The 144179-nt window shown below is 45.3% G+C and overlaps 1 protein-coding gene across 2 annotated transcripts; it reads right to left on the bottom strand.

Annotated features, from left to right (window-relative positions):
* Positions 1–31590: 31590 nt before the first annotated feature.
* On the bottom strand, positions 31591–108350 carry LOC307217785 (opsin-5-like). 2 transcript variants are annotated; one of them, XM_079979669.1, is made up of 6 exons: positions 107989–108350; positions 61740–61827; positions 53945–54107; positions 51724–51851; positions 38420–38748; positions 31591–35084 (listed from the first exon to the last, which is right to left on the bottom strand). In XM_079979669.1, exons 2-6 carry the CDS (start codon positions 61825–61827, stop codon positions 34497–34499), a joined length of 1296 nt encoding a protein of 431 aa, XP_079835795.1. In that variant the 5' UTR covers positions 107989–108350; the 3' UTR covers positions 31591–34496. The 2 variants fall into 2 exon arrangements, with proteins under 2 accessions (XP_079835795.1, XP_079835794.1); XM_079979668.1 differs by lacking the exon at positions 107989–108350 and adding an exon at positions 83668–83884.
* Between the last annotated feature and the right edge of the window lie 35829 nt (positions 108351–144179).

Raw genomic sequence — 144179 nt, 5'->3', positions numbered from 1 at the left:
AAATTAATCACTTTTTGTCCCACACAAACGCTCTTTTCCAACTACACAAGAGACGACTCTACACATGGACAACACCAGATGGGCAGCATTGAAATCAGATGGATTGGAAGTGAGAGCTGCACCATAAAGAAGGCTGATCGCCGAAGAATTGATGCTTTTGAATTATGGTTCTGAAGGAGACTCTTGAGAGTCCATTCTTAAGGAAATCAGCCCTGAGTGCTCACTGGAAGGACAGATCCTGAAGCTTAGGCTCCAATACTCTGGCCACCTCATGAGCAGAGAAGACTCCCTGGAAAAGACCCTGATGTTGGGAAAGATTGAGGGCACAAGGAGAAGGGGACGACAGAGGACGAGATGGTTGGACAGTGTTCTTGAAGCTACCAGCATGAGTTTGACCAAACTGCATGAGGCAGTAGAAGACAGGAGTGCCTGGCGTGCTCTGGTCCATGGGGTCACGAAGAGTCGGACACGACTAAACGACTAAACAACAAATGTGGTGCAATCATTCTGAAGGGTCTTTTTTTTGGAGGGGGGTCCCTAAGACACTTCCACAGACATGTGGCCCCCAGAAAGTTAACTGTGGGTCTATGTGGCCCTCGGCCTGAAAGTGGTCCTCCTCTCCTGCTGTAACGGGCATCATCCACAACAGAGAGCAGGTAGCAGGTTCCAAGCCACTGGGAAAGGCCACCAGTGGCCCCACCAGGCAGGACTTGGAGCTAGCAGACCAGGGAGCCACTCAGAATGAGTAGGAGGGACCCCCAAATACAAAAGAGCTGACTTGCCACATTTCGATGGGGTCAAAAAAGTACACGCTGCCATCTGAAGGGAAGGGCTATGAGACTGGGAATTCCGGAGTCTGAAATGACTCAGCTGCACCATGGAAACCTAGCCTCTCCCTTTCAGATATTTTTACAAACCGAGAGCAGCCAACTCCTTAGTTCTTGCGGCGACATGTCACCTCTAGTTTACCTGACAAAAGGAATACTTGCCAGGGCTAGTAAGGTAAACTTCAGCCATCTTTCCTGCCTGAACCTCAAAGTTGGATAAACATGATCACAGAGGCTGTGTACATACCAGGGTGTTTTTAATGCATATGTGGGGATCCAGTGAGCCATTTTGTGTGTATGAAGAAGAAGAAAAGTTTGGATTTGATATCCCGCCTTTCACTCCCTTTAAGGAGTCTCAAAGCGGCTAACCTTCTCCTTTCCTTTCCTCCCCCACAACAAACACTCTGTGAGGTGAGTGGGGCTGAGAGACTTCAGTGGGGCTGAGATATCCCGTTTTATCACTATCCGAAGGAGTCTCAAAGTGGCTAACATTCTCCTTTCCCTTCCTCCCCCACAACAAACACTCTGTGAGGTGAGTGGGGCTGAGAGACTTCAGAGAAGTGTGACTGGCCCAAGGTCACCCAGCAGCTGCAGGTGGAGGAGCGGAGACGCGAACCCGGTTCCCCAGATTACGAGTCTACCGCTCTTAACCACTACACCACACTGGGTCTCTGCATGTGTGTGTGCGTGCTTTTGTGTGCTTTCATCCACACATGAGTGCTTTTAGTTATCTTGGTGTTACGCATCCATAGCACTGGGCTGTCCTCGCTGTGGTGAATTTGCACCCTGTTCTGTTGTACCTTCCTCTCAAATACTACTTCCCTGCCCTCCAGAAATTCCAGAAACCTGAGGTCTATTGCAGGCATCACAAGTATTTGTTTTATCTGTCCACATGTGCCTGCTTTTTTAAAAAATTATTTTCTCCTTGGATTAGTGCAACAATTATTATTATTTTTTTTTTGTGAAAGCCAAAGTTTGAAACACATTTCCCAGTTGGAGGGCGGAGGGCGGGGAGAAATGGCCAATTTTAAAAATAATTTTTAAAACACATGTTTTTTAATGTAATTGTGCCAAACAGAAGTTTCCAAAATAAATATGCATTTGTGTGCCGTTTTCATTGGGGCAGAGGCTAGGGATGGAGAGGAGGAGGACATAATTTCAGTTTGAAGGATCGCTTTCAGAAGAGGGGATTTTGCTGTATAATTTTATTATTATTACTTTTGAATATTTTCACAATAATCTTCATATATCGCATAGTTACGTTGTCTCATAAAATGAATTTCCCACCTCCACAGTGTTCTTAATCAAACATTTTCTACTGCATTACATCTTTTTCCATTACAAAAAGTTACAGTTATTTTATCGTCTTCCGCTGCTCTTATCTCAAGTCCTGCCCGCGATTTCATTTGACTACGGTGCGTGTGTGTGCTTTAAAAAAAACAGTCCATGAAAGGCCCTCCCTTCTTATATAAGAAGTTTGTCATTTTGATCTCTTAATTTCGCTGTCATCTTTCCCATTTCTGCGTAGTCCATTACTTTCAAAAGCCACTCTCAGAAGAAGGGTTTTTAAGGAGGCAAAGCTCAGAGGAACATTGCTCCATCTATTGTAAACACTGGCTGGCAGCAGCTCTCCAGGTTTTCAGACAGAGGTGTTTCCCAGTCCTACCTGGAGATGCCACAGGTCTGAACCCATGACCGTGTGCATGTAGAGCCACAGAGGGGGCTACTCCCCCTTGGCATGGCAAACTGCACCCATGGCGCAGTCCCAGGAGAGGTCCAGCCAGGCAGTCTCTCTCCAGACATCCAGCCTCCTTGATGCAAACATATTTCTCCTGACTGGGTGTCCTATTAAAAACTGGAGCTGTATTCCGCTGGCAGCGAGCGTGTCCGTGCCTCGCTGATTGTTTTCTCCAAACCTTCAGTTTAGATTATTAACCACGTCGGAGCCCAAACATTTCCAGTCTGCGGCGGAGTTTTAGCATTCCAGCCTTGCACCGCCGTGTTCTCGGCAAATTATTCAGGCTTCTAATCCAAATGACACATATGGGGGAAACTACATTTCAATTTAAGCTCAAGTTAATAGAAGCAAAAGTGCAGGCAATGGCAGGCCAAGCCGATCCCGGCTATTTGGTGCTGTATAGATTTGTTTGCACCGGCTCGGGGTTTTAAATTGCCCTATTTGCATACATAATCATGGAGCGTTTACTTGCAAATGAGGCCTGTGCTCCTGCGAAGGAGAGCCAAAGTGTCACTCTTGCAACCGCCATCTGATCACCAGGAGAATTGCAGTCTCTCTGTGTTTTTATTAACACTCACACATCTGGGAAGTTAGCTTTATTATCACTTTCTTCTTAGCTTGCGTTTTCTTGGCAGGGGGAGGCACTGGGATGTCTTAAATCCCAGAAATACATGGCATGGGATGCTTATAATTCTATACAGCCCTTTATTTCCTTTAGGTACAAGTATCGGTAATCTTGCCAACAAAGGTCCGTATAGTTAAAGCTATGGTTTTCCCAGTAGTGATGTATGAAAGTGAGTGCTGGACCGTAAAGAAGGCTGATCGCCGAAGAATTGATGCTTTTGAATTATGGTGCTGGAGGAGACTCTTGAGAGTCCCATGGACTGCAAGAAGATCAAACTTATCCATTCTGAAGGAAATCAGCCCTGAGTGCTCACTGGAAGGACAGATCCTGAAGCTGAGGCTCCAATACTTTGGCCACCTCATGAGAAAAGAAAACTCCCTGGAAAAGACCCTGATGTTGGGAAAGATGGAGGGCACAAGGAGAAGGGGACGACAGAGGACGAGATGGTTGGACCGTGTTCTCGAAGCTACCAGCATGAGTCTGACCAAACTGTGGGAAGCAGTGGAAGACAGGAGTGCCTGGTGTGCTCTGGTCCATGGGGTCACGAAGAGTCGGACACGACTAAATAACTAAACAACAACAACAATCGGTAATCTGACCCAATGTCCACCCAGTGCGCAGCATCTCCTAACAGACCTAAGAAATGATATACAATGAAATGAAGGATGCTTAGTATAACATTTGTAAAAATACACACACCCAGAAGCCTTTATCTTGGGAATTATAGGGTAGAACTACCTAAATTGTATAGAAATTTATTCATGTATGCGACTACAGTGACAAGAATATTACTTGCACCAAAATGGAAAGAAGCAGAAGTCTCAGCAAAGGAAGAATGGATATAAAAACTTATGGAATATGCAGAAATGGCAAAACTTACCGGAAGAGTAAGAAATCAAGATAGCAAAATTTTTATAAAAGAATGGAAATGGTTTATTAAATATTTACAGATAAATAATATACAGATAAAAGTACTGGCAGGATTATTGTAGTAACCTGCAGCTACATAAGAGGATATATTTAAAGAAGATAAATAAATGAGTAAGTTAATTTGGATATGCAGAAGATATTAAAAATAAATTTAAGGAACCGCAGAAAGAGGGGAAAGGAAGTCAAGTTTTAAAATGTCAAAATGATTGTAAAATCAGTGAAATGTACATATCATATCTATCTATATCTATCTATCTATCTATCTATCTATCTATCTATCTATCTATCATCTATCTATCATCTATGTCTCTCTCTCTCTGTGTGTGTGTGTCTCTGGAAAATTCCATTGTGACTGGTGAGGGGTGACTGGTGAGGGCTGGGCTCCAGCTGTCCTTTTTATTGTGCATCCCTGATGACTTGTGAGCACGATGGTATACATAGAAGAAGTGTGCATGCACACGAAAGCCCATACCAAGAACTAACTCAGTTGGTCTTTAAGGTGCTACTGGAAGGAATTTTTTTATTTTGTTTTTACATAGAACCATGTAACTGTAGAGCTGGAAAGGCCCTGAGGGGGTCCAACTCCATGTAACGCAGGAATCTTTTGCCCAACGTGGGGCTTGAACTCCCGACCTTGAGATTAAGAGCCTCCTACTCTACTAACTGAGCTATCCATGTGGTGTTCCCTCTTACAATACTGCAAACTTTTCTGAGCTAGGGTTGCCAGGAAAGGAGCATCCTGGACCCCGAGATTTCGGGACCCAAGCCTGAGAACTAAGGGTACCCCAAGTGATATTTCCCCCCTCTCCATCTCTCATAATACTAAAACCAATGAAGCTGAACATTGGGGAGACTTCCCATCCTGGAAGTTACCAAAGTGTGGAAAAGTGTAGGCAGGCTATCTCTAGCCAGATAAAGGGGACATGTCATCCAAAGCTGGTTGGAGGTGCTCCTATTATCAGCGACTGCTATTTCTTTGGGGGTCTCTGACATCATTTGGGACAAACAATCCAAATCCACTCCCCTTTTCTCACTGTTGCATACAGAATTTAGTGCCTTTAGTAATAATGCAAGATGCTAAAGGCTACAACATTAAATGCAAGGGGCATCCATATTAGCCATATTAACTTTGGAAAAGTTGCAAAGCCTTCTTAGACTAAGCAGGCTTCCTCAAACTCAGCCCTCCAGATGTTTTAAGACTACAATTCCCACCATTCCTGACCACTGGTTCTGCTAGCTAGGGATGATGGGAGTTGTAGTCCCAAAACATCTGGAGGGCCGAGGTTGAGGAAGCCTGGACTAAGCTGTACCCCACAACAGTGCCCTGCCTTTGCTTAGACCAGGCATAGCCAAACTTGGCCCTCCAGATGTTCTGGGACTACAACTCCCATCATCCCTAGCTAGCAGGACCAGTGGTCAGGGATGATGGGAACTGTAGTACCAAAACATTTGGAGGGCCAAGTTTGGCCATGCCTGGCTTAGACTATTTACTTATTTCCAAGCTATCTAACACCCCTTCCCCTCTCCAGTACCTAAGGGCACGTAGCCAAAAATGGGAAATTCAATCGTCTGCTTCCTTTAGGGTCATCCTCACTGTAGCAAGACTCTTCCCTCCTCCCCACTCGGCCCATATTGTGCTAATACCCTTGCAATGTCATATTTACGCGGATGGCGTCATGTGATCCCCAGATGACGTCCTTTGAAACGCAAGCTGCTACACCGTATGCAATCTTTTGGACTACCACTAGAGGGCAGCCCATGCCCATATTTACATTTCTCTTCCTTTTTAATCAAAAGAGAACTATTGAGCAAAACGATGTATCCTATAGAGTGGAACCAGTGTTTTGCAGGACAAATCCCCACCCCACCCCACCCATTGGATTTTTCTTTTCCTCAACTTTACAGAATTTCCCCCAAAGAAATTTTCTTTTCCTCATCTTTACAGAATTCCCCCGAAATATTATTCGCTTCTGTTTGGATGGCAGCAACCATGCTACCCCCCCACCCCCCACAGAGTGTCCAAGTCATTGTGGAGGAGGCAAAATGGCTGTGAGGCAGCCAACACAGTTGCTGAAAAAGAAAGGGAGAGAGGGAGGGGCTGGGGCAGAGGGGAGAGAAACTGCTACTGGTGAGTTGTTCCCCTGCGAAATGGTTGGAGAGTTTCTCGTCTGCCTTGGAGAAACATGGTGAAATGTGTGGCCATTCCGTATGGGCGAAATCGTGTGTGCTTTTGTGTTGCTGTGGTCCATTAAAGGTTTTCATAGATGCAGAGCATGAAATCACAAGGTGCTTTAAATGTAAAGGTATTTTGCATGCAGACAGGCTCATTGCAAGCTGCTTGTTTAATGTGAGATTGTTAACTTTACATGGCAGCCTTACCTATGCATGCAAAGGTAAAGGGACCCCTGACCATTAGGTCCAGTCGTGGATGACTCTAGGGTTGCACGCTCATCTCGCTCTATAGGCCGAGGGATCCGGCGTTTGTCTGCAGACAGCTTCCGGGTATGCGGCCAGCATGACTAAGCCACTTCTGGCAAACCAGAGAAGTGCACGGAAATGCCATTTACCTTCCCGCCAGAGCGGTACCTATTTATCTACTTGCACTTCATGCTTTCGAACTGCTAGGTTGGCAGGAGCAGAGAATGAGCAACGGTAGCTCACTCCGTCACGGGGATTCAAACCGCCAACCTTCTGATCGGCAAGCCCTAGGCTCTGTGGTTTAACCCACAGCGCCACCCACATCCCCGCATGCAAATGTAAAATTGTCTTATTTCTACTTGCGTTGTCCTTTCTATCACATTTTGTGGGTGATGCTATGGGGCAGCCTATCCTTAACCTACCTTAAAGGTAAAGGTACCCCTGACTGTTAGGTCCCGTTGCGGACGACTCTGGGGTTGCACGCTCATCTCGCTCTATAGGCCGAGGGAGCTGGCGTTTGTCTGCAGACAGCTTCCAGGTCATGTGGCCAGCATGACTAAGCCGCTTCTGGTGAACCAGAGCAGCACATGGAAACGCCGTTTACCTTCCCGCCAGAGCGGTACCTATTTATCTACTTGCACTTGGATGTGCTTTCGAACTGCTAGGTTGGCAGGAGCAGGGACCGAGCAATGGGAACTCACCCGTCACGGGGATTCGAACTGCCGACCTTCCAATCGGCAAGGCCTAGGCTTTGTGGTTTCGACCACAGCGCCACCCGCGTCCCTTTTGACCCACCTTAGGCCTCTGCGTGTCTCTCCCTGTGACCTTCTGCTGGTCATTGAGCGATGGTTCCCTCCCTTTGGATGACAGTGACACATTCCTGTGTGTGTTAGATAAGCTTCCTAGTTAGATAAGCTTGTAAGCTTCAAAAAAGCAGTGGGAAGAATATATACGCTCCTTTTTTGTTTCTCAATAAAGTCATCAGCTTTTCCCTCTGCCAGAGCTCCTGCTGCCTTGGCAGAGGGAAAAGCAGAATTTCAACAGGTAAAACGCTCTCAATCTCTGCATGTTTATGCTGGGGGAAAGCTTTTGTCGTTGAATTTCAGCTTTGCAGTCCATTATCAAAGGCACAGGAGCCTGCATCCTTGTTCTCATTACATGAATCACCAGTGATGCCATTAAGTTGGGAGTTTAGGGCAGACATCCAGGGTCCTGGTTCAGCAGAATGAACAAAAGGGCCCCCAAGCATAGCTTGGCCGGCCGACCACATTTTGAAGTGGGTGAGGTAATGCCATCTAAGATTCTCTTCCGTAATGCCCTACCTATTGAGCTGCACTTGTCCCCAACACTATTAACTTTCAGGAGGAATTTGAAAACGTCCCTGTCTACCCAGGCCAGTATACCTGAAGCAGAGACTTCACCCCAATTGTTCAGCCCCCACACTGAGATCCAGCTCCGAAGGTCTTCTGCCAGTTCCCTCACTGCGAGAAGTGAAGCTACAGGGAACCAGGCAGAGGGCCTTCTTGGTAGTGGTGCCCCATCAGATGTCAAGGAGATCAAGAACAACACAACTTTTAGAAGACATCTGAAGGCAGCCCTGTATCAGGAAGTTTTCAAAGTTTGACATTTTATTACGCTTTTATATGTGTTGGAAGCCGCTCAGAGTGGCTGGGGAAACTCAGACAGATGGGCAGAGTATAAATAATGAAATTAATAATAATAATAATAATAATAATAATAATTTTTATTTATACCCCACCCTTCCTGGTTCAGAAAACCGGGCTCATGGCAGCTAACAACAAAATTTAAACACTTAATTGATGCAACAAAAACAGAATAAAATGCAGAATAAAATGTGAATAACAATAGATTCAGAATTCAAAATCAATTTAGGGGGAAAATCTATCCAATAAACAATAGATGATCACCAGGGCTAGCTGGCTAAATTAGTCCTATCTGGGCCAGTGAGGAGACCAAGGGAGAATTAGCTGTGGGATCCCAAGTGGGTAATCTTCATAAAAAGGGGAGGGGGAGGGAAGGAAGGGGAATAAAATGATGATGATGATGATGATGATGATGATGATGATGATGATGATGATGATTTAGTGTCTGAAAGGTACAGATCCTTGAGATCATTGGATGGAATACTGTTTTTAATTGCAATTGCTTTTATAATGTTTCTAATTTTAACACTCTTCAATTCAAATTGTTTTTAGAATGCCTTTGCTTTGCTGTTCTTTCTTAACAGGATGTCTGTTTGCTTCCCCAGGTTCCTTGGGGAGGAAGGGTGGGAGAGAAATTCAGTCTCGGATCTGAGAATGACAGCTTTCTTCTCTTTCTCAAGGCTCAAGGAAGGCATTCTTGCCTGAATTCGCTGGCAGCTCCAGCCACCAAGGTATCAATCCCATTTCCCAGATTTTCCTGCCTCTAGTTGCGCAACAGAAGAGGAGCAGCTGTTGGAAGACAGGGAGCAGATAGGTGCCACCGATGAAGAGTTTCAGCTGCTCACCGGCAGCAACTGCAGTTAGGAAAGAAACAAAAACCCTAGATGGCAAAGCAATTCTGGAAGGAACATTCCTGCCGTTGAAATCTAGCGGTCTGATTTTTATCCGCCACCTGCCTGCCTCCAAGGCCGCGTTCCAGGTGATGGGCAGCATTGGGGCCCAGCGGAGGCAATTGCTTTGAATTGCTCTTCAAGAGCTCTCGAAGCTCATGCGACAGCTCTCTGCAAGGCTTTGACACCTTTCTGGGCTTTTCTGGCTTGCCAGTCAAAGTGAAGCAGGCAGTCGAGAGCAAGGAAGTTAAAAGTCTTCAGAAAGCAAAGGGGTGGGGGAACAAACCTTTGCCGGGAGTGAAGAGTGCCGAATGAAAGCTGGCACTCGGAAGAGGAATGGGGAGGGAGGCTCGTGTCCATACTGGATGTAAAAAAGAATGATTTGCAGTGCTGGAAATCAAACAATGGCCTGTCACCTTAGGCTTTCTCTCTCTTAAATATATTGTTATAGGTTTGGGGGGGACCCCTAAACCCTAGAAATTAATACAGTGGTACCTCGGGTTACACATGCTTCAGGTTACATATGCTTCAGGTTGCAGACTCCGCCAACCCAGAAATATTACCTCGGGTTAAGAACTTTGCTTCAGGATGAGAACAGAAATTGTGCAGTGGCGTGGCAGCAGCGGGAGGCCTCATTAGCTAAAGTGGTACCTCAGGTTAAGAACAGTTTCAGGTTAAGAATTCAGAATGAATTAAGTACTTAACTTGAGATACCACTGTAAATGGTAGGATTTTGGTTAATTGGGATATGGATGAAAGTACAGAGCTGCGCCAGACAAGGAATCCCTGGGCTGACTTAATGCAAATCAGCCTGGCTGGCCTCACGAAGAGCAAATCTGTTAACATGACAAAATATGTTGATGGACCATCTGAGAGGGATCCTTTGGCCTGGGGAGACAGATGTTGCCAAGGTGATGGGGTGTGTGTTTGAAGGGAAAGAGAAATTTTGAGCAAGGTGTTCTGGGAAGAAGGAGGGAGAGAAAAGACTGGGATCCATCTTGGGCAGGCTGGCTGAAGGCTGGCTGCACTGCTGTGGGAGATGGACTCCCTCTGTGCAGATTGAAGGTGTAAATAGGTGAATAAGCCATATTTCTTAAAGCTATGACAGTCTCTGTCGTGTCTCAGTTCTCCAAAGGAACACAGACTCTGAGTATCTGGAGCCCCATGGACTCTTGCTACTGCTCGGCAGTGAGAGTGGGTGGCACCCAACTGCAACAATATTTTGTGCTTCTACAAACCTGTGGGGGGGGGGTCCCCTTGAGATGATCCCACCCTTTCCTTCCTGTTTGCACCATCAAAGGAAGTGATTTGGGACAACAGAAGGAGGTAATCCCAAACCAGCCTCACTCTGAGCAGACCATAAGAGAGCAGAGAAAGCCAAGGGATAGAAAAAGTTACATGAATAAAATAAAATCCACCTTGGAGGGGGGGGGCAGTTCTTTTAATACCCTGGACACGCCAAGCCATCAAGCAATGGGCAGTGGGCATTTTCCTTGGTATGGCAAAGAACCAAATTAGCAAGAGTCTTGCTATGCAGTGTAAGATAAGCTTCAAATGAAGATGTTTGGGAGATAAGCAGTACAAATGCTTGATAAGAAAGCAATTAGAATTAACAAAGAGTTTGCTAATCACGCACCCACCAGTGACGCAGAAGGAAGGTGTGTGTCTCTCTGCGTGTGTCTAAATATATACCTATGTGGACCCCATGAGAAAGATTAAAAACACACACATTTCCTCCCCCCCCCCCTTGCTTCATGGTAAACAAATATCCTCACACTGAGGTCACAGGCTGCAAGAAGCACATTTAAAGTTTGGACCCTTCATCCTACCCATCATGGACTGGTTGGATGCAGAGGGAGGGAGGGAGGAAGCAGTTGGGGGACCCCCCCCCCCAAAGGGAGGAAGGCTCAGAGCCTTGGGAATGATGGCGAGACAATAAGTGGCCACTGAAGACGTAATAGGACTTAGTGAGCTGGGAAAATTTGTGGCAGAGAAGTCAGGATCAGGCAGAAGTCAAGGATCAGGCAGATTTGTGTGTCGAGGTCCCCAAGCCACCCTAAATAAATTCTCACCATATTTTTTTAAAGGTTTTTGGCATAATTTTGGCCACAACTTTATTAAAATACAAACAAAGTGAGTGGTTGCTTAGGCATTGGTTATGACTATCTGCCCCCGCCCAGGGACAGAACTGACATCTGCAATCCTGCAAAGTCAGTAAGGGAAAACATTTTATGGGGAGTAAATGGAGCTGGGTACCAGATCCTCACCTCTCCCCAAATGCTCCCAGGGGCTCTTGTGTGGCCCTATCCCCTTTTACAGGGCTGTGGACAAAAGCATAGTGAGCCCCTGGATTCCTTTAAGGGAGCCCCTGGATTCCTTTCCTTTGCAGCAACAACATTGTAGGGGTAGGCACAGCCAATCCATACCCCTCCACCAACCCATTTTTCTAAAAACCAATGCCTAACCGCAACCTTACAAGTTGTGACAATTTGCTATGCAGTAGGCAAAAAATCAAATGGCACCAGCCAGTCAGCCAAATGGACAAAATTCGTACCAGGCCCCTGCCCCAAAAGCAGGCGACCCCATGACAGGCATAGCAAGGTCAAACGCAACAAACTCCCTAAAATTAAGAGAGGGTGGGCGGGTGATCCGATGTGCGCAGCGAAAAAGAGGAAGCTCAATGCTGCGCGCAGGGAATATATATCAACCGAGGCTGTCAATCTATACAGTGGTGCCCCGCAAGACAAATGCCTCGCAAGACAAAAAACCCGCTAGACGAAAGGGTTTTCCATTTTTCGAGGCGCTTCGCAAGACGAATTTCCCTATGGGCTTGCTTCGCAAGACGAAAACGTCTTGCGAGTCTTGCGAGTTTTTCCCCTTCCCCCCCTTTTTCTAAGCCGCTAAGCCACTTAGCCGCTAAGCCGCTAAGCCGCTAATAGCGCTAAGCCGCTAAGCCGCTAATAGGGATGCTTCGCAAGACGAAAAAACTGCTAGACAAAGAGACTCACGGAACGGATTATTTTCGTCTTGCAAGGCACCACTGTATTAGCAACATCACACTCTCCCCAGCAACCCAAGGAGTCCAATCACACAGTGGGCCAACCAAACCAACTTGCCCAGCAACAGGGGGTGTCTGGTTAACCCCACTGCAACCCATGCTCTCCATGAAGGAGAACACGCTTAATAAAACAATGAAAAATGGAGGAACATCTTTGGTAGGTCCTGGCACACGTAAGGGCGCTGAGCCGACCCAGGGATGGCTGTGGACAGGATTCCTTTATTGCAGAGGGTTGGACTAGATGACTCTCAAGGTCCCTTCCAACTCTACGATTCCATGATTCTAAATCAGGGCACCCTCTTGCCCAGACTGGCTGTCTAGCCATGATGCTCGCTCGCCAGACACAGCACCTCCCTGACCTTCTCCGCCATTTATTTAAGGCTACAGCTCTTTAAAAATGTATAAAATACAGGAGTCATGGTGGAACACAATCGGCTCCCCAGTTGGGCTGTGGTTCAGTGATATGGATGGAGTGACAAAAAGCAGCCAGGGAGGAGAGACTTTGGCATCTAAGCCTCCCGAGGGAGCCTCATGCATTTATCGGTGTCACCAGAGCTAAAAAGATAGGCAGGGAAGAGACTTCTAGGAAGGTTAAACCTACAACGTGAATTGTGTTTGGGAGAGCTTTTCTAACATGCCTCGTGCAGTTGAGCACGAAACCCTCCGAATCTGTTCAAAATGCCGTTTGTGATGACAGAGGGGTTAGCTGACAGCGTGCACGCTCTGTCTGGATCAAATAAACAAGGCTTTTAGTGGAAATTCAGAGGGATGGGGAGAAGATCTTCTTTTACTGCTAGGGAGTCTAGAAGGCTCAAGGTCACCTTCTCAGGACCTCAAGGTAAAGCACACTTTCAGGCTTGATCTCGCAGCAAGGGTTGCCAGCTTTTCAAGGGGCCCCTGAAGAAGTAGCATGAGCAATGGTTTATATGGTAGCACCTTGTTGTTGTTGTTGTTTAGTCATTTAGTCGTGTCCGACTCTTTGTGACCCCATGGACCAGAGCACGCCAGGCACTCCCGTCTTCCACTGCTTCCCGCAGTTTGGTCAAACTCATGCTGGTAGCTTCGAGAACCATCTCGTCCTCTGTCGTCCCCTTCTCCTTGTGCCCTCAATCTTCCCCAACATCAGTGTCTTTTTCAGGGAGTCTTCTCTTCTCATGAGGTGGCCAAAGTCTTGGAGCCTCAACTTCAGGATCTGTCCTTCCAGTGAGCACTCAGGGCTGATTTCCTTCAGAATGGAGAGGTTTGATCTTCTTGCAGTCCATGGGACTCTCAAGAGTCTCCTCCAGCACCATAATTCAAAAGCATCAATTCTTTGGCGATCAGCCTTCTTCATGGTCCAGCACTCACTTCTGTAGCAGGAAACACCCCCCCCCATAATTCAGTTTGTACAAACTTCACACACACTCACACTCATACACTACATACGCTACACTTCTGTTATAAATTCATAGAAAATCAACCATACATTGGATTTGCACTGTTCCACTTTTATTTTACTCCATGAAGGAAGGACTACAAAATGGGGAAGGTTTGATACAGGCCAGCCCAGCACATCCACAGGAGCCCTGCCCAGTTGCTATGCCAACCCTGATGGTCCTAGACAGAAGACAATCAAGATCACAAATAACTTGCATATGGGAGTGGATTCAGCATGGACTGGAACAAAGGACAATGATCAGATCTTCCCTCAGGGGGCAGGAAACTGCGACTACCTTTTGTCTTCAGAAAATGACTCATGGGGAGGAGGAGAAGGGAACCAGCCAGGTGACAGGACACTCAGGTTACCACCACAACTCCTCCCTCAACCCCTCCTTTCTGTAATGTATGCATGATGTTTCTGGGGGTGGGCTTGACCTAGAGGAGGGGAATTTCAAAAGTTTTTATAAGGTCTTGCACACCATTTTTCTGTGTCTTTCCTCTCACCTGCAAGTGAGGGGAGCACCCTGTTGCAACAGTCAATAAAGGCCAAGCCTACAGGCTGCTGATTTGCTCCAATTTACTCTGGTTGGTGTCTTTACTTTTTGTCCAAGGGAGCCCTCAGATTTTTCCGGTAACACTTCCATACATCACTACTGGGAAAACAATAACTTTAACTATATGGACCTTTGTTGGCAAGGTAATGATGTCCCTGCTTTTTAAGATGCTGTCTAGGTTTGTCATTGCTTTTCTCCCAAGAAGCAGGCGTCTTTTAATTTCGTGGCTGCTGTCACCATCTGCAGTGATCATGTAGCCCAAGAAAGTACATCTTGGCAAAAAAGAGGAGGGCATGACCCCAAAGACAACACGGGGGGGGGGGGGAATTCAATACCAAAAGGCAAACTCCTTCAGTTTCCCCTTTCCAAAACAATATGTGAACCAAAACACAGCCACCCTTCTTCTAAACTTGCGCTTCTCTGAATTTGGCAATGTGGTTCTTTGGCCAAATAATTTTTTTCCAATATTCCATATACTAGCGTAAAGTGTGCATAAAGAGGCATGGAGAAATAGGAGAAATTCGCTGGTGACTTAAAGAGAAAACTGCAAGAAAACTGAACTTAATCAATACTGGGAAAATGAGAAACCAAAGTTGAAAGATTTGTCCAGCCCTATTGAGAAGACACATATTTCTTTCACATATTCCACCTCAATCACTGAGATCAATGGGGGTGTTTCAGTGCCCCCCCCTTGCCTTAGATGCACATCCAGAAATATATTTAAGGTAAAGGTAAAGGGACCCCTGACAGTTAGGTACAGTCGCTGAAGACTCTGGGGTTGCAGCGCTCATCTCGCTTTATTGGCCGAGGGAGCCGGCGTATGGCTTCCGGGTCATGTGGCCAGCATGACTAAGCCACTTCTGGCAAACCAGAGCAGTGCATGGAAATGCCGTTTACCTTCCCACCGGAGTGGTACCTATTTATCTATTTGCACTTTGACGTGCTTTTGAACTGCTAGGTTGGCAGGAGCAGGGAGCGAGCAACGGGAGCTCACCCTGTCGCGGGGATTTGAACCTCCAACCTTCTGATTGGCAAGTCCTAGGCTCTGTGGTTTAGACCACAGCGCCACCAGCTTCCCCTAGAAATATATTTATGAGAGGGCAAATGGGGCGATTTCCCAGGGCAGTGAATTTGAAGGGGCATGGTTTGCAACACCAGCAGAAGGACCTAGAGTCTTAGCCTTCACTTAAAAGAAGACAAAGAAGCTCCTATTTGCTATATAGGACAAAACTACAAACCTAAATCCTGTGTGTATTTACTCACAAGTAAGTCTTACAGCAAAAGGGACGCGGGTGGCGCTGTGGTCTAAACCACAGAGCCTAGGACTTGCCGATCAGAAGGTCGGTGGTTCGAATCCCCGCGATGGGGCGAGCTCCTGTTGCTCGGTCCCTGCTCCTGCCAACCTAGCAGTTCGAAAGCACATCCAACTGCAAGTAGATAAATAGGTACCGCTCCAGCGGGAAGGTAAATGGCGTTTCCGTGCGCTGCTCTGGTTTGCCAGAAGCTGCTTAGTCATGCTGGCCATATGACCCGGAAGCTGTACGCCGGCTCCCTTGGCCAATAAAGCGAGATGAGTGCCGCAACCCCAGAGTTGGTCACGGCTGGACCTAATGGTCAGGGGTCCCTTTACCTTTACCTTTAAGTCTTACAGCATTCAATGATGCTTACACTCAAGCAATGTACATAGAATTTCAGCCTCAATCTGGGGAGAGAGGGGCTTGTTCTGTACCCATTGCTGTTAGCTAGGTTCCCTGCTGCCCAATTTATCCTCATCACAGCATTCTGAGGTAGGCTAGGCTGAGCAAGAGTGATTTGCCCAAGACCATCCAGTGAGCTTCAGGGCTGAGTGGAGATTTGAAGTCTTGTCTCCTGGGTCCAGCTTACCTACTCCACAAGTCTTGAAAAGAAGATGTGGAACTGAACAAGCTGGAGGGGTGGGAGGAGTGAAGATGCTCTCTCCCCCCCCCCCCCCGCTCCCCAGGGCGCGTTCCCCATTTCCTGCTGTGTAATTAGAATCTTGTACGCCTGTTATCTTCTGCCACAGCTCAACTGCGTCTGTTTGGCTGGTTCTGTCTTGGATATCTTGCAGATGCATCTGGCACCCTGGCACAATTGCCTGTATGTTTAGGTAGCTTGCAGCTCTGTCAATTACCACTTTTGGATACTAAAATCCAAGGCTTTATTTCAGTCAGAGCTCACCGGAGCTCAGCTCAGGTGTGCGCCATTGCCATGCTAAGAGGACGAGGGAGAAGTTCATGGTGAACTCAAGCAACTCCTTTTCTAGAAAAATAGCTCTTCTAAAATCTGTCTTATAAAGCATTCCTTTATAACCAAACTTCTGACTGGTTTAGGTAGGTAGCCGTGTTGGTCTTACGCAGTAGAAAAATATCGTATTTTTTGCTTTATAAGACGCACCAGACCACAAGACGCACCTAGTTTTTGGAGGAGGAAAACAAGGAAAAAAATATTCTGAATCTCAGAAGCCAGAACAGCAAGAGGAATCGCTGCGCAGTGAAAGCAGCAATCCCTCTTGCTGTTCTGGCTTCTGGGATAGCTGCGCAGCCTGCATTCACTCCATAAGACGTACACACATTTCCCCTTACTTTTTAGCAGGGAAAAAGTGAGTCTTATAGAGCAAAAAATACGGTATATATAAAAATAAAAAAATTGTCCAACTAAGTGTGTTCTTGGTATGAGCTTTCGTGTGCATGCACACTTCTTCAGCTATAGTACACTGAAACAGAAGTTATCACCAGACCCTTATATATAGTGGGAGGGTGGGGTGGGGTTTTTCTCAGGAGGGTAGTAGAGATGGGTGATTGACTCTGCTTTTACACATCTTAATAAGTATTCCCTAAATCATGTGTGTCATCAATAACTGCTGCTGCTGCTGTTAGAATTCTAAGATTGTTCTTTGGTTCAAAATTTTCAGTGTATCTGAGATTTCAGGCCCAAAATCTGAGACCTAGGGACAGTACCCTGTGATGCCTTGAGGCAGACCTTGGAAACGGAGGTTAATTAGGAGAGGAGGAGGGCAGATCTCCCAAGTGCCTGTGCTATGATTTGCAGCCAGCTCCTGCATGCACAGTCTTCTTAATAATAATGTTTTTTATTTTATTATTAAAGCAACTCTCACCCACCTGGACATTCAAGCCCTCTACCTGCCACCTGGAAGAGGTCAGGCAAACCGGAGGACTTCAGGTCAGACTTGGAGGTCTGGCAACCCTAATTTAATTCAAGAGGAATCAACTTAATTCAAGAGGAATCTGACTTAATGCTAACTACTCTTCTTGCCAGCTAAGTTCTGCAGGGTTCCCAGGTCATGTGACAATTAGGAGATAATAATGTTGATCTCAGGGCTGTAAACAAACAAACAAACAAACAAACAAACAAACAAACAAACAAAACACTGCTGACATTTGCATGTCAAGCTGCAAACATTTTGTTTTTCTGCTCAGCAAGCATCACTCGGTGGACAGCCACTGCAGCTTTCTAGTAATATATATTTTGCTTTTACAGTGGCAGTTTGAGAAACTTTTCACATCTGTAAATTGGGAGTGAAACAGGCACATACTTTTCTTTGAATCGGGATTTTGGTCCACAGCTCACTCCTGAGGGTGGACTTGGTGACACTTAATGTGCGAAATGGTTCTTAAAACCCACAGGACTGATGATGGCCGCAGAATTCTAAGTTGATCTCTGCAGATTAACTTGACACCTGCAGTTAAACCACGAGGAAAACCAGCTTGCTCCAAAGGCCACGCATTTGAAATATGCATAGCCACACTCAACCACCGTCCGCAGGAATAATTGTACCGACACCAGTTCATTATTTAACACCACATATGCATGATTTAAAATTGTCCTAATAAAAAGGATGTTGGGCAGGAAAATTGAAAATGCATACCTAGATTGATTGGAAGTGTGTATGTTTTGAACATCTGAAGCGCAGAACAAGGAAAATGGGATGGGGGTATAGGAGGTGCAAGGGGAGGAGTTTGGTAAGAGGGGTTGCCAAATTTTCACAACTTGCCCTTGGAAAGAGCAACTCTGCCTGGACTGAGAACAAAGTTCTCCCTCAGTTCTGGGACTGCACAACTGCTTAAGATCCGTAGCCCAGGGCAAACTGAGCAGCAGCAGAGTGGAAATTACTGTTTGGGATTATAAATTTCAGCCACAGGGACTTTACAACCGGATCCCTCCCTCGCTCCACCTCAATAAGCTATAAGAAGGGAGCTGCTAAAATGAGAAGACAAAGAACCCCCATCTTCTGTGCGGTACCTGATGGGCTGAGGCATCGCTGCGCCCATTATGGCTGCAAATTGATTGCCTTGTCTATCATAAAATGAGCCTCTTTAATACACTCAGACCATTTATGGCCTCTCTTTCTCCAGGCCCAGGAATGAGGCTTCCCGTTACTTGGTCTGCATCTGTCTGAGACGGCTGGAGGACCAGATCAATTGCTTCCTCTGCCGTGGAAAGTTTGCCCTGTAGACTAATACAATCCAAAGTGACACTACGTTTTGGCGAGATGAGTTTTTGTGACTTGGGCTGGGGTGGAAGAGAAAGGATGCGGGGCCAGGAGCCTGTAATGGAAGAGAGGAAGTAGCCAGACCAGGAAAGATGTGCAAAGACTGCTAATGTCGTCCACGAGCACCGGAGCGCATAGGTTTCCAGAGGAGTAGACTCCACTCCAAAGCCTTGTGCAATTAACTGCTGCGCAACAGATAGCAATCCAACAGGTGCAGATTTCTCCTCAGTGGACCGCTCTTCAGGGCAACACTGCGCTTGTAAGTCCTGGCTGTTCTGTGGTTGTTAAAGGTGTAGGATCTCTGTTGGCAAAGTGGGGAGGAAAACCCTAGGAGTGCCCCACACTTGTTGGGATAAAATGTGGTCATGCATGCAAACTCATACCAGAATGCAGGGGTACCTCCTGGCCCATCTCAGTGGAGAACCCGAGGCTCTTCAGTTGTTGTTGGACTCCAGCTCCCATGATGCTGAGCCAGCTTGGCCGACAGCCATGGATGATGGGACTTGTAGTCCAACAAGATCGGGCTCACTACAGGCCCCTAAACCCTGCTGTGGGGCTAATGGGTTTGCAGTTGAGTTGCTGACAGACAAGGCGGCTTCTTCTGCCCACTCCAACTCCTCCTGTTGTTTCCAAGACTGCTCCACAGGGGCACTCTCCAGATTGCAGAACAATAACCCCATATCTCTGCTCTGGGATTAAGAATTTCGCAGAGCACCACAAGCAGGCAGGAGGGGAGGAAGGGGGGAAGGAAAAGTGACTGTTCTAAGGGAGCAGGGCAGGAGGCCCAGTGCCACCTTGCAGCCTCTTCCAGGGGTAAGCGGAGACTCCAGGCTTGTGCCTGACTGGCACGTATAGTTGCAACGCCAACTTTTCGCTGGCATTGTTACTGCACCTTTATCAACAACTCCACAGACAAGAATTTAGCAGCCGCAGAGTTTCCTTCTGTGCCAAGGAGAGCTCCTGCTGCCAAATTTCTGCATGCTGGGCTGATGAGTAAAGCTAATACAAACAAATAGTGCTAATAGAAGTTGGCAGGCCTCCTGGGAAGCTGATTTCAGCACTTAAGATGCTCTCCCCAACTTCCTCCTGCCACCCCGCCAGTAGAGTTTCTGGACTTTTAACAGAAAAACCTACAAAAATACTCTTCTGTTCACTGAAAAGTAAAGGGTCCCTGTGTTTCCCTGTCAATATTCTAGTTGACTTATTTTTTTTCCCAACTCTTAAGTTGAACTCCTAAGTAAATGTTCAAAACTATGACATTTACTTTCTTCCTTTTCTTCCGGTTAGTGTAAACTTTCCTCTACCCTCCTTTTGCCTCATTTTTTTAAAGACTGGGAGTCTGTGGACAGACCTTAACTTGTGTGTGTTGCTTGCACGTTCCCCTGAGCCACTGGACTGATGCAGGCACAGCACCCAGCATAAAACAAACAATAATAAATGTGGATGATGCTCAGGCATGGCTGGTGCCCACTGGACTGGTAGGGCAAAAGACAAGGAGACCGACAGCATTTGGCACCAGCGTGAATGACAGACAGAACCATTTCCTGGCCAGTTGTAAGGAAGAAGGAAGGCGGTTGGGGCATGGAAAAGGGCAGACTAAGGTTGGTGGGGCAGCACCCTCCTTGCCCTAACAGAGTAGCCTCCACGGATGATGCCCAAGTCTGCATCCAGATCCCTCCTTTTTCTCCCTCTTCCGAAGGGCAATCTTATAGTGTAATGGAGGACTAATCCCATATACCGTATTTTTCGCTCTATAAGACGCACCAGATCATAAGACGCACTTAGTTTTTGGAGGAGGAAAACAAGAAAAAGAATATTCTGAATCCCAGAAGCCAGAACAGCAAGAGGGATCTGGCTTCTGAGATAGCCTCTTGCTGTCCTGGCTTATGGGATAGCCGTGCACAGTCTCTCCCGGGCAGGGGGAGCCTTCATCCCCCTGCCCGGGAGAGGCTGCGCGCGGCTAAGGCAGAAGCCAGGACAGCAAGCAGGATCGCTGCGCAGTGATCCCGCTTGCTGTCCTGGCTTGTGGGATAGCCCCACGAAGCTTCTTGAGGGCAGCGGAAGGCTCCCCCAAGAGCCGCACTCCCTTTAAGAGCTTGTGGAGCGTGTGTGCGGCTCTTGGGGGCCGCACACACAGTGGCATAGCGTGGGGGGTGCAGGGGGGCCGGCCGCACCGGGCGCAACATCTGGGGGTCAGGGTTAGGGGGCGCAAATCCACAGGTTAGGGGGCGCAAATCCATGGGTTAGGGGGTGCAAATTACTTGCCTTGCCCCGGGTGCTGACAACCCATGCTACGCCACTGCGTACACATGCTCCACACGGCTCTTTAAAGGGAACGCTGAGCAGAGCCTCCTGCCTGCATTCGCTCTATAAGATTCACACACATTTCCCCCTTACTTTTTAGGAGGGGAAAAGTGCATCTTATCGAGCGAAAAATACGGTAAGTAGCAAATACTCTGGATTGATTTACTTGGATCAAAAGCCACAGGTCTGCAGGGGATTGAATTGAGGGGGGAAAGGTTTGTCCTCTTTGCTCCTTTAAACATTCTTCAATAATTCAGGGTTCAATCTATGAACGGAGGGTGAGCTGAAACTGATCTATGAATCTATGAATGGAGGGTGAACTGAAACAAATGATCTCGGAGTTTTCCTTATAAAGTCCGGAGAGTTGACTGTAATCCTCATTACTGGAAGCGAGAACAGAACTAGGGAGTGGTGTTTTTAAAACTAATCTCAAACCAAATAATCTGGGCTGGCCAACTTTTCAGCATTATTTATGTCTCTTGCTCCTCTGACTGTTGTGTACATGGGGCCATTCCCACATACACCTGCAGGAAGGAGGATGGGGCTTAAGGAGAGTCAGCTGGCTCTGCCTGTCCTGGGCTCAGTCTGACCTGCCTCCTGTTGGCTTCTCTGCCTTCTGACCCACCCATCCCAACACACACCAGTTCCCACTGAGCTAACCTCTTACCTGCTTCCCATGCCCCATGACATATAGCAATAAGGCCTCACACAAGAAAGGACAACAGATTGCTCTGCATAAAATGTGCATATTCCAATTCATGGGTGTAGATGCAAACTGAGAAATATTTGCCACAATTACAGCAGTGCACCTTATTATATTGGGGGAAGACTGTGTGACAGGTGTCTAGGTTATCCCTACTGACAAGCAGATTCAAGGCTCTCGCTCCCCTTCTTATTTATGTTATTATCACATTTGTAGGGTACCTTTAGGGACGCGGGTGGCGCTGTGGTCTAAACCACTGAGCCTCTTGGACTTGCCAACTGGAAGGTTGGAGGTTCGAATCCCCACAACGGAGTGAGCTCCCATTGTTCTGTCTCAGGTCCTGCCAGCCTAGCAGTTCGAAAGCATGCCAGTGCAAGTAGATAAATAGGTACCGCTGCAGCGGAAAGGTAAATGGTGCTTCCATGTGCTCTGGCTTCTGTCACAGTGTTTCTGTTGCTCCAGAAGTGGTTTAGTCATGCTGGCCACATGGCCTGGAAAGCTGTCTGTGGACAAACACTGACTCCCTCGGCCTGAAAGCAATATGAGCGCTGCAACCCCATAGTCGCATTTGCCTGGACTTAACTGTCCAGAGGTCCTTTACCTTTACCTAGTCAACCTTTCCTCCAAAGAACTCCGAGTGGTGTAAGCGGTTCCCCATTTTATCCTCACAACATCCCTGTGAGGTAGGAGTGCGATGTTTGGTTGGGCAAAGTACAGGACGGGTCAGGAGATGGAGATTGGGGGGGCACACACACACTCATGACATCAAATCCTCCCCGCATTCTGCTTCCCGCCTCCCTCCCTACTCTGGCCTGGCCCCATTCTTTCCCTTGACAGGCAGGGGCCAAGGGTAGATGGCTCCCACAGAAGACTTGAGCCGCAGCTCCAGCCTCTCACTGCTGGAAGACACTCAAGCCTGGGTGGGGGGCAGGTCGGGGTGGTGGAGGGGGCCAAGGAGTGGTGGACCTGCACCTTGCTAGACTGAAGGGTGGAGGTTGAGGAGGAGCACCTGCAAGAGGAAAGGAAGGAGAGGGCGAAGGAGGGAGAAGGGAGGTTGCTCCTTCCCCCATCTCTCTGTTGTCACTCGCGCTGGGTCAGGCTCCTGGTCATCTGCACCAGCAGCAACACAACTGCCATTTTGGGTTGGCCAAACTCGAATACGGGGGGAAAGGCATTCCATTTTGAAATATACTCGGAGTCGAGAGTGGATTTCATATTCTTTATTCAGCTCATAGTGGTGAGGAGGAATGGAAGTTCCCCAGAATGCCTGCTTTATATACATTATTTACACGATGGGCCCCGCGTGATTGGCTAATTCCAGGATTCACCTGTAGGCCAATCAGGTTGCGGATTCACTTCCACCTGGAGCTGGATTGGGTGGCTCCTGTGGACCATCAGACTGCTGCATTCTGGACCCTATTGTTCTAGGACCAATCAGACTGCTGCATTCTGAATCCCATTGAACTCTGTACATAACAAATTTGAAGTCCAAACAGGACACTTTTGTCCAAAAATGGGGCGATCCTGTTTTTCTAGGGATGGATGGCAACCCTACTGTGAGGTAAGGTAAGCCGAGAGGCCTTGACTGGCCATCACCCAATGAATGCAGTGTCTGGCTGGGGATTTGAGCCCCGGTCTTCCATGTCTAGATCCCTCAAACAGAGGACTGGCCTCTGTACAGTGGGACATGTTGGCAACCCCAATGCTGAGGTAACCAACTGGCAAGGAAGAATATACCTGGCTTGCTCCCCGCCACAACTTTTAGGAGAGGGCTGGCGATAATACAGAGATCAGCACGCGAACATTTACTTGCTCGGAGTTAAATATGCTCACCTGCTAAATGTAATCACCTGCTAATTGTTGCAGCTCAAACTGCTGCTGGAGGGGCAGCCAGAGGAAGGCAAAGCTGGCAACATGACTCTGGTTTCAGAACTACTGGGCCCTTGATTTATTAGACTGGCCAGATGGAAAGGAGGCTGGGGCTGCATCTTGCACCTTTTAATAGTTGCAGAAATGAGGGGGATCTGGCTGGTGCTGCTTGCCAGGTAGATACAGAGAGAAGCCAAAATCCCCTAGTCTGTGTAACCGCCAGAGCCCTCACTTTCAGCATAGATAAGTGGGCAGGTAATTTGGGGGCTTTATCCCTTCTTGATTCAGGATCGTGGACCGGTTCTTTCTCTGTCTCCTTCCCAGCGTTTGGGAAAGGGACGTGCGTCGAAGCCGTCCAAAGCCCTGCCAAGTTTACGCAGAGGCTCCAGGGGCAAGAGAGACGCTGATGATCTCCTATTAAGGTCTGTCGGAGCAGATGGCCTGTTCTGCTTGCTGATTCTGGAGAAAGCAGCAAAACGGCTTGTGCCTTGCCCAAAAGCAAACAGGAGTTGTCAGCTCAGGAGTTTGCTCCCTTGCCTGGTATTCAAGCGGGTTCATTTTAGCAAGGCTCATTGACCGAGGGTAATTACAATGGCCCAGCAGCTGCAGAAGGGCCCACACACCCCAGCCGGCCGCTGTTCAGGGAGCCGGCAGAGATGGCAGAGGAGACGCACAGCTCTGCGTGTTATGTGATGAGCTTTTAGCGCATGCGACAGAGCGAGGGTCCCAGGCGGCCGCGGGGGCTGATTTGCACAACCGTTTTGACACGCAGGCGACACGATGGAGCGGCTGCTGTTGCCAAACTCTCACTTTACTGCAGCTGAGGATATCTTATTATCGCTCTGAAAGGGGCTCTACGGCTCAGGCAGTCGTTTGCCAAGCCGGGCAATATGTTGCCAGGAATGTCTCTTCCTCCTCAAATGGGTATGTAAGGGTGAGCAGGGTTGCCAACCGGCCGGAAGCAACAACAAAACACTGCTCCTGTGCCTTTTGCTGAGAGCTGATGGTGCAGAAATCAGCATTAGCCAAGTATAGGGATTTCCTAAGTGCTGCAGAATGAAACTTCTCCCAGAGAGATGGGGACACGCAGTCAAAGCCTGCGCTGCTCTCTCATTTACTGTGCACTCAGTGCATATCCAGTGCTGGGGTTTTGGTCCATTTTCACATGACCTTATCTAAAAGTGCATATGTACCTTGTACTTTGTTACAGAATGCTACTGTTTGATGTGTTGTTTCTCAAAGCAGCCTCACTCCAATCAGTGTCTGTATTGAGCCATTCCTAATTCTAGCAAAGGTGTGGACCACCTCTGCATAGGGTAAAGACATCCCTGCACTGTCAGCTTCCTCTGGTGTGCACACAAACAAAAATAAACCTCACAGCAGTCACAGAATTGTTGAGTTGGAAGGGACCCCAAGCTCCATCTAGTTCATGGGTAGGCAACCTAAGGCCTGGGGGCCGGATGCAGCCCAATCGCCTTCTCAATCCGGCCCACAGACGGTCCAGGAATCAGTGTGTTTTTACATGAGTAGAATGTGTGCTTTTATTTAAAATGCATCTCTGGGTTATTTGTGGGGCATAGGAATTCGTTCATTTCCCCCCTTCAAAATATAGTCTGGCTCCCCCCAAGGTCAGAGGGACAGTGGACCGGCCCCCTGCTGAAAATGTTTGCTGACCCCTGATCTAGTGCAACCGCCTACAATGCAGGAATCTCAACATATGGTCCCGCATCCAAACCATTAGCTTGCACTGATGTGAACAACTGAGGGGGGGGGGGGAGAGGGAGAACTTTGAAACTGAAAAAGCAACACTGTGCCCTAAAAGGGAAACTGAGTTTTTTTTTATAAACACACATGGTCAAGTTTCCAGTCCTCTTGATCACACGGCGGGCAGGGGAAGCTGAGTGTGGAAGCATTGTCTTCTGATGGCTCAGAAACTCATGGGATTCTTGCAGGGGTGCAAAATAGCATGATATTCCCTCATCTGCACAACTACATATAGGGGCCCTATACGTAGTGGCAAGGCTGATAATTCAGAGACATAGACTTACACCACACTATTATGTTTTTTCTAGTTTATGGCATGTTCTCCTTAGGGAGGCTCACATTTTGGTTTTCTGGCAACATTATTGTTTTCCTAGCCATTTGGGCAATACCAGCACTATTACATTGTTAAATCTGTTTTTAATATTTTTTCTAGTTTTATTATTGTATTTTATTTTTACTTGTTTGCAAGCATTGCTTCGGTAGTTTTAAAAATGCAAACCTCTTAAGGAAATGACCATTTGGATCCCAAAGCATTATACTGTCTTCCTTTGCATCTGACCATCCTAACCCAACATGAAAATGTGATCTGGGGGCAATCTTGCAGTGTGCAGAAGTATCCCACATCTCATGGCTTGGTGTTCTAGTTTCACCTTGGATACTTGAGGAGAAGACATTGTCCCAGGATATGCAGACTGAGATGTCTTAAGTCCTACCACTGTGCTTCACCTATTACATATCAGGCTTCCATTGATGGCCATTTCAGTGAGGCCATTTGTAGGGTGTCGTGGGTTAGCCTTGGTGCTGGATTACAGTTTTGTGGTTGCATTAAGGAATAGTAAAACACATATAAGCAGTAGGGTGCTCTCTTTGTAGGCATCCTTGATTTCAGGTGTTGCTAAAGTGGGACTCTACTTTTGAGCATGCAGGAATACTGTGAATATGTTGGTCTGAAGTGTTTGTGTAATAACTTATCACTAGCATGTCCCCTACAAGGGAGAAGCAACTTCTCTTCCCCATTCCTTCCCCACCTGCTGCAGCTCAGGGTAAAAAAATTGGAAACTTTTTGCTAGCTGGCTTGATCATAGCAGGGTTGCCAAATGACTAGAAAAAAAGCTCTTCGGTCTGCTCTTGCACCATTTAACAGCACCTTGATGTGCAAAAATCAGTGCAACTTTTTTTACAGTTCGGGAACGATCATTATCTCCTGCTAGTGGCTGTGTACAACTTCCCATTTACTCCACATCCAATGCACTTCTGCTTCTGGTTCAGGAAGCTGGTGTGTACACACGCCATTAGCCACAATCCATATCGATCCTGCATCCATCCTGTCCTTTCAAATGCTGCGTTTTGATGCATTTCCCCCACCCACCCACCCCCAGCTTCAGTCCAAATTGAGACATAGAACAACCCAGCTGTGTTTTAAGCTAGTAATGTGTAAACAGCTTTGTGTTTCAGGCAGCTGTTAAAGGCACAGGGACGGTGGCATGTTAAAAAGTTGACAACCCTCGTCCAAGTAGCTTCCCTCCCCTCTCCATTAGTATTCAGAAGCCCGAGAGGCTGAAAAATAGTCACAGTTCAGCTGGAATGAGAATTTGGCCCGTACTGGGGATGGAGGCAGTAATTTTTGGAGAAAGCAGATTTGTCTGCCAACTTAAAAGCACAGTATTGGTCCCCAGTACCCCTGACAAATGAGCTGTCCTCCCCTCTCCTTGATACGGTGTCATTAACCAAGGAGATTGAAACCTTTCCATATTCTCGTGCCCCGGGGGGACTTGCATTTGCAGTTCTATTAGTTCGGCAGAAGGTGGAGCGCAGCGAGCAACAGAACTCACACTTAATTGAACCACAGCTTAATAGTTTTGCACGAGCAAATTTATTTTTTTTTTGGGGGGGGAGGGAGGGCAGGGAAGTACAATTTCTGCACAACAATTAAGTTCTTAAGCAGAGAAATAGAGGGTTTGGGTTGGTGGTGTGGTTTTCTTTTGTTTCCATGTGGCAGGGATGGGTGGTGCTGTGGAATTCACAGCTGTAGCCCTTGGTAGTTCAGTGGTGGCCACTGGGTGGTCAGTCTGGAGTGAGGGATTCAGGTTTTGGGTAGGATTTCCAGCTTTTAAAGGGTGTAAAAAAGATAGGCTCGCAAACCGTTGGAAGTTGTTCTAGTTTGTTTGCTAGCTACCCTGATCTCAAGAGTTTTGCCTCTGCATAGCACCAATAAGGTCTGAAGCCCAGAACATCTCATCTAACCTGGCCAGCTGCTGGTGGAGATCTGTGTTTAGAAATACACAGGCTGCCTGGCTAGATGTTTAAGGTTCCAGTTGTGCAAAGATTTGTGTGTGCGCTTAAAACTTGTTCGCATGGACCCAGCACCAGGTTACAGAATAGAGGGGCCATGAGCAAACCATAATCCGGGGTCTCACATCTTGTTACCTTCTCTGTCTAGCCACAAATTTCCTGTCCTGTGATTAGGAAGCTGCCCTCATGGGTTGCAGTGTGGGTAAACCTCACAGAAGCACCTGAAGCCAGAAAGATGCTGTAGCACCACTCACTGAGTTACTGGGTCACAAGTCTGTCATTGCCCGTGGACCTTTAAATCTCCTGCTAAATCAGGGCACGGCACAGTCGTGACTTCTCACATTCACTTTGCCCTCCTATCTTTTTGTCTGTTTTTCTCCTGCCCTGCTTGCCCTGCTGCTGTCCTTCTGGTGCCCTACTTGCTTCAGCAGACAAAGGAGAAGGCTACACAAAAGGATCAGGAGACCAGTGGATGAGAAGCATCAAGGCTTCCTGATTGCCTGAATCAGCAGTGGATTTAAAGCCACAAGGGACATTTCTGGGTTGCACAAGAAGGTTGCTGTCTTCTTTGGTGACCCTTCTATAGCCTGACATACTTCCATGCTTCTGGCTATTTAGGTGGCAACTCTAATGCAGAGGCGCTATAGCAGAGGGCTAGCTTCCTTTGTGCTGGGACTCTATTCCACAGTACCCTCAAGCTAGTGGCTAATTATTCTGCACAGATTATTCTGTGGACCCCAATAAGACACATTATGGTAGTAAAGTTGTCGGTGTGCATGCAACTTTGCAGAATCATCTGGGCTTGTTTGCTTATTTGCACGTGCTCATGCTGGCTGTGAGCCTGTTGTCACAAAATCTGGACGCATCCTTTTGCATGGCCGTCCTGGAAATCCGGGACAGATCAGATGTCCCATCCTGTTTCTTGTTTGTTGTTCCCCCTCACACCATAGACAACATGCCAGTTTACAACAGCAGCTCAGCTGAGACCACCAGTGGACCAAGGCATCTGCCACGTTTTGCATGACTCATGCTTTGCCATGCTTGCTACAGCTACGACCAGCATTTTCTTGGCATCAGGGGTAACGAGTATACATATAAAGGAAGCTCCTTCCTTCTCGATGGATCCCAAAGTGCTTTACAAGCCTCTGAGCGACGGGCTGGTACATGAAACACGTGCAGCAGTCGCTTTGCAAACGCTGCAGGAGTGTCAACGCTCCCACAGCGAAGTGCAGCAAACTGTCTGACAACTCAGAGCGACGCTACATGCTAGGTTTTTTTCTTTTTTCTTTTCTTTTTAGGGACAGCAAGCGAGGAAGAACACTTTACCCAATGGAAACAGCACGAGGGAATTTCAGGTACAAAGCATCTAAATGGCGGCTTGGGATTCGATGAATTTGCCAGCACGAATACGTGAAGTGTCTGCGTTATTGGTCTTCCTCTTTCAGCCTAAATGAGACTAAAGCACGCGAGAAATACCATGGGAAGAACAGCTCAGAAGGGGGAAAATATCAAGCAATCAAAGCTAGGTAAAGTTTTTGTTCTTTCATCCGATACCTTCTGGGGGTGGCTGAGCCGCACGCTCTACTTGGACGATTGCTGGATGGGCTGCATGCAGCGAGCATATCCAGGTTACATTTGAACTGGGGTTGCCACCTGATCTAGCAAAAAAAATCGCCCCGTGGTCTGCCCCAATAGCAAGTTTGGTCTGCAGCAGAAATTGGCAGATAAGGTTATCCGCAGCATGGAAGATAAACCTTGTGTCACTTGTCGTTCCTGTTGCAGTGCATGGAGCAGAGTGGCTGGCTGAACAGTTGGCAACCCCAGCCACTGGTCTTATTTTAACCGCATGCATGCAGGCCCCAGTTAACCCTTAGGTTGCAATCACATTCAGCCCCAATCACGACCCCACAATAGGCAGGCAGGGAGTTGAGAGAAGGAATCCCCATTGCATTTATACTGCCCATGTGGTATCATGGAAGGAAGACTGTGTCCACTTCCTGTCTTGGTTGCCAACCAGAAGACAGCTCACCCCGGTTTCTTTTACAGGGCCCGATGCCCTAATTCGGAAGTGTTTCCTGTCAGTCCATTTGATGCTTCACCAGTGTTATCACTCTGTGGGTGTTCCTTTCCCTCCTTTTTTTCTTTTTTTGCATAAGCTAGTTGCATATTTGCATAAATATTTGCTTTGCAAAGAGGGTGCAATAGCATATTAACCTAGCTAAGAACTGAAACGGCTAGCAAATGCCCAATAATATATTGCACAAATAGCTGGCCCTCAGCTGGCCTTGCTTTGAAACATTGACAAGATGGAGGAACCACCGGAGCGGTGTTGCTCCAAACTGTGCCCCTCCACTACAAAGGGCAAGAGAGGAAGGTTCCTATCCTGATCATCTTAGGTTGACGTGTTTCTCATGTGTCTCGTAGACGTGTTCCCAATAGCGAAAGCCACTGGTTTGTGGTTGGTTTTTGTTTTTCCCCTTTGTATCCCTTCATTTGTCTTCCTTGGATGTAGCTATTCTTCTGACATTATCTCCCCTGTGTAGAGAAATGCTTCAATGAAGCAGAGGAGATTACTTGCCAACAGTGACGTGCTTACAGATCTCTTGCTCTGTGTCCCAGTTAAACAAGAGGAAAGCACTTCAGATATTGTCTGGGGTTTCTCTTTCTCTTGGCCTGGACTGACTCCCACTGCATAGTTTGTTTTTCTTTTTCTTTTTCTTTAAAAAAGGAATATCCATTTCCTCTTCTCAGCCTTACTCAACACCGCATAAGCACAATGAACTTAATCAAGTGGAAGCAAGGGCAGGTTGTTGTTGTTGTGTGTGCTTTTGTAAAGGGCAGTTGTTCAGTGGGAGAGAACATGCTATGCATGCAGAAAGTTCCAGGTTCGATCCCTGGTGTCTCTGGTTTAAAAGGATCTCAGGTTGCAACGGGGCTGAGAGTGATCCCCGCCCGAGACCTTTGAGAGCTGCCACCAGTCAATGTGGACAAGTGCTGGGCTTGGTAGACTGACAGTCTGATGGAGCAAAAGGCAGCTTGATAACCTTTGCTGTGACATCCCAAGTTGGCAGCCCGTCTGGCTTCTCTGTCTGTGTCTGGACACAAATCTTTTTGTGTGTTGCATCGTCTCTGGTGCCCTGGTTTGTCCTTTGTTTTTCCTAGCTTTGTAGAAGTGGTCGATTAGCAAGGTTTTTCCTCCAGCCTGTCTGGAATAGAGGGGACTCTTGGAGAGACAAAACTGTGGGCTTATCGCCTAAGTATCTCCCCGACAGCCTGCCTCCCAAATTCTTGTTTGGTGGTCTACACGGAAAAAGGTACAGTTCCAACATTCCTCCTTCTTCTACCGGAGTTCGCTTGGAGAATAGCAATGACTGTATCTCCAGAGAAGGAATCCAGCAGAAGGAGATGAGAATCAGATTATAGAATACAGAAAGACAGGTAATTTATCCTACCCTGTGCAAAGAATATAGAGTAAAGTGGTATGGCAGCCGCCTAGGCTGTGGGAGAGACTCTGCTCTTATGGCTCACTACGGAGCAAAGCTGTTTCCCAGCTTCTTTCGTTAAGTGCCTTATTCTCCCTCCAGGGCTCTCAGATAAGCTGCACGTGTGGAGCAGCACAGCTGCTAATGATACCAGACAATTGATAGGACACACAGTGGCAACATGCATCTCATTCGCCATCGGGGTGCTGGTTCTGGTGCTGGTGGGAGGCAGGGAGGCGAGCCCAGGCTAATGACCCCTGGAAGGCTCTGGCTTCCTTTCCCCCCATCTCTGGCCCAGACTTCATTGCAGCGATGCTGAGAAAACTGCTGGATCTCCCTGTGCAAACTCTGCTCGCCCACCTTCCCAAAATGGGGAAGGATAATAAGCCCACCCACCTTGCGGCAAAGATGTCAGGACATGTGATGGATTGCTGACTGCAAAGCAATCTTGAGATGGCGAGGATGAAATGAGATGTGCAAAAACTGCAGAGGAGGCTTATTACAACCATGGTAATTGGGGGCGGAGTAGCAAAACCCACCAAATTTGAGTTTGCAATAATGTTATGGGGAAGGATCATGGACATTGGGTTTGGGGCAGTAGCTTGGGTCCATGGACCGCTCTTGAGCTGGGTTGAAAGCATCGTCTTGTCCCAGATGTACTCTGACCTTTCCCACTGTCAACTCAGAGGTCAATACCAAATCATAGGGGCCACAGCAGAATGCATGGTTTGCATGCAGAAGGGCCTAAGTTGACTCCCTGGCTTCTCCATTTCAAAGGACCTGGTAGAAGGGAAAGACTTCCACCTGAAACACTAGCGCAAGGGTTGGGATGGGGAACCTGTGGTCCTCCAAATGCCACCGCAATTCAACTCCCATCAGCCCAGCCAGCTTCACCAGGGTCTGAGGATTATGGGAGTTGTAGCCCAGCAATACCTTGAGGGCTCCTCAACCTCTGCTTCAGAGACCTGCGGCCAGTTTGGGTGGCCAAACAGATAAACAGCCTGAACTGGCTTAAAGCTGCTGCTTCCCGTGAAATTGACTGAATGCCTTTCTATCTCCATGGACAGAATTTCTGTGCTAATTTTCATGGGTTGGTGCTAATCCACACTGCAGATGTGGAACAACTCTGCTGACCACGCAGTCCATCTTTATCCCCTGTCAAAGGAAGGGAAGTGGTATCTGTTGGGGTTTGCAGCTCTTCTTGTGTGCACCCTCTTATTTAAAGCGTAATGTTGTTTTTGAAAGAGCTGCTCTGCATTTTATTTTATTTTTGTAAAAAAGAATCTGATTCTCAATACTGTATCTCTGTTGGCCCAACTGTACCTTTTCACCAGATGGAGCCTGAGGAGCAGGGCATTGCCGTGCGCTAGCCAGAGAGAACGTTGTTAGCAGTCTCTTGCCACAACGACTGCTTCCAAAAGAGTCCTAGCTAGTTTGATAGCTGTGGTGGTTTTCCTTTGAGGTTAGGTTTCTTCATTTGTGCCAGACTAAAATTGACGGGATTGCTCTCATTGACTCACTGAGGGGGGGCAAACGGCCTTGTCATTGAAAACGATTTTTCTCACCCCTCAGTTGTTGGGAATGTCCTGCCTTCTTTTATTGTTAAAACGACGGCAAAAACACTGGGCGAGCTCGTCATGAAACCCAGACGACAGTCCGGCCAGAAAGGATGCTGTGTCCTTGGAGTCCAGTATCTTCTATGCCTTCTTTTGGCGTGGACTATATCCATTGGTCATAATTCTTCCATGTAGAACGAGCCTTTATTTCTGGGCCACAAGCGCTTGTTGCGTTCTACAGTATTGATGGCCTCGGAAAATCAGATGAAGCAATACTGAATGCTGTCGTGTACAAAGCACTGTAAACATGAGGTTGCTTCATCTACTAAACAAGCCTCTCCTGTGAGGTAGAGGAATATCGTCATTCCCCCTCAGATGCAAGAGAGGGAAACGAAGCACCTTCTCTGTGTGTTTCCACAACTGAATGGAGACCACAAAAGTCAGGGTGAGAAGTTGGTTGGAATAGCACCTCAGATTTCTTAGCTTCCCACCCTAATGCCTTTAGAGAGAGTTGTGTTCCTTCAATTTTTTGTTTTTTTAAAAAAATTAACCATGAAAGTGTGCGTAACAACAGAGGGAGAGGGAGAGAAAGATGTTGCAGGACAGTCTTCATCAACTAGAGGCCCTTCAGATGTTTTGGACTACAACTCCCATCAGCCCCTGTGCCGGCAGGGGATGATGGGAGTTGTAGTCCAAAACATCTGAAGGGCCTCAGGTTCCCTGCTGTAGGGAATTAGATGAGTACGGGCTGCGTCTGCACCTGCAGCTGGATCAGGATGAATTTTTAAAAGGAGAACTGTGGTGCAGAGGAGAACCTAACGGTGACACCACTGTAGACATGAACAACATGACTGTACGAGCCGTTGCACCTGCCTGCCGTTCCGAAGGCATGGGTTGGCTGAACGGATGTTCAACCGATCCGCATGGCCTTGCACACCTCTGATGATCTGATCCTCTGCATTTGAGCTGCAGCTGACACAGCTCGATCAGATTAATCTTTTACAGTCCAATTATGCGAGCGGTTAATTGTACCTGCCTCCAATAGCAACCGCTTGGATTGACCTGAACATTAGCTGTGCAAGTGAACTGTAGCATGCTGCAGACTCCACAGGTGTGGAACTAAAACTCAAATTTATGCCTCACATCAAAACAGGCGGCTCCCCACTTATGCAGGGGTTATGTTCCGGGGCCCCGGGTGCATAAGTGAAATGTGTGTTGTGGGGAGCCCCCTGGAGAGTCCTTGCGGCTTTTGAGGAGACCCTTCTGAGAGCTCAAAGAAGATGTCCTTTTCAGGCTCTGGGGAGGGTCTCCACAGGAGCCAGAGGGACAGCAGGGCTTTGTTGAGGCTGCTCAGCCTCCCCAGCTAACAGCTGATGTGTGAGGTCAGCTGAACTGCTGCGTGTCAGCTGAGCAGCCTCAACAAAAGCCCCATTGTGCCTCTGCCTAATGAGGAAACCCTCCCCAGAGTCCAAAGAGATGTTGTGTGCATGCACAGTTATGCACAAGGACATCTTGCGCAAGTGGGGAGTTGCCTGTAGTGGCACTGTGACATCTCAAATGCCAAATGGAACCTATAAAGAGGCAGGATTTTAAATTTTTTTTGGCTCTGCATTATTGATCTTTTTTTGGGGGGCGGGGGGGAACAGGTGCAAAATTGTTGGCACAAAATTGCAGCTGTTTAAAGAAACAATGGAGAGGAATTCTGAGAGGGACGAGGAATGCTGGTGTAAGATTTGCAGTATCCCCTAGCCTGCAAAGCACACTTTGGAAACAACTATACATATGGAGAAGAAAATGGATTTTGAAATGGCAACCAAACATTCCTGATTGGTCTAGGCAGAAAGGGGGCTCCCCCTGCCTTCGAACCCTCGCTCACATAAGATCTCTGACAATATTTGAAGGCAGAACATCCCCAGCCACACTCCTAGTCCCCATCCCGGTCTTCTTCCTTGTTACAAGCACCATGACCTGCACGGTTCTCTTCAGACTTGGCCGGCAAGTCGTTCCATCTGCCAGGATCGCCAGCGGCTTGGCCTTGGCGGTCGTGTCTGACTTCGGAGAGAGCCTGTAGCACCGGGGATAGTTACTGAAACATTCAAAGGTGTCCGTGCAGTTCCTGCAGGATCCACGGTGGTCGGTAAAAGCGGTGGAGAACTTCATGGAAGCCCGGCCATCTCGGGTGTGGAAGGACTGGAGGGTGATAACCCTTGGCCGGCTGCAGCAGAAGACGGCACAGACAGCTTGCAACAGGGACAAGTCCTTGGAAAGGAACTTCTGGAAGTTGGGCTTGAAGAACAGATAAACCAGAGGGTTGTATGTTGCCGAAGACTTGGCAAACACAGCAGAGAGGGCAAAGGCCAGGACGGGCACCTGGCTGGCGTCGCCAAACGCTGACCACATGGCAACAATAGCATAGGGGGTCCAAGCAGCAAGAAATCCAATGCACACAGAAACACTAAGCTGGAAGAGAGAGAGAACAACTGTTAAGTTGTGGGTGAACATATCAGACGACACAGCAATTCTTCAAACAGCTCTTGTTTATTCACAGGCCAGAACAGAACTGAACTGAAGGGTTCAGCCAGCCTGCTTATATAGAGCTCCACTACAACGCAACTGTAACACTTTCTGTAACTATCCAATCACTGAATGTCACTTTCAATCCCTTATTTGCATATGTGGACCTGAGTGAAAACTATCTACAGTATCCCCCTGCTGGCCCAGGGTGCGAACTTCAGTACATAACAACAACTAATTTAAAAATGGTAGAACAGCCTGCAGGCACTTTCCCCCATGCCAAGACTCCATGGCTCATCCACTGTCAAATTTGACTCCTGCATGCTCATACACCATTTGCAGCACATGTATTAATCTGGCTCTGCATGTGGAGCATCATGCCATGTTGGTAAGGAGTTACCAGAAGATCTGCAGATATTGCGATGAATCAGTACAAAGCTCTGCAGCTCACAACACACAGAGAGAGAACTGCACTCCAAACTTATATTAGATACAAAACCATTTAAAACAAAAATGGGTACTTCACCCAGCTCCGCAAAATATAGAGCAAGCAGCCCACCAAGGAACACATTGCGAGGGCAAATAATGTCCAGACAGACAGAGGCTTATCTGCAGATTGGGAAAATTAAAATTTAAGCAGAGAGGAGGGAGTGCAGACTCCTGCTTAGATGAGGACATAATGTGGATGCAACGACAACAAACCTTGAGACACAAGCAGCTTCAAATCCACGTTAAACTCCTGTGCAGATGAGCACTTAGTTTTAAAGGAGTGGGATTTTCCCAGCTTCCGCGAAGAATTCAAGGAACTGTGGTTTGATGAGAGTGCTGAGAGTTCTATGTTAAACTTCCTCACAGAACTGCATCCCCCCCATTTCCCCTGGGGAAAGGATGCAGATTAATTCAGTTTTTAGGTAGGTAATATGCCCAAGGAGGTGCTGGTGCGAGATTAATCTGCTGCAGTCCGTATCATGGAAGGGAATTATGCAAGTATCAGCACGATGAAGGAGGGGAGTGAGGGTTTCTCCTTTTTAAAGTGTCGCCTCCATCCAATGTGGGCAAGCCATGAACATGATCTTTCCAGAGGAAAGGACATAATTTTGAAAATCAACTCCTTGAACCCAGCAGCCCAGTGAGTCCAATAGGAACATAGGAAGTTGCCCTTTACTGAGTCAGGCCATTGATCCATGGAGCTCAGTACTTGTCTACACTGACTGTCAAGGTCTCTCCAGGGTTTTAGGCAGGGGACATTCCCAGCCTTGCCTGGAGAAGCCAAGGATTGAATTTCTGCATGCATAGCAGACGTTCCAACTCTGAGCTACGACCCTTCCTCGTGTATGATAAACTAGTTTGCTTTTTAATTATCTCACCTTAGAAGCAGGATACCATCAAATAGCACCAGCTGCCTGCAAAAAAAGAAAAGCAAGCCAGCAAACCGACCTCTCTCACCTCTGATGAGGAGCTATACATTGCGCCTGCAAATAATATTCTGTGCATGTGTATATTAATTGCATTAGTCTGTAATTAATGAGTTAATTAACTGAACCTGTGAATTGGTTAGTGCACTCGGCTGGATTATAAACAAGCCCTGGAGCTCCTCTTCTTTTTCAGATAAGCAGCCCTTAATCTACCGATGACAAAACGCTTGCAAATCAGGAGGGTAAGGTGTATGCACAGTTAAATTAAGTTGTCAAGTCGTGACAGACAGCCGTGCAACATGAGTGAGCAAATCATCCTGGTGTGATAGAAGAGCCCGGTTATATTTTACTTTTGCTCACTCCAGAGCATGTATCACTTCCCTGCTTCCCCACCCGCCACCATATGGCATACAGGAAATATGTGTGGGTGAAACTTTTTTTTTTTTTTGAAAAAAGTAATAATACTCTGTGCTGGAGATTCGTTATACTTTGTCCCCAAGGGGGTTCTGAAAGAACAAACTGTCGGCACAAGTAAGGACCAAAGGCTGCATTTCTACTTGTGTTGAGGATGCCATGGAAATCAGGTGCACTATTTAGAAGCAAGCAAATGGCTGCCATCGAACATTATGTGCCCATATGGAAGTTTATGCACTCTAGGTCAGGGATGGTGAACCTGGAGCACCTCCAAGTGTTGGACTTCAGTTCCCATCAGCCCCAGCCAGCTCAGTCCATGGTCAGGGATGACCTGTAGTTCAACAAGATCTGGAAAGCCACAGCATGGACTCCAACTAAAAGCTGCAATTCTTGATTGTTTAAACCACTCTGGGGATTGCATTTCTCTGTGGAGAACAGGGTTCTCCTAGCAAATCTCAGCACCCTCAACAAACTGCAGCTCCCAGAATTCCTTGGGAGAAGCTGGTGTTTTAAAATGTTTGGTGTGAATGTAGCCTGAGCCAGCACAAACAGCATAACCTGCAAGTGTCCCGCAAAAAAAGGGGGATATTCTGTTTTCTCACACGAGAGCACGGCGGCCATTTTGGGTGCCAAAATCTTGTGCAATTTCACCTGGAAGAAAAGCGTTTTTGGGGGGCCACAATCTCATGGAGCTCCCGAAAATATGCATTTTTGTGAGCACAGCCCTGAAAAAGCACATATTGTGCAGGTCACATGACTCATGCAGGAGCTCAGACGGGAAGATGTGCGTCCTGGTTTTAGCACTCAAGTTGTTGGTGGGTATGAAACAGGAACTGGTTGCCATTTCGGCATAGTCCATCAGCTTGTCAAAACTGCCTGGAAAACTCAGGAACCAAGAGGTCAAAAACTTTAAAAAAGAATGGGAAAAACTTGCAAGTTATTTAGGATACCACTGTAAGCAGATGGAAACGTTGGCAGGATTTTGATTCCACTTGTAGTGTAACAAATACCATGGACAGTATGGATTGATATAAAAGTTAGTGTATGGAAGAATGTGCAGTTGCAAATGTTCAAAATGGGACCTCATGGAGGGGGTGAGGGGAAGTCGTGAGATTCGGAGTAATCTCTGTATATGGATATATGTTTGGATTTTTATAACTTTGTATTTGTAAAATCAAATAAAAATTATTTCAAAAAAAAGAGAGAAAAAGAAACAGGCACTGATTGGAAAGAGAAAGCAGTTTCTCATGCCCTGTGGATTTTTGACATGGTATATACTGAGACCATTCAGAGGCACTGCAGGAGGTGCTGGCTGGTGTCACACTGGCGACCCCAGCACGAGGGAGTTTTAAGACGTCAGGAAAAAACCTGAAGGTTACACTTATACACATGGTGATGGTTCTAACAATAATGCGCCCACCTATGCCTTTGTTCCCAATCTAGTTCTCTTACCTTAACGATCAGAGTGTGGACGCTGTTGGCTTTGGTCCTTGGGGACATATGCTGCCTGACGGCTCTTCGGGACACTTTCACAGTCCAAAGGATGAGGGAGTAAGAGATGAGGATCAGGAGGCAAGGGATGATGTAGCAGAAGACAAAGAGGGCCCCGATGTAGAACTTCGTTTCTCTGGTGGACACTTTCCACTTGATGCAGCAAGCTGTCCCGTAGGGCTCTGGCCCATAGCTGCCCCAGTTGGCCAGAGGGGCCACTGCAAAGATGAGGGCGTAAACCCAGACGCAAGATAGCAGTGCCCCAGCACATGCAGGAGAGAACTTATTGCCTATAAGGACAAATGAGAGAGACGGAAAGTGAGAGCCCGTCTGCTCGCAACTTTCCTCGACAGGAGGTTTTCGTTCTTTCAAAAATGATACTGCTGAGATAATGTGCTCCCCCCCCATCTGCACTATACATTTGAAGCAGCACCATGCCATTTCAAACAGCCAGGGCTTCCCAAAAGGACCTTGGGACTTGTAGTTTGCTGAGGGAACTGAGAGTTGTTAAGAAACCCCTGCTCCCCTCTCCAGAGTCACAGTTCCAGGAGCCGATTGGTTGTTAAGCCGTTCTGGTAACTGTCACTCTGCAAGATGACTAAGAGCCTCCTTTGTTAAGCACCCTTAACAAACTACAGTTCCCAAGGATCTTTGGGGAAAGCCATGACTGTTTAAAGTGGCACGGCACTGATTTAAATGCTTAGTACAGATGGGGCCTGGAATTCAGAAGCACGGTGAGTGCAAATGGAACTAGCCATCTAAAATATGGATGGAAACAGGGCTGTTGTTAAGCCTCTTGTGCCAGAATTGGTTCACTGGGTGGCGACTAAAAGTCCCTGCCTTCCAACAGCTGCCTAAGTCTCCTCCTCTCTAGGGTTTTCCCCAAGCAATCTGAGACTCAGCCTTTGCTCCTCCTGCTTCATGCCTCTCCTGGTTCTGGGAGACCAGCACGGAGGGGAGCTTGTTGCAGCAGGAGGGGGACACCCTGGCTTCTTCACCAGCCTGACTTATCTCTGCCTCTTGGCCTCCCTCCTCTCCTGATTCTGGACTTCCCTCTGACATAGAATCTCCCTGCTCACTAAGCCCTGTTACCTCTTCACCTACCTACGTTGCCAGTCTTCTTCCGCTTCATCCTCTGACCACTCATTGTCGTCCTTCCTGGCTCTGAGCCTTCTTCCCTTGGCAGCTCTCCAACTGGTTCCTTCCACCATTCCTCTGTGTCCAACCAATCCATGACACATCTGGAGGGCAACAGGTGCCCCACATCTACACTGACCGGCAGTGGCTGTCATCTGCGGTCTTTTCCAGTCCTACCTGGAGGAGCCATGGATTGAGCCTGGGATTTTTGGCATGCAAAGCATATCCTCTAACACTCTGCTATGGCTCTTCCTGCAATTGTTGGAAGTTTGGCTATCCTTGATCTTAGGGGGGTGGGGAAGATTCAGAGAAAACAAAGTTGGTATATGAATCATGCCCTACAGAAGTTTGATTTTGTTGAGCAAATGTCACAAAAGAAGGCCACTGGTTTTATTATCTAGAACAAAGGAGAAAGAAGACCTTGAAGGTGCTCAGCCAACGATAGATTAAGGTCCAGCGCTTTTATTTTCCTGGCTAACAATAGGGTAACTTTTAAAGAGCAACTTCGTGTATTACACATAAGTGGTTGAGACCTGTGAGCTTCAGAAGTCATTTGAAGGTTCTTGCAAATTGTTGCAGGTAGGAAGGGCAAATCAGTCAAACTTGACTTCCTCCAAGGTGTTCATTCTTGGACTATAAAATAGTACCTGTGGTTATAATATGGGAGGAAGCCATTGCAATGTGGGAGGGCAGTAATTCTACACATAAGGCTGTACATGCACAGGCTCTAGGCAGAGGTTCAGATCAGCCTGCAGAACAGCAGTGGCTAAACTTTCTTGACGCAAGGCCACCCTTGGCCGATACTCCATGGGCTGCGTGACTCTGATGGGTGTGGCCAAGATTGAGCTCCCACACTTATTTATTATTTTTTGTTGGATTTATTTGCCGCACCTTCTTCCAAGGAGCTCAGGATATCAGTAATAATACAATTAAAATTTCTAATAATAATAATAATAATAACTTGGGGTGGGGGGGGGGAAACAGTTTAAAACTTGCACTGTTTTCCATTACAGTCCCAGAAGAATATAACGTGGAACTTAACTGTTAGGGGAAAGTTGTGAAAATGGAATAAATAAACTGTTGAACAGATGGGAAGGAGGTGGTAGAATTCCTTGAGGTGGGGGAAAGAATGGAATGTACTAGTTAAGGCTACGGGTTGGGGTGGGGATTCCATTTTTAAATGCTTCCTCTCTCTGTGTGTGTATTGCTTGCTTGCAAGTAGAACAGTAGTATAGTAAGCAGGAGTTTAAGAGAAATACTTTTTCTTCAAGTGTCGGATCTGCCTTTTTTTTTTTTAACTTGCAGGCTGCCTTTTTTGTGGGGTGGCTTTAAAATGGCCCCCTCGCCTCTAGTCTGACCCTCGGTAGAGCACGAAACTCTTAACCTCAGCATTGTGGGTTCGAGCCCCTTGCTGGGCAAAAGATTCCTGCATTGCAGAGGGTTGCCCTAGACGACCCTCATGGGTTTTTCCAACTCTATGATTCTAGGATGCTACAGGTTCTACCACCTCAGGGCCTCTATCAGCTCCTGCTGAAGCTACAGACCAGGTCTCAGGCCAAGTATCAAGGACAAGCCTTGCCAACCTTGTGTCCACCAGATATACTGGACTATCGTTTCCACCATAACAGCAGTGAAGTGGTGTTCCAAACATCTGGAATGCACTAGGTTGGCAAACGTTAGCCTAGAGAATATAATAAGGGGAGGTTTTTGGAACCAGTGGTGCACTAGGAATCATACCAAGCCCTTGGCTACCAATTGCCTGTTCTTAGGGCAAACTCACATTTAGATCTCTCCCCACCCCCCAGAAAATACTGAGATTAGGCTGCTTGCATCCAAGAAGTGGTTTGTGTCATGTGCCCAACTTCTTGGTAGAACCCACCCACTCCCTTATTGGGAGTGACTATGACTACTATAAGGGACGCAGGTGGCGCTGTGGGTTAAAGCCTCAGCGCCTAGGGCTTGCCGATCGAAAGGTCGGCGGTTCGAATCCCTGCGGCAGGATGCGCTCCCGCTGCTCGGTCCCAGTGCCTGCCAACCTAGCAGTTCGAAAGCACCTCCGGGTGCAAGTAGATAAATAGGGATCGCTTACCAGCGGGAAGGTAAACGGCGTTTCCGTGTGCGGCTCTGGCTCTGGCTCTGGCCAGAGCAGTGATGTCACGCTGGCCACGTGACCCGGAAGTGTCTCCGGACAGCGCTGGCCCCTGGCCTCTTAAGTGAGATGGGCGCACAACCCCAGAGTCTGTCAAGACTGGCCCGTACGGGCAGGGGTACCTTTACCTTTACCTATGACTACTATGGGATGCAGGTGGTGCTGTGGGTTAAACCACAGAGCCTAGGACTTGCCGATCAGAAGGTCGGCGGTTCGAATCCCCACGATGGGGTGGGCTCCCGTTGCTCGGTCCCTGCTCCTGCCAACCTAGCAGTTCGAAAGTACGTCAAAGGGCAAGTAGATAAATAGGTACCGCTCCGGCAGGAAGGTAAACGGTGTTTCCGTGTGCTGCTCTAGTTTGCCAGAAGTGGCTTAGTCATGCTGGCCACATGACACGGAAGCTGTATGCCGGCTCCCTCAGCCAATAAAGTGAGATGAGCGCCGCAACCCCAGAGTCAGTCATGACTGGACCTAATGGTCAGGGGTCCCTTTACCTTCACCTTTATGGCTATTATATGACTATTCTTAGTTATCAAGGATTATTTGGGTTGCGGGGGGGGGGGGGAGAGGTGTTAGCAGCCCTATCCGCTTAGGAGTTGTTCCCCCCTTCCCATTCTCAGTTAGGGCCATTATTTGAAATAACTATTATTTTCCGTTTTTGTTTCTCGGAGAATTGATCTCGGGGAAATGATAACGAACGTTCTGCTGAGGGAAAAAGATTTACATTTGAAGCCCTGAGATTTATGTTGGCTCTGAATGACCTTTTCCAAAGAACTGCTGGGAGAAAATAGAGCGGGGTGGGGTGGGGGCACCAGTATTTGCATTTGTGCCCTCCCTCCTTCCCCATTTTTCCCGCAGAAAAGCCGCAGCAAACAGCCTGACAAATAGCCCTTTGAGCACGAAACTGCATATTTACACGCACATGCAGAGCTGCACTGGCAAATATTTTCAGAAGCCCTTTCAACACATTACCTTTAATGTCAGGTCTGATAGAAAGCTTCAGATGTGAGGGCTGTATTATCCTCTCAGTATGCAAGAGTAACTCCCATTTGCTTCGAGATGAGCGATCATACAGACACATCAGCGCCTGCCTCACAAAGCAATGCACACCATATTGACGCTGCCCTTGTTAACAAGGAAACATCTGCCCTTCCTTCAGACATGCTTTTTATCCGTGCCGTAATCAGAAGCAGTAAATGGACTACTTGGAGTCAAGTTGCCGTGTGGAGACAGATCAGCAACCCATTGATCAAATTCACATTTGCTTCCCTTTGACACTAGAGCAGAAGCAGCAGAAGCAGCTTTAGGGTATGTAGATGCTGGAAAAGAGAGCTTTTCCTGGTCACTCCACAATCTAGACATATCTGTGCTGCTATCTATCTATCTATATCTATCATCTATCTATCTATATCTATCTATCTATCTATCTATATCTATATATCTATATATCTATATATCTATATATCTATATATCTATATATCTATATATCTATATATCTATATCATATCTATATCTAACATCTACATCTATATCTATATCTATCTATCTCTATCTATCTATCTATCATCTATCTATCTATCTATCTATCTATCTATCTATCTATCATCTATCATCTATCTATCTATCATCTATCTATCTATCTATCTATCTATCTATCTATCATCTATCTATCTATCTATCTATCTATCTATCTATCATCATCAATCATCTGTCTATCATCTATCTATCTATCTATCATCTATCTATCTATCTATCTATCTATCTATCTATCTATCATCTATCTATCTATCATCTATCTATCTATCTATCTATCTATCTATCTATCTATCATCTATCTATCATCTATCTATCTATCTATCATCTATCTACCATCAATCTACCTACCTGCCTACCTACCTACCACTTATTCATCCCATGTCTGGAGCAGAAAGCAATCCCATGAATGTGATTGTTACTTGCTGCTGCTTTCAGTCTGCAAATGTTATGCAATTGATTATGTTACCCCCCCCCTTGCTTTGTTTGCATTGCATTTCCTTTGCACTGGAATGAACGGGGTGGAATAACGCAACAACAACGTAATTGCATATTTTACGCCACGAATTATGTGAAAAATACGCAGGTCACGTCGTTTTGCCAACCAGCGAGCCGAAGGACATCGCTTTTGGTGGAAGATGAACTGCAGTGGAAGAGAAACAGCGCTGCAAACACCAGTGTTACATGGGGTGGAATGCATGGGATGAAGGTGGAATGGAAAACAATGTTCTAGTACAGCCACGTGTGCATGAACAAGACACACACTCTCCTCAATGCAGTTCTCCACAGTTCAGCAGCAACTTGTGAAACTTCATCATCATTTCAGTGCCATTTCCCCTCCTGAAACACAGGACAGGCTTCAGTTAACGAGTCCTATCAGCGGAGCCCTGGACAAGGACTTCCATGTGGGCAACAGGACTCTCTATCCCCGTGTGCAGCCCCTGAAATAGGCTTGAGGGGTGTCAGGAGAAGCTCCAGAACAGCACACAGGGCAGATGTGGAGAAGGGAGATGGTTCCTTTGGACAAGGCGGAATAGTTGCTCCGATGGAACAACTGCCTTGGAACAAAGTTGAATCCCTCCCACACATTTTTATATGCAGTTCTGAGTAATATACACATTTTTGCAAGCAACTTCCCCCTAGTACACATAAAACTGATACATTATTTTCCACTAACGTATGCATCTTTCTGTACACTTTCTCCTGATACAGTGGTACCTCTGGATGCGAACAGGACCCATTCCGGAGCCCCGTTCGCATCCTGAAGCGAACGCAGCCCATGTCTGCGCGTCTGCTTCCGCGCATGCGCGTGACGTCATTTTGAGCGTCTGCGCATGCGTGAGCAGCAAAATCCGTTACTTCCGGGTCGCCACAGAGCACAACCCAAAAACACTCAACCTGAAGCATATTCAACCCGAGGTATGACTGTATGTGCATTTGCATACGCATTGATTGGCTGGCATACTGCTTTGCAAAATTAGGAGAAATTTAGCGAATTTCTAAGGAGAGTTGTGTTTTGGTTGGTGCATTGGCTTGAAATTAGAATACTTGGGTTTCTAATTAAAACGCAAACAAAACCAAATCCCCTTCCACATCTCTAATACATACACACTTAATATATACTACACACTTGTGTAATGTGTGTGTGTGCACACTACAATCCTATATTGCTGGTGGACTTCAATTCCCATCATCCCTGGCCATTGGATGTGCTGCCAGGGGTTCATTGGAGCTGGGTTCCAACCACATCTGGAGGGCCACAGGTTCCCCATCCCTGCTATATTGGTTTTAGGCCAGTTTGTTATGTTTCCCCAAAGGGAAACCCAAATGAACCTGGTAACAGTAGTTTGGAGATACCTCCGCAGGCAGTGAAGGGATGCGGGTGGCACTGTGGGTTAAACCCAGAGGCTAGGACTTGCTGATCAGAAGGTCAGCGGTTTGAATCCCCACGACGGGGTGAGCTCCCGTTGCTCGGTCCCTGCTCCTGCCAATCTAGCAGTTTGAAAGCACGTCAAAGTGCAAGTAGATAAATAGGTACCACTCCGGCGGGAAGGTAAACGGCATTTTCGTGTGCTGCTCTGGTTTGCCAGAAGCGGCTTAGTCATGCTGGCCACATGCTGTACGCCGGCTCCCTCAGCCAATAAAGCGAGATGAGTGCCGCAACCCCAGAGTTGGTCACGACTGGACCTAATGGTCAGGGGTCCCTGTCCCTTTACCTTTACCTTTACCTTTACCTTTACCTTTACCTTTACCTTTACCTTTACCGCAGGCACTGAACAGGACAAGTGGGCATTTGATGAATGCTGCTGTGGTGAGGAAAATCCCCTTGCCATACAAGGCCCCATGCAGAGGTGTATCTAGAAACAGTGTTAATCCAGCTGTTCCATTCTTCATGAGATGCAGCATTGGACAAAGTGAAAGCTTAAGTTGTAATAAATTACCTGCAGGAAATTGGTAAGGCTTCCAAACTGAGCAACTAGTAGTAAAGAGTAGAAGTTACCGTATTTTTCGCCCTATAGGATGCACCGTCCCATAAGGCACACCTAGTTTTTTTTGAGGGGAAATAAAGGGGGGGAAATTATTTCCTCCCCCAGCTCAAGCTTCCCCTGACCCCAGCCCCTAAACAGGCAGCTCTCTGCAAGCCGTGGGAGCGCTCCCGCTGCTTGCTGAGAGGTCCGCAAAGCCTGGACGTGCTGAGCTCAGCGCACGCAGGCTTCAGCATGCAGGCAACTCTCCGCAAGCAGCGGGAGCCCAGCGCTGGGCTCCCGCTGCTTGCGGAGAGGTGCACGAAGCCTGGAGAGAGAGAGGAGTCGGTGCGCACCGACCCCTCTCGCTCTCCAGGCTTCAGCGAAAGCCTGCATTCGCCCCATAGGACGCACACTCATTTCCCCTTCATTTTTGGAGGGGAAAAAGTGCGTCCTATAGGGTGAAAAATATGGTAAATATAGCAAAGGAATAGGCTGGAAATTATACTGGGGTGAAGACGCTAGCCAAGGGACATAAAAGCGGTCCATATATTTTATATTGTTTTACTTTCAATCATTTTTACTGCTCATGTTTGGCATCGAAGTTCCATTTGTACATTTGGTAAAAACACTTTTTTTAAAAAAAAACAAAAACGTGGAGAAAGATTTTGCCTGCTGAGATGCAAAGTGACAGAAGGGCAACTTATTATTTTTTTTTAATGTAAAATAAAATGTTTGTCTTATCAGAATTCCCCTCCTCTAAAAGGCACTTTGTGCTAGGCAAGCTGGATTTTTCTGAGCGCTCCCTTGCTTAAATCCTAAACTCTCTGATCTTCTAAAGGCTTAATTTTTAAAAAACAACAACAACCTTCAGACATATGCAAGGCTAACATTTCTTTGAAACCAGGCAGATATGCTGAGATTAGTCGTTTCCTAGTGGGGAAATGCAGTAGTGCATTAGAGGAAAGATAAGATTGTGAGGCGGTGGAACTGTGTTCCATAGTCCTTGGGAAAACAGAAGCCGTAATCGCAGAGGGGAGGCAGAGCTGCTTGTTGGCTGAAGCTTAGTAGCTAAAGGTAGCCTTTATCTTTCTTCCACCTTCTCCAGTAATCTGTCCAACTAAGAAGAGATGTCCCTTGAGCTCTGTGTTGGCTGCACACAAAGCCCATGTGCCTCAATGTATAGTGGGGAGGGGGGGGATCTATAAATGGCATACCCTCCAAGTGTCCTGATTTTCAAGGGACAGTCCCGGAATTACGAAAGCCACCCCAGGTTCTGATTTGATCCCAGAAGGTCCTTATTTCCTCCGCCAGTGCCCCCACTGTTGAGCTGGGGAAGGAGGACGACAGCAGTGGCTGCAAAGGCGCATCCCGTTGCCTCTCCATGGCTGCCACTGCCACAAGCTCCTCCCTTGGGCAGCTTGCAATGGCTGCTGGAGAGCAGGCAAGGAGGAAGAGAGGCCACCACCGCCAAGGCCCTGCCCCACGTGATGAGGGGCAGGCAGAAGGCAGGACCACCCTGGGCAGGAAGAAAGGAGGAGCAGAGTGGAGCGCAAGGAGTCTTGAGATATTTATTTTTATTGTTTGTGTGTCTACGTCAAATCTTGCCCTGTTCTAAAATTTATTTATTGGTACGTGTTTTTCTTTTTGTAAATCTATTGAAGAATAAAATAAAAGGAGGATTATGGGGTTTTTTCAGGTCAGTAGAGAGTGCATGTGCTGTGTAGTTTTGGTGGCAATCACCCCTTTTCTGATTGGAAATGCTCTGCAGTGCCGGGATGACGACAAAAAAATGGGGTTTAAGGAGGGTCAGTTGCGAGGAGTGAGAAATGTCCATGTTTTCGCCTGAGGAATGGTGGAGAGTATGGAATGGCAGTAACATGCGCCATCTTTTGTATGGCCTTCCTATTTCCTCTGCGAACAGAGCTGTCAGTAAAAGCATTTAGCATCTCTAATAGCATATTGGATGTGGCTGGATTTCAGCTTTTTGGAGAGAATCTGGGTTGGAAGAGGAAACAGGCCACATGTTTGTAGGAGCTGGGAGGAGCTGGGAGGAGAAAGAAGGTGCTGCTACTGATCCCTTGCGCTGCAATCTCTGGGCCCCTTCAGACTGTTGTGATGTTGCCGGCGCATTCTGCCATGCGCTCGTGACAAAATAATAACAGTGCATTAGCTGTGGATTTATTCTGCTTTCATGGGGTGCATTCAGACGTAGAGAACATTGCATTAGTTTTCCTGATTATGAGGCTACTGCTTCTCTGCAGTTTTCTAATGTTCCTTTCACACTGCAGTACCTGTTGAATTACCAAACTGTGAGTTTTTGACCGAAATACAAGCAGGTCGTGCTAAATTTCGTTCACACAAAGTGGGCATGGAGTGGCACGACAACAAATGTCCTACAGCCACACACACACACACACACACACACACACACATTTTACTGGTTGTCAGATGAAACAGAGCTAAGGAAAGGCCTGATTTATATTTACATTTTATATCTTGTTTGTTGTTCAGTACCCAAAGCTTACATGGTGGCACACAGATACTGCCAACAAATACAGTGGTACCTTGGTTTAAGAACAGCTTAGTTTGTGAACAACTTGGTTGAAGAACACTGCAAACCCGGAAGTAGGTGTTTTGGTTTGTGAACTTTGCCTTGGAATAAGAACATGTTTCACTTCCTGTTGAGTGTGTTCCATTTGTAAATTGAGTCCCTCGCTGCTATAGGAAAACACACCTTCGTTTAAGAATGCTTTGGTTTAAGAACGGACTTCTGGAATGGATTAAATTTGTAAACTAAGGTACCACTGTAAATGAATAAAAAGCAAGGCAGTCTTACCTAGCCTGGTGCCCTCCAGATGTTTTGGACTATAACTCCCAACAACCCCAGACCAATAGGGCCAATGGCAAGGGATGATGGGACATGTAGTCTAAAAAAATCTGATGAGCTCCAGGTTGGGGAGAGCTGAGCTAAGGGCTAGAATAATCCCACACTGCCCAAAAGGAAGCTTTTTCTTTTTTTCTTTTGCTTGCTGAGAGAGAAAATGCACTTCTTGGCTGGGTTTAGGGATGGACGGACCTGTCAATTTCACTTCTTATTTTACACATTTCTGCAAGCAGTTTCCCCCCATATAATGCACATCCGCATGCTGATTTCACCAATATAGGCATTTATATGCACACTTTATGCTAGTATACACATTTCTGCACACATTGCTTGGCTGGAGAACTGCACTGGAAAATTTGGAGAAGTGCAAATTTCAAAGAAAGCCTGTATCTTGGTTCTTGTACTGTTTTGGAAAGTGTGGATTACATCAAGTTCACCTTTAAACAAGAACTGAATCTAATTCTTCTCCCATCCCTAGTTAGGCCATAGCAGCATTTATGTGCATATTACACTGATCCAGTCCCACCGGCACTTGCTACCAATGAGTTTCCAGGCCCAGGTTTGGGTTTTGACCTATAAAGCCTTAAACAGCGCAGGACCGCAAAACCTCAAGGACTGCCTCTCTTCATAAGAGCCCACTTGGACCCTGAGACCATCATCTGAAGCCCTCCATGAGAGGTCCAGAGGGTGGCAACACGGGAACGGGTCTTTTCTACAGTGGCTTCCTGTTTGTGGAATGCTCTCCCCAGGGAAGCTTGCCTGGTGCCTTCACTATGCATCTTTAGATGCTGGACAGATATGTTTCTCTTTAACCAGGCCTTGGGCTGATTGACATCTGATCCCCTTTTAAAATGTGTTGTGGAAGCGGGGAAATTATTGGGCTGTCTTTGTTTATGTTTTTATTATGTATTCTGTTATGTGTGTGTGTGTACTGGTCATGTTGTGCGAATGCCTGATGATCGTCTTCCAAAGCAACTACAGTGGTGCCCCGCAAGACGAATGCTTCGCAAGACGAAAAACCCGCTAGACGAAAGGGTTTTCCATTTTTAGAGGCGCTTCGCAAGACGAATTTCCCTATGGGCTTGCTTCGCAAGACGAAAACGTCTTGCGAGACTTGCGACTTTTTTCCCTTCCCCCCCTTTTTCTAAGCCGCTAAGCCGCTAATAGCTGCTAAGCCGCTAAGCCGCTAATAGCCGCTAAGCCGCTAATAGCGCTAAGCCGCTAAGCCGCTAATAGGGATGCTTCGCAAGACGAAAAAACTGCTAGACGATGAGACTCGTGGAACGGATTATTTTCGTCTTGTGAGGCACCACTGTACTCTATTCCGAATTTAAAAATGTGAAGTGTAATGCTGGTGGTCAACAAAAGAGGTTTAAAGACTGTCTCAAGGCAAATCTTAAAAAATGTAGTACTATAAACACTGACAACTGGGAAACACTGGCCTGCAAGTGCTCCAGTTGGAGAACAGCCTTTACCAAAGGTGTCATGGGCTTTGAAGACACTTGAACTCAGAACGCAAGGGAGAAACTTGCTAAGAGGAAGGCACGCTTGGCAAATCCACACCGTGATCAGCTCCTGCTTGGGAACCAATGTCCCCACTGTGGAAGGACTTGTGGATCCAGAATTGGCCTCCACAGTCACTTACGGACTCACTGTTAAAACCGTGTTAATGGAAGACAATCTTACTCGGCTACGAGTGATCGCCAAGGAAGAAGAAAGATAGTAATTTTATGTTGTGAACCGTCCTGAGATCTAAGAGTATAGGACGATACACAAATTTAATTAAGAGATAAGAGAGAGAGAGTTGTGTTTCTGCATGTGCTGTCGGGGTGTGTATGGATTTGCATTGAGTGTTATACATGTTCGAAGGCCACCTTTGCTACAAACACCAATTGCATACAGCTGCAATTAAAACATTTGAAGTGTGTTTTAAGCACAATATACAATGTTACACTAGATGGCGATGGGGAGCCTTATGGAAAATTCAATGTATTTTTAAATATGCTTTTAAAAAAGCATTTTCAGAACTTTTTTTTTATGTGTGTAGATTCCACCCCAGTCTACAGAACAAGACGAATAAAAAGAAAAAAAGAACACCAAAAAGGAGAGAAAGAAGATACCGTATTAAGACGCACCACACCACAAGACGCACCTAGTTTTTGGAGGAGGAAAACAAGAAAAAAAAATATTCTGAATCCCAGAAGCTAGAACAGCAAGAGGGATCACTGCGCGGCGAAAGCAGTGATCCCTCTTGCTGTTCTGGCTTCTGGGATAGCTGCGCAGCCTGCATTCACTCCATAAGGCGCACACACATTTCCCCTTACTTTTTAGGAGGGAAAAAGTGAGTCTTATACAGCAAAAAATACGGTAACTATAAGGCCCTTTATCATATTTATATTATGTATATCCTATCACTTATCCACACAGAGCGAAGTAGACCCTCCCACCGGCCACCTGAGAACCTACTTCTTCTCCAAGTCTCTCACCATGGGAGACTCTTTCTACCAATTCAACCTTGAATGCCCCTCTTGGGCTGAAAAGGATTAGCCAACCCTGCTTTATGCTTTCAGATTATGCGATTCTGTCATCAAAATGCTAATTTGCGTGAGCAATTTTTATTTGCCTCTTTCACCATCATGAGCATTCATGTCCTCCTTTACTGATGTACCAAAAGGTTCTGAATTGTCTGAGTGCAGGAAGGAGACAAATAATAATATGCCCCCATGACTGGCAGCGGTGAAAAATAAGTTGTTTCCCTCCACAATCATATATCTTAGGACTTAGAAGTTGGACACAAAATAGCAGACAGGCTGGTGATTAATCTACATATGCAAATGAAAAGGGGAAAATGGGTAGCTGCTGTATTATTTTTTGTGTGCTAATTACTGCAATTTCAAACCTTTGATGAATAGGCTCCCTAATGGACAGTTCTCCTAGGAGGGATGTTGCTAAGAGATTCACGACTTTCCTAACCCTGTGAAAGAGTTGCCAAGCCCTGGGGTGGGGAGGGAGGAGAGGAGAGAGAGGAACAGAACAGAGACAGAGATGCTCAGCAAGAGGGAGGATGTTTACGTTGTGGACCCCAGCACCTACCATACGCCGGATAACAGACTTTCATACAGCAAACGGTACTCAGGGCTGTCAGGCTGGTAAGACTGCACAGGCCAAAGAGAACTCCACAAAAGGCATAGAAAGTGCACATAGCATGGTTGAATAGCCACCTGGAAGGGAGAGATAACTAGGGGAAATAAATGATTTTCCCACAAGGCCTTGTGTCCCAGGCAACCCAGTCACAGAAAGAGATGCTTGAGCATCACTGGTCCAAGCAGGACTTTGCACAGCGGCCAATAACAATGATAAAAAAGCATCCTAATCACAGAACCACGTGTGCTCCATGAGATATCCATCCAGCCATCCCGCAACAGGAAAAGTTGAATTCCGCAACCTGTGTAAAATCAGTGTTCAACATACAGTCACTTGTTCTTTTCTTGTAATTTTGAAAACATAGAATCAATAAAAGGACATCATAATTGCATCTTTGCAACACGGACCCCACACTAATTATGCAAACGGAACAGATTTGCAGATATATACTGCTTTTGCGTGATTTAATTTGAACCCGGGTTATCTGAGAGTAAGTCGTCTCAAATTCAGTAGGGCCTACTTCTGAGTAGACTTGGTTAGGATTGATCCTGCCAGCAATCTGTTTCTGCTGGGCAGGGAGAGCAGGAATGAGCTATGGTGCCAAGGCAGCAGAACACCACCCCCAGTCCTCTGACATGAGCCATGGATCGTCCATGCAGTTTTACCCACAAGGATTAGAAATTTGGTTTTACTTCAGAATGAAAGCCAAGATGGCCAGGATGCAGCTTTTCTGAATTTTGGCTGGATTTTGCGCAGCACTTCCTAAGCACAACAAGCAAAAACCAAACACCTCTTGTCATTAGAAAGTTCCAAAATGCAGAAAATTTCTAGGTGTGGTGGTGTTCAAGCAGTGGTGGGGTCAGAGCTGAACTTTCTTAAACATGGCAGATGGTTCAGATGACCCATTTAGATTCAAGAAATGTACAGTTGGATCCAGTTGTTAGCAGAGTGGTCTTACGAACCATTCCAAAGAGTGGAAAGTGGGTCAAACTATGCCACAAAAACTCCAGAAGGGTCCAGTTTGGACTTTGGCTCTACAGCATTGTCCTACTTCAAAATCCAGCCTTCCCAAAGTTGCTTATCAACTGCAGAGGGGAAAATATGCAGGCTTAAGAACTGAAATCCATACCTTTTTCATTTTGTGGTTGATAGTACTTTTGGGGTAGGAAATGCAAATGGGGGGGGGAGATAGCTAACCCCCTTTTATGCCCTACAGCACCTACCCAAATTGCCCCCACCTGCTCATAACTGTCAACTTACAGATTTGAAAATAAGGGACCAACAGCCAAAATAAGGGACCTGCAGCCTCACCTGTTCCAGGCACTCCAGTCTTCCTGTCCTCCTGCAGTCTGGTCAAACTCATGCTGGTAGCTTCGAGAACACTGTCCAACCAACTTTGTAACCAGAGGTTCAACTGAATAGAATCTGAATCACATGCACCACAAGGCCTATGCAACCTCAACTTAAGATGGCTCCCCAGCCTGGCTTTGCACTGCAAAGTTTGCAGCAGCACGTGCAACAAAATGGCGTCCATCATTCAAAAAACCCCTCAGCTTGCATTAACTAGCCACACATAAGGCATGCAAGCTCCACCCCCCAGTCGTTCTTAGACTTCTTATTGGGTGAGCAACACAGTTGGAGCCTCCCTCCTCCCTGGCCAGCAGGGAGGGAGAGGAGCTGCTTCCTTTGAAATTTAAGGGACATCATTTAAGGGACATCCATCAATAAGGGACAGCAGCAGGACATGGCGCTGGAATAGGGGACTGTCCCTTCAAATAAGGGACACTTGACAGCTATGCACCTGCTTTTCAAGAATGAAAAAGATGCCGGGAGCTTCAAACATGGAGCTCTCATGCCAAATGTAGTTTGGCCCTGATGCAACATCATCGCTCAAGATAAGCCAAAGAGGAACCTGATCGTTGCTTGGAGAGGAAGGGCTGTAGCTCAGTGGTACAGACTCTGCTTCACACGCAGAAAGTCACAGGTTCAATCCCTGACGTCACATATTAGGAGCAACTGCTGTCAATTGGTATGGACAAGACTGAGCCAGACTCAGTACCGGGCCTAGCTTATGGTATGCCTGTGTTCTTAGGAAGCCATTAGCTGCTCTGAGCTTTCAAAACGGAAGAGTCGAACCCAACAACATGAGCAAATGAGCAAAGCAAGCTACCTGTGTGCAAAGAAGGACGGCGTGGCCAGAGGGAAGAGGGTTGCGGTCATGCCCACATCGCTGATGGCAAGGTTCACGATGAAGAATTCGGCAGGTTTGAGGACGGCTCTCTTCCGATAAGCTACCAGCAGCAGGAGAGAGTTTCCAAAGAGAGAGACTACACCTGTGGGAAAAGAAAAGAGTGAGCCGTACTAAATCCCACGTCCAGTCAGTGAATGGCTGGAGAAAGAATGGGACAAAGGTGTGTCATAGCGACATCCACTCGCAAATACCTAGTTGAGTTACAATACCCAGTCTGCACATTCGTTCTACATGTTACTGTAATATGCTACTTATTTGTTACCATTATAGGGATGCGGGTGGCACTGTGGGTTAAACCACAGAGCCTAGGACTTGCCAATCAGAAGGTCGGCGGTTCGAATCCCCACGACGGTCCCTGCTCCTGCCAACTTAGCAGTTCTAAAGCACGTCAAAGTGCAAGTAGATAAATAGGTACCGCTCCGGCGGGAAGGTAAACGGCGTTTCCATGCACTGCTCTAGTTCGCCAGAAGTGGCTTGGTCATGCTGGCCACATGACCCAGAAGCTGTACGCCAGCTCCCTTGGCCAATAAAGCGAGATGAGCGCCGCAACCCCAGAGTCAGCCACAACTGGATCTAATGGTCAGGGGTCCCTTTACCTTTACCTTGTTACCATTGCTGCTGCTACTAGTATTATTTAGGGCAGCTTTTCCCCAACCACTGTGGGAGCAGGGTACTGAACTAGATCATTGAACCATAGAATTGTAGAGTTGGAACTGACCCTCAGGATCATCTAGTACAGCCCCCCTTGCAATGTAGGAACATGCAGCTGTCCCATATGGGAATCGAACCTGCAACCTTGGTGTTACCAGTGCCAAACTCTAAACAACTGAGCTACCCAAATCCTGATCAACGGCTACACTGGCGGGGGCTGGTGAGAGTTGCAGTTCAATATCATTTGTAAGACCACTAAATGCACCTTTGGTTGGATCCAGCAGCACATTTTTCACATTGTCTCCCCGTTAATGTCAGTGATGCATAGGGGTATTTTGAGCCAGAATAATGCCCCATGTGGTTTGAATGGCAGAACCCGACCTCCATGCTGGCAAAGCAGGAGACGCCGTTCTCAGCTGAGTTTCATCCTACAAGCTTGAGAGCGGTGATGTCCAATTCCTTCTCCTCCCCCCCTCCGCGTCCGCCTCCCCCCCCCCCGACCTTCCTGGCAATCTTCCTCACATATAGATCTGCTTTCTACAATAATATATTGTGTGCACAAAATAAACAGGAGAAGGAACATTGTGGAGATTATGCAAAATCCAACGGGGGCTGCAGGGACAAGCTGTTCTTTTGTTTGAACATAGTTGAGACAACAGTGGTAATTAAAATTTAATGCCCTGGATTTTCCTTTTCTATTAAGTCATGCTAATTTCATTTAAAAAGAGTTTTCCTGTGTAACCACCAAAGAGATCCTGATTACTCCAAGGGCAGGCTATGGGCGATTGGAATGACTTCTTGATAGATTAGCTTGCAAATTAAATATTATGATAACAGTAACATGCTGGAGGTGTACAACGGCCTTGATAGCCAGTTTTCCTGTGCCAAGTCCTCTGTGGCCCTAGATCGGTGGTAGCCAACATGGCGCCCTCCAGATATTTTGCGGGCTCCCACCAGCTACTAACCGTCAATGGTCAAGGATGATGAGATTTGGAGTCCAGCAACATCTGGAACATGGGTGGCGCTGTGGGTTAAACCATAGAGCCTGGGACTTGCTGATCAGAAGGTCGGCATTTCAAATCCCCGTGATGGGGTGAGCTCCCATTGCTCGGTCCCTGCTCCTGCCAACCTAGCAGTTCGAAAGCACATCAAAGTGCAAGTAGATAAATAGGTACCGCTCCGGCTGGAAGGTAAATGGCATTTCTGTGCGCTGCTCTGGTTCGCCAGAAGCGGCTTAGTCATGCTGGCCACATGACCCGGAAGCTGTACGCCGGCCAATAAAGCGAGATGAGTGCTGCAACCCCAGAGTCGGTCACGACTGGACCTAATGGTCAGGGGTCCCTTTACCTTTACCATAACATCTGGAATGAGCCACATTGGCGACACCTGCCCCAGCTTGTTCCTAAGCGACACGCATTCAAGTGTGGAGTGTAAATCACATGAAAGAATATGAAACATATGTCCTTGTTTCCACTCCTCTTCCTGATTTCTAGTGCAAAGCTTTTTTCTTTTTCTCCCTTACATGGCGTTTTATTAACCATATCCATTACGCATATTATTTTACAGGCTGTTTTATTAGCAGTGCAGAAAGATTGCTGAGTCAGGTTTTCCTCTGCCCCGTGACCTGACGAATCATCCTGGATGAGCTGACGAAACGGCATGGAGATAACAATTGTGTTTGTAAAAAGCTGTACAGTCACTGGCGAACACGGGGGGGGGGGTTAAAGGGAAGAAGAGAGCGTGTGCTCTTCTGTGTATGCTATAGGCGAAACATCTGGGAGTTTCTCTCCAGTGTTCTGATGAGGACTAGAGAAACACAGGATCCTTGAAAGTTGCTCAGTGTTCTCTACACCTCACTGCCAGCAGCTATCCAGGGTTTCAGAGACAGGTCCAGACGGTGGCAACACAAGAACAGGGCCTTTTCTGGAGTGGCTCCCCATTTGTGGAATGCTCTCGCCAGGAAGGTTCACCGGGCACCTTCATTATATATCTTTAGGCGCCAGGCAACAACGTTCCTTAACTATTTATTTGTGCTTTTATCTCGTGTTTTTATCTTGCGACAATGAGGTCTTTTTCTCTTGCGACCCTGAGGTCTTTTGATGAAAGGCAGTAGACAGATCTAATAAATAAATAACAACAACAATTTCCCCAGCCTGAACTGGAGAGGCTGGGGATGGAACCTGGGACTTCCTGCATGCAAAACTGATGCTCTACCACTGAGCTATGGGGTGGGCGTGTCTCTTGGCCTCCAGTGATGAGCGCTAATCAGATGTTCAAGAGGTCACATGGGGCTGCAGGGCTGTGCATCTAGCCCTATTCCCTGATAGCACCTGTTTCCTCGCAGCTCCTCCCCCGCCTCTGCCCGCACAGGTCCTAAAGCACATGAGCTTCCACTGTGGAGACCCATGTTAAGAACATCTGCAAGGTCGCCTTACCTGCCATCTGCCCACTTTTCTGCTTTGATCAGTGGAATTGGTGCTACTGCAGGTGCCACACAAAACCCTTACAAGCCACATTTGTAAGAACTCGATTGCTTAGTGTTGCAGCGCCTACACTTCAGAACTCCCTGCCTATCGAGGCCAATCAAGCACTTTTACTGTACTCTTTTTGGCATCTGCTAAAAACAATCTTTTCTTTTCTTGAGAGAAAAGCAATGACAAACCTAGACAGCATCCTTAAAAGCAGAGACATCACCTTGCCAACAAAGGTCCGTATAGTTAAAGCTATGGTTTTCCCAGTAGTGATCTATGGAAGAGAGAGCTGGACCATAAAGAAGGCTGATCGCCGAAGAATTGATGCTTTTGGATTATGGTGCTGGAGGATACTCTTGAGAGTCCCATGGACTGCAAGAAAATCAAACGTATCCATGCTTAAGGAAATCAGCCCTGAGTGCTCACTGGAAGGACAGATCCTGAAGCTGAGGCTCCAATACTTTGGCCACCTCATGAGAAGAGAAGACTCCCTGGAAAAGACCCTGATGTTGGGAAAGATGGAGGGCACAAGGAGAAGGGGACGACAGAGGACGAGATGGTTGGACAGTGTTCTTGAAGCTACAAACATGAGTTTGACCAAACTGCGGGAGGCAGTGGAAGACAGGAGTGCCTGGCGTGCTCTGGTCCATAGGGTCACGGACACGACTAAACGGCTAAACAACAACAACAACAACAAACAATCTTGCTTAGACAAGCCTACCCAGGTGCTTAGAAAACTCTGGTAATTGTAATCTGTTTTAGCATTTGTATGTTTATAGTAGGGGTGTGATTTTTTTTCTCAGTTTTACTGTTTGATCTTTTGTAAACCGTTTTGAGGGTTTTTTGTTTTGGTTTTTTGTTTTGCAACCAAACAGCATATAAATTTATTACATAAATAAAAGTGAAACATGTCCAAAGGATTGCCATTCTTAAGCAGTACTGAAACTCATCGAGTGAAAATTCAAATTTCCGCAGTTGAGATGCATTATGTGAATGGACAATTCTGAGCAGGTTGGCCTGTCTTTGCCAACATGCTTGCAGCACAGTTAGTGAGATAGCATTTATCTGCCCCTCCAACCCCACCCCACAAGCTAGGAGTAAATTGGCATCACCATCAAAAATCAATCAATCAATCAATCCTGCACCATCAAGCTTCTGTGCCGTGCGAGATTTTGCAGGACAGGGTTGGCTGTTCCCCTTTTCCTGTAACGCAGACCATAATATCTGGTCAGGTTCCCTGGAGGAAGCCTGCCTTTTCTTTGATTGACTTCAGAACAAACTTGTCACCAAGAAAGCATGGACTGGCAGTGCAAGGGTATTGCCAGACCAGCTCAAAACATCAGGATAATTGCTAAGGTTTGGCTTGATGGTCAAGGACAAAGCAATAATTTAGGGCAGTGGTAGTGATGAGGTGGCCAGAGGGGGAATTCCAGCAAATGGCAATGGTTCTCAAGAAACTTCCTGCATGTCTATCTTGCAGCCACAGACTTATTCCAACTTGGCATTGACAGCGTAATGCAAAACTGATGCTGAGTTATTCCTGGCAAATGAGTGCTAGTTATTTAGAGCACTTCTGTGTGACACTTTTGGAAAGTGTTTTGAAAGTGCATTAGATGCAGTTCTGGGATCCTCCGACACAAAGGATCGGAGGTGCTGGTGGAGTGCTGATTTCCACCAGAGCCTACAAGCCCCTGGAGGTCCACAGCAAAGAAGGCAATTGGTCCAGTGAGTCACGCCATGACCTCCAGTTGCAGCACTAATATGTGGACCCCGGACGTGGTTTTGACATACAAACCCACATTTTCTTCTTTTTTAATTAGAAATGCATGGGATTAATGTGCAGAAAGTGGAATTAAGTAATTAGGCTTCTGGAGAACCCCTGCTTTCGTTTTTAAAAGAGGTAGTGGAATAGAATTCCTAGTAGTTACAGATGGGGCTCCAGGACTAATATAGCTCTTTACTCCTCCCAGAACAGATTATACATAATAGGACTTGGTTTTTTTTAAGGCATGCACATTAGACAAAATAAACGAAGTTATGCAGATTTATCCAATTTGCATACTTTATGCAGGTTGCAGAATTTAGCTTTGCTAGCTGCAGAATTTGGAGTTGGAGTTTTATTTTATTTGAAAGATGAGAAATAAGCATAGCCTTGATCAGAGGGCATGGGAGCCAACTCCTTTTGCCCCCCCCCCCCCGGTAAAATATTTGAGGGAGCTACCCCCCCCAGTTGATGGGCATTGCCATTCAAATGTTGTGCATGCACCATGTTACCTGATCAATTATGTGGGGCAGGGCTTACCTGCCCCCCCAATATTTTATTCAAGTTGGCACCCCTGTCAACTGAGTGTGTACGAGGCAATTTTCTTCCAGTATGTTCTGTATGAAAGTATGTTGACATTCATGAACACTGGTACACTTAAGTATTCTTGTGACTCATGCAGTAAAATGTTTTCCACACCGCATTTTGCAGTCTCCTGGTTTAGGAATAAAAAGTGAGAACGTGAGAGCATGGGACTGATTTGACTGCATCTCCGGGCTCAGAGCACTTGCCTGATAAGACACCCAGGTTGATCCCTTCATTTTCCAAGTTATTTTTGCCAAGGGACCATCAATCCCCTTTCACTCTGACAGCAGTGATCCCTTTTTCAGTGCATCATTAAGCATCTCCAGGAACCAGACAGGTCTGACACTGATTAATTTCCCCTGCTGCCTTTGGAAGCCTGAAACAGACAAGTCCCCGGCAAGGCAGATGGCTGGGATCGTGTGTATCGAGTTTCTGTTCTCGTGCCGCGCTGTTAGCCCCGTGCTGAGAGTGGCTGAAGTAGAAGTACCCCGCTTTTGGAACTGTGAACAGGATCACAGTCTGTGAAAGCTGGGTGAGGGTGTTCACTTACGTATCACACACGCTAAAAAGGAAACGAATAACCAGGAATAGTGCAAAAGGGGGCGCAGATTTGCATAAAATGTGAATGTTGCCATTTATATGCATGGATGCAAATTTAAAAATAATTACTATAATTTAAATAGAAATAGAATCCATTTCACTATAGTGGGGGGAACTGCAACCAGGTGTCCTGTGTGTCTGCTCAGTCTGATTTCCAGGTGCAAACAACTTCAAGACCCTTTTCTCCCTTCTTGTGGTTATTTACCCTATACCGTACATGGTACCTGGCAAAGCATCCTTCTAACAGCCCCTTGTTGTTTCATAATAATAATAATAATTTATTAATTTATACCTCACCCATCTGGCTGAGTTTCCCCAACCACTCTGGGCAGCTCCCAACAGAATATTAAAAACACAATAAAACATCAAACGTTAAACAGGACTGCCTTCAGATGTCTTCTAAATGTCAGATAGTTGTTTATTTCCTTGACATCTGGTGGGAGGGTGTTTCACAGGGTGGGCGCCACTACCAAGGAGGCCCTCTGCCTGGTTCCCTGTAACCTCACTTCTCACAGTGAGGGAACTGCCAGAAGGCCCTTGGAGCTGGACCTTGGTGTCTGGGCTGAACAATGGGAGTGGAGACGCTCCTTTGGGTATACTGGGCTGAGGCCGTTTAGGGATTTAAAGGTCAGCACCAACACTTTGAAGTGCGCTTGGAAACATACTTGGAGCCAATATAGGTTTTTCAGGACTAGTGTTATATGGTATTCCCAGTCTGGGAAATGAGCCAGATGAGTTGATTTAGTACAGCAGACAACACTACCTTGAAATCTAAGGAACACCCAATAGGGCTCTAGTCAAGGAGTAGGAGGTGGGGCTGCATCTCAAGCCCTGGGATAAGAGAGACAGTCAATGGCTGCATAGACCCAATACATTTAAAGCACATTCTCCACCCCCCAAAGAATTCTAGGAATTGTAGTTTATTTAAGGGTGCTAGGAATTGTAGCTCAGTGAGGGGTGGACTACAATTCCCAGAATTTGATGTGGGTGGTGGTGGAATGTGCTTTAAATGTATGGTTGTGTATGCAGCCTTAGTCTTTCATTCCTTCCGTTTGGGCCAAACTAGATATGCTGAAGGAAATCTGTGAACAGGATCTCTTGTGCGTTTTTAAAAGTGTTAACAGCAGCAGCAGCAGCAGCAGCAGAATTCAGATCTGGAACAGCTGGACCTCTGTATTGTGAGGTGCAACTTATAGCGCTCCTCTGGGTGGCCTCTGTGATCGAGCTGAGAAATAAGGACTCAGGCGGTCCCTTAAAGTATCCTGGCCCCAAGTTGTTCAGTGATTTGTACATTAAGGCAAGAGCCTTGGTACAACAGTGGGGTTGATGGGGAGTCAGAGTCCAGCAGCAGGGATACAGCTTCCCCATCCTCGCTTTGAATGAAAAATAATACCTATATCCAGTGCCAGGATTTTAATTCCCAAGAGGTTTCCAGTTTTGGATTCCTGCCTCAGGTAGCATTTCCCTGACACATGAAGCTGTAGTGGAATCTCGTGACTAGAGCCAAACAGCAAAGCACTTCCAAGCAATAAAATAACGCTGGTTCAAGCAAACTCCAAGGTCCTCGCAACATCCCTGTGCTAGGTCTGCTGGTAGCTTGCAGGTTTTCACACAAAGCTACGCCTCTCCCCATCCCTACTCTTACCAAAGAGAGTGTAGAGGGTTCCAAAAACCAGGTCTTCTCCTTCAGATAAGGTTGACAGGAATGCTGAGGAACTGGAGGCATTTTCCATCTGCAAAAACGAAAAGGGGAGGGGAGAAAGAAAATGTAAGTCAGGATGAATTTGGGTTAGCCGCTGAGCCATTGGTATGTGTCTCCTTCAGAGAACAGGACGCCTGTCGGGAAAGATGGCATGACTTTGGCCACGTGCCTTTTTTCGCGGGCTGCTGCCAAAGCAAAGTCAACTGCCGGAGCTCTGAGCATGTTGCTATGAAGAAAGGAACTGACAGTTCCTATTGCTGGTGCCGATGCAACTTGGACTGTGCGTTGGGTTGATAATAGGATCGGGCTGGTCCGCCAAGCTCCTGGTAATCCCACTTGATTACAGGCTGGCACATTTAATTACAGATTGTGCTGATTAGCTGCTGAGTAATACTTTCTTCTCCTTCTTAAGTTTTTTACTTAGGTACTTTACAGTAAGAAAAGGCCACTTAGCGGGTCCAGCTGTTACGCTTCCATCAATACTATTTGCCGAGGATGTTGTGAGATTCTGATCTCCCCGGCTTGCGGCTCCTCTGGGGACTGCCAGTTTGAGCCTTAATGCTAATTGCAACGGGCTTTGCCAGCTTAATCACAACAGGAGCAGCCAAAGATTACATTTTCCGCCAGGTTCCAGGCAGCCTCTGCGTCAGGTCCAGTTTAAATGACAAATTAAAGCAACCTGGCAAATAAGGACAAGCAGAGTACTAGTCCACATTTTTATTGGCCTGTTTACCATTTTCGCTTGCCTGTACATCGGTTATTTGCAATGCAACAACAGCCTAAAAGGAGAATAAAAACAAAACGAAAATACTAGTTCTGTTTTAAATGTTCAACTGTTTCTTAGTTTTGTCAACTGGAGGCCATTTCCCGCCTGCTACTCTGGCTTTTGACACCTGCGATATGTATTTGTAGGACCTAACTTATGTGCTTGCAAGCTGTTTTAAATTGTTTTTAACATTGTGTTTTAATTGTTGTAACTCGCCCTGGGACCAGTACATTTTTTTCAGGGGGTACTCAAGGGTACGCAGTACAGTGGTACCTTAGTTCTCGAACTTAATCCTTTCTGGGAGTCCATTAGACTCCCGAAACCATTCGAAAACCAAGGTGTGGCTTCCAATTGGCTGCAGGAGCTTCCTGCACCCAAGTAGAAGCCACGTCAGATGTTCGACTTCCCAAAAGTGTTTGCAAACCGGAACCCTTACTTCCGGGTTTGAAGCATTCAGGAGCAGATTTGTTCGGCAACTAAGCTGTTTGGGAAACAAGGCTTGACCGTGCCGGCACCTCTTTTTTTTTATTATTAAAAAGTGTTGTGTTTACTGTAACAACTTCATGGTGAGTACTGACACCTATTTTTCTGGAGGAAAAGCACTGCCTGGGACCTTAGAGTGGAGGGTGAGTAAATAGTGATAAGGAGGTGGAGAAGGAAGAGCAGGGACTGATTACATATATGAAAGAACATTTACAGTTTGGCACCTGGGAATGCAAGGTGGGGGTGGATAATCTGTGGTCCTCCAGATGTTGTCTGACTGCAGCTCCTATACTAGGGGTCCCCAAACTAAGGCCCGCGGGCTGGATAAGGCTCAAGGGACTCGTTTATCCATCCCGCGGCAACTCCCGCCACCCGCTGCCCGCTCTTACCAGCGCTGCGCTGCACAGCTGCCCACTTCCAGGTCAGAGGAGCACCAGAAATAGCTTGTGCACATGCACAAGCATTATTTCCGGTGCACATCTGGGTCGGAGGAGGCCTGTGCACATGCGCACAAGCTATTTCCGGTGCTCCTCCGACCCGGAAGTGCGCCAGAAATAGTGTGTGCGCACACGTATGGGCACACGCTTCCCTGCCCTCCAGCCCGCTGCACAATTGGCGCTGGAGACGCTGGCCCGAGGCGTGGTAAGTTTGCTGACCCATGTCCTATACCTTTGGCTATGCTGGCTGGGGCTGATGAGAGTTGGAGCCCAACGATATCTGCAGGCCACAAATTTCCCATCCCTGATCCAAAGGAGCACCTACTGCCCCATGAACCTGTCCAGATATTAAGGACATCTTCTGAGGTCCTTCTTCAAGTGTCTTCTGAGGTTCAGTGAGTGGCAGCAAGGGAATAGGCCTTTCAGTGGTGGATGGATCCCGTATGTATCTGCTTGGCTACTGAGATCAGCTGGGGAGGCATGACTCCAAGTGGCCTCGTTTTTTGAGGCAGGGTTGGTAGCTACCAGTGGACAAAGAGCAGCTGTAGATCCAGGGAAAGAGTGTGGGGCTGCCTCTTTTCTGCCCTATCTGCAAGTTTCCAGAGCATTTGGTTGGCTACTATTGCAGATGGACTTTTAGTCTGATCTGGCAAAGATCTGCTTTTAAAACCCAGTTGAACACTCTGGCATTTGTTTCTGAGTTGACTTGCACAGAATTGAGCTGCCCAAATCTCTTAACTGAATGGGGGAGGGAAAGGAGGCCTTTGTGATATAACTTTGGTTTTGACAGAACAGAACAGTTTTTGGCTCTGTAAAGTTTCACATCTGTGACGCAGAAGTGTTGCACAACGTCCAGAGGAGGAAAGGTTTACTGTAAAATGTAATCCAAGGCTCAAGAGAACGGAGATGTGAGGGCTCTCACTCTCTTTTTGCTTCCTCCAACCTGGAGCAAACAGCTTATCGAAGGGCTTTCTATTGGTTTACTTTCATTAAACTGAAAGATGTGAACTAATCTTAGTTGGCTTCCTTAGAACCGAGACGAAAGGAGCTTTACTCAGAAAAAACAACTTAACAAGGTAATCGTTAGGTTCTACCCATGCACATCCTCCAACATTACAAAACCATCAACAAATAATAACAATTATGGAAGCTATCCTTAATTGGAAGGATATAACCTAGTGCTGGTCAGCACTCTACATGCAGCGAGTTTGGATAGGGATAATTTTATAATTTCCCTTTTAGTATAATACTTTTCTATTCCCCCTTTCTCTAGGGATGGATGAACCTGGAAAGTTCAGTTGCTCACTTTCCCAGTCTTAAGTTAAGTTCTGCACATTTCCACATCAGTTTGGAATTATGTTTTTGTTTTTTTTTTAAAAAAATCCCCTAATTTACACAGTTCTGTACTGTTGCATGCTGCCCCCATCTCTGACCGGCGCAAGATTTCAGGGGCTCCAGGCTCTTAGCCAGGGTTTGTGTTTCCTTTTGGAAATGAGGCACAGGGGAGACCATGGTAAATGCTAAATCGTGTGAATGTTGTGTACAGGGCTTTTTATTCAGTCAGAACTCACCAGAACTCAGTTCCGGCACCTCTCAGGTGGGTGCCATTGCCACTATAAGAGAGCAAGGGAGGAGTTTATGAAGAAGAAGAAGAAGAAGAAGAAGAAGAAGAAGAAGAAGTAGTTTGGATTTGATATCCCACTTTATCACTACCCGAAGGAGTCTCAAAGCAGCTAACATTCTCCTTTCCCTTCCTCCCCCACAACAAACACTCTGTGAAGTAAGTGGGGCTGAGAGGCTTCAGAGAAGTGTGACTAGCTCAAGGTCACCCAGCAGCTGCATGTGGAGGAGCGGGGAATCGAACCCGGTTCACCAGATTACGAGTCTACCGCTCTTAACCACTACACCACATTGGCTTATGGTGAGTTCTGGCACCTCTTTTCCTAGAAAAAAAAGTGTCTTCTTTTGCACTTAGTTATAGAAGAACGCTGGAATTGGAAGGGTTGTGCCAAAGTCTTCAGAGAGAAAAAATGTGTATATTGAGGAAGGATTGGAACGAACCCTTATCCCTGACATCTAAGTGTAGATGATGCATGTAATGCTGTTGTTGCTGATGATGAGGATAAAACAAATAAACAGGAAACTACCAAGCAGAAAACGTATGTCCTGTTATCGCCAATGGCCGAAACAAATCAATGGAGCAGAATCGAACAGCAGATGTTCCTCTAATTGAGAACACTTAAAGTTATTATTCCAGTGCAAAACAAAAGAGACCCATCTCTGCAACAGTTCATTCCAATTTCCATTTCCATCCCAAACTCCAAAATCAGAAAAGCATGTAGGAAGATAGTCTGCAAGCAACATCCGTGCAAGGATTTACACTTGTGCAATGGGACTTTCCCTCTTCTCCTCCCCTCGCACGCCTCCCCTACCATCACCAAATCTGCTCTGGAAGGCTGGGGGAGAGGAGGGGGAGAGGAGAGCAGCAGCAGGAGGAGGAATGGATGTGTTAGTTGCATCCTACCTTGAGTCTTCTATATGTGATTCTTCTATATGTGAGCTCTTAAGGAAGGCGTCAAATTTTCTATATGCAGGACTGAAAGGTTGTGTGCATGGAGAAGCACTGAATTATAATGTTATTGTGTTGTATTTTGCTGCTTTCTGCTGCTTTTACGGGATGTCACCAGCTGCCTTGCGTTCCTTTGTTGCAGAAAGGTGGGGTAAGTTTATTTCAATAAAAGAGAGGAAGAAAACCTACCTGTGCTGGAAGGCCCTGACACAGTTACAGTGAGAATTCCCATTACAATGGAGCAAGTTAATTGTGACTGTGGCATTTCTCTCAAGGGCCCTGTGGCTGATGTGCAGAATATAAACTGCCTTTGTTTCAACATGACCTTAATTCATTTGCCTTCAACCTGCCCCTATATTCTGCCCAATGCCTTAATGACTCACCAGGCACTTTTGGACTACAACTCCCATCAGCCCCAGGCAGCATGGCCAATAGTGAGAGATGCTGGGAGTTGGAGTCTGATGCCAAATGAAGTCACTCTGTATGTAAGGATATTGAAGGTACTTCATTTGGTATCAGAGACCATTAGTCCATGTAGCCTAGCACAACCCACTCTGTTGATTTGATTTAGTGATGTATTTCTATGTTCCATGAATAACAACAACAAGGTGGTGTAGGGAAAACAAACAAAAGTTAAATAAAATGACAACTCAGAATGAAACAGCAGCCTTTTGGTCAAACAACTGGAAAAGGAATAAACTGGCATTAGTGGATACCAAAAATAAACATTATTTTCCATCTTACTGTAGGTTGCGTTTTGAAAAATAAAAAACTACAGTTTATTATGTTTATGTTTTGAAGCAGATCTATATGGGGGCACCAAATTCTTTTAAGTGCTTAGGGCCTGTGAAGGTCTTCATCCAGCCCTGGAAGGATCCCTGCCTGTAACCATAGGTATTCTCCATGTATTGCAGACTGCAATTCTCATCAGTGCAGCCAATGGACAGGGATGATGAGAACTGTAGCCCAGAATAATATGAGATTATCACCGGGTTAGGGAAGGCTGCCCTAGAGAGGTGCTGCCCATCAATGTAGGCAAGGACCAATGGTCTGACTCTGGGTAAGGCAGTTTCATTCATTCATTCATTCATTCATTCATTCATTCATTCATCCACACTGCATTTCAGTCATTCGCCCTTTCTCCTTCTGCCTCCCTTTTGTCTTCAAGCCTTGCACTTCTGTTTTTGACTGCAAAGCAATTTCTCATTATGGAGTCTGGCAGAGAGGATAGCAAGGAACTCACTTGCTAATGTGTGCGCATAAAAAACAATAAAGTGGAAGTTGGAAAAGTTATGTTCACTTTCTCAGAGTGTGCCTGACAAAAATCATCATGCTTTATTGCCCTAATTAGTTTTCCTGGTATTTCATGCAAAGGTTCCAGGGTGTTTAGAAAGTTAATAGGGGGTAATAGAGTGGAACAGTGCCGAGTGTTTTTTCCCCCTTTCTTCAAAGTACTGCTTCCTTCTGCTGATAACAAGTAAGTGGGGGGAAATATTTTGCTTGCTTTATAAGAAGCGGAAGTTCACAGAGTGGGGAGGGTGGGTGGGTGGGTGACTTCACAGTACATCTTAACGGCTGTTTGCTAGCTTGCAACTGCTATACTTAATGCCCACTTTGCTCCTGTGTGTTTCCTGAACACCTGCGCAGGAGGTGAGTCTCTGGTTTAAAAAGAGTCACCCGTGATTGCTGTATAATAACAAGAGCCGGCACGGCACATAGGTCAGAGCTGAAAATGTCTCCATAGCACCTCTGTTTGTTAGCGTTGCCCTTGACGTGGGCATCATTAACCTTGCAGAGTAGCCAATTTCACTATGGAGAAGGGGAACTTGCATCAGGTGAAGAACAGCAATGATTCCAGTGATCCAGTGATCCATTGGGGTCATGCCAGGTGGGCCCTTGGAGTCCATTCCAATTCTACAAGTGTCTGGTTCTATATGAATCCATCATATGTGGAAGAAGCACAGGCTCAAAGTCCCTGTTCACCATCACCCATGAGTCAAATATTCAGATATCACATTGGCCTGCAATCATAGGCTGGAATGATCCCAGTCTTGCAAAGCAGCACAGGGCCCTGGGGTGCTTTGGGTGACTAGGATCAGATCAGATCCCAGCCTCGCAAAGTGGCTCAGGGAGGGTGGCATGAGAAGGATGCCATGTACCCTTCGATCCCAGCCCTCAAAACTGAGGCATCTGTTCCCTGTTTATGGATAAGAGTAATAAACTGTCTGTTAAGTTGTGGGTGAACATATCAAACGACACAGCGATTCTTCAAACAGCTCTTGTTTATTCACAGGCCAGAACAGAACTGAACTGAAGGGTTCTGCCAGCCTGCTTATATAGAGCTCCACTAGAACGCAACAGTAACCATTTTCTGTAACTATCCAATCACTGAACGTCACTTTCAATCCCTTATTTGCATATGTGGACCTAAACTATCTACAGTATCCCCCTGCTGGCCCAGGGTGAGAACTTCAGTACATAACACTGTCCATCCAGGTTTTCGGTAGCTTTCCATTTGTCAGAATATTATTCATTAGGTCTTTCATGGGAAGAAATAGTGATTGTTCTAACTTTTTATAGTAATTAGTTGGGAGACCATCTGGGCCCGGTGACTTTCCTAGTTTTGATCTTTGTATAGCTTGTTGCACCTCCATAGCTGTTATTGGCGAGTTCAAAATTTCAATTTTTTCCTTAGGTATTATTGGTAGGGTTTTTTTGCCCAAATAATCAATTATTTTTTCTAGATTCTCTGGACCTTCTTTATATAGATTTCCAAAAAAACTAGTAAAGTTTTTACTAATTTCATTCGGTTCTTGAATCCATTTGTCTTCAATTTTAATTTTATTGATAATTCTATCTTCCTTTTTCTTCTTGAGTTGCCAGACAAGGCATCCTTCTCACGCCACCCTCCCTGAGCTGCTTTGTGAGGCTGCAGTCTGATCTGATCCCAGCCTCACAAAGCACTGCAAGACTGGTTTGCGACCCCCCAACAACGCGCCCCGGACGACTGCCTCAGCAGCAGCCCACCACTCTATGGCCTGCGACTGAGCTATTAAGGCATTCAGTTTCTGAAACCAAAGAGCAGAAAGCTAAGATTTCTGAAAAACCTGAGCAGGGCAGCTGAAATTTTATGCCCCAAAACCATGTTATGAAGGAGATCTGTTACTGATTTCCTCCCATTTTAAAAAGAGCCTTAAATGCAGCCACTGCAGGCTGCCAATTTGTTTACAGCAGAGACAAAGGGGGGAAATGGGTGTCCAACTTTCCCCCATGCCTTTTCACATTCAGAGCTGATCTCTCCTCAAGCGCTGATATTTGCCCTGCAGAGATTAATGGACCTAAGTTAGTCATGCTCATAAATTTTCATGGGCCTGCTTTGAATAGGACTACTTTTGGATGCAACCCTTTGACTGTAAAAGTGGCCCATAAGAGAAAGGGTTGAACCACACACACACACACACACACACACACACACACACACACACACACGGCTACTCCAATTAATTCAGCAATCCCCCCCCGAGGCTGCATTTCTTTCTTTCTTTTTTAAAGTCAAGAAAAAAGATCAATCACGGATCTCCCCTGTCTCGGCCTTAAGCTGAAAGTGTGGTAATGTCTCAGAATTCATTCTGACATCACTGAAGTTAAGAGACATTTAGCTTTGATAGAATGATAGGCGAACATTCGTTCTTCATTTCTTTGCAGAAAAACGGAAAACCTGTTCCTAATTTTAGGCAAAAAAGGCACCGGGGGAATCTTCAGACCAGGGAACTGAATGTCAGGTTGGGATTAAACCTGACAAATTCCTGATTCCCTGGGCTGCATTTAGCTCTCTAGGCCATGCTACTAATTATACACTTTGATGGAACTTGTAATAGATGCTAGACTACCTAGAGAATTTCCTGAAGTGTTTCTTTTCATGAAGTGCTGATGACATTGGCTCTCACAAATGGAGCAACCACAAATTGTTATCTTGATTTTCTCTCTTCTTTTTTACAGCCATGCTCACATCCAACACTCTAGTCAGACAGATGGAGCTAATTACTTCAAGTGGCAAGTAAATTGGCTTAGAGAGTAAGTGTATTTTAACGTGCTAATTGGTGCTAAACTGCCAATACACCCTGCCAATAGATTTTAAGTTCCCTGTGAAACTGGACCCCATACACTCTTGAACTGATTAGCCTGACCAGCTACTTGGCTGTGCAATGACACGTTGGCCTGACTTTTGCCTCTGAAGCAAGGAGTATTTATAGTTTTGTTGCCTTAGCTGTCCTTCAAGCCATCTTGAGAGCCAACTGGAGCCTGTTAGGAGACTCTGAGTCTGGGGATAGAAAAGGAGTCTATAATCTAAAGAATGCTAAGAAATTTTTTTGTAGATTTTGAACTAGGAAATTTGCAAAGATGATGCCAATTTTGAACTCAAATCAGGTTTGCAAATTTAGGGCAAAATCCAACCTTAAATCAATGTTCATGATTTCCTCTTGATTAACAGGAGAGAGTCTATGATATATGCAAAAACATAAAGATCAATAATACAAAACTGGAAATGAAATTCCTACCATGTTGGATAAATCAGGATATCTCTTTATTTATTTGAACCATTTATATGGCTATTATGTTGACCCAATTAGGGTCTCCAAACCAACTTCTACTATATTTTGGGAAGTTGTTTTATCTGTTCTTTATGCATTCGGACACTCCTAACATAATAAATTTTTGCGGGATGGTTGGTTCCTGAGACCAAGAAGCAGGTTTTTGTGTTTGTTTGGATACTGCTGGCTGTCATTTTAAATCAAGATGTCAGGCTGTACCTTTAAAAACTGCACTGATTTTAAAACTCTGCAGATTTTTTTGGTTTCTTAGACTTCCCAAGCAACGCTGACTATGAGACTGCACAATGTAAAACAATAAGAAACGCCTGAATCAAGGAAGATTTAAAACAATGACTGGCAAGGTAGAATTATATAACTTTACCATCAACAGGTACCACGAGCATAAAATGGTTATAAGCCACTCAAGACTCTGGTAAGCACTGAGGTTTTGAGTTGGCACCAAACCCCCCCCCCAACAGTCAGCTTCAAGTTTTCGGGGACCCAACACTCTCGATGCCCCCTGTTCTCTCCATCAGTAAGTCTACAGGACCGCCTCTCCTGGTATGCCCCACAGAGGAACTTACGATCTTCAAATAAAAACACCTTGAGGGTCCCAGGCCTCAGAGAGGTTAGGCTGGCCTCAACTAGAGCCAGGGCTTTTTCGGCTGCGGCTCCAACCTGGTGGAACGCTCTGTCACAAGAGACAAGGGCCCTGCAGGACTTGACATCTTTCCGCAGGGCCTGCAAGACAAAGCTGTTCCACCTAGCCTTTGGTCAAGGCGCAGCCTGACTCCCTCCTCTGGCAATCTTTACAAAACTTTAGTTTATGGTTGCCATCAATTTTGATTTTAATTCATTTTTATAATGTTTTATAATGTCATACTGTTTTAGTGTTGTTAGCCGCCCTGAGCCCGGCTTCGGCTGGGGAGGGCGGGATATAAATAAAATTTATTATTATTATTATTATTACTTACAGTACATGTGAAAAGGATCTAGGGGTCTTAGTAGACCACAAGCTTAACATGAATCAACAGTGTGATGCAGCTGTTGGGAAATTATGCTCTTTAATTTATTCTGATAATGATTTTAATGGATTTTAATCATTTTGTTAACACTTCTAGCTGAGCTAAGTTTGATGTGCAGGAAAATATGGATTTTGTTTATGATGGATTTTTATGTATGCTGTCCATGCACACTTTATTTTGTAAATGATCTGTTTGTGGTATGACTGGAGGATGTGAGCTTTGCAGTGGTCTTTGGCTCTGTGCAATAAAAGCTTGTGACAGTGTACGAGAGATGGGTTGAACTGTCCGTATAAATGCTAGATGTGTAGAGCTGCAGTGGTGCACCAACTGTTCCCATGTTATCCCAGTGGCATCCTGATATAGTACTTGTCAGGTGATGATGATGAACATGATGGTGATCATAGAATCATAGAATTATAGAGTTGGAAGGAACGCCAAGGGTCATCTCGTCCAACCCTCTGGAATGCAAGAATCCTTTGCCCGACTGAGCTATATATGATGATGATTTTATTTCATTAAATTTATATCCCACTCTTCCTCCCAAAGGAGCCCAGGGTGGCAAGCAGCAAGTGATAAAACAATAAAAAAACTTTTTTTAAACAGTTAAATCTGTATTCCCCAATACAGGTGGGAAAGGTATCAACTTAGAAGACTTGTTGGAAGAGGAAGGTCATCTGCAGGCACCAAGAAGACAACAGAGATGGCAGCTGCCTAATGTTCAAACAGACGGCATTCCAATGGGCAGGTGTCTCAACACTAAAGGCCCGATTGCTACAATGTCAAGAATGGGTATATAAAGGGTGAGATGAACTTTCAGGTATCCTGGCCCCAAGCCATGCAGGGCTTTATGCACCAAAACCAGCACCTTAAACTGAAAACTGGCAGCCAGTGCAATTCTTTCAACAGTGGGGAAATGTGTTGGCAATATCTTGCCCCAGTGTGTCCTTGAGCTGTTGCATTTTGCACCAACTCCCAGACCAACCTCAAGGCCAGCCCCTCATTTCACTAGTCCAGCCTGGAGGGGAGGTTACCAGCACATCGGTGACAGTGGTCAGGCTATCCCAGTCTAGAAATGGTCACAGCTGATCCAAAAGATGGATCCTAGAGCACCCCCTCCTCAACTACAAAACTGCTCTTTCAAGGGGAGCATGACCCCATCCAAAGCAGGGAACTTGAAATATACTCAGAGTCGAGTGTGGATTTCATGCTCTTTATTCAGCTCATAGTAGTGAGGAGGAATGGAAGTTCCCCCAGAATGTCTGCTTTATATACATTATTTACACAATGGGCCCCATGTGATTGCCTAATTCCGAGATTCACCTGTAGGCCAATCAGGATGCAGATTCACTTCCACTTGGAGCTTGATTGGGTGCCTCCTGTGGACCAATCAGACTGCTGCATTCTGAATCCTATTGTTCTAGGACCAATCAAACTGCTGCATTCTGAATCCTATTGTTCTAGGACCAATCAGACTGCTGCATTCTGAATCCTATTGTTCTAGGACCAATCAGACTGCTGCATTCTGAATCCTATTGTTCTAGGACCAATCAGATTGCTGCCTTTTGGATCCTATTCAACTCAGTACATAACAGAACTGAACAATTATCTAGACTTGGAAATTACCCACCCACAGAGTGGGTTTGCGAGGTTCGGGAGCCAAGCCATTTGGGAACCAAGGTACCACTGTAGATGCTAAATAGCACTGGGGACAAGCTGATGCTTTGTGGCACCCCCATAGCACAATGACCAGGGGGCCAAAAGACAACCACCCCATCTCTGAAACTGACCCTGGAAATGGGATTTGAACCACTGCAAAACAGGGCCTCCAAGACACATCCCACTAAATCGGCTCAGAAGGATCCCAGGGTATCAAAAGATAAACAGGGTTGCATTGTCGTTGTCCCCTCCTTCTCTGAAGGAGGAGGGACAGTAGGGGGGACCAAGGCTGACTCAGTCCTGTAACTTGGCCTGAACCCAAACTGAAAAGGTTTGAGATGATGATGATGATGATGATGATGGAACACAGGAAACTGTTTCCTGCTGACTGACAGTGTTGATCTACCTAGTTCAGCCTTCTCTGCACTGAAAGGCAGCAGCTCTCCAAAACTTTGGACCAGAGTCCTTCCCAGCCCTATGTGGAGATGCCAAGGACTGAACCTGGAATCTTTGGTATTCAACGCATGTGCACAACCAATGATATATGGCCCTTTGCTGAACATTCACTGCCAGTTTTTAGATTTGGGGCATTGTGCTAATAGAGCTGGAAGTGAAAAGTGGACGGACAGGACTGTCTCCACTGTATTTTCAGGTAACATGTTCACGAAAGAGCAAAGTAACCCAGCAAATCTTTATTAGCGATTTTTTTAAAAAAAAGAAAGGGATCTTATGACACTGATTTGTTTTCTTGCTACATCATGACCTCTTGCTGCTCCAACCTTAAGCTGCATTGATTTTTCCAGAGGGCTTGCTGTCATTCAGTTTGGAAAATAGCATTGCCCCTTATGAGAAGCAAGGGAGGAGCTGCCTCTTTCGATTAACACACATTGTACAAAACAAATAAAAGCAAATGGAACATTGCCACGCAGAACCTGCCTTCAAAGGATAGATCAGCGGGACTCGCCATGTGCCCTTCAGATGAAGCTCCAACTGCCAACGACCCTGACCATTGCCCATGCTGGCTGGGACTGTAAGGGAGTTGGAGTCAACGTCTGAAAGGTACAATGGCTTGCAGATACTTGACATCATGCATTCATCTAAGTCAAATTAGAAGCTACATTTCCCCCCAGAATGGGAACAGCGTAATACTTTGCTGGATCATATATTTTAAGCTAATCAACAAGGTCTCTCCCCACAACTTACCTCCATGTGCCTACCGTGCCCAACCACCTCTTGTTTTTTTTTTTTAAAATAATTTTTATTACATTTTCCACAAAAAGAACAAAAAAAGCATATTTTCACAAACATTACAAAATAAAATTTTTCACAAACATTATACAAAAAAGAAAAGAAAACAGCATAGACAAAAAATAAGACGAAAAAAAGAAAAAAGAAAAAGGAAATTTTGACATAAAAATAAACTCACTTTCCAATTATAACCTTCAAAACCTTATTTTCTTTGCTTCCACCCGCCTCCCGATCTTGTATTCTATGTAATAATTAGTTCAGCAAGCTCAATTTTGTTCATTTTGACTCTTAATCCCTCCCTTTGTGCTCTTAATTAACTCAGTCACTAGAACCCCTTCTTTTCTTTTTCAATGTCCTCAACATTCAAAGATTTTACAGTGTTTTTGTAAATAGGCTTTAAACTTCTTCCAATCCTCTTCCACCTGCTCTTCTCCTTGATCTCGAATTCTGCCGGTCATTTCAGCCAGTTCCATATAGTCTATTACTTGCATCTGCCATTCTTCCAGAGTGGGTAGATCTTGTGTCTTCCAATACTTTGCGATGAGTATTCTTGCTGCTGCTGTAGCGTACATAAAGAAAGTTCTGTCCTTCTTTGACACCAATTGGCCGACCATGCCCAGAAGAAAGGCCTCTGGTTTCTTCAGGAAAGTATACTTAAATACCTTTTTCAGTTCATTATATATCATCTCCCAGAAAGCCTTAATCCTTGGGCACGTCCACCAAAGGTGAAAGAATGTCCCCTCAGTATCTTTACATTTCCAACATTTATTATCGGGCAAATGATAGATTTTTGCAAGTTTGACTGGGGTCATGTACCACCTATATATCATTTTCATAATATTCTCTCTTAAGGCATTACATGCCGTGAATTTCATACCGGTGGTCCACAACTGTTCCCAGTCAACAAACATAATGTTATGACCAACGTCTTGTACCCATTTTATCATAGCAGATTTTACCGTTTCATCCTCAGTATTCCACTTCAACAGCAGGTTATACATTCTCGACAATATCTTAGCATTGGGTTCTAACAATTCTATTTCCAGCTTTGATTTTTCCACCTGGAAACCAATTTTCCTGTCCGAGTGATAGGCCTCTCTTATTTGAAAATGATGTAACCAGTCTCGCACCTTATCCTTAAGTTTCTCATAGCTTTGCAATTTCACTTTATCTCCCTCCTGCTCCAGAATTTCCCAGTATTTTGGCCAATTAGATTCCATATTAAGCTTTTTTAAGGCCTTTGCTTCCATAGGTGAGAGCCACCTAGGGGTTTTATTTTCCAATAAATCTTTGTATTTCATCCAGACATTAAACAATGCTTTCCTGACAATATGGTTTTTAAATGTCTTGTACACTTTAGCCTTACCGTACCACAAGTATGCATGCCACCCAAAAACGTTATCATATCCTTCCAAATCCAAAATATCCGTGTTTTCAAGAAGTAGCCAATCCTTCAACCAGCAAAAAGCTGCTGCTTCATAATATAACTTAAAGTCCGGCAGGGCAAACCCCCCTCTTTCCTTTGCGTCAGTAAGAATTTTGTATTTTATTCTGGGCTTTTTGCCCTGCCAGACAAATCTAGAGATTTCTTTTTGCCACTTCTCAAAACAGTCCATTTTGTCAATGATTTGTAGCGTCTGAAACAAAAACAACATTCTTGGCAATACATTCATTTTGATAACAGCAATTCTACCCAGTAAGGAAAGTTTCAAATTTGTCCAAATTTCAAGATCTTTTTTCACTTCTGACCAACACTTCTCATAATTATCTTTAAATAAATTTACATTCTTCGAAGTCAAGTTCACCCCTAGATATTTCACTTTTTTCACCAATATTAAACCTGTTTCTTCCTGAAACCTTTCCTTCTCTACTGCTGTCAAATTTTTTTCTAAAACCATAGTTTTTGATTTATTCAATTTAAAACCTGCCACCCGACCAAATTCTTGTATTATTTCCAGTGCTCTTTTAGAACTAGGGATTGGCTCCTGTAACGTCAGTACTAGGTCATCTGCATAGGCTTTAAGTTTATAGTGTTTAACTCCGACCTGTATACCCTGAATCTGTTGGTCCCTTCTAATCATATTCAGCAAGACCTCCAGGACTGAAATAAAAAGCAAAGGGGAAATTGGGCAGCCTTGTCGTGTCCCTTTCTCTATCTTAACTTCTTCCGTAACTGCATTATTCACTATTAATTTCGCCTTCTGTTCTGAGTAAATCGCGCCTATACCGTTTCCAAACCTTTCTCCAACCCCCATCCCTTGCAAATTTTTCCTCATAAAGCTCCAAGAAATATTGTCAAAGGCTTTCTCCGCATCAATAAATATTAAAACAGCTTTTGTATTTATATTAACTTGTAGCTTTTCTAAGATGTCAATTAAGTTTCTCGTGTTATTTGACAATTGTCTGCCTGGGAGAAAGCCAGCTTGGTCTTTATGAATCATTGTTGCTAAAACTTTTTTCAATCTTCTAGCTAAAATATCAGCAAAAATTTTATAATCCACATTAAGTAGGGATATGGGGCGGTAGTTCTTTAGTTGTGTCTTTTCTATCTCATTTTTCGGTATAAGCGTGATATAAGCTTCTTTCCACGACTCCGGCGCTCTTTTCCCTTCTATAATTTCATTGCCAACCTCCATTAGAGGTTGAATTAAGTAATCTTTCATGTCTTTGTAGTATTTGGAGGTTAGCCCATCCGGGCCTGGAGACTTGCCTAGTTGCAGGTTCTTAATGGCACCTTCAACCTCCTGTTCAGAAATTTTGTCATTCAGTATTAATTTATTCTCTTGAGAAATTTTTTGTAATCCATTTGTTTCCAAAAATTTCTCGATTTTGATCTCATTCTGTGGCCCTTGTGAATACAGTTGTTTAAAGTATCTCTGGAAGCAGTCTTGAATCTCCCATGGGTTTTGTATATTTCGTCCATTTACTTCAAGATTGGTAACAGTATTTAATTTCTGTCTTTTCTTCAGCTGCCAAGCTAGCAGCTTTCCACACTTATTGGCCGATTCGAAGGTTTTTTGTCTCATTTGTTTAATTTTCCATTCTATATCCTGGTTAACCATTTTCAAATATTGTGCCTGATGTAATTTAATTTCTCGTAGAATGTCCTGTGATTTAGGTTTAGTCCTTAATCTCTTCTCGCCTTCTCTAATTTTCTCTAAAATCTTTTCTTTCTTCTCCTCTTGAAGTTTCCTCTTTATAGCATTTTGCTGGATCAAAAACCCCCTCATTACAGCTTTACTTGCATCCCAGATTACTCTTTTCTCCACGGTAGTCTTCAAATTTATCTCAAAGTAATCTTTTAATGTTTTTTGGGCCTTTTTCACAATTTCAGAGTCTCTAAACAGGGTGTCATTCATTCTCCATCTAAAGGAACCAGTGGGTGTTAGTTTCATATCCATCTTCACTGGGTTATGGTCGGAGCAGATTTTGGGGCAGATTTCCACCTTTCGAATCTTGGGTGCCATCCCTCTTGTAATCCAAATTTGGTCTATTCTAGTCCAGGTCAAATTGGCTTCAGAGAAGAAGGTCCCCTCTCTACCTAGGGGATTTTTAGTTCTCCAAATATCAATCAAGTCCATATTGTCTGTCAATTCAAAAAAGGTCTTTGGTAGTCTTCCATCTTTTGTGACTACTTGTCTTTCAGATTTATCCATATATGTCGAGACAACGCCGTTCATATCTCCCATCAAAATGATATTTCGATCTATAAAGTCCATTAACGTCTCATGCAGTTTCTTATAAAACTCTGATTTCCCCTCGTTAGGTGCATAGACTCCAATTATTACTAATTTCTCTCCTTGGAATTGTATTTCAATTGCGACAAATCGTCCATGTTCATCTTTAAGGAGGAACTTTGGTGATAATTTCTCTTTTGCGTAGATCACAACTCCTCTTTTTTTAACTTTGTCTGATGAAATAAAGTCTTGGCCTAACTTTTTATTTATCAATAATTTCCTTTGGAGTCTTGTTATATGTGTTTCTTGTAGGCAAATTAGGTCCAATTGTTCCTTTTTCAGAATATGAAAAATCCTCTTCCTTTTACTGGGGGAGTTCAAACCTCGAACATTCCAAGTTAACATCTGCAGAGACATGTTGTTGTTATTCTGATGTTCCACCGGTTGCTCCTAGAAGTTGCTCTTGGTTTGTCGGCGGTATCTCTTTCCGTTGGTCCAGTCCCAAGGGAGTTCTTCCTAAGTCAGGTGGTCCCAGTCCTAATATTTCCGAGTCTTTTGTTCTGGCCTCTCTTTGTAATTCTTCTCCAAAATTTCTCAGAAAACTCTCTTTATCTTCCTCTGATCTTATCTTAATTTTCTTTCCTTTAAATGTGAACGAGAGGCCTTGTGGGAATTCCCACCTGAACAAAATTCCGTTTCTTTTTAGCAGGTCCACCAAGTCTCCGTAATTGGTTCTAAGGTCAAGCAGGTATTTCGGGATATCTTTAAAAATCTCAATTCTCACCCCTTGGATATCGAGTGCTTTCTGGTAGTGTAGACTCAGTATTTTATCTCTTTCCTCTTTTGTCCTTAGGGCAATCAAGCAGTCTCTCGGCCTATTTTTCCTCTTAACCCTTCCCAATCGAAAAGCACTCACTATCTTAAATTCTTCTTTCTCTGGATCCAGGTCCCAGCACTCCTCAAATTCCGATGTCAACAGTTCTATCAAGTCTCCTTCTTCTGTTTCTGGGACCGATCTGATTCTCAAGTTGGTCTGTTTCTCTTTAAGTTCAATCAAAGAGAACTGTACCTTGTATTCATCCAATTTTTTATTTATTGGTGGTATCTTTTGTTCTACTGCCAATACCCTCTCTTTGGCTTCCTCCGCTGTCTTCTTTGTCTCCTTAGACTCCTGCACCAGTCTGTCGATCGCCTGGGTGTTAGAATTCACATTCGTCCCCAAATCATTTACTTTTTGCCCCAGGTCCTTAATAGTTGAAGTATTTTGGTCAATCTTAGCTGTCAAATTTTGCAGAGCCGATAAAATCTTGTCTAATGTTGCAGAATCCGATCCTGTTCCTTTTGATTCTTCCCTTTCTGTGGCTTGTGGGGCAGAGAGTCCTGCTGATGATGTTCTTCTATGCAGGAGTTGCTGCTGTGCCTGCAGCTGCTGCTGTTGTTTAATTTTTGCTCTTGTTGATACTTTATCTGGAGACTGTAACTTGTCTGGTTGTTTCTCTTCCATTGCTTGCCTCTAGGAATCAAGGTCACTCACACAATTCCCGAGCTTCCTTCTTAGCTATAAACAATAGCAGCTGCAGTGGAAAATCCCCAGCTATAACACAAAGTTCCTCTAGGGGAGCAGAATACCAGGTTGTTTCATCAATGATTGTTAAACAATAACTTCATCAGCTCCCCAGTTATCTTTCCAATTTGTTGCAAGAATAAAAGGGTAAAAAAGTTATAAATTTGGAGGCTCCCTTGGTTGTTACCAGTCCTTCTAAACATTCAGCAGCAAAAGTTACAATGTCCATAAACAGTGCTTTCACAGTAGCCTTGCAATTATTTAACACAGACCGGCAGATCAGTGTCAGAAGTATAGTGGTGGATTTTCTGTCCCCCCCTTCCCTACTTGGGGGGGGGGTTCTTTTGCTCTGACAGTGAAATTTAGCTCTTTATATAAAACAAGTCAATGGTTCAAAGTTCCCTTGTCCCTTGCTTTTATTCTATTTACAGGATCGGCAAAGCGGACTTCCTGTTTGCACTTTGCCGATTTCAGGTCCGAATTTAAATTCAAGTTCAAAGTCCCGATCAAAGTTTCTAGTTTCAAGTTCAAATTTCAAGTTCAAGTTTCTAGTTTCAAGTTCAAATTCAAATTCAAAATCAAAGTCCAATACTTGGTCTTAACTTTGATCTTCCCAAATTCCAAATTCTTACTCACGGATAGCTGTTTTAATCCGATGTTTCACAGGAAAAAGGCCAGCGCTCTCCGGTAACTGCTATGCAGCTTCACTCCGCAGAAGTAGCGATCGGCTCCAGCACAGCGCTACACCCCCGCTCCGCTCCGGAGCTCTTTTCAGGGCTCCTTTGACAGTTCGGGGGGGCGCAAAGCGTGCCCGCTGAGCCCCACGGCCCCAGGCTTCACCCGCCTGCGGGTTTTTTGAGGGTCCTCCGCTTCGCTGTAGCGGTGGACCCGATTTCTGCGGAGCTTCCCCCTCCGTTTCAGAGGGTATCCGCCATTACCGATGGCGCCGCCTCCGGAAGTCTTCCGTGCCCAACCACCTCTTGAGGGAGTCTGTTCTGCTGTCAAAAAAGCTCTTACTGTCAGAAACTTTTCTCCCAAATGTTTAGTTGGAATCTCCTTTCTTGTAACATGGTTCAGGTCCTACCCTCCAGAGCAGGAGAAAACAAGCTTGTTCCATCTTCCATGTGACAGCCCTTCAGATATTTAAGGATGGCTATCATATCTCCCCTCAGTCTTCTCTTTTTCAGGCTAAACATACCCAAGTATCTCAACTGTTCCTTGTAGGCTTGGTTTCCAGAGCCTTTATAATCTTGGCTGCCCTCCTCTACACACATTCCAGTTTGTCAATATCTTTCTTAACTTATAGCACCCAGAACTGGACACAGCATTCCAGGTGTGGTCTGACCAAAGCAGAATAGAGTAGTACTATGACTTTCCTTGATATGGACACTATGCTTCTGTTGATGCAGCCTAGAAGAGCATTTGTTGTTGTTTTTTGCTTCTGCATCACACTGTTGACTCATGTTCAGCTTGTGGTCCACCAAAACTCCTAGATCCTTTTCCCACATACTACTGGCAAGCCAGGTGCCCCCCATCTTATATTTGTGTAGCTGGTTCTTCCTTCCCAAGAGAAGAACCTTTCAAATTTGCCCCAGTTGAAATTCATTTTGTTAGATTTGGTCCAGTTCTCCAATCTGTGCTGGTCATCTTGAATCCTGATTCAAGGCTACCCCTCCCAGTTTAGTGCCAACTGCAAATTTTATGAGCCTAATCTCTCAGCCTAATCTACCTCACAGGGTTGTTTTGAGGAATAAAATGGGAGAGGGGATATCTGTTTGTGCCACTTTGAGCTCCTGGGTGGAGAGGTGGGATATAAATGAAACAAACAAACAAACAAACAAATGCTAGTGTAGTGACTGGGTGCATAAAGTGTCCTGTTGTGCAGGTCAGTAGACAGGGAGACAGAAAGGGAGACAGACAGACAAGCATATGCACCACAAAGAGACACACATCTATCTTTTATGACAATACTATTATAGGACATCAATGTCATGATACTATGGGTAACGTTATGTCATCCAGAACATCTGGGGTTTCATTCGCCATCTTCCAAAGTGATATATGCCATCATCTGCCAGCAATACCTTTCTGTATAGGAGAAATGGGACAGTCTCTATGCAAAAGAATTCACACAAGACTCTGTTGTTGTTTTACTTGAGAGTAAATCCAGTTGAACGAAGCAGGACTTACAAACACACGCACAACTATGCATTACTCACATATGCGTAAGATGCAGAATATGACTCATGGCTTGGTAAGAACTGATATGCAGTGTCGGGGACCAGAAGAAATCTACTTTCCAGAGAAATTTCGATTCAGATCTCTGCCTAACCACCAAGTGCTCTCAGCAACAGTGGGCATCTCATAATTTCTCAGCCAGCTGACTTCATAGGCTTGCTGCAAGGATAAAGTGGGATAAGCTATGTCTGTTTCCTTGAAATCTTTGCAGGTCAGGAAGGGTACAAACACGATAAATAATGAAACACAAACAGCTGCAGTTCAGCATTCAAATCAACAGTTTGGCATGTACATGTTCGGCATACAACCACTTCCAGATACCTTCGCCTGCATCTGTCATTTCGGTGGCCAAGACTTGTAATTATCCTCAGCACTAATAAACTGGCATTATAAATGTGCAAAGAACAGAAAACCACAGGTCTCTCTCTGCATCCCACCCAGGAGGAACAATGGGATTAGCCACTACCCAAACAGCCATTTATTCCACTCAACCCCCTCCCTGCGCCTGCTTTTTCATGTAATAGGTACTTTACAGTTAATATACATGTAGCTAATATCCTCTTTTACTGCCCTGTTTTATGGCTGCTGTTTTGTTTGTTCAGCTGCAGTTATTTTGGCATTAGATTACTTGCTAGTGATAATCCATCCCATTGCATTATGCTTGAATATATCCGTTTTGGGACTGGTTGGTTTAACTGTATTGATTTCGAGAATGTTATTAATTTGCAAGGCTTCTCTGAAACTCATCCCTCTGATCTCTGCCCCCTGACCCCCACCACTTCGTCTTAATTGCCTGGAATGCAGTGGAAGATATTCATGCCACAAAGGGGGTATTTCCTTCCTCTCAAATCTTTTCCTAAATCTGTTGGATTTTATGTGCGTGCCTGCACCCATACTTTCATTATTTAGAAGCCAGTGTACCCTCTGTGGGACGCGGGTGGCGCTGTGGGTAAAACCTCAGCGCCTGGGACTTGCCGATCGCATGGTCAGCGGTTCAAATCCCCACGGCAGGGTGCGCTCCCGTCGTTCGGTCCCAGCGCCTGCCAACCTAGCAGTTCGAAAGCACCCCTGGGTGCAAGTAGATAAATAGGGACCGCTTACCAGCGGGAAGGTAAACGGCGTTCCGTGTGCTGTGCTGGCTCGCCAGATGCAGCTTCGTCACGCTGGCCACGTGACCCGGAAGTGTCTGTGGACAGCGCTGGCTCCCGGCCTCTTAAGTGAGATGAGCGCACAACCCTAGAGTCTGGCAAGACTGGCCCGTACAGGCAGGGGTACCTTTACCTTTACCTTTATACCCTCTGCCGACTCAGTGACATTTGGTAGTAATGGAGGAAAATTATTGGCCTTCCTTCAGCAATTGTAAACACAGCATAATTAATTTTTATATAATAAACTGACAGCCTTTGAAAGAGAGCAGAAGTTGGAAAAAAAAAATCTCTTCGTGAGCTTTGCCCATGTGACAAACGTTGTTTGCACACAAAGAAAATGATCAAACCTCACGTCAGACACATGAATTTGCATATATTGGTTTCTAGCATTTGCTAAGTAATCAAGGAGAGCTGCGTGCTTTCACACCTACACCAGGCAAAAGTGCACTGCGGAATCCTCTGACTCACTCAGATTTCACCTCTGCAATCGAGCGCTTGTTTTCCATAAATAATGCCTGGGTCACGATCCATCAAAGCGTAAGGCAATGTTTGCTATTTCCCCTGATAAGCTGCATTTCTCTTTGTCAGGGTCAGCTCGAAATTTGAGGGGCCCTCAGCAAAGTGTCCACTGGGGGGGGGGGCCAGCTGCAGACTTCCCTAGGGGCAGAAGTATGGGCAGCTATCAGCCACCATTTCCCATTTCCCACAATGCTTCTGATGTGGTGACACTCCAGGGCATTGTGGGAACTTTGGGCAGCTTGTGCACAGTGACAGTTGGTGGGGCCCAAGTGTTTATGGTGCTGATCCCTGCGTGCCTGTTATCTACCCAGTAGCTGAGTACAACTCCAGGTCTGTAGTGGTTTCTGCTGCTTGACAGAGAATTTCCATAAAGACCAACTGAACGTTCTGAAAATACCTCTCGTTGACAAGTTATATAAGAGTTTCTTCCACTCCACCATGGATCCCCCAAACCAATCATTTATGCCTTGGCCAAACAGCACATGTCTTTCTTTCCTCTGGTTCCCTTTCCTAAAACTTTCATCAAGGGCTGCACAGTCTTTCCGTACTGAACAGCACTTCTCTCCTATTATAAGAAAACAAAACAGCACTGAGCAGATAGCCCTCCTGTAGGAAGGCTGTCGTTGTTCCTGTCCATCTCTTGGAGACACCAGACAGGGTATTGCATGACTGCATGGGATCAGGGCCAGGCCTAAAATAAACAATAATAATCCAGGGAGCTTGTTGCCATTTGGAAAGGCCCTAAAAACAGCTTTTAATCCATAATATATCGCTTCAATCATTGTTATGCGTGGCAGCAAGTGAAAGGGGGGGGGGGTTGAGAGAGATGGGAAACCTGGCATTCATTCGAATCAATGTCACTTTATTATTCGGCTTAAACATGTGGGGAAGTGGAAAATCTGATGTAAGCATCATTTGCGGAAAACCTGGCAGCAGCAGACCCAAAGAAGGCTGTTCATGTCTCTTTAATGGTTGTGTTGGCAGCGAGGGCTACAGCAATTATTGCTGCTCTCATGAGTAAGACGCAGCTATTAAAAGCACCAATGCACCCTTCCAGACCAAACATTGGCAAGCCTGTTCCATTCAGATGCATGAGGTTTACAAAGACTCTGTGTCCTCTGTTGCAGCATTGGTTATCTTACTCTAAACCATGGGAAACAAATTGTGGGAAATGATGCAGAGACAACACATGTCCACTCTTATAAAAGCCATGTATTTGGTTCCCCCAGGTCAGTGGTTTTCAACCACTGTGCTGTGGCACCCTGGGGTGCCTTGAATGTTGGTGCCATGGGAAACACTGGCCTCTGTCCCTTTTCCCTTTCCTCCCTCCTCTGATACCCTCTTGCGTCTCTGCATCCCAAAGGCTTACACAGCTGTTTGTCTCAGCAGCCCTGGCTACAAGCTCCCCAGGCGAAGGGTGCCTCTGGGGCTGGCCAGGGGGTGCTTCCCAGGCCCCTGTGGGGCAGTGTGAGAAGGCACCTCTCTTTTGGGTGGGGGAGGCAGCTTAGGGACATGCGCTGCCCAGAGGACTCTTAAGGAGAGGGGAGAGGAGAGGAGGCTGAGGGAACACTCCACAAGGGAGGGTGTTCAAAAAGGGGTGAGAGGCTGCCAGCTCTGCAGGGAAGGCGGGGCATAACTGGGCTCCTGAGCCCCACAGGGGTGCTGCAGAAATAATGCAGTTGGTCAAGGGAGCCGTGGACTCACAAAGGTTGAAAACCTCTGCCCTAGGTACTGGATGTGGCTCACACATGGGTGCAGAAACTGTTAAGAGTTTGACTGACATTCTGGATTTTAAAATAAATCATTGTTATTTGAAGTTTACTCATACATCTGGTGTATCTTTTTTTAATTGTGTAATTATTGTTTGCTTATTTGCTAATTTTCCTTTCAGTACTTGCATTTTCAATGTAAAAACAAATAAATGCTAGTTTAATAAAAAAAAAAGAAATTGGACGGGCAGTTTGGATACGCACAATCCTCTCTTGACCTAAGAAACCCCCATATTAAGCTTGCCAGATTGCAAACCAGAGAAGCTACAAGCAGGACTCAGCTTTCATCCCCCTTGATAGGCATAAGAAGCGGATGGGTAAGAGAACTGGTGAATAAATAAGGCTCTAGGTGCTGCTGATTCATAATATCCTGCAGCACTGCCATTTTTGGAAGGTAGCACAGGAATTCTTGGTAGCAGCCTGACCACCATATCCCCTGGGGTGCCTGAATTGGGTGCTTTGACTGTGTCAGTCATACCACAAAGCCAGAGCAACACATCTCTTGGCCCAGCCGATTCTTCCGTTTGTGTTTGTGTGTACCTTTGGACAGCACTTAAAGTGCTAGCAGCTAGGCAAATGATAAAGATGCAGGAGTCGAGGTTTTGCTTCTTCCTTGTGTGAACAAGCACGCCACCTCCGACATTCCCCACCAGCCCCTTTGCTGGTGACAGCAAAGCAAACAGTTTAATAGCCGCAGCTTGTTGAGCAACAGACTGGCCCATTTTTCTTCTCCGTTGCCCCCATTTGTCTCCCAAAGAAGCGGATGAAATTGTTCCTGGGCAACAGGTAGGAATGTTTCCATTGTACTTAACCCAGACTCCTGCCTCTGTTGTTTTTAAAAATGAAATTTCATTGTGACACAGACAAGCTATTGACTTTGAGACGTGAGCCAACTGCAAATGAGCCGCCTGCTTTCGCAACAAGTTTGCTTCACGAAGCAATTTGACTCTCTTTCCCCTTGCCCGGCGCTCCATTTTGATTGAAACTGGGCCGGTGCTTTTCCTTTTTGCAGTGTCCATTCCCTCCTGCCCCAAATCAGCCAGAATTGCTGAATGGATCTGTATCCTCCCTTTCCCACGCACCCCAGATCAGCCTGAACCCCCTTCATCCACCACTTATCTCTCTTGGGGCTCATCTGCTTGTCCCAATGCTTCCCCCCTGGAAAACCTGATCTTTACCACTGAATCAGAGGAAATGTCATTTAACAACAACCCTACAATTCGGGGTCACTATTGAGGCAACTGTGGGCGCAAGGGTGCCTTTGGCATCTTCCCCTGGTACCCGCAAAGTGTCAGGTGTGTGTGCAGGAGCCAGGCCTGGAGACCAGTAGGACTTTGCAGGACTGGGGCCTTCCTAAGTTTGTTCTGAAGAGGCAAGGCGCAGCTGCACAGGTGAGGCCAATTGGTGACTCACAGCACCTGGTGGCAAGAGCCAGGAAGGGATATAAGGTCAGCATTTCCCTTTGGCTCTTTGCCACAGCAACGTGTTCCCTGCCTTGTTGCATTTGGCTCCTTGACTCCTTGCTCCTTGGCTTCTTGACTCCCGGCTGTGTGACTCTTGGATTCTTGGCTTCCTGACTCTTGGCTTCTGGACTCCCGTTCCTGCTCCCACCCTGCCATCTTGCCCCCGGTCCCAACGTCCCCAGCCCGGACTTCGACTGTTCATGAACCAGACCGTGACACAAAGGCTCTGAACTACAATCCCATTCGCTGCCCTCCTGGTTGCAAAGTGGTGAGGGTAATTATTTAAGCATGGATCCTGCCTGGAAAGAATGGAGGAGAAAGGTAAGTGTTGATAAGCCCACACAGGAACAGAGTGATTTTATTTTTGGTTAAAAAAAATACTGGCAAGCCCATTTGTACCTCAAGCGATCCTGGAGCACACTTCTTGGATCACATAATGCCATGGAGGGAAACAACAGTCCAAAACAGCTTCTGTTCTGCTGGCATCAAGGCTGGGGACAGCTTCCAACTAGAACTGTCACAAAGGGAACAATTGCTAGGGCCCTTGCACAGATTTCTGGAGGCTGGGAGCTGAATTCAATATGATGTTAAATGCATCTTTGCGTTTGAAGTGCGAGTGATTAAGAATACAGATAGCCTCAATTGGGATGCAGCTAAGAATTATAAGGATCACGGCATGCATGGACGGAGAATGTAAGCCTTTTGCCAAGTAACCCTGAAGCTCGTGTTTGCATCAGAAGGAAATCTTCCATTGGCACGTCCAAAGCAAATACCTGCTTCAAAAGGAGGGTTTTTCCTCAGAACCACAGCTGAGGAGAAAAGAGTTAAAGTTCCCTTCCTTGCCTGAAGTGTTGCCAATAATTATAAGCCCCCCTCCCCTGGTAATTTTCTGGTGCTATTTGAATTGTTAAAACACCTGTATGTCAAATGCAAAGCTGTGCAGTCTGGCTGTGTTGTTTATTTAAAGTATTGATAACCCACCTGTCCACTATGGGATAGCCAGCCTCATGTAACCAACATGCTTAATATAATTAATGCATGAAGGCGTTAGTACCATAGAGTAAATCTCTGCGGGGGTTCTCACCAAAGGGTATTTTCCCCAAACCTGGATCTTGGCATCCAATATTTCTCCTTTCTATATATTTCTCCCCCCCCCCCTTACACCAACATCCACCTGTATTTCCAAGGCAACTTAAGAAGCAGTTTAAATCATACAAAGAACAAACTCCTAAATCAAGCAATCAAGGCATCAGCAGCAGGAGCAGGTAGCAATCAGTGACATTCTTTATGCTTAAAACACATTAAAAATTTTAAAAATGAAAGCTAAAAAGCCCTAAACTGGGGTGTTCAAGGGCCAGACAGAGTGGGCTGGAAGGCCACATTCAGTAACAGAGCTGAGGTTTCCCACCCCTATGTTAAACAGAACTGTATTGTCCAGTAGGGCCTCTGTGGTGTTGCACCTATATTTCAGAAATGCTTGCATTGTCAGCTCCAGATTTTGGGAGGGGGTGGCCACTGGGTGAGGTGTCCTCAGTGAACTCCCTCCCTAAGTGGCTCCACCTCCCTAAGCAGATCCCTCCCTAAGTGGATCCACCTCCTCATCACTGCCTATTCACCTGCTCTCTCTTGCACCAAGTCCAAACCACTGCATAGAAGGAAGTCAAGACAAGTGGAGTTTGCTTCTTGCTTCTCCTTACTCTTGTCACTGCTTGTATAAGTGAACAAGAAGGAAGAAAGATGAAGAAGGCTGGGGGGGGCACCCACCTGGGGGGTGGGAGGGTATCAGTAGGTGCCCACTGGTGCCAGCACTTGGGGCTAGGTCATGGAGGATGTGCCAGTGTTGGTGCTCTCTCATTTTTCTTATCTTAAATTCAGTTCTCCACATTTCTCCAAAAAGAAGTGTGCTGCCACCTGCTTTGCTGGACGTTTGGGATATGTGATTCCTATTATTCCCCCCCCCCCAAAGCATTTGGGCACACTTCTTCTTCTTCTTCTTCTTCTTCTTCTTATTATTATTATTATTTTATTTATTTATTTGGTGTTTGATGGTACCCTTAACAAATATGAAAGCTGCAAAATATCCTTATAAAATAAAATACAAAATTCCTTCCAGTAGCACCTTAAAGATCAACTAAGTTAGTTCTTGGTATGAGCTTTCATGTACATGCACACTTCTTCAGATATCTGAAGAAGTGTGCATGCACACAAAAGCTCATACCAAGAACTAACTTAGTTGGTCTTTAAGGTGCTACTGGAAGGAAATTTTTTTTTATTTTGTTTTGACTATGGCAGACCAACACGGCTACCTATCTGTAACTGGAAATATCCTTATGACTGCCTCTCTTTTTGTCATGTTGTATTTTCTATTTTTTTGCTTTTCTAAACACTTTATCTGAATGTGTGTGTGTGTTAGTGTTTAAAAGGGCAAACTAATATACCCATTTTCCCAAGCAAACTTTCCTAATATAATGCAGCTTTGTTTGCTAGTTTAACCAATATGTTCATTGTTTTGTCCACTTTCCCCTAAAGCTTGCTTTTCTTTCAACATTGTTGGGTTGGAGAACAGTAGTGCAAAATTGGGATAAGTGTGAATTGTGAAGAATGGTTGTGTTTTTGTCTCAGAAAGTGTGAATTTGACAGGTTTGGATTCAAATCCTAACTGCAGCAATTTTCTTCCTTATCCCTATCTGGGGCCATCCCTGAATATTTCACCCACAACATTAGCTCATAGAATAACAGTATATATATATATATATATGGTTTCATATAAATGCATGTACTGTGTGATCTTGTGCATATATTTTGCAATTCAGAACTGAAAAAGCCAGAGACATTCCCTATGGATGCTAGAAACTCGCAGAGATAAAGTTTCAAGGACCTCTGCTGTCTTAAGAGAAGAAAAGCAAGCACTAACCCATTTGACAAAGGTTTCCTTTCCCCAGAATGGTAATTAATCTTTGGAGGTAAGTGGGTTTTAGGAAAGAACAGCCTATAAGCTTGTGCTTTAAATAGGCTTTCCATACCCATTCAAATAGACCTGAAACAAATAGTTCAGCAGCCCCACCAGATACATCATATTTACATTTTCTTGATTAATTTCTGGGCACCTACTTTGATCCTTTATGAATATATCCTTCATTCATTTCTCTCTCTCCCTCAGCTTGCTTCTCTTGCGATATGGTAGCACATGACCTGGTTATGTGATGGAATCAAGTCATTATCATTTATATTTGTCATTTCTCATACCATTGTTCTGCTGGGTTTCACCTTTTATGCACTTGGGGCATGATCCAGATCTGGTCATGTACAGTTAACAGGCAGTGCAGTGTTGCACTTAGAGTTGTGTTCCTCAGTCTGGAGACCACCCAATGCTGTTGGACAACAACTCCCATACTCCTTGCCTGTTGGCCATGTTGACTAGGGCTGATGGAAGTAGGAGTCCAATGGCATCTGAAGGCTTGAAGAAGGTTGGGTTAGAGCAGGCATAGGCAAACTCCAGATGTTTGGGACTACAGTTCCCACCATCCCTAGCTAACAGGACCAGTGGTCAGGGATGATGGGAGTTGTAGTCCCAAACATCTGGAGGGCCGAAGTTTGCCTATGCTTGGATTAGAGTGTTTGATTAGAACCTAGGAAACCTTGGTTCAAATCCCCATTCAACTACAAAGTCCACTGACCTTGCGCCAACTGCTCCATTTCAGCCTAGCCAGGAGAAAGCAGCAGGGCAAATGGAAAACCACTTGGACTCTTGCTTAGAAAGCATGGGACAAGCAGAAAACCTCCCAGACTCATGCTTTCTAGACACAAGGCAAGCGGAAGTGTGGACAAGCCCTCAGTGTGCCACTGAAGCAAGAAGAAGAAGAGGAGAAGGAGGAGGAGGAGTTTGGATTTGATATCCCGCTTTATCACTACCCGAAGGAGTCTCAAAGCGGCTAACATTCTCCTTTCCCTTCCTCCCCCACAACAAACACTCTGTGAGGTGAGTGGGGCTGAGAGACTTCAGAGAAGTGTGACTGGCCCAAGGTCACCCAGCAGTTGCATGTGGAGGAGCAGGGAATCAAACCCGGTTCACCAGATTACGAGACTACCGCTCTTAACCACTACACCACACTGGCACAGCCCTGCCCTGCCTATTTGTTCCCCTTAATTCTCTCAACAGGCCAGGAAGCAAAGAAGGCAGGCAAACAAATCATGGCAGGTAATGGAAGCATAATGGTATGTTCAGCCTGGAAAAGAGGAGACTGAGAGGCGATACGACAGCCATTTTCAAATATCTTAAGGGCTGTCACAGGGAGGAGGGAGCATGCATGTTTTCTCCTGCTCTGGAGGGCAGGACTCGAACCCATGGATCCAAGCAACAAGAAAGGAGATTCCGACTAAACATTCGGAAAATATTTCTGACAGTAAGAGCTGTTCGGCCGTGGAACAGACTCGCACGAGAGGTGGTGGACTCTCCTTCCTTGGAGGTTTTTAAGCAGAGGTTGGATGGCCATCTGTCGTGGATATTTAGCTGAGATTCCTGCATTGCAGGGGGTTGGATGAGATGAGCCTTGGGGTTCCTTCCAACTCCAAGATTCTATGACCATCTGCTAATAATTGCTGGAGTTCAATCCACTGCTGAAAGGAACAAGTATGGAGCTCAGTTGGCAACCAACAGCAGAGGAGTCCAGGTGTGTGGTACAGCCAGAAGAGAGGGGGTGGGACAAGACAAAGAGAAAAGACCAGTGTGTGTGTGTGTGTGTGTGCGCGCGCGCGCGCGTGTGCATGTCTGCATGCAGAGAGAGAGAGAGAGAGAGAGAGAGAGAGAGAGCATGGCTGGCTTGCCTCTCAGTTCATCAGTGTACTAAATAAGGTTGCTCTCTTTTGAACTGGTCCCTGCAGCTATTCCTTTAATAGTCATTTGATCTGCAGCTAGTGGGCCAGGTGACTTCTAGCTCCACACCACGAAAAGCTGGCCCTGCTGATTTCTGCACGTCAAACCCCTGTGAGGAGCAAGGCAGGTTGCTTGTTCATATGGTTTCTGTCCAGCTGGCATCCGAGGACTGAAAGATCAAATGGGAACATCATTGTGACAGCCCTGTCTGGGAGCTTGCTCTCATCATGTTGGGGGTAACTTTACCCTGAGCAGATCTCTCGCTCCAGGAAGTGGACTCCATCTCAGGTAGGCAGATGGAGAAGGAAAAAAAGCAGACTGCCTTCACCTATAATAGTGGCATAGAAGGAGGCCTTTTAGCAGGTGGTAGCTTTGGGGTTTTCCCAGTAGTGATGTATGGAAGTGAAAGCTGGACCATAAAGAAGACTGATTGCTGAAGAATTGATGCTTTTGAATTGCGGTGCTGGAGGAGACTCTTGAGAGTCCCATGGACTGCAAGATTAAACCTATCCATTCTTAAGGAAATCAGCCCTGAGTGTTCACTGGAAAGACAGATCCTGAAGCTAAGGCTCCAATACTTTGGCCACCTCATGAGAAGAGAAGACTCCCTGGAAAAGACCCTGATGCTGCAAGGAGAAGGGGACGACAGAGGACGAGATGGTTGGACAGTGTTCTTGAAGCTACTAACATGAGTCTGACCAAACTGTGGGAGGCAGTGGAAGACAGGAGTGCCTGGCGTGCTCTGGTCCATGGGGTCACAAAGAGTTGGACACGGCTAAACAACTAAACAAGTAAACAACACAGATTTGGGGAAGGGCTGCAGCTCAGTGGTAGACATTCCCAGGTGGAACATCTGCATGCAGACATTCCCAGGTTCCAGAGAGAGACTCCCTGTTGGAAACCCTGAAGAGTGAGCACCAGTCAGTGTAGACAACGCTGAGCTAGCTGGAGCAATGGTCTGATTTGGTGTAAGTCTGCTTATTTTCCTAGGTGTAGCTTGTCATGCGAGCTACATCTGCTGGAATCCCATCTCATGCATGACTACTAAAAGTCCTTATTTGCATCTAGCCACAAAAGCTCCAGGACAATTGTTATTGTAGCTGGATAATCTATAATATTGGGTCGTTAAATTTGGCTAGTCCATTGAGTTAAATATGACGATAACTTTGCTTGTGAATGTTGTAAAGGAAAACTGTTATGCAGCCTGGTTTTTATTATCTGAAACCTACCACTTTTATGACCTGAAACAAAAGTTTTTACTACAAACACTTAACTCTATTTTTCAGCCCTCTCTCTCTGACATTTTTGCATCGCCTGACCTCAAAATGAGAAATACCACAAAACGTTTCCCAGAGGCAAGTGGCAGATCTTTAAAATCTAGTTATATCTAACTTAAGCCAGACTTCCTCACTGCAGGAACTTGCTTGCCTCAAGCCAGAGTCAAACATTTGCTTGTTTTTGAAAGCAACTTCCCCCAGGCCAGGAACGATGGTTTGATTGTAGATGCTTATGTGCAGCTACCTATTTGAATTCAGGATCTATCTTCTATTCGTATTAAGGATGGGAGAGAAATTGGATCCAGTTGGCATTTTAAAGGCAAACCTATCTAATCTGCACTTTCTGAAAAATACAGAAACACTCATTCTTCAAAATTACACTGTTTTGAATTTTGCAATATCGTTCTCACATTAGATAATGCATGCAAAATTGTGTGTGCATGAAATGCATATTAGTCAAAATAACAAAAATGAATTGCAGTATTAGAAAAAAATGTGAAAATTTTTAAAATAAATTCACACTTAAATGATGGTGAATTTTCACAAGGATGTTGCATCATGGACCACCAAACTTGATTGAAAAAAATGAGAAACTGAGACAAACTGAAATGGACAGGTTCACCAGTCCCTACATGTGATGATCTCATCTGGCTTCTGTATTTGTATAAACTTTCACCTTCACAGAACTTTAGCTAGCAGGAACACAAAAAGGGAGGAACAACGAAAATGGTCTTCTGGTCCTCCTCCCTCCTCCCACACGGAGGTCACGCTCAAGGAGGCTCTGGAATGCAAGCTCTTTGTTGCTGCCTTATATTAACTAGCTAGAGCCTCCTAACCGGTGCGTGGAGAAAGGCGCTTGCGAGCATCATTCTCTTTTGATGTTTCCATAATTGTCAGGATGAAGAAGCTGCTTTGCAGTGTTTAATTTTACAGCTAATGAAAATCCAGTCTCCGTGTGCTCTATATGATGAATGTCTAAGGGAGCTCACCTCTTGCTTCCTCTTGTGTCTGGCTGATTTAAATTGATGCTAAGTTTAAACTTATTAGACCGTCACTAGGTCATTAGATATACCGCACGCTGGAAGCACAAGGGCTCAAACCAAAATAACTGTGCAATTCCGAAGTATGAAATTGCCAGGTAGGTTTGCTCAAGTTGGTTCAAGCCCTCAAATCCCTAGCAGAGAGAATAAGAGTTGGAAGGAACCAGGGGGGCCATCTAGTCCAGCCCCTGCAAAGCAGGAATCTTGCTCTGAGCTATCCTAAATAAGGACATATTTAGCAGTCTGAGGGTTGATCAATATTGCACATTCAGCAGGTCCTAAATTTACTCTATGGTATCCCCAGTTAAATGAAGTCTCTGGATTAAAAAGAAGTCAGGGCTCCTGCACCTTTAATTTCAGCAGGTGTAGGCTTCATATGACCATAGGTTTAAAGCACATGGCACCTGTGAAAAAGAACCCTGGGAACTATAGTTTACCCCTCACAGAGCTGCAGTTCCCAGCACCTTTAGCAAACTAAAGTTTCCATAAGAATCATATTGAGTCAGACAATAGGTTCAGCTAGCTCAGTCCTGGCAGCACTGACTTTACCTAGTTTTCAGGGAAATTGCAATTTTCGACTGACAAATCAGAAATTCTGGACATACGGCAGCCCTGCTATAGATGCTTAGGAGTGAACCTGGGAACTTCTGCATGCAAGGCAGATGATCTACAGCTCTTCCCCCAGGATCCTCTGAGGGAAGCCATGTGCTTAAAATGCATAGTGCAAGGGCAGCTATAGCCTGCCCTGCAACCCGCTCCTGCTGAAAGCCTCTATTCTACATCCCTGTTAAAGATGCCCTGGCCTCTTTTGCATCTCAGGTAGCAGAACAGAGAAAGAACTCAACCTGAGATCATAAGGAATTTCTGCTGGTTGAGTGGCCAATTCTGGGTTACATGAACCAATCGTCTAACTCTGAGCAAGGCAGCTCTGCAGTGGTGCAGTTAAGTCACCTTAGACTCTGGACATCAGAGTGTCTTTACATTGCAATGCAGAGGATGTGGCTGAACTACAACTCCCATCATCCCTGCCCACTGACCATGCTTGCTGGGGCAGATGGGAGTTGCCAATCAGCAACATCTGGAGGGCCAAAGGTTCTCGTCCTCCTCTGGTAATGTGCATTACTTCAAAGGGTGGGCAGCAGAGCAAGCTGCGTTGGGGGGGGGGCTTTCTAGCCCACTCTCTGAGTTGTGCTCCAAACATCTGCTCCAAAGCTCTGCTCTGCCAGCCCCACTGCAGCTCACCTGTTCATTTCATGCGCAGTGACCCAGAGACCAAGTCAGAGAAATCAAACTTCCTACAACCATTGAGAACTATAAGGAGAGAAAATTGAGTTTTCCAAGAACTCAACAAAGACTTAGCACAACAAATCCATTAGATCAAGGATGCAGAACTACAGCAGGGTGCAAATATGGCCCTCCGTTCCTCAGTATCTGGCCCTCAGAACCCTCCCAGGCCCAACCTAGGCCTCTGGGCCTTGTTGACCCTGTTTTGCACTCCAACTGTTTTTGCCTAGTTTTAATGTAACCTCACATTAATGCCTCTTGCTCGCCTAGATGAAGGATAGAGAAACGTGCGCGCAAAAAACCAGACCCTACTGTGCAATGGAGACATTTGCATTCCTTTCTCCACCCACTTTGCCCTCTGGCCCCTCCCATCCCTGGCATGTGGCCCTCAGAAGGTTGACCAGAGTGGAAGGTTCCCCTTGGGCTGAACATTCCATCCCCTTGGAATGTTCCTGCAAGCTCTCTCAACAGAGCAAGCCCTCTATAGCGGAGGTGGGGCAAGAGTTATATTACCCCAAGATCCACCAACTGGAACCAGCCACAGAAGGCATCCACTTAGAAGTAAAGAACTCAGAGCCCAGGGATTTGCTTTGGCACTAGGTCTAAGCAGAGCTCACAGACCTTTCTACACAAAACACCCCACTCTTGGGTAACACCTCCCCTTGCTTTCTTCCTTTAATTGTTTTTATTAAAGATTTTCTTGGTTTACAAAAGTACATACATTGTCTATTATCAGATCATAAAGTCCTTTATACATATCATTTATATTCGATGTGAGACTTTAATGTTGCATAAAGTATAGGTTTGAGGGAGAAGAGGGGAGGGGAGGTATCCATGATATACAAAATACTACTCCAGAAACCCACAACCTCCCTCTTCTCAGTCAAAAATAACAATGGGAGCTACGAAATAAACCCTACCCAATGGACTAAACTGTGGTCTACACCAGAGGTATCATTTGAGATGGGGAAGGAGGTTATTTGGGAGCCAGGAATCTTTGATGACCAACTTCAGATCACCCAGAGATGAGTAGATTCTGATTTGCCTTCTTCCCAGCTCTCTTCTACGGGCTGCATTTTTCTTTTGCTTTCACTAGGAGCAACCCTCTTTAGGCGAAGGACCTCAGGTGCAACAGATGTGGAGAGGTGTGTTTTATAACTCTTGGCAACAAAAGACAAGACTGTGGTCCATCACATTGCTCATTGCTCTCTTCTGTTTGTTTCCTGCTTCTCCTCCAGGCAGCTTGACTCAGGTTCCCAGGCAGCCTTCCATGGAGGCATTGACCAGGCAGCAATCTGCTTAGCTTCATCAGGTTACAGCATCATATGTCTTCAGCTCATGCCGTGCCGCAGGCTCACAATGGAAAGGTGTTCTAAGGACTCGGCCATATTTGCTGCAGACCTCGGTGCAATAAATAAACAAAACCTGCAGCCTCATTACTCTAATTGGACCTAACCTTTATTTAGTTCTACACTGGTAATTTCCGAGTTCTCTGGTTATTGGGAGCTGTGTTTTATTCTTCCTTGAAACCACGGCACAGAACAGGAGGCAAGTTGTATGTCTGCTCACTAATTCAGAAAACATTTTCTATTTAACAAAGGAGGAAAGGGGAAAGCAGGGAACTCCCGAGGCAGAAAAATCCAGAATGCCACCTTACCATTCATTCATTCATTCATTCATATGACGCACACAGGCTGAGGGACAATTATCCCTGTGCAAAGGCACATTGAGGAGAAGGGAAACTGCAAGAGCTTTTAAAACTGTCCCTTGCACCGAGTGTTAAAAGGCATTTGATCTGTGGCGATAAACTGCTCTGTGCTGAGAAAAAGTCACCTTCCAATGTCTGCAGAACAAGCAGGGGCTTAAAGGAAGAACACAACAGCCCATTTAAAAAGTTGCCTTCCTGGCGCTGTGGTCTCACTCTTGCTCAGCTCCCAGTCATTTGAGCAGGGCTTACAGAAGACAACATCTTACAGCCTTGTGCCCCATGGGTCAGATCCATATGTTCTCAAGTATTCTGCTGCCATCAAGTATGTCTTTCAAAATCTGCTGCTGGACCACCTCTCTGCCTGCCCATCCACTTAGAGCATGAAGAGATGTTTCTTAAAAAGGTAAAGGGGCCCCTGACCATTAGGTCCAGTCGTGACTGACTCTGGGGTTGCGGTGCTCATCTCGCTTTATTGGCCCAGGGAGCCGGCGTACAGCTTCCGGGTCATGTGGCCAGCATGACTAAGCCACTTCTGGTGAACCAGAGCAGCACACGGAAACGCCATTTACCTTCCCGCCAGAGCGGTACCTATTTATCTACTTGCACTTTGACGTGCTTTTGAACTGCTAGGTTGGCAGGAGCAGGAACAGAGCAATGGGAACTCACCCCGTCGGGGGGATTCGAACTGCCGACCTTCTGATCGGCAAGCCCTAGGCTCTGTGGTTTATCCACATAAATTATTGTGAAACCTTGGGATTTTCTTCTAGGTAAATCTCTCTCTCCCCCCCCCCCCTTCCATCCAAGTTGCCATTTAAACCTTTGATTCAAAGCAACAAGTGTTGAAAGGGTTGGGGGCAGGGAGGGAGTAGTATAGCTGTAAAACCAGGCAGGCCAAAAAAGAAATCCAGGAGATGAAGTTTTATTTCTGATAGATTACGTCAGATGTGTCCGTTTTTATGGTTATGCCGAAGCCATTTGTAAGGCGTTCATCTATCACTTCGGCTATTATAATGAAAGGCATGTCTGGATCAGAGTGATAGATGTGCTGCTATCATTAACAGTAAGGTACGCTTACTGCAAGTGGTTGTGCAGAAACAAGGAGATTTGTCAATTTTTGCCATTGAAGGGAGACCATAAACCAGGTCCTTTAAATTCATCTTGCACCGGGCACAGGTACATCTAAGGAAGTTACAGTAATATTGCTGGAGAAATGGTTAAAATAAAATAAAAAGCATTCGCGTATTTAATGTGCCAATTCTGCTGTGTGCTTTGTGGTGGGTTTTTTTAATATATTATTTTATTTTAATATAGCAGATGCCACAGGGTTTTGCTTTTGAGGGTGGGGAGGAGGCTGCTGTTGTTGTTGTTGTTTGTTGTTGTTTTAAAGAGCTCATCCCAACTCCTGCGGAAATCTGCCCTGAGAAATAAAATGGGGCACAGCCCTTTGGAGAAACCTGACCTTGATGTTAGCATGAAGTAATGGGAACAGAGGATATGGTCATGAGGTCTTAGGTCAATGTGCCTCCTGACGCCATTGAAGTAGATAGATCCAAATGCCATGGGTTTATTTTCTTCCATAAATAGCACGGCACGGTTCTGCTGCTGCTGCGATGTGATACAGCATTGCCTGTGTACCAAGCGCAGAGCTTCTGAGGGAGGTTCTTGGTGGATCCCACAGTCTTGCGCAATAGTCACAATTGTCTTCAATGCCAGGGTGTCTGGAGCATCAGACGGTGGGCTGTGGAAACCAGGGTTCAAATCCCCACTCTGGTGAGTTCTTAGGCCAGACACTATCTGTAAGCTTAACCTACCTTACAGGGTTGTGGTGAAGATATCATAGGAATGAAAAAGGACCATGCACAGTGTCCTGAGCTCCTTAGAGGAAAAGGTGGGGTGAAAAGATATGACATAAATAAAATCCATCCCAGAGCTATGGTGACAATTCCCTTCATTCGCCTCTTTGAAAGTGAGGCATCTAATCATAGCCTGCATTTTTATTAAGGCTTGATCAGGGCCTGTATTTTAAAATGAGCTTAAAGATTTTCAAATGTTCATGCCAGGCAGAAGACCAGCTGCCTAAGAACCTTGGCAAGATGTTTATTCTCCTGGACAAGGGGGCCCCCTGATTTATAGCAGAAAACAATTCTCAAAGTCAAAGGGAATTACAGGCTGAGAGCCAAGGTTACACTGACCCTACATATTACAGAAGATAAAAAAGCAGAGAAAAACATAATTAAGAGTGGGTAAATAGTAAAATAAAACCATGTGCCTCCCATTAAACTTGAGCCATATTTTCCTAAGGTTGAAAGGTCAAGAGCAGTGAAAAAGGCAACTGGCTTGGCTGGAGAAGAGGTTTTCTTTCTATCTTATTTTGAGGCTGTAAAATGTTCCTTCCTTTTTTACTTTGAAAAGGTTTATTCTTCTAAAAAGCTATCTATGTTATGTATTAAATATATTGGCTTAAATGTAATTATGCAAAGGAATTAGAAGCTAAGAAATGTTAAATCCTTATGCTAGATTCTTATTTCATATAGTTGGAAGAGATCACAGGGGCCACCAGCCACCAGCCCAGCCCCCCCGCCAAGCAGGAAACATCATTAGAGCACACATATGGTTGTCAGGCCTTTGTTTAAAAGACCTCCAAGAGAAGGAGATCTTTCAATGATGATGTGAACTCAAGATCCTTGACATCTGTTTAAGATAAAAATTTAAGATTAAACCATTTGTTTTGGAGGGCAATAGGGAGAGGTGAGCTGGTAATTAAGGTTCCTTGTTGAGACACATGTAAGATATATTACTACTTATTTGTCATTTATAGATAGAAGAATATATATCTTTTTGTTTCCCATAAAAGGACAAGAGGAAATGGGTGTATCTTTTGTGATTGGTTCTAGCAAACAGCCAATAGGAATTTCAACCAGGCTGATTGGACAGAGGCAGCCACAGGAGGAGCAAGGGGGCTGGATTAAGGAAATATAAGTGCTGGCCAGAATGGCAGGAGGCCAGGCCAGAGCTTGGTAACCATATACCACTGTGCCTCATATTTATTTGTCTGACAAATAAATTATTATTTTAATTTCTCTATTGCTGCGTTGAATATTTCATTCCAGCTAAGCGTTAACCACAAGCAGGGTGCTACAAAAGGAGTGTGTGATAATATGTGCAACTACAGGCATAGGCAAACTCAGCCCTCCAGATGTTTTGGGACTGCAGCTCCCATCTCTGATCACTGGTCCTCTTAGCTAGGGATGATGGGAGTTGTAGTCCCAAAACATCTGGAGGGCCGAGTTCTAGCACATAGAACCAACTGGATTTACAAGATCACAATGAGGCCACAGGCAGGCAACACTTAATATGAGTGCAATTATTTTCCTAAGTACTTCATGCAAATTATGTCCCCCCTAGTGGTGCAGCAATAAAATTACTAGCACATTTGCAAAGTTAAGCAGGACTTAGTACGGTTTAAAATTGAATGGGAGGCTGTGTGTTGAGATTTCTGCATTGCAAGGGGGTGGGGGTGGGCTATGTAGGGAATTTTTTGCAATAGCTTTGCGAGCCTGGCCAAGTCCCCTAATGGCAATTTGGGGGAGGGGAAGAGTTAAAAGGTAACAGTTTGTCTAAAGCCACCTTCTGAAATAAACGTATAATGCGCATACAAGGGCATGACTTGCCACTCAGAGCAAGGGGAGAATGGGGGGGGGGGCAAACTTGGCATAACTATGGCCCTCCATTTTGAAATGAATTGAGTAATACATGTTGCTTTTTTAAAGACATAATTTTCTTGTTTGGTAGGCCTGCCCACACACAGAGGGCTGTATCCAATGCTTGCCCTACTCAGAGTAGACCCACTGAAGTTAATGGACATGACTCACTTAGGTCCTTTCGTTTCAACAGTTCTACTCTGAGTAGCACTGACATTTGGAGGAAGCCCATGATTTGGCCATACCTGCTCTTGAGTTCGTTCTAGATGCTTTCTTGTTTTTTAAAGAATGCTTAAAGCAATTCTAAGTATATATATATTTTTTGCATTTTTAATTTGGGGTGTGTGTGTTTGTTTTATCACAGAAGTGTTTGCCGCCCTGGGTTCCTTTCTCATTCGTCTCCGGACCGCTTTGCTTCAAAAGATAGCCAGGGTGTTAGAGCAAATTGAACTGGACTCACATTCAAATCTCCAGTCATGGACTTGGGAGAATTACACACTTGCTCAGCCTAGCCTACCTCACAGGGTTGTTGTGAGGACAAAATGGTGGTTGTGTGTGTGTGTGGTGGGGTGAATTAGAGGTGCTGGCCTCAGCTCCTTAGAGGAAGGGTGGATACAAATGCCATGCACAAGCTATCTCTCCATGCTCTGGTAGCTGCTACACCATGGGGCCTGCTCACCAGTCTGAGGAGGAAATCAGTCTCTGGGCCGTCTTCCTACTGCTCTCATCAGTTCTAAGCTTTTAATGGCATTTTCTTGCCCACCACTGCAATAAGACCTTCTGTGCAGTTTGCCAGCTCATTACAGAGACAGTATGCAGTACTGCTCCTCATGCCAATGCTTCAGTATCAGGGGTGCCTTTTGCAAATATAAAATGCATACTGTACATTTGGAAGCTTGCAAGCACACACACACATACACCTTTAATGCCCTAAGCCTCCAAGGGTAAACTCATTTTGACCTTTCTTCCCTAGCGTGAAACTGTTCCCATTTTAAGCAAAAAATAAAACTGCTTATCCATGGACTCTGTAGATGTACAAATCTGCTGCTGGATTTGATTTAAGCTCCACTGCTCAAGCCGGTTGCAGGAAAAGATACAGATACACATCTTACCCACTTAAAAAAAAAAGTTTAAATGTGCCTTTTAAAAAAACAACAACTTGAAGTTTTTCAAGAAGCCGCAACTGCAACTCCTATGCTGGAGAGGCTATGTCTTCTGGGTTTCTATTTGACTCTCCAAATCTGTGTCTTGGAATTCAACACAGACAAGGTACAGAGCACCATGGACTTTGAGATGCCATTCTGTGAAATTGCCGGATTCTGCCTTTTCAGCCAAGCTGTCTCTGAACTTAAATTTGCACAATTTTTTTACCCCAAGTTTGGATTTGAACCTGCAAGATGTGAGATCTGAAGAACGCTGTTCAGCTTTGAAACATGGCAGATTTTCATCTTAGCTTCTGCTGCTTTGAATGTCTAGTATTTCTGAAAGGGGGGTGGGGGTAAGGGTGTCACTGATAAATATGAAGTTCTATATTTAATGGAGAGTGATAGAATGCCCTTAGGCAGGGGAAAGAGGCCATAGTTCAGTGGGAGAGCACGGCTCTCGCATGCAAAACAGCCTACATCCAATTCCCAGCTTCTTTAGCAAGGCTAGGAAAGACCCTTGCGTGAGACCTGTATAGAAAGTCACTGCCAGCCCAAATGGACCAGAGGTCTGATTCAGTAAGAGGCAGGTTCATGTGCTCATAAGAAGAGGGAATCTGCACTATGTGTCAACATAACGACAAGCAATTTCTACGTCAGTCACTTCTTCTCAAGTGAATCCACCTGCTCAGCTAATGACAGCTATTCTCTAGAGTGCTTTCTCCCATCAATAAAGTCCGTCTACAATAGACCCACAGCACTAAACAACCTGAACACAAACGTAATGGCTATACGTGCATATTCCACCCACAAAAGAAGAATGCTTCGCTCACAAAAATATAAGCTGTATGGTAGATCTTGCTGTAAAGAGGTCACCCAAGTTCTAGGAAGGAAGAATAGTGTGGGAAGAAAATGCTAGGTCTGGAAGCTTTCGTCAGCTGATTCCAATCAGCATCACATTTTTAATATATTTTTCCTCCTGCCAACATCTTGGGGAGGCTTACATTTTACTCTCACAGCAATCTGGTGAAGCTGAGGCTATCTGACCAGTCCAAGGTCACACAGTGAGCTTCATAGCTGGTCAAGACTTTGAACCCAGCTCTCCTCAGTCAAAACCCAGCACTCTATAACCACTGCCCTATGCTACATTCACCAGATTAATTGGGGGGAACAAATTTCATTCAGTGAGGCAAAATGCTACTCGGATTAAAGATTCACAAGTTCTGGGGGTGGGGTGGGGACGACTGTTGGTAATGGCAAAATGAAAAGGGAATGAAAAAGGTAATATTTAGAAGTTTCCCTTCTAGCAAAGAGTGGTAACTACTTCTTATTAAAATTGCAGGTATCTCAGACAATTTGAACTATATTGAGCTATACTGAAGGTTCAGGGCAGAGATGGGGAATTTAACTTCCCATCATCGCTGACCATTAGGCATGCTGGCTGAGGCTGATGGGAACTCGGAGTCCAACAACAGGGCCCCTAGCCCTGATTTAAGGATATGCAAACTGAATGAAATGTAAACCAGTTCATGAATTGATTGATCATTTGAAAGACAGAAGAATAAGCGATCCTTTTATCAGTTTCCATCCCTAGAAAACACAGGCACAGCCCAAATCTGAGGGGTCATAACAGCAGCACAAACAAACTGACAGAAAGGTCCAATGATTCTGAACTTTGGGTCTAGGTCCGACTTGGATGTAGCAGATAATGAACAAGGAATGGGCCTGTTTTGAAAGAAGCACTTGATTTATGTCTCCCTCAAAACTTATCACTGATCATTACCTCCCCCCCCCCATGCAGTCAGATGTCCTAGAGTAAGACCTGCATTGGACAAGGGTGCGGATTGAATGATCTCAAGGATCTTTTCCAGTTCTATGATTCCACGATCACTATTCCTACTGTAACTCCCACTGGAGTAACTTGTTCATTCTCATTCTCTCTCTCAGAATACAACATATTTCCCCTTTGAACACTGATTATGTATTGGGGTATAGTAGCAAACTCTTAAGCCCACAGTGCAAAACCTGAAGACTTTGAGGACATATCCCTGCAGAACCATATGTAGATTTTCCATCCTGCCATGACGTTTTCAGTATATATTCCTCCAAATCACTGCGTCAGAACTGGCCCTGAGTATGCCTCTTCTGTGTCTCTGTCGCATGAGGAAATAAAGAACAGAGCGGGGTGGAGGGCAAGAGTTTCTCTGACACGCAGCCTTTGCTCTTGCAAAGAAAAAATAAAAAATGAAGTGTCTGTCTGAGGAACGTACGTGTGCACACAAAGGCATATCTGTGTACCCCGAAATCGCACACACATGCCACCCACTCAGTCTTTGCTCTGAGATTTCTCCCACTTATAGCTCCTTCTCTGAGGGGGTGTATCGAACATAATAGCAATGTTATGAAGGGTCTTTCTGATACACAGTCACAGCAGGGAGGATTTGCAACTCAAAAGTGGAAAACATCCTTTGCATGCAGAAGGTCAGTCCTCAGCGTCGCCAGGTAAGCCCGGGAAACTCTGGAGGCTCCCTGTCTGTCACTGTAGACAATATAGCGCTTGATGGACTAACAGCCTGGCTTAGTATACCAGACAGCTTCCTATGTACCTTCCCAGGGGAGACCCTTTTTCCATCTCCATTTCTTGCCTTTGGGCTAAGATTTCCTAGACTTATGCATTCCCCCCCAACCCCTTCTCCCACACAGCTCCTGTGGCAGGGGGGAAGTTGTTCTTGTACAGAAACACAACCCTCTTGATGTGTTTCCCTCTCGATTCCTAGGCAGAAGGGTTTAGGAGAAGACTTGTGGGTCACAGACTCTTATATGGGTTTCAGAGACATACCGGTCACAGCCAAACTGTACAGTTAAAGTACACCCCCTACCAAAGAATCCTGGGAAATGTAGTTTTTTAAGCTAGCATCTCCAGCACTCTTGGCAAACAACAGATCCCAGGATGCTTGGGGTGGGGAGAGATGTGCTTTGAATGTATGGTGTGGTTGTGACCAGTCACAAGAGCTGTTGTCTGTCTCTCCCATGCATACACAGGAAGTGTATTCCTGAGGTCCAGTTTGGTGCGATGGAGAGAGCAGGGATGTAACCTGTGGCCACACAGATGTTGCTGTTCTGCAACTCTCAGCACCCCTGATTATCCCTGGCTGGGGTTGATAAGGGTTTGAGTCCAACAACATCCGGAGGACCACAGGTTAGCCACTCCTGGGTTAGAGTATTGGACTAGGACAACAGAGACTCGGGTTCAATTCCCCATGCAGCCATGAAGCTCATTGGGTGTTCCTGGACCAGTCAGTATTTCTCAGCTTAACCTACCTCACAAAGTTGTTGTGGGGATAAAACAGAGGTGAGAGAATCAGGTGCGCCACCTTGAACTTCTTATAGGAAAGATTGGGAAGAATGCTATATAAATGCTTCCGAAGAGAAAAGATCTCTCTCACCACACACTCCGGCCTTGGAGATGTCTTTGTACCTTTGTAAAAGGCTGTTAGAACATACTCTGTTGTTGGACTGAGGGTCATACTAAGCTCCCAATTCTGGCCGGGTCTCGCACACATACAGCTCATGTTGATGCATAGCTTCTGATCTGGGGAGCTGAGATGGTACAAAGAAATGTATACACACCTCCCGTTGGAGAAAATCTAACCTTTACGCTTGGCTCTAAGGACAACATTATTTGCTCTGGTGTGTTTGTGTATGGGCATATATTTGAGAAAGGGAGGAGCTCTTACACGCACACACACACACACACAAACACACACTACTTCTCCTCCTTGCCTGCTTATTTTGGAAGGAATACTGTATCATGCAAATCCTTTTCTAAAGAAATATCTTGCAGGCTTTGGAAGAAAGCCTGTACACACAGCCATGATCTCTGAGCAGGAATCACACAACACCTACTGTTTGGTATTCCCTCTCCTCCAGCTCACAAATGCATACGAGAATTTCAGATCGAGTGTTTGCACATTACAGGAGTGTACCTGTGCACACAAAGAGTTTAGCTGCACACTTGTAGAGTTATTCACCTATAACATTCAATGAATCTGCAATCTGGGTGTTTTTTTGGGGGGAAGAGGGGGGCCATAGCTCAGCCAGGGAGCTCCTGCTTTGCATGCAGAAGGTTCCTGGTAAATCCCTGGGGCATTTCCAGGCAGGGCTGGGAGAGACTGAGACCCTGGGGAGCTGCTGCCAGTGTTGCAGACAACCCTGAGCTTGAAAGACCAACATCAGGCACAGAAGCTGGCCACTTCCTTTGTTCCTCTGTGCACCTCAGCTGTACAAATCAACAAGTGTGCACTTTCAGACAAACCCATGTACCTGCAGCTTGTACCTGTGTTCAGTGCAACATGTGAACATGTCTACAGTCCGAGACATGTTCCTTCACAGGACAGAAAACTTATATGCATATTCCTCCAGCACAGTTTAGCTTTCAGCTTCTGCTTTTAAAATAGTGAGGTGAAATGCATAGTCCTTGGATGGAGGGTAGTACTTATTTTTATGTATCTATTTATTGTATTACATTTCCAGCCTGTGCTTTCTCCAAAGAGCACACGTGGCTTTTCCCTCTACTCCTTGTGAGGGGGGTTAGGCTGAGAGTTACTGATTGGCTCAAAGTCACCCAGTGAGGTTCATTCATGGCTGTGCAAGGATTTGAACCTGGGGTTCCTGAGCCATAGTCCCAGCACTCTAACCATTACACCACACTGGCTTTTGATATCATATCCCTTGGCTGGTGATGCCGCATAGCACACAGCCACTACCGTCCAGAGTATTATCCCACCTGATTCTGTGATGTGTCTGGAAAGATCCCCAACTCACACAAATCTTCTAACGGGGGGGGGGGGCAGAGGAATCTCTAGCACAGCACCTGCTCTGCAAATTGTCTCCCTCTTTCTTCTCTCTCTCTCTCTCTCTCTCTCTCTCTCTCTCTCTCTCACACACACACACACACACACACACACACAATTGTAATGTAATGATCTTCACAGAATCACAGAGTTGGAAGGGACCAGGAGGGTCATTGAGTCCAGCCCCCTGAAATGTAGGAATATTTTCCCCAATGTGGGGCTCAACCTCGCAACCCTGAGATTATGTGTCTCATGCTTTACCAACTGAGCCATCCTCAGTTGTTGTGAAGTTGCCACACACACAAACACACAATCCCTGATTAAACTGAGGCATTCATTCATCTAGCTCAGTATTGCACTACTCTGACTGGCAGTTGCTCTCCAGAGTTTCAGGCAGGGGACATTCGCAGCCCTACCTAGAGATGTCAGGGACAGAACCTGGAACCTTCTGCATGCATGGCGGGTGCACTGCCACTGAGCTATGGCTCTTCCATAGCTGTGGATATAGCCCTTAGTCTTGAGGACTAATTACCATATCTACTCTGGAGGTAGTGGTGGATTTAAAAAGAAAAAAGTATCGGGGGTAGTTACAAACACACAGTCTCTGCTTTGCCAGGGTGTTTCTATCCCACTTGCCCCCTATCCCAGTACACAGTCTCTCTCTCTCTCTCTCTCTCTCTCTCTCCCCCCCCCCCCCATGTAATATCCAAACGGTGTGGTGGAACATTACCCGAGGTAATAGCACACAGAACCTTGCCCCTTCATACCCAGCATTTATTAATCCGGATGAGAAGCTACTACTCAGCCTGCCTCTGTATGGCGGGCCATCCCTGCGGATCGGAAATCCCGCTTTTCCACCCTCAACATGCATTGAAGCGGGTTGCAAAGAAGACGACGACCCCCTCCACCACACACACACAATGACTCCATCAGAGCGAATAACCCAGGAAGTAACTCGGGGCAAGTGATTTGCAATACGACAGCGCTGCCGAGTCTCTCTCCCCGCCGCCCCCTGGCGCTTTCGTGTGGACTGGAGGTCAAGGCACCCCTCTACCCGAGCGTGTCAGGAGCCCGTGGGCGTCCGCACGACTTTGCCTCGACTTCCCTTTCCGCACCCTCCCAAGCTCAGGCAGGACCGGGCGAGCCCCGTTTCCCCTTACCTTCTCCGCGCGGAGAGGCGTGCAGCGTGTGGGCAGGGGGACTCCCGGGCGCTTCCTCCTTCAGCTGGGCTCCGTCCTGTGCACCGGCAAACTTTGGAGAGCTGCCGCGGCGCCCATGGCAGCGCCCTCCTGCCGCCGCCCTCCCTTACCCCGCGGCTGGGCAAGGAGAGCGCGGAGAGGAGCGCTCAGGGGCTGTTCAGCACCAACAGGGGGCGGACAGCGCTCCTCGACAGCGCGCTCGCACCTTGCTGGCTAGTAGGGCAAGGTTAGCTGGCTGGCTGACTGGCTGCTGCTGCTGCTGCCGCCACCACTGCGGCGCCGGACTGTGTGTCTGATGTAGGAGCGGAGTCGCACGCAGCCCTTCCTCTGCCTGCCACCCACGGAGAGCCGCGGGTGAGTGCCGGGACCACGAGGGGGAGGGACGAGGCGCAGAGGGTGGGGGAGAGAGGGGGGAGAAAGAGGGCCGGCCCGCCACGGGGGTGGGGGCAGGCGGGGTGGGATGGGATGGGGAGAAGAGAGGGGGACAGCTGGGACGTGCAGCGCTTGGGAAACATCTCCATTACAAGGCACCGAGAACTTCAATGCCATCACTTGTGGGTTTAATGAGAGAAAGGATTCTTCTTGAAAAATTTCACTCCTCATGTGTTGATTGGCTTCCTAATACCAGGAGATCTGGGCTATGGACACTGTTTCTTGCTCCGACAGTAGTTCCCTGCCCGGCTACTGTGTGTCCATACCATCATCTCAACAAATACCACCAATCTGTGAAAGGTTATAAAGCTGTGCCAAGCCAACATATGTACAGCTAAGATTTCTGACTGTCATTTTTGCAGCTCCTTGCCATTTGCCCCCACCTTATGACTGCCTCCTTTATGTAACTGAAGAAGTGGCTTTGAGTCCATGGGAGCTTCTGCCACAATAAATGGGTTGGTCTTAAAAGATGCCAAGGCACTCTGTCGTTCTCTTTGCTGCAAGAGGCCAAAACTCTGTGGCTGTCGGAACTTTGAGTTACTCGAATGAAGATGGATGCAGATTGAATCATTAATTGGCTAAAGAGTCACACAATTAATCCATTGTAATTGTGTGACTTTTTAGCAGAGGTTTGGTTTTTTTCCATAAATTAACCTGCACTGTACTTGTGCTGCTGGCTACTGTCTGTGATGCAGCGTCGACTGTGTACCAAGCGCAGAGCTTCAGGGAAGGTTTTTGATGGGTCCCAGACTCCTGCAAGTGAAGGCACAATAGTCAAAATTGTCTTCTAAGCCTAGATGGCATAGTGGTTAAAGTGACAAACTGAGGCTGTGGAGACCAGGGTTCAAATCCCCACTCAGTCACTGGGTGATCATAGGCCAGTCACTATCTTTCAGCTTAACCTACCCCACAGGGTTGATGTGAGGATAAAATAGGGAGGGAGAAGATAACACACACTTCTGAGTTCCTAGAAGGAAAGGGTGGGATGACCGTGTAATCAACAAATAAAATTTAACCCAGAACAACAGTTTAGCAAAGGTCTATTTCCCTTCAAATCTCCTGTTTGTAAAGAGTCTGTGAGCATGTGGGCAGATGGCATGCAACTGGATTGACAAGATCACGATGGGGCACAGGCAGACAGTGTTTAGTGGGTGCAGTGATTCTCCTAAAAGCAGGAAATACTTCACACAAATTATGTAGGGGGTTTTTTTGCAACAGCTTTGCAAGGCTGGCCAATTCCCTGTACAGTAGTGCAGATTTTGAGGAGGAGAAGGGTTAAAAGCAAATATTTTTTAAACCACCGAGATGAACATTGAAGGCACATACAGTGGTGCTATCAAGGCATGACTTAGGGATCCCACACAGCAGAACAAGCTTTTGATCAATTAACTAATCAACTGACATTCACTGAATGTTATAGGTGAATAACTTTATCCATTGTAATGCAAGCAACTCATAGTTATGGAGAAAGAACACAATTTCATTATTTATTTTTAGATGTGAGGCATTGTCAATCTCCCCTGGCAATATTGGAAGCACTTTTTGTGAGTACTTGTATTAAAAATGATTTTTGGGTAAGGATAGCAGAACCAGTGGCCCTCCAGATATTCCTAGATGACAGCTCCCATCATCCCTGATCATTGGGGATGCTGACTGCATGTGAAGAGACTTGAGAGTCCATCAACATTTGCAGCCTCCTGGATTTTGGACACCCTGAACAGGGGCACCTTTTAAATCCATCCGGTGATGGCTGGTGTCCTTTGGGACATGAAGAGTGGAAGGCAGGGAGAGGCACAGTGGGTGACAAGCACAGCCAACTAACTTGGGTTCCCCTCCTGTCTTTCCTGCTAAGTTCTAAAAGGGGTGACACAGAGACTAAGAAGAAGTATTAAGTAAGTGGCAGGGAGGTGGGGGGAGGTGGCTAAGAGCAGGCTGAGGTTGGTGGGGCAATCCCCCCATAGCTCAAATGGACCAGCCTCAACTGTACAAGTCTTCCTCTGAATTACTAAACATCAGGGATGCTAACAGAAAATTAATTAGGTGGCCAGTACAGTTGCATAAGTCAGGCAACATATTAACAATGTGTTTATTGGTCAGAGGCAACCAGTTATAAGGAACATTAAGGCTAAAAGATAAGCAATCATTTTTTTTCCAGTTTTACTACTGAGATTTGTTGCCAGATCCCCCCAGAGATGTTTCTGTAGAGCCTAGTCTACTTTATGCCATGAAGCATACACAGAGTACCATTTCCTTACCAATGAATAACCACAGCTATGAGCTCCCACAGATCTGGGCTTATGGATAGCGGTGGGGAGGTTTTTTTTACAAAGCAAGCTTTTCAAGCAGCTCCAAGATCGCTCATTTAAGATATAATAAAGCTTCCCCAATTCTCTATTTCACTTTCTGACTTGGGGTTGGGGAGAGTCACATGTCTCGTACTTCTGCACCATGTAGAATGCTCTTATCACCCAATTAGGGTCAGTTTGGAACCTCTGCATTAGAGCATTATTATTATTATTTGCATTTATATCCCATCTTTTTCTCCAAGGAACTCAAGATAGTATTGTTGGTTTCTGCTCTCTTCACTATGCAGCGAAGTGCTTGTCACAAGACAGGTGTTTATATTCCACAGACAGCATTGCTGTTGGGTTTCTCACGGGAAAGGAGACTGGATGTGACGTAGACTGGTTTCCTGTTTTTCTGTGTTCTCTTCGTGCTTTAGAGGAGAGAGGTTGCTTTCTCTGCTCCAGCAGAGGCAAGATGTTTTTCTGTAATCTACCAGCTTTGAAGTGTAAATAAAGTAATATAGAGTATGTGGCACGTACTCCTCATCATTCCACTGTGCTTGGGACACTGCAAATTCAACATTCCTGGTTATCGGCCCAGAAGAAAGACGCAGTCATCTGAATGCCGGCAAAAGGATCGGAATGCAGAGGGACGGATCGGACGGTATCTGCCGTCAAGATGATTGATAAGGTATGTGCTCATGCTCCGGGCAGCCTGCCAGCTTCTAATTAATGGCTTTATGGCTGGACTCTGAACTTTTATGGCCATTTTGCCGGGCACAGGCAAAGGCTCAAAGGAACAAGCTCCTATGCTGGGGAAAACCGAAAGTAACTTTTCAAAGTGCTTTTGGAATAAAGCAGCTGCAGAAAACAGTGACGCAGCTTGATTTAAGGCAGCAGAGAGAAAGCACTTTTGAATTTGCCTTTGGATTGAGGTTTGAAGCAGCAGAGACACAGCTTGTATAAAGCAGCTTGTTTAAAGCAGCAGAGATGATGCAGAAGGCTAATGCCAGAGTCATGATGGCTACCTGCAGAAGGCTGGCTGATGCAAGTAGGGAATCTGATGCCAATCAGCCAATTGCTCAGCTCAGAGTAGCCTGTGATACTGCCATGATTCAGAATGAAGCAGACCGCCAGGGTGATAGCTGCATGGGTAAGGGGGAGTCTTCACAGACGTCATCCCAGAGTGCAGTGGAACCACCAGATGGCGCCAAAGCTTTGAAGGCAGTGAAATGCTACTCGTGTGGACGTCTAGGCCATATGAAGAGGGAATGCAAATATCCCAGGGCCAAGACAGAGCAGCGCAGCGGAAGCTCATCGCGTGGAAGAGGCCAGAGCAAAGGCAAAGGTCCGGTGTCCAGGACAATGCAGCACAAGGCAATGGTCTCACGCTTCACTCCAGAGGTTGCAGAGGTCCAGAAGACGTCTAGATCTTTCTTCGTTGTTGATTCGGCTGCAACGCATCACATGTGCAACGATAAGCGACTGTTCGTGTCTTTTACACCGCAGGAAGGTGCAATTCACCAGGCGGATGACCACACAATACCCAGTAAAGGCTACGGAACTGTTGTTCTTCACAGTTTGGACTTATCAATACAGGATGTGCTTTACGTACCAGATGCCAAACATAATCTGCTCAGCGTTGGACAGCTGAATGAGCAGAAAATTGACGTTTCCTTTAAGAACAAAAGGTGCATCATCACAAAGAAAAATGATTATGTATTGCATGCTGAATATGTTGATCGTTTGTATGTTTTGTATTATGATGATGTTGTGCAGGATGAAACTTGTTGCATTGCAGGTTCTAACAAAAGTTTGCATGCAGAATGTATTCACGATTTTCTTCGAAAATTTGGTCATTTGAATTTTGAGGCAGTATCTAAAATGCCTGCCTTGGTTGAAGGTATGACTATTAAATCCTGCAGGTACCACATGAAGTGCAAGGCATGCGCAGCAAACAAGGTGAAAATGGCTGCGAAAGGCAAGGTGTCTAGTAGGCAAGCTACAGAACCATACCAAATTGTTCATGCTGATTTGGTTGGACCACTAGCGCCCTCTTTGGGTGGAAATAGGTACTTCATGGTTCTCATTGATGCATTTTCCAGGTATATTTATGTGTACAATCTCAAGCAGAAATCAGAGGCTTTTCCAAGGTTCAAGGAATTCTGTGCTTGGTTGGAAAATGTGCATGGTAAGAAGATAAAAATTCTTTTCACTGATCGCGGGGGGGAATTCACTTCTCAGCAGTTTGAAGCTTTTCTGTCCGAGAAAGGAATTCAACACGATTTGTCTAGTCCTCGCTCGCCATGGCAGAATGGACTTTGCGAGAGGGCAAATCAAACATTGCTTCAAGGGTTAAAAACCTTGCTGCATGATGCCAATCTTCCAGAGAGTTATTGGGCCGAAGCTCTCTCGTGTTTCACTTACAGTTATAATCGCAGGTTGTCTTCAGCGATTGGTTGTACCCCCTATGAGGAGATGTTTGGCAAGAAGCCATACATCAAACACATGAAAATTTTTGGTTCTGACATGTGGGTTCACTCACCACAAAACTCCAAGTTAGACAAGCGTGGTTTGCATGGTATCTTTCTAGGTTATCAGAAAGGTTCTTACAGAATAATGATGACTGACTCTAAGACAATTAAGCTCACAAGAAGTGTTGAGTACAATGCCAAGTGGGGGGAGAATGTGGGAATTTTCCAATGTTATCCTGATGACAGTGATGAGACTGAGGATAGTCAAAAGCAGCCACAGCAACCCACACCCACTGATGAAGGTTCTGATTCTGAGTCTGAAAGTGAATCGGGTGATTCAGAGGATTTCAAGAGTGCGAAAGCCTCTATGCGACCCTCTGAAAGCTCTGATCAAGAATTGGAGGAACCATTGTTCACAATAGGTCACTTTTCTCCTAAGAAGGAAGAGGAGAGTGTTGAAGACCTAAGGCTAATTCGCAGGTCACAAAGAGCCACAAAAGGCAGACCTCCAAAGAGATTTGCTGATGAGTTTGCTAAGATAGCAGTAACAGCTGTTAAAAGCTCCAAGAAGGTATTTGAACCTTCAAGTTTCCAAGAAATCCAGGATTTGGATTCAAAGGAAGCTGAGCCATGGTTAAATGCCATGAAAGCTGAGCTTGATTCCTTGGAAAGGAACAAAACATGGGAACTTGTTCCAGTAGTTCCAGGAATGAAACTGCTTGGAAGCAAATGGGTCTTCAAAGCGAAGACAGATCAAAATGGCAAGATAGTCAGACACAAAGCCAGATTGGTAGCCAGAGGTTTTGCACAGGTACCAGGTGAAGACTATCACGAGACCTACTCACCCACAGTGAGGTATGAGAGCATTAGGCTTATGCTCAAGCTAGCTGCAGAGGAGAATCTACACATTAGTCACCATGATGTGAATACAGCTTTTCTGTACGGATCTCTAGATGAATCACTTTATATGCTTCCACCTGATGGCGTACAGGTAAAACAGGGATATGTTTGTGCTCTGAAAAAGTCCCTTTATGGTCTCAAACAAAGTGCACGGTGTTGGCACACAAAACTCACTGAGGTATTGTTTTCTCTAGGTTTTAAGCAAGGGAAAGCTGATCCATGTGTATTTGTCAAAGAAGAGGGGCAAAAGAAACTGTATTGCTTGTTTTATGTTGATGATCTTTTATTCTTTTGGGATGATGTCACAATGTACAATAACGCCCTAGCTCAACTGAAAGAGCACTTTGACATGAAAGATCTTGGTGAGGTAAACAACTACCTATCTCTGGAAATAGAGAGAGATCAAGATGGTAACATTCTAGTACACCAGTCACGGAAAATTGCTGATGTGTTAAGCAAACTAAACCTGATGGATGCGGGCTTCCGGAGGCGGCGCGAACGGCAATGGCGGTCCTCTTTACTTTGTGAAGAGGAGGCTCTGCAGAAACGGGTCGTCCGCTACGGCGAAGCGGAGACCCGCGTTGGAAAACCACAGGCAGAGATAGCCTGTGGCCGTGGGACTCGGTGGGCACCATTTGTGCGCCCAGAAACGTCAAAGGAACCCCGTAAGGAGCTCCGGAGCGTGAAAGGGCTAGCGCGGTGCTGTGAGTCAATCGCTCTTCCTGCAGAGACGAAGCCGCGAAGCTGCTGCCGGTGAGCGCTGACCTTTTTTCCTGGGACAATTCGGATATAAACCAACTACTCGTGAGTAGGTGAAGATAATCGATTTTGAGACTAAATTTGTGGAAATTTGGCACTGAAGCGGGAGATGCAACCAGGAAGTCCGTCTCCCAGTTTTGTATATAGATTTTAAGCAGAGACTTTTAACTTTCTAATTGCCGTTGAACTATTTCTCTGAATAGCATCTTTCCAAGCATCAATTGGCTCTAATTTACTATGCTTGTGGACTATACCCTATACCTGTGGATATATCTTTCTTTTTTTATGGATTTTTAAATTCTTTGAGAGACAGTGACTGCAGTGGACTGCCAGATTGGTAGAGCTACTAAATTGCCAGAGCTGCCAGTCTGTTGGAACTGTTACAGTGGATTGCTACATGGAGTTGTTACACTAGAAACTTGCACTCTTTGAGACATTGTAAGGAATTAAGGCTTGGCTCTGCAAAAACTAAGAACCTCAGAAGGTCTTTGGAAGTCTGGGGCTGTTAGACATTGTTATTGAACTTTCTAGAGACTTTGATTTTTGACATATTGCAAATTGTTTTTCCTTTGTGAAGAAACAGCCAGTCTTCCCCTAGTGGTTTATTGAAAACTTGCAACGGCTGGGGGGAATTTTCCATCCAAGGGCTTGTGGATTCCCATGGGAACTGTTAATCATAAGACTGACCTTGGCGTCTAGACAGTGGTGGGATGAGTGGGAAGACAAGATCAGCAAAAGCCAAAACACAACAAACTACGATAACTTCACAGCTGCGCAGATCATCGGTTCCTACAGTCTCCGTGACTCCACAGGAAGATTTAGAGCCAGCAAGGCCTGCAGGAATGGCCACAGGTGGAGACACATCAGTAACAGTATTGGATAAAATCCTGGGGAAACTAGATGATCTGTGTAAGCAAGTGAATGAGCACTCATCTAAACTAGATCAGAACACTGCTAGTGTAAATAATTTGTCACAACAAGTTGGCTTAAATGCACAGGCAATTGGGAAACTCTTAGAAACCACCACTGAAAATCGTAAAATTGCAGAGGAGGCTCAACGGAAAGTGGAAGCCGTGGAACAGGAAATAAAACCTATGCGTAAACAGATTGGTGATCATCAGGGATATCTTTCCATGGTGGATCTGAAAAGTAAAGAAAATAATTTGAGGCTGAGGTCAGTCCCAGAACTTGAAAAAGGAGACTTGAAGGAGTATCTGACAAAAGAATTTGCAGAACTTTGGTCTTTGGAAGAAGATAAGGATTTTAAAATAACAACTGCATTCAGGTTTGGAAGAGGAGGGAGGAAAGACAAGTCTAGAGACTGTCTGATCTCCCTCAGATCGAAAGAAGAAAGAGACAAGATACTGAATGCACACTATCAAAAGACCTTAACTATCCATGATACCAACGTGGAAATCTACAAGGACATCCCGAAATATTTATTAGATCTTAGAGCTGATTACAAAGATTTGGTGACGCTATTGAAAGGAAACAGCATCATTTTTAGATGGGAGTTCCCCCAGGGACTATCTTTCACTTTTAGGGGGAAGAAGGTTAAAATCAAATCAGCTGAAGATAGGGAAAAATTCCTGAGCCACTACGGAGAAGACCTTCAGAAAGGGATTGAAGTGGAACAAGGAGCCTTAGGATCTGGACCACTAAGCTCTGTTCCCACACCTTTGGGATCTGCGGACCAGAAGTAAGTGACACCACCCAAAAAAAGAACAAGAAGGCTCCAGCATGGCCCTGCAACTAGTAACTTGGAATATTCATGGCTGCAATTGCCCGAAGAAAAGGAAGAGGATATTTCACATATTAAAAAAGGAGCAATTAGACTTAATTTGCCTACAGGAAACACATGTGACTAGGCTTCATAGGAAAGTTTTGATTAATAAGAGATTGGGTCAAGAATTTATTTCATCTGACAGAGTGAAGAAGAGAGGAGTTGTTATATATGCAAAAGAAAGCCTGTCACCGAAATTTCTTTTTAAAGATGAACAAGGAAGGATTGTGGCAATTGAAATTCAAGCACAAGGAGAAAAATTTTTGATTTTAGGAATATATGCGCCAAATGAGGGAAAGTCGGAATTTTATAAGAAGTTGCATGAGAAAATGCTGGAGCACATTGACTACAACAACATCATTTTGATGGGAGATATGAATGGAGTGGTGTCCACGAACATGGACAAAGCACAAAGTCATAATATAACAAAAGAGGGCAGACTACCTAAGACTTTCTTTGAACTAACTGACAATATGGATCTGATTGATATTTGGAGAACTAAAAACCCCCTAGGAAGAGAAGGGACTTTCTTTTCTGAAGCTAAATTGACATGGACAAGAATTGACCAAATATGGATAACTAGAGGACTGGCACCAAAGACTAGAAAAGTGGAAATCTGCCCAAAAACATGCTCCGACCATAACGCCGTCAAGATGGAAATGAGATTAACTACAACTGGTTCCTTTAGATGGAGGATAAATGACACCTTATTAAGAGATCAAGAGATTGTTAAGAAGGCCCAAAAAAACTTGAAGGACTATTTTGAAGTTAATTTGAACACTACAGTGGAAAAAAGAATAATCTGGGACGCAAGTAAAGCAGTTATGAGGGGGTTTCTGATACAGCAGAATGCAATAAAGAGGAGAACCCAAAATGAGAAAAAAGACAAAATTTTGGAAAAAATAAAAGAAGGGGGGGAAAAGGTTAAGATCGAAACCCAAGTCGCAGGAGATTTTGAGAGAAATTAAACTCTATCAAGTACAATATATGAAATTAGTACATAAAGAAGTTGAATGGAAAATTAAACAAATGAAGCAGAAAACTTTTGAATCGGCAAATAAATGTGGAAAGTTGCTAGCATGGCAGCTGAAAAAAAGACAGAAGTTGAATACGGTAACCAACCTTGAGATAGAGGGGAGAAATATACAGAAACTTGAAGAGATTAGAAAGTGTTTCCAGAGATATTTTAAACAACTTTACACGCAGGGGCCGCAAAAAGAGTTTGACATAGACCAATTTTTAAAGACTAACGGATTACAAGAGCTATCTCAAGAAAACAAGATGATATTGAATTATGAAATAACAGAACAGGAGATTGAAGGTGCTATTCGGAATATGCAATTGGGCAAATCTCCAGGGCCGGACGGGTTAACCTCCAAATATTACAAGATGTTGAAAGACTATTTAATTCAACCACTAAAGGAGGTGTGTAATGAGATAATGGAGGGGAAGAAGGCACCAGATTCGTGGAAAGAAGCTTTCATCACGTTTATACCAAAATCCGAAGCTGAAAAGACACAACTTAAAAACTACCGTCCCATATCCCTGTTAAATGTGGATTATAAAATCTTTGCAGACATTTTGGCAAATAGACTGAAAAGAGTGTTAAATGAAGTAATACATAAGGACCAAGCAGGCTTTCTCCCTGGAAGGCATTTGTCTGACAATACAAGAAACATCATTGACATTTTAGAGTTATTGCAGACGAATATAAATACAAAAGCAGTGTTAATTTTTATTGATGCGGAGAAGGCCTTTGACAACATTTCTTGGAGTTTTATGAAAAAAAATCTTAAGGGAATGGGTGTGGGACGAGGGTTCGAAAATAGCATAGAAGCAATATATTCGGAACAAAAAGCAAAATTGATAGTTAACAATGTGGTGTCAGAAGAGATTAAAATTGAAAAAGGAACGCGACAGGGGTGCCCTATCTCTCCATTGTTATTTATCTCGGTCCTGGAGGTGCTCCTGAATCTGATTAGGAGAGACCAGTTGATTAAAGGGGTTCAGGTCGGAGCTAAACAATATAAACTTAAAGCCTTTGCAGATGACTTGGTCTTAATGTTACAGGAGCCAGAATCTAGTACGAAAAGAGTCTTAGAACTGATTCAGGAGTTTGGTCAGGTAGCAGGATTCAAATTAAATAAACAAAAAACTAAAGTATTGGAGAAAAATATGACCTTAATGGAAATAGAAAAGCTTCAGAAAGAGACAGATTTAAATGTGGTGAAGAAAGTGAAATACCTAGGGATAAATATGACAGCTAAAAACCTGAATTTATTTAAGGACAATTATGAAAAATGTTGGTCAGAGGTAAAGAAAGATTTAGAAACATGGTCAAATTTGAAACTCTCCTTGTTGGGCCGAATTGCCGCTATAAAGATGAATGTTTTGCCGAAAACGTTGTTTTTGTTTCAGACTTTGCAGATTGTGGACAGAATGGATTGTTTCAAGAGGTGGCAGCGAGATATTTCTAAATTTGTCTGGCAGGGCAAAAAGCCCAGAATAAAATTTAAAATATTAACCGATGCTAAAGAAAGAGGGGGGTTTGCCCTGCCAGACATGAAACTTTACTATGAATCAGCAGCCTTCTGCTGGATTAAGGACTGGCTACTTCTTGAAAACACTGACATTCTAGACTTGGAAGGGTTTAATAATGCGTTTGGATGGCATGCATACTTGTGGTACGACAAGGTAAGAGTTCATAAAGTATTTAAGAACCATATTGTCAGGAGAGCAGTTTTTAATGTCTGGATAAGATATAAAGACTTGCTAGAAAATAAGACCCCAAGGTGGTTGTCACCTATGGAGGCTAAGGCTCTGAAAAAGCTCAATATGGAGGCCAAATGGCCGAAATATTGGGAGATATTAGAACAGGAAGGAAACACATGGAAATTGCAGAGCTTCGAGAAGTTAAAAGATAGAGTGCGAGACTGGCAACATTACCACCAAATTAGAGAGGCTTTTAACATGGACAAGAAACTAGGTTTCCAGGTGGAAAAATCGAAACTAGAAACGGAATTGTTAGAACCTAAAACTAAGACATTGTCAAGAATGTATAACTTGCTGTTAAAATGGAATACTCAGGATGAAATGGTTAAATCAGCTATGATTAAGTGGGCACAAGACATTGGTTATAATATTATGTTTGCTGACTGGGAACGGTTATGGACCACTGGCATGAAATTTACGGCATGCAATGCCTTGAAAGAAAATATTATGAAAATGATTTATAGGTGGTACATGACACCAGTCAAGCTTGCAAAGATATACCATTTGCCCGATAATAAATGTTGGAAGTGTAAGGAAACTGAGGGAACATTCTTTCACCTCTGGTGGACGTGCCCAAGGGTAAAGGCATTCTGGGAAATGATCTATAATGAGTTCAAAAAGGTATTTAGGTATACCTTCTTGAAGAAACCAGAGGCCTTCCTTCTGGGCATTGTTGATCAGAAGGTGTTAAAGAAGGATAGAACCTTTTTTATGTACGCAACAACAGCAGCAAGAATACTCATCGCAAAGTATTGGAAGACACAAGATATGCCCACTCTGGAAGAATGGCAGATGCAATTGATGGACTATATGGACCTAGCAGAAATGACTGGCAGAATCCGAGATACGGGAGAAGAACAAATAGAAGAAGAATGGAAGAAATTCAAAGATTATCTGCAAAAACATTGTAAACTATATGAATGTTAATATGATGCAGGATATTGAGACAATGTGGCATTAGTGACAAAGCTGAAGGAATGTGCAAAGATGTTTCATTAGTAACAAATAAGAGAATCACAGTTTAGTTAACCTAAGGAGGGAAGATAAAAAGATGAGTGGATAGCAGCAGGAATGGTTAACTTTAAAAGAAATTAAGACATATCCATTTGGTTAAAATAGGGGAATAATCTGCTGAAACTAAATCGGAAATTTGAAAACAGAAAAGGGAGATGTGAGGAAGTCCGGAAAGAAAGCTGTATGAAACCAAGAATTGAACCTTTTAATTTTTGTTTGATTTCTGTTTTGTATTGTTTGTTTGTATTGTTGTTGTGATGTTTTGCTTTTTGTGTTACTATAAAATTTGTTGAAACTTTAATAAAAAATCATTTAAAAAAAATAAATAAACCTGATGGATGCTAACCCTGTAGACACACCGATGACAACAGGTTATCAGGTAGATGACACTGAAGAAGCATTTTCTGACACTACACTGTACAGAAGTGTGCTAGGCAAGCTAAACTTCATTGCCAGATGTTCAAGACCAGACATTGCTGTTAGCTGTAATTTGCTAAGCAGACAAGTCAACAATCCTACTGTTAAGGATTGGAAAGCTCTGAAATGCATAGCTGATTTGAAAGGCACTATGCATTACAGACTGAGATTTAACAATCAGAAGTCTGGTGGTCTTGAGATATTTGCAGATGCAAGTTTTGGAAGTGACACTACAGACAGGAAAAGCACGTCTGGAGTTTGCTACATGTACAATCAGGGTCTATTTGATTGGTCATGCAAGAAGCAAACAACAGTTAGCTTAAGTACTTGTGAAGCTGAACTGAATGCACTGTCTTATTCACTCAAAAATTGTGAATGGTTGTTACAATTGTGCAAAGACATGAAAATTCCTGTCAAATGTCCAATCCAGGTTTACCAGGACAACAAAGCATGTTTGGCTTTGCTGAATTCTGAAGGTTGTAAGCAAAGCACGAAGCACTTGCAATTGAAGGTGCAACATGCTAGGGAACGTATTCAGAGGGGACTCGTAACGGTGTCCTATATGCCAGGTAATGAAATTCCTGCTGATGTATTGTCCAAGGTTGTATCAAGGGATCAACACTGTACCTATGTGCAGAAGTTGGGTTTGTACTGATATTGTACGAACACGCTGCCCAGTGATGTTCACAGAAAGGGGGAGGATGTTGGTTTCTGCTCTCTTCACTGTGCAGCGAAGTGCTTGTCACGAGACAGGTGTTTACATTCCACAGACAGCATTGCTGTTGGGTTTCTCACGGGAAAGGAGACTGGATGTGACGTAGACTGGTTTCCTGTTTTTCTGTGTTCTCTTCGTGCTTTAGAGGAGAGAGGTTGCTTTCTCTGCTCCGGCAGAGGCAAGATGTTTTTCTGTAATCTACCAGCTTTGAAGTGTAAATAAAGTAATATAGAGTATGTGGCACGTACTCCTCATCATTCCGCTGTGCTTGGGACACTGCAAATTCAACAAGTTTACCTGGTTCTCCCCCTCTTCATTTAATCCCCACAACAATCCTGTGCAGTAGGTCAGGCTGAGAGGCAGTGACTGGCCCGAGGTCAGTGAGCTTCGCAGCTGACTGGGGGGGTTTGAAACATAGTCTCCCATGTCCTAGCCTGACACTCTAGCCACTACATCGCACTGCCTTAAGAGTCGTCATTTAAAAGGAAGAAGTTTAACACGCAGTTCTACATGAACTCAATATTCCACACCAGTAGATGGTCCCCCTACCATTACTTTTGTATAAGCTTTCTCGGTGATTTTTATGCTGCTCCTAATTGTACTCCGGCACTAACTTCAGTAGCACTGCTCCATTTTCCCTCTGAACCTGACGCGCTGAGAAAACAAAATTGGCTTCAACAGTCAGCTGAGATGGTTTCATGCTACTGTGATGAGGTGCTAGTTGCAGTCGTCGTTGGGATTTCCTCTGCCACTGTCACAACTTATGACTTTATGGATTGTTGGGTTTCTCTGTTTTATGCTGCTTAAATTTTAGTGTGCCGATTTGTAAAAATGCTTTACTGCTTAATAGCAACCGGGAGCCTCGGGCATGTGGAGCAAACATGGCCCCCTAGGCCTCTCTTATCTGGCCCCCAGGACTCTCTCCAGGACTTCCAGGCCACCAGTGCTTTTGCCTGGCTAGAAAGTGCTTCTTGCTTGCCTGGATAGAGGCTAGAGAGGGGTGTCTTAGTGTGTGCAGAAACCTGTCTACTGCACAAAGGTAAAATTCACATGTAATGCACGGCCCACTTTTGCCTCTGGTGTGCGGCCCCCAGGAGGTTCCCCAGAAAAGACTGTGGCCCTTGGGATGTTCCCAGCCCCTGTTGAATAGGGATGTTGTGAACTACCTTAAGACTCCCCCCACCCCCCGGAAAGGTGGAGTATAAATTGATCAACCGATTCATTAATAAATGTAGCTATCCCATACTTCTTTGCCACGAATAAACAGGTCTATGGAAGATGCTGCTGGTCTGAGCACTCTCCACAAAATAGGAATAACGGCTTGGATCCAGGGATATCTTGCATGAGTGGAAAGGCGCTTGTAGTTCTGCCAGGTTGATTGGCACCCCCCAAATCTGCTCCAGGAGGGGTTGCAGGAAAGAAACGAAGGTGAAGTCCTGCTGTGCAAGTGGTACTCTTTGCAGGGATGTTGTGACCAGGGATTTCATAATCACCCATGCTATGCATCTCTGAATCAACTTGTGGGGCTTTGGGGGCCAAGCTAGGTATGACAATAATTGCACCACTTGCAACTGTGCTGGATTTTCTTTCATTTTCTTTCTTTTTTATTGTTAGTAGCAGCCATATGTTAGCATGGGGGTGGGGGAAGCACCTGAAATGGGGATGCAGCTGGAGCAGAGAGTCTATTTCCCTCCTCCCCAATTGCGGTCCCAATCCACCTATTTCTTATCAAACAAACGAATCATCCATATTTCAGCCCGGACACTGAGGTCCAGCGCCGAGGGCCTTCTTGTGGTTCCCTCACTGGGAGAAGTGAGGTTACAGGAAACCAGGCAGAGGGTCTTCTCAAGAGTGGCACCCGCCTTGTGGAATGCCCTACCATCAGATGTCAAGGAAATAAACAACTATCTGACTTTTAGAAGACATCTGAAGGCTGCCCTGTTTAGGGAAGTTTTTAATGTTTGAAGTTTTATTCTGTTTTTAGTCCTCTGTTGGGAACCGCCCAGAGTGGCTGGGGAAACCCAGCCAGATGGGCAGGGTATAATTAATAAAGTTATCATCATCATCATCAACAACAACATCATATCTAGTCTGACCTGTAGGATATCAAAATGCAAACAAAATTTTTATTTAATTACTTTCTTCATAAAATGTATATGCCACTTGACTGTAGTTTGCAAAAAGAGAAAAATAATAAAACTTTCAGTAAAAACTGTTAGAACAGCAATTTAAAACATTTAAGTACTGTAATAATTTAAATCAGCAATAAACTAAGCACAGATTAAAACACTTGTACACATTCTATGTAAGGAAATAAAATAAAGACCAGTAATCAAACAAGGTATTAAGCTTGTGGCAGCATACACACAAACACACACCTTAAAGCCTTTAAGCAGTTTACAAGAAATATCAAAATTATTATGTTGTTGTTGTTGTTGTTGTTGTTGTTGTTGTTGTTGTTGTTCTTGTTCTTGTTCTTGTTCTTGTTCTTGTTCTTGTTGTTAATTAAATTTATATGCTGCCTTTCATCTGAGGATCACAAGACATTTTGCAATATAAAAACACAACAATACATAATATAGTTAGTAACAAACAAAACACAATAATATTAGTATTATTTATCATATTTCTATAATTACCAATAAAGACCAAAAAATATGTAGTAAAAACATTATGGAAATAATTAACATTAACAGTAGACTAAAAAGAGCTGAAAATACATCACTGTCTATAATTCTGGATAGCCCTGCCTAAACAAAAATGTTTTAAGCAGGCAATGAAAAGAGTACAGGGTAGTCACTTGCCTGGTGTCAATCAGCAGGGAGGTCCAAAGTGTAGGTGCTGTCACAGCAATAGGCCTGTTTCCCCCACCCCAAGTGCAGAACGAGTATTATGCAGCACCTGTAACAGCGCCAGTTCCACAGACCCAAGTGTTTGAGTGGGGCAAGTAAACTGGGCCCAAGCTGTTAAGGGATTTCCAATAGCAACACCTTGAACTTGGCTCTGTAACAAGTGGGCCACCAGTGCAGATGTCTGTAGAATTGCAGTACTAGCTTTCTGGGTCAAGTGCAAGGGAAGCCCCCATAGAATGCATTGCAGTAATCTGGTCTTGAGATCTCCATTGCCTGAACTACTGTGGTTAAGCTCTCCGGGTCTAGACAGACAGACGGACGGACGGACGGACAGACAGACCCTTTTTGCTATGGAGGCCAGGAGCTATGGCTAATGCACATATTTCAGGTATTATTCGCACTCATGTAAAGAGAAATGCCACCTCAACCTTTCAACTAAATAGCCACATTTGTTAAGGGCTTTCCATGCAACCCCCTCAGATGTTGATGAATTGCAACTCCAACCATCCCTGATGCTTGACCATGCTGACCTTGCGCCTGATGGGATTTGGAGTCCCAGAATATCTGGAGATCTACAGGTTCCCCATCCCTGATGGAAACTGCTTCCCCTGTTGCAGGCTGCAGGTCCTTGCACTCTGTTTCTGTAAAATGAATGTCAGATAGGAAAAGAAGGAATAATAAAACATTCATGATGGGAATGCAGTTACCTCTTTTTCGCTGGTCCCTCTCCTGCAGGGAGACAGGCTATGTGAGGAGCGTTAGTGATGGGCTGTTCTCAGACAATGCAGAAGGCCATTGCAAGTCTCCACTGAAATCTGGCCCTGTTTGTGTTTATTAAATCAAATCAGTTGTTGGCTCTGCCTGGCTTGGCAAGTCTCTAGTCACGACAGTCACTTATGCATCTATTGTTCATTCCCTACACATGAAAATGTTTTATTTGGCTGCCAGCGAAATGTAAGAAGACTGGCTTACACACACACACGCACACACAGATGTTGACTTTTTTGAAAAAGCTACTTGCAGTTTAAATAGGCGTGGATATGTATGGCATCTGCTAAAGTAAACCAAGGGAAGACATGCTGTGCAATCTTATACATGTGTGCTCAGAAGTAAGCTTCCATGTATTCACTGTTGGCATTGCCTGTGGGGGAGAACGTTCTGCCATTACTCCCAGGTCTAATGCTTAGTTAAGGGTTTGTGTCTACCAGCTTTCAGAAGCAGATTCAGGTCATCTTGTTTGTTGCTGTCTGTAAATGGCAGAGAGGTAGGGCCTCAGTTGTCTTACAGGCTTTTAAGTGCTTCTTTGAGTTCCTAAGAAAACACAAGGATTAAGCATTGCGTTTTGGCTATAAGTCATGGGATGAATAATACCCCTTTCACAGAAAACAATTGCAGCCTGTTGGAAATGTTACAAAGACAATAGACAATGGGGCAATGGGGCAGATTAAGTTGCAGTTTCGCACCACACCTCCAGTAATGTAAACTGCCAGCTGCTGTCAAGCAGAAAAATCTAAAACAGAAGACTCACCAAGCAGGTTCCAGATAGTTCCTCTTCCAGATAGGAACACACATAGCTCCATACCCTCTCAATGCAAACATTATGTTAACCCTTTAGACGACATACTGTGCTTTCCACACACCTGAGAATGAGTTTGGTCTGAATAGACTCCATTACTTTCCCCTTACATAAGGACATGGAGTGTATGGGATTTTAGGGGTAGTTTGTCTACCTTTGGTTCCCCTGCCCTCCTTTCACTCAGCTCTCACCTGTGGCTCCTAGAAGCTGTCAGCATGAGACAGAGGCCACACCCCAGGAACAGCCTCTACAATGGGTCTCAAGCCCTCCATGAGACTTCCCCTGCATGTGAAGACAGGCCCCGGCAGATTAAGCAGGTCATGAGCAATAGTGGGTCCCACGGCCAAGAAGGCAGTTTCTGCACGTGCTGTAGAGCAAAGTTTTCCAAACTTGAGTCTCTAGCTGTTTTTGGACTACAACTCATACCATCCCTAGCTAGCAGGACCAGTGGTCTGGGATGATGGGAATTGCAGTCCCAAAACAGCTGGAGACCCCAGTTTGGGAAACCCAAACTGTAGAGGGAAGTGAGGGGCAGATGGGGCTTGTCAACCTGCTGATACATTAGCACTGCATCAAGCTTCCTGCTACCTTGCCCTTCCCAGGAAGCAACAGTGATCCACCAGCCTGGAAGCTAGAGTAGCAGCGGCAAGCCACTGTATTTTTCATGGTGGCAAAGTACCTGGCATTCCGTTGGCATAGCAGCACTTCTGCCCAATCTTACAGCCCATCACCCAATACAAAACTCTAATATAGCATTGCACCCTCCAAGCTGTTTGAATTATTATTCTTTAAATGCAAAAGGGGTTGCAAGAGGCAGAGATTACTGCAGCATTGAAATTTTACAATTTGATCCCTTTCATGAGTGTGTGTTTAATTTAGTACCAGACAGAAGAAATTGTTTTCTTCTAATTGAACTTGTTCTTCCAATGTATTTTAGAAGCGAACCATTAATCATGGCATGTGTTCTTTTCCTGCCATGTAATAGAGATACTTGTGGATGTTTAATGTGGGCAAAACTCAGGGCATTTCTGAGCAGCCCAGTTTTGTGAGTTTCCCATTTATTGTGCACAGTCAGCACACCTTCCCTCCAGATTAAGCTTTTGTAGCAGGGATATTGCAGTTTCCAAGGGCTCAGTCGGTAATATTTTATATCAGGGAAAATGCAATTCTTCTCCTGGACAGCAGGTTCACGTATCAGAAGAACCTACTGAATTTCATTGTTGGTTCTGTGGAGATGCCCTGGAGGGGCTGGTTGGATTAGGACAATGGATGGGAGAAGCTTAAAGAGTTGGAGCTTGACAGTCCCATGGTGGGATCCAATAGATTGGGACGGTAAGTCTGAAAAGGATACAGTGGGTGGTGAATCAGATCCCAAGGAGGGACCTAGTCACTGTGCAAGTCCAAATCCACTCCACCTTCTTCATCACCAGATATTCCCCCCCACACACACACCAGCACCTGCTACAGAAGAGGCTTCAGGTACCAGGACTGGTTCTGAGGGTAGAAACTGCAACCTGTGTTAGAATTCTTCATTCAGCAAGAAATTATAGGTTGGATCCAGATTTCATTCCCACCAGCAAGAGCATCTCCTGTGTGGAGTCCTGCTTAGCAGGTGTTGCCACTGGAAGAGAAGGCAAATTCTCTCCTTACAGTCCCCAGAATGACCTCCCACAGTGCTCTAGACAACGAAATCTCTCCACCAGACTATTGATATATTTATGTATTTACACAAATATCCCACCTTGCTCCTCTCATGTAACCCAGGGCAGCGTACAATGCTTTCACCAATCTGATACTGTAAAAGTGAGGCCATTTAACATACATTTGAGCTCCAGTCATCACTGACTGTAATCTTTTGCATGTCCTTGCCACTCAGCTCCCACCTTTTCTCCTTTATCTACCTGTCAACAAAGGTTTCAGTTCATGCAAATGAAGAAGTCTATGGAAGTCGATGCCATAATAAATGGGTCAGTCTTTAAGGTTGCTGCAAGACACTTTGTTATTGTTATTTTTAACTTTTTGTTTGGGTTTATATTTTGTCTGGTGCTTTGATGAACTCCTTTGGGGGGGGGGGGGGGAGAAGACCAATATACATTTTTTTGTATAAGAAGAATTTATTTTGGAAAAATGATGAGCCAAGCAATAAGGAATGAGAAAGTGGAGCCCCTTTAGGCAATTACCAGCTAGCACACTAGAGACACCATGAAAGAAAATTTATTCTGTAGTTCTGACTTCCAGGAGCTAAAGGTGCACACGATTCCAGTGTCTCTGGTGTCTTTGTGAGTGTAGACCTTTGCAACACTGAGGAAGATCAGCTGAGAGGGCAGTCAATACTTCTCCTTAAGCATTTTTCTTTCAGAGGATCAAAAGGAAGATGGGAATTCTGAATGGCTTCACCTTTCCCACCCCTTAGAGAAAAGGTGCATCGATTTTAATTTTGTTTGCACCCACTAGTATCCTCCTCTGATGAAATAGCTGGCTTCTCCCTAACCTTTAATACAAACTGGGGCAGTGCAGTGGGCAAGTCAGTTTGTGGTCAGGTGTGGCTATTTGCGTGGCAGGGTCCTGAACGCTCCCCCATTGTAGAATAAAGACAATTGACACCAGAATCTAGGTTAGGTAAAGGTAAAGGAACCCCTGACCATTAGGTCCAGTTGTGACCGACTCTGGGGTTGTGGCACTCATCTCGCTTTATTGGCTGAGGGAGCCGGTGTACAGCTTCTGGGTCATGTGGCCAGCATGACTAAGCCGCTTCTGGCAAACCAAAACCGCGCACGGAAACGCCGTTAATCTTCCCGCTGGAGCGGTACCTATTTATCTACTTGTACTGTGTGCTTTCGAACTGCTAGGGTGGCAGGAGCAGGGACTGAGCAATGGGAGCTCACCCCGTCGCGGGGATTCGAACCGCTGACCTTCTGATCGGCAAGCCCTAGGCTCTGTGGTTTAACCCACAGTGCCACCCGCGTCCCAGAATGTAGGTTAATGGGCTGAAAAAAGGCCACAACTTTATTGGTTACAGAATTAGGATAATTAGGATAATTCCCAAGTTATAGAGAAGGCCAGTTGATGCACATCTGCCATCCCTCTCTTCACGGTGGGGAATGGGCTTTGCTTCCTAGATTCTACCATACGTTGGTTGTGCTTGAAGGGTGCAGAGGGGGGGTTGCAACTAGGTGCACAAGAACAGGGAAGGGCCTTGGCTCAGTGTGAGAGCATCTGCTTTGAATGCAGAAGGTCCCAGGGTCAATCCTCAGCTTCTCCAGGTAGGGCTGGGAGAGAACCCTGCCTGAAATACCAAAGAGATGCTGCCACTATCAGTGTATGCAGTTCTGGGTTAGATAGATACATGGTCTGACTCAGTATAAGGCAGCTTCCTATGTTCCTATATTCCACATCAACCTACAAGAGTTGTGCATAAATGGATTCCTCAAGGTGGCAAAATATTGTCCTTTATGCAGGGAACAGGTGGGAGACCTTACTGGACTACATCATCCCTGATCATTGGTCACGCTGGCAGCATGAAATATTATATTTATATTTGTTTATGTTTATATATATATATATATTTAAAAACAACAACTTAAAACCAGTTCAGTAAACAGCCATTTGCCATTTTCAAGGCAGTTTAACTGTCAATCCCTCTTCCCAGGGAACTCTGGGAATAGTAGCTCTGGGATTGCAGCTCTGTTAAGCACCCTTAACAGTTCCCAGGATTCCTTGGGGGAAGCCATGACTGTTTGAAGTTGCCTACCTAGCGGGACCAGTGGTTAGGGATGATGGGAATTGTAGTCCCAAAACAGCTGGAGACTCAATTTTGGGAAACCCTTGTTTAAACCAAGGAATGGAAGCAACGTTGGGTAGACAAACTTAGGATAGGCACGTAACACAAAGAAGGATTTTGTATTGTTTTAGTCTAATGCTCAGAAACGCAGGTCCTTATGAACCATTGCATGTTTAGCAGTTGTAAGAGCATCATGATTTGTTATGGGTTTTTATTATTATTATTACTATCACCTTGGAACTATTAGTAGCGAATAATAGTGTGCGGTAAAGATCCTCCGGCTTTAAAACAATGGTTGACTGAGTCCTGGAGAACTGCAGAAATGGCACAGATAATTGAATGAATACATTGGAGAGACTGAGTCATTTCAAAGAGCAGGGTTGCCTTTTATTAATTTTATGAGAAATCAATGCAATTTAGACCTTCATTTGTATAGATTGCTTGCAGCAGTTTAATTGCTGTTGCTTTTGTAACTGCGTATGTATTTCAGAGCAGGATCTTACGTATACTTAATAGGGAGATCGCTTGCACATTGCCAAAAAGGAGAACAAAAAGAAAACACAGAACTGCAAAAAGAAGAAGACGAAGAAAGTGTGTTGGTGGTGGTGGTATCCTTCTGTCTTGAGAGACAATGGAGTGCGCCTCTAGGGGTGAAGTCAAAAAGTCAAACCGCTGTGTTAGCAGCACTGAAGTGACCTCCCTGGGGCGCAAGCCTGGGCAGTGTGTATGGAGGTCCAGGACTGCCCAGATGACAAACCCCACCTCTTGGCATCACAGATGTGGTCCAAAGGGAATCAGAGCAATACGTTTGGCACCAGCTTGGCTACAATAGTTGCTAGAAGGATGTATATGAGGCCTCATCTTAGGGACTCCAAATTTACATAGGTTTACACCTTAGCCTTCTGAAGGCAGTGGAGATTTTGGATCACAGTTTTCTTCCTTCTAGATTGGCTACTTTCTGGGGTTGCTGGGCCCCATCTGCCCCTATGTGTGTCGTGCTAGATAGATAGATAGATAGATGCAAATTTTGAAACAATTTGTTGTTGTTTAGTCGTTTAGTCGTGTCCGACTCTTTGTGAACCAATGGACCAGAGCACTCCAGGCACTCCTGTCTTCCACTGCCTCCCACAGTTTGGTCAAACTCATGTTAGTAGCTTCGAGAACACCGTCCAACCATCTCGTCCTCTGTCATCCCCTTCTCCTTGTGCCCTCCATCTTTCCCAACATCAGGGTCTTTTCCAGGGAGTCTTCTCTTCTCATGAGGTGGCCAAAGTATTGGAGCCTCAGCTTCAGGATCTGTCCTTCCAGTGAGCACTCAGGGCTGATTTCCTTAAGAATGGATAGGGTGACTAGATGCTGCATACCTGCTCAGCACTACTGTATAGAATCTAGATGTTCTGTTGATGGGCAACTTCCAGACTCTGCAACCCAGTCTCCCTTTTCACAGTTCTTTATATTTACACTGGACTTCAACTGAGAAAATGGAACAAAAAGAGTGTATAATCAAAGAAGCAGGGAACAAGGAGGGTTGGTCTTTCTTACTTTAGGCCTTGTACATAGCCAGGAGGCAACCAAAAATGCAGAGGAACACTTCTTCAGAGATACAGAGCCAATTAGGGTACATCCTGCCTCAGCCAACAACATTCTGCTCTGCTTGGTCACTAAGCAACAGCACCCACCTCTCCCCCATCTTGGCTAGTTGACTTCAACAGAGTTAACCCTTAGCTGCACACAGAATGGTCTCTGCTGCGGCACTTGCAACATGCTCTTCAGGTAGAATACACCTTCAAGTAGAGCAGGAGCAGGGAATCTTTCTCAGATCCAGAATTGGCCCACCCACCCTTCACAGGTCATTCTTGACAGCTGGGATGTCAACAGGGATGGAGGAAAGATTTGATTCAGTTTGCACTTAAAGGTGAACTTACCTAATTTATACTTTCTGAAACAATATGCAAACCAAAGCACAGACTTCCCCCTAAATTTGCACTTCTCCAAATTTTGCAGTGCTGTTTTCCAGCCAATAAATGCATACCAAAATTCATATACTACAGCAAAGTGTGCATATAAATGCATATTTTTTTGGGGGGGGAACCATATTTATTTAATGTATTTATTTTCCAATGTGTATTTTTTATTTATAAAAAAAAACCTCAAAGCAGTTCACAAAAAGAATAAAACAATTAAATTATCATATGAAGACATATTATATGAGGGGAAATAGCCTTGTAAAAATGTGTATTGGGGAAAGTTACATGCATATTTGGTGTATATTTGGTGAACTTTGCAGTGAAAGGCTAGTGAATTTTCATGAGGACTTTAATAACAACAACAGCAATAATAACAATAATTCAAATTGTTATAGAAATGGGGAGAACCAAACCTAAGGCTGGAAAAATGAGAAACCAGGAGGAACTGAAACGGACATATTCACCCATCCCTTCTAGTCAATCACCTGACATCCTATGTTATCAGGTCAGCACAGAAGAAATGAACTGTAATTAGAATATTATAGTGAGGGGGGAAAGTATTTGATCCCCTGCTAAATTTGCCCGTTTGCCCTCTGACGAAGAAATGACCAGTCCATAATTTTAATGGTAGGTTTATGGACTGGTCATTTCTTCATCAGAGGGCAAACGGGCAAATTTAGCAGGGGATCAAATACTTTTCCGCCTCAGAAGCCATTCAGGGTGTGACCAAATTTGATACTTTTCATATTGCTCTGTATTTTTAAAGATATGTTAACAAAGGAGGCAGCTTCAGATGGCCTCCTGCGTCCCATTCTTCTCAACGGCAGGGCTATTTGAGTATCTAAATATATGCTGAACTATCTTAGGCTTTTTTATGTCTATTGGGCTTAATAATTGAGCTGTATTATTGAAATGTTACTGTATTTTTCTGTGTATAAGACTATTCCCCCCCCAATTTTTTAAAGTTTGAAATTGGGGCGTCATCTTATACACGGAATGTTGCAATTATTTATTTCTTAATTTTGGGCTCAAAAAAATAGGGGTCGTCTTATACACGGGGGCGTCTTGTACACGGAAAAATACGGTATATTATACCATCTGTTGTGCCAATTTTATGTTAGGCAAAAATTGCTCCCCCCCCCCTTCTTCTTCTTCTTCTTCTTCTTTGGCCTTGACTAATGGAAAAACCAATAAATGTTTATATATAGAATATAAGATTATAATATTGGAAAATGTATCCTCATCCTATTCTAAGCTTTGCCACAGGGGGGATTTTCCTGTATCAAATGAAGCCAATGAAACAGGACTAATATCAGTACAGCAGAGCTGTTCAGTGTAACTCACGAACATTGCACTGTCATAATAACCTTTTCTCCAGTTTTGGGGATAGCATATCTCCTGTGCTGTATATTGAGCAAATATACAGACTGGAAGGAGAAGTTGCTGAATTGCAACTTATTACCAAACTTAAATGGACGCGGGTGGCACTGTGGGTTAAACCACAGAGCCTAGAGCCTAGGACTTGCCGATCAGAAGGTCGATGGTTTGAATCCCTGCGGCGGGGTGCGCTCCCGCTGCTCGGTCCCAGCGCCTGCCAACCTAGCAGTTCGAAAGCACCTCCGGGTGCAAGTAGATAAATAGGGACCGCTTACCAGCAGGAAGGTAAACGGCGTTTCCGTGTGCGACTCTGGCTCGCCAGAGCAGCGATGTCACGCTGGCCACGTGACCCGGAAGTGTCTCCGGACAGCGCTGGCCCCTGGCCTCTTAAGTGAGATGGGCGCACAACCCCAGAGTCTGTCAAGACTGGCCCGTACGGGCAGGGGTACCTTTACCTTTACCTGGCGGGAAGGTAAACGGCGTTTCCATGTGCTGCTCTGGTTTGCCAGAAGCGGCTTAGTCATGCTGGCCACATGACGCGGAAGCTGTCTGCGGACAAATGCTGGCTCCCTTGGCCTATAGAGCGAGATGAGTGCACAACCCCAGAGTTGGTCATGACTGGACCTAATCGTCAGGTGTCCCTTTACTTTTTACCAAACTTAAAACCATGGAGAGACCTGGTCTGAATAGAGACACTGGATTCTTATCTCATTATACATGATAAAGCTATTTTTAGCCATCTCACCCCTTGCTGTTTCCTGTAAGACCAAGTGTAGTCATTAACAGTCGTCAACAGGTTTACTATCAGCCAATCACCCACTCCCACCACTCTTCTGAGTAATACCCCTCCCCACCCTCTCACTATCTATAAGGGTCTGGTGAGTTCTGTTTCAGTGTATCTGAAGAAGTGTGCATGTACACGAAAGCTCATACCAATTACAAACTTAGTTGGTCTCTAAGGTGCTACTGGAAGGATTTTTTTTTATTTTGTTTCGACTCCGGCAGACCAACATGGCTACCTGCCTGTAAATTGAGCAAAGTTCTTCCTAGATTCCTAGCAGGCAAACTTCATCAGCTGAATTTGCATATTTCCCGCCCCCCAGAATAGAGTTGTGGGCTGAATTCAGCAATGCCATTCTTCCGTAAATGGAAGGAGTCCTTCTGTTAGTGAAAGTGACTTATCCAGTGCAGGCTACTGCTCAGAGAAAGGAGTGAGGCCATTTTCAATTATTCCTAACCTGCAGCGCCCCCTGCAGGCAACCTCCCACAGTGCATTTGGAAATAGGCCTTGGGGAGACAAGGGGAAGACCCTGTTAGCATCAAGGATGTTCACAGAGGGAACATCCGGTGAAACTGATGGTTGGAAGAATGGATGGCATTAAAAGAGGACTAGACAAATTGATGGAGAATGATTCTATCAATGGATAGGTTCTACCTCTATTGTCAGATGCAGTTTGACTCTGAATACCAGTTATTGGGAATCATGAGGGCTGTTGCCCTCATATTCTGCTTGGGAGTTTCTCATACCATCCAATTAGCTCCTGTAAAAACAGGATACTGGACTAGGTGAGTCATTTGCCTGACCTAGCATGGCTCTTCTTTTGTTCATATTTACAGACATATCTGAGCCACAAAATCCATCTTATAAACACAGGTGCTCCACGAGCCAGTGTCTTGTTTTTCTTCATTCTATCCTACAACCTTTTAAACGGTTAAGTCTAAAGGTAAGGGGACTGTTAGTCACCTTATTGTGTTCTCTCCCTCTCACTCCTGAAATCTCTCCGTTTGTCTTGCATCTCTCTAATTGCCCATATTTATTATCCCCTATTAAATAATGATAGGGCAATATGATGCTAAGGACGGATGTGGGAATTATTAAAAAAATAACATTGGCCAGGATTCAAGCAGGTGCTTAGCCTTATGCAAGAGGGTTGTGCTAACCCAGATTTTTTTAAAAAAAAATCTTTTATTTTCTTTCACTGGCAGACACCCCCCCCCCCCGCCCATGCTGTCATTTCACAAAGTGCTTCTGAATTTTCCTTCAATCTCATGAGCAGCTTCCTATATAGGAGTGTGGGGGGGGTTTGCCACTTAAGAAAAATAATCTAAAGCTCCCAATGGGCTCAACCAAACTAGGTTCGCATATATTTGGATCCCAGCCATGAATAATATCAGTGGGAACCAGGAGTTCTTTGCATTTAAACAAGCAAAGCATTTACAATTAAAGAAGGGCTTTTCTTTCGTTCGTTTATTGACATGGAATGTTTCAAGTAGAATTTTAATTTCTCTGAGATGGGGGGGGGAGGATCTTAGCAACCTGCAAGCAGTGTCTGCAAAGAGCGTACTAACTCTGAAGGACATTATCAGTACAAAAGGTGTGCTAAGTAGCATTATAACAAAACAGATGAGCTTTATTGTTTGTTTGTTTTTTCACATTGTTCGTTAGGGGCCTTGAACGCACTTTCAGGATTTGCACTCAATACTCTTAGTGTAGCTTAATTACTTCTTAGCAAACAGGCTCTCTTCAGTCACTTCTCCATGTAACTGTGTCACACTTCCCATGAGCAGAACACTAAAGGAGATTCACCAAAGGCTAATCCGTCGCTCAGCCGTTCAGCGGAGCCAGATTGTCAAAGGGACCTAACATTCACATTTACTTCCGGTAAGATGACCTGGTTCACTGGAAGGACAGATCCTGAAGCTGAGGCTCCAATACTTTGGCCACCTCATGAGAAAAGAAGACTCCCTGGAAAAGACCCTGATGCTGGGAAAGATGGAGGGCACAAGGAGAAGGGGAAGACAGAGGACGAGATGGTTGGACAGTGTTCTCGAAGCTACCAGCATGAGTTTGACCAAACTGCGGGAGGCAGTGGAAGACAGGAGTGCCTGGCATGCTCTTATCCATGGGGTCACAAAGAGTCGGACACGACTAAATGACTAAACAACAACAACAACAACAACAACAAAGATGACCTGAGATCTCAGTGCTGTATCTTTTGCAGCACCAGAAGGTTGTTTCTGTCCTGTGCCACCCCAGCCCAGCTTTCCGCCTGCAAACTGGTCCCCAGGACCCAATATTCTGACAAACTAGTGCAAATGTACTGGTTTGAAACTGCTTGGGTATTTGGCACTTGGGTTTTGTTTTTCAAAGTTTAGTGAAATGTATGTGATTGAAATTATATAATAGAGACCATCATATTAAATACATAGCAATTTAGGCTTTTGCTGTTTCATGTGGACTTGCGATACCCTCATCCTATGAGACTTTGAGCCTTCTAAAAACAAGGTGTGGTTAAGAAAGATGAGGAACAGCTCATCTTCATGAGCTGAGAGGTGTTGAACCATCCAGCGGGTGCATAAATCTGCTGTATATCACCAGGCTCATGAAGCTGAAGTTTTCTGCATGCTGAGAACCTACAAGATTGCTCCTTGAATTAATCTTCAAACATTTCCCCTGCATTTCGCTATTCATTTTTCTCTGACACTCATATATCAGGATGCTGGAATATTTTTAGCAGAGGCCAGTGCACCACCAGGAAAAACGTACTGTAGATGAATGAATGGGGAACACTGTTTTACAAAAATGTATGTATTAGGCAATATTGCATACAAATGTGTGTGTGTATTAAGAGGAATTCACACTAAAATGCTGGTTAATGTGCAGATGTGGAGAACTGAACTTAAGGTTGGAAAAATGAGAGAAACCAAATTTGACAAATATTCCTTTCCATGGGCATAGCCAGATGGCAGCTGCCCCCCTTAAATCAAGTAAATAAATAAAAATACTTAACGAAAAGTAGAAATAATCAGAATATTTGAAATTGAAATGCTGACTTAGATCCCTTGGATGATGTTGTGGTGTTTTCTAGCAACGCAACTGGCAACTCGACTGAGCTTTTGGCCCTTATCATGTTGGAGATTCAAGACTTCAAGATGAAAGCCAAGCAGTTCTCAAGTTTTGTAAGTCGCAAGACTTTGACTCCGAAGCCGAACTATGGTACACCATGTGGAAGGAGAAGAAACTCAGCAAAGAAGAGTTAAAAGAGCTGAACGTAGCAGATCTAGTAAAAGAGGCAGAAATCTTCTTACCCTACCCTACCATACCCTCAGTTGTGCACCACTTGACCATAGAGCAGAGAGTAAAGACCTGGCTCAGGTTGGTGATGACAGGGGACTGTCTCAGTGGGCTTTGCTTACTGAGTGTGCACAGAAAAACTGCATTGGAAAAAAGGAGGAATTTGAGAAGGAAGTGCTGAAAAGGTTTTGTTTTTTTATTTGTTTTCAGCAAATCCAAGTTTAGATTTTTTTAAAAAAAAGATGAAAAAAGGAGTGCTCTTTGTAATTTTGCAAAATGTTAACCACATGAAAAGCTAAAAAAACCACACCACTTCCTAGTTTTCAAATGACAGATTTTGACCATTTTTTCTGAGCACTTGGGATCAAAAGAAAGTAATTTGAAACCACTGTTGTTGAGACATTTCATTCCAAATCTACTAGACAGAGCCAGACGGAAGATGATGACAGGCGGGTGTCCTGAAACCCCCCTCCCCAACATAAATTCTGGCTACACCCCATCCCCAGCAAATAGTTCCCTGTGAAGTTAGGTGCCCACACAGTTTTGACTCCAGTAGGTTGGGTTTTTTTTGCTTGAGTGTGTTTGCCAGGGAATTGTGGCATAAAACTGCCTCTCCTGGTTTGGAATGAGAAACCTAGTTGCACAAGGGCCTTTGCACATAAATCAGAAAAGCACATGAGGCAATGGTGCAAACCAGAACCCAGAAAGCCTAGGAAAGTTTCCGAGTGCCAGAGCTGGAGATCTCTGAAGGTGTGAGTTTAAAATTTGGAGCGGATAAATGGGCTGTGTTTGCAGTCTTGCAGAACTGACTTCCAGAATGAACTGAAGTCCTAACAGGCTCTTTATGGGTTCTGTCGTTGAGAGAGTGAATTAATCAGGCATTACAATACACCTGGGCTGCTTAAAACGAGTGAAACGGAGTTCCCGGCTCCTGCCTCTTCAGCTGAGAGATCTGCGTACACCTCGCCACCCACATCTGCAAGCAACGGCGGCTACTGTATAAAAATGCTATTAGGCTCCCGAATGCTACTGACCCCTCCATGAGGCAGCCGGGGCTGGTTTTTATTACACGTACCTCCCAACCTTCCCATCCAAGATTCATATTGGATTTGTTCCTCTTTTTTTTGAAGAAAGGAAGAGGCAACGGAGTCCAGAATTACATTAAGGTGTTTTATAGTGTTATGGCTGGGAGGTAATTTGTGAATTTATTGGATTTTAGCAGTTCACTTGTACGCATGTTTTATTTTTAAATTAGATGAGGTTATCTAGTGCTCCTCTGAGCACACTTTAGTCATTGTTAAGAGCATTGATTCACTGCAAGCCAGGACAGGAGGCAGGTATTCGCTTGATCTGCTAAGGCAAGATTGGCTTGAAAGCGATGGATTTCCCATTTCTTGGGGGAGTTTATTTAATGGCTGGTTAGCGCGTACTAATGGTATTTGATTAATCACTAATGATCTTTGGGCCGTCGTTCTCTATTCCCTCTCCTCCTCTTCCTCACTTGCCACAGACCTGTTGTCCTCTCTGGTACAGAGATCGATATGAATGTCATTGTGCAGCCCCCGTTAGAGGACTTGTAGTGCCATCATGAATTTGCATGGGGAACAAAGTGGTGGTCGTGACAAGGGACACAAAGAGGGAGGGATGTGTTGGGCTAAGAAAGGATTCCCTAAAAGTCTCTGACCTGGTCAATTGCAGGGTGAGCTCTTAGCTGAGTGAAAACATGACCCAAGCCTGCTCTTGCTCCCATGGTCGCAGCATGCCAGTCTTCAGTCCCTCCCTCTCAAAAGTCTATTTCTGGGTTAGGAATACAGGTGGCTGACTTACTATGAGTTACAGTATCAGGTTGATCAGAGCTGTTTTACAGTGGAACAGGTTCCCTTGGGAGGTGGTAGACTCTCCTCCACTATAGGTTTTTAAGCAGAGCTTGGATGGCCGTCTGCCAGGGATGCTTTAGATGAAATTCCTGCATTGCAAGGGTTGGACTAGATGGCCCTAAGAGGGTCCCTTCCGACTCTACAATTCTGATTCTGTGGTCCATCTAATTCAATTGGCTGGCAAGAGCTCTCCAGGCTTTCAGACAGTGATGTCTCCCAGTTCCACCTGAGATTGCACCTGAGATTCTGCACCACTGAGCTATGGCCTTCCTGTTCACAGAATACCAGTCGCTGGGAGTCACAAATGGGCAGAACACTTTCACACTCATATTGTTCTTGCAAGCTTCCCACAGGTCCTGGGTCGGCCACTATGGAAAACAGGATTCTGAACTAGATGGACTGTTGTTCTGATCTAGCAAGACTTGGTCTTATGTTCACCCTGGGCTGTGTCATAAAGACATACACTGCGCTAGTACCAAAGCCAACCCCTTTCCAAGGCTGTACGCTTTGAGAGCACGATGGGATTCTCTGCAGACTTCAAGGATACTTTTCTATCCAACGCATGAAGGATGACTTTGAGTCCGCAAAGTTCAAAACTCCACATGATGGGAGCCTCATGTGATCAGATGTTTTGGTTTTAAAAAAGGAAAGTCATTTATTTCCATTAGAAAACTTGTCAAAAGAGCAACCCCATTCTCCATGAGCAAAAAAGATGTGGAAATTAACTCTTAGGCTACCTGGTGTTTTGCAGCAAGTGAAAGATCAGCACAATATCTATGTGTGTGACTGTTTACTGGGAAGGTTTGTTTGTTTTGCTTTAAAATACTGCTCTTGCTCCCAATGGAGCAAAATAAAAATTGTGAATAAATGGGAGAGGGGATGAACAACTGTTTGGAGAGATGTTGCAGCGAAGGTGTTATGCAAAACCTGGTTTTTATATGATGCAGCCATCACAATTTTAAAAATAGATTAACGCAAATACAGGCAGCATTTGCAAGCCAGGAATCTATAGCTGCTACATACACACTGATGGTGTGCTAACCAGTTAAGTTACTAGATTGCTCAGTTGGTTGGAGCATGGTGCTGGGTAACGCCAAGGTCGTAGGTTCGATCCCTGTATGGGACAGCTGCATATTCCTGCATTGCGGGGATTGGACTAGATGATCCTCAGGGTCTCTTTCAACTCTACAATTCTATGATTCTGTGAACAAGCTGACCATCTAAATGTGAGGCTGAAGACATGGAGAAGGGTCATAGCTCAGTGATCAACTAGCTGCTCTGCATGTAAAAAGGAACCAGGTTCCATCCCTTGGCACTTCCCGGTAGGCCTGGGAAAGCCTAGAGAGTGACTGCCAGTCAGAGTAGACCGGGGTCAGCAAACTTACCACGCCTTGGGCTGGTGTCTCCAGTACTGATTGCGTGGTGGGCCGGAGGGCGCATGCCCACTTCTGGGTTGGAGGAGCACCGGAAATAGCTTGTGCGCATGTGCTAGCATTATTTGCTCATGCGCAAGCGCTATTTCCGGCACACTTCCAGGTCAGAGGAGCAATGGAAATAGCTTATGCGCATGTACATGGGCCTCCTCCGACCTGGAAGTGCACCGGAAATAACGCTTACGCATGTGCAAATAATGATCGTGCATGAGCACAAGCTATTTCCAGTGCTCCTCTGGCCCAAAAGTGGGCAGCTGCGCAGCGCAGCGCCGGTAAGAGCAGGCGGCGGCAGTAGGCAGCGAAGGTCGCTGCAGGCCAGATAAACGAGTCCCTCAGGCCTTATCCAGCCCGTGGATCTTAGTTTGGGGACCCCTGGAGTAGACAATACTGAGCTGGATGCCCTTTTCTTTTCAAAAGAACTTAAGAAGAGTCCTGCTGGATCAAGCCAGGGGTCCATCTCCTGCAGCATCCTGTTCACACAGTAGCCAACCAGCTGACTGTGGCAAACCCACAAACAGGACCTGAGCACAAGACTTCCAGCAATTCCTTCATTCAGAAACTGAGCGGAGAGGGGTGGTTCCACGATAATTACTTAGCATTTCAAAGAACTGTGGAGTTGGAAGGGACCTTGGAGGTGGCCTAGGCCACTCCCCTGCTAAATGCAGGATGCAGCTACAGCATCCCAGACAGATGACCACCCAGTCCCTGCCCAACACCTCCCAAGGCAGCCTGTGATCCACGGTTGAAGACCTTGCACTATTACAAAGTATCTCCTACTATTTAGCCCCAACCTGCTTCCTTGGGTGTCTTGATTCTCGTCTACTCTTCTGTTGCCCAAACGTCAGGTGCTATTGAGGCTTTTCACACTTTACTTGCGGTGTACCATCCTGAACAAAATAAAGGTACTAAATTTTCATAGTGTTTCAGGGATTTTCCAAAGCACTTCAAATGCGTTGTGTTAGTAACCCTGACAACAATCCTGCAAGGTAGACCAGTTGCCTTGCAAGTCGGGGGGAGGGGCGCAGAAACGACTTCCCTCAGGACTTTCTGATTCACAACTCTGGCTCTCAGCCATAATTATCAATTTAAATTAAATAACTAATAATTCATTGCCTTCTCAAAACAGCCCGAGGTGACCACCTCACTCTCTCTAATAGTAGGGCTGGAAACTTCCCCACCTTTTCATAGATTTAATGGGAAAAAACCTAAATGCTATTCTTCCTAACGATCTTGCAGTGACCCATCATGAACCTCTAAGCCTCTGGCCGTGATTTTTATTCTGCAACAAGAAGAAACCAATAAGAAGAACAGCAGCTTCTCTTTCCTAATGCCTTTTCCCCTAGTGGGCATACAACATTAAAGCTAATTCTCACAATATCCCTCCTGGACACTTTATTAGAATCTGTATTTGGCAAACGGGGAAACTGAGGCTTGCAGAGACTTAACTGACATTACAAATGCCACTTCCCTGGTATCCCATTAGCCTGCCCTGAAAATATAAACAGTTGTGAATACTCTGCTTCAGTACTCCAAGGACCTGATCAAGCTGTCTGGATGAGATAGAGCATTTCATAGAACTGTAGAATTGGACAGGAACATGAGGTTCATCTAGTCCAACCCCCTGCATTGCAGGAAACTTTTACCCGACACGTATGGGATTATCTCCTTTGTTACAGAATTCCTGCCTAGAGGAGGCAAAGAAGAAGAAGAGTTTGGATTTGATATCCCGCTTTATCACTACCCTAAGGAGTCTCAAAGTGGCTAACAATCTCCTTTCCCTTCCTCCCCCACAACAAACACTCTGTGAGGTGAGTGAGGATGAGAGACTTCAGAGAAGTGTGACTGGCCCAAGACGCAAACCCAGTTCACCAGATTACGAGTCTACCTCTCTTAACCACTGCACCACACTGATGGCAACACAGAGAGGCCTCTCTAGGAAGTTTAAGAACTCTCTGTGTACTAGCCCTGTGTTTGTCTAGCAAAACATGCAGTTGTGATTTGGCTGCAAACCACATGCAATGTTCCAGGTGTGTTCATTTCATCCTGCTTTTGGTGTGCTATAGCACAAGAGTGCCCCTATAGATGATAATAATGCAGTAATGCTGGGGAAGCATCTCAGAACAACAAAGCAGAATGGCGTGTGGATAGTAAAGGTAAAGGGACCCCTGACAATTAGGTCCAGTCATGACCGACTCTGGGGTTGCGACGCTCATCTCGCTTTATTGGCCCAGGGAGCCGGCGTACAGCTTCCGGGTCATGTGGCCAGCATGACTAAGCCGCTTCTGGAGAACCAGAGCAGCACATGGAAACGCCATTTACCTTCCCGCCGGAGCGGTACCTATTTATCTACTTGCACTTTGACGTGCTTTCGAACTGCTAGGTTGGCAGGAGCAGGGACCGAGCAACGGGAGCTTATCCTGTCGCGGGGATCTGAACCGCCAACCTTCTGATAGGCAAGTCCTAGGCTCTGTGGACTCTGTGGACCCACAGCGCCACTCGCGTCCCTTGGTGTGTGGATAGTCCAATATAAACCCAACACTTATGCACTATTATTGCATCAATGCTACAAGGAAAGGTTGCTGTGGTTGGGGGTTATTTGGTATAGAGAAAAGGTGAGCAAGAAGAGCTATGATAGAAGAGCTATGATAAAATTATGCACGGTATGGGGAAAATAGGAAAGTTATTCTCCTCATCTCATAGCACTAGAACCCAGGGACACCCAGTGAAGCTGAATCTTGGAAAATTCGGGGAAAAGAAAGTTCAGCACTTCTACTCTTAGCAAATAAACTATGGAACTCACTCCCAAGGGAGCCAGTGATGAGCACTACCCTGGATGGTTTTAAAAGAGGATTGGGGAAATTCACCAAACATAAGGCTATCAATAGCTACTAGAGTAATGATGTTTATACCAGTTGCTGGAAGCCACAGGAGGGGAGAGTGCTCATGCGCTGGAGTTCCCCATGTTCAGCCACTGTGAGAAAAGGATGCTGGACTAGATGGGCCCCTGGCCTGATCCAGCATGCTCTTCTTAGGTTCTTATTGTGGCATGCCATTCCAATCTGAGCCGTGCAAAATTCCAGGGATTCCAGGTACTCAGGGGCCGTGTTTCCTTTTGGAATGAGGCACAGCAGAGATGGTGGTGCCTTTATGATATATGGTTTAGTTCCCTGAGTCTACCATGGAGGGGTTCACAGCATTAGCACCCCGAAAAGGTCTTGCTTGTCCCATAAAGGTAAAGGGACCCCATTAGGTCCAGTCGTGGCCGACTCTGGGGTTGTGGCACTCATCTCGCTTTACTGGCCAAGGGAGCCGGCGTACAGCTTCCGGGTCATGTGGCCAGCATGACTAAGCCGCTTCTAGTGAACCAGAGCAGCGCACGGAAACACCGTTTACATTCCCGCCAGAGTGGTACCTATTTATCTACTTGCACTTTGACGTGCTTTCGAACTGCTAGGTTGGCAGGAGCAGGAGCTCACCCCGTCACGGGGATTCAAACCGCCGTTCTTCTGATCAGCAAGTCCTAGGCTCTGTGGTTTAACCCACAGGGCCACCCATAAAGGTAAAGGTAAAGGTACCCCTGCCCGTACGGGCCAGTCTTGACAGACTCTGGGGTTGTGCGCCCATCTCACTTAAGAGGCCAGGGGCCAGCGCTGTCCGGAGACA

Source organism: Podarcis cretensis (genome assembly GCF_951804945.1).
Source record: "Podarcis cretensis genome assembly, chromosome: 6".
Lineage (NCBI taxonomy): Eukaryota > Metazoa > Chordata > Lepidosauria > Squamata > Lacertidae > Podarcis > Podarcis cretensis.
This window is presented reverse-complemented; position numbering and strand designations above follow the sequence as displayed.

Coding starts and splice junctions, on each gene's coding strand:
- LOC307217785 (XM_079979669.1), bottom strand. CDS start 61,827: ATGGAAAATGCCTCCAGTTCCTCAGCATTCCTGTCAACCTTATCTGAA. Junction 54,108..61,739: donor AACCCTCTACACTCTCTTTG/GTAAGAGTAGGG, acceptor CTTTTCCCACAG/GTGTAGTCTCTCTCTTTGGA. Junction 35,085..38,419: donor TCCACACTCTGATCGTTAAG/GTAAGAGAACTA, acceptor TCTCTCTTCCAG/CTTAGTGTTTCTGTGTGCAT.